The sequence below is a fragment of the Cervus canadensis genome, chromosome 11, assembly GCF_019320065.1.
Source record: "Cervus canadensis isolate Bull #8, Minnesota chromosome 11, ASM1932006v1, whole genome shotgun sequence".
NCBI lineage: Eukaryota > Metazoa > Chordata > Mammalia > Artiodactyla > Cervidae > Cervus > Cervus canadensis.
Window position 1 is genome coordinate 77099349 of NC_057396.1, and position 119384 is coordinate 77218732.

Below are 119384 nucleotides of genomic sequence, written 5' to 3' on the forward strand. Positions count from 1 at the left end.
GTATAGTGCTTGGAATAGTCCCTGACACCAAGTAAATGTTAGTTACTATTATTTTTAAAGCAGTGAGCACCCAGCAACACTTCATACACGTTAGCTAGTATTTTAGTTTTATTTTATTTTATTTTCCAGTTTTCCCTGCTGTGACTCAAGATACTTGGCTTTGTTGCTTTGGCTGAATTAGGTTTAAAACATTGAGTTGCAAAAAAAAAAACAAGAGTTGCATTTGCTATATGCAAATCATGTGTGAATGTGTGTGTAAAGGAGAACAAAATACAGAAGCTGCCTCAAAGACACTAGCCGTGTATTGTGCACCAGCGAGACAGACCTATCCACAAGTAAGTCAAGGGTAAACAGCGTAGAATGAAAGGAATGTGTTGACTATGTATCCAGTGTGAAAGAGCCAATTTCAAGCTTCCAAATCAGCATTTTCCTCTGAGGGGCCTGGTGCTTCTAGCCAGGGTGGCTTTGTTTTCAGATGAGTCCATAAAGGAGTTGATGCACAGAGATTGGTCTGCAGTGGGCATTTTGGGAAGGCAGGCTGGCTGGGAAAGCAAACTTCCTTCAGTTCCATTCCAGGGGTGATTGATGATGAGTTATCTGAAAGAAGGACTAACTGGCCATTCATGCAATGACACTTTTATTGTTGAAAATAAAGTCATCAGTTGTGACTAGACATATATTTTTCTTAATTTCTGTATAAACTGTTTGCTTTGAAATTTTCCGAAATACTGCACTCCACAGTTTGAGGGCAACACTGCTTGTTACTCCCTTTGTTATGCTAAAGTTTGCAATTAAGTAGCATGCTCAGAATGTTGATGTTTGTTAAAGAATATTAGAGGCTGATTCATGTCAATGTATGGCAAAAACCACTACAATATAAAAAAATTAAGTAAAATAAAATAAAATTCAAAATGCTTAACATTAAAAAAAAATGACAGTAATTAATTTTACCCCTAAATACTTCAGCATATGTAGTAGTTTTGCATATTTTCTTGTTACACATACATTTATTTATATGTAATAACTATTTCCTCTTTCTCCTTCTTCCCTTTATTAAATGTGTATGTTTGTTGGAAATAAATATTTCATAATTAAAAAAAAAAGAAAAAAAAAGAATATTAGAACATACAGAACAGGAAAAACACTTCTCAGGCTCATCACTCAAAGTGTGTATTTTTTCTACAGTGTGGTGATTGTAATTTTTTAAATCTCATTTTCTGTTTAGTATTATATCACAACTATTTTCATGTTATTACATTGTATTTATAAATATAATTTTAAACAATTGCATAGTATTTCACCAACTGAATCTAGCATTCCATATTAGGTTGGTTTCATTATTCCCTACTAAAATTATGCTGTGATTTTTACCTCGTATATAAAGGTTTCTGTTGCTGTTGTCATTATCATTCTCATTTAAGATTAATTTCTAATTTTAAACTCCAAAGCATGATAGCTAAAGTCAAATGCTAATTTTTATTTGGAAAATTCAAGACCTACACAAATTAAGAGGATAGTATATGAATGCTTATGCATACATTACTCAGTTTGAAAACTATGAAATATTATTTCCCTAAAGTGTTGAGCCTTTTACCTCTCCATCAGTGAGTGTGGTAATACTCATTTCTTCAAGACTTTGTCTGTGTTGGGGATCATTGTTAACAACTAAAGCAAAAGAAAACACAATGTTAAAACTTGGTTCACTTGTTACACCAAAATATAATGGTGGCTGAGTGTTTAATTTGTGTATACTTTGGTCCCACCCCCTCTATTTATCAGGAAAGTGTTTTGGGCATGGCCTGGCCTCTCTGAGAATCCCCCAAGAAGATCAATGCAAAGACTTCTCCATTTGGAACTACTACCCCTGGCCATTTGAATAACACTGAAAAGGTAATCCATAAACACAATATTTGTGTGCACAAGCAAGTCTATTTTGCAGCAAATTAAAACTCAACAAAATTTAAGGGTCATGTGCATAAGGACTGGATGGCTTAGAACAAAGGTGTGGTGGGTAGGATGTGACTGTGGATTTGGTCATTGAGGAGTTTCCTGACATTATACCCCAGGTAAGTTGTGCTCATTTCACTTATAAAAATATTTTGTGATAATTATATGTGATATCAAAATAATAAGAAATTCTTTCCTTTTTTTTTTTTAGCTGCAGCACTGAAGCACATGAGACCATAGCACCCCCATCAGGGATCAAACCCATGTCCCCTGCAGTGGAAGCCCAGAGTCTTAACCCCTGGACTGCCAGGGGATTCTCGAGGTTCCTTTGCTTTTTAAGCTTAGGATCAGAGTAGAGGAACATGTCTTAAAAAGTGTTTAGGAGAACTTAATCTAAAATTATGCTAAGTTGGGTTGGTGGGGTGTAAGCCATTCATATGGGGGTGAAAGTCCTATTTAGGTTGGACTTGATAATAATGTAAACAAAGGGGGATATGGAAAAGAAGATGAAACAAGAGTAGGGTTAGTATTTGATGAAATAAAACACAACAAAACTGGATTGTTGAAAGTTTAAAGGAAAAAAACCCCACAATACCAAAACTGTGAATTTGGGGAATGGGGAAGACAGCAGTGTGGGCTGTTTAATGTCTCTGGCTTCCAGCTTCCACCTCTGTCAAACAGGTAACGGAAACACCTGTGTCGCTGGCCTTCTAGGCTTGCTATGAGGAGGACATGCTCTTTGTACGAATATGTACTTTTAAGGTGTCCTGGGCGTGATTGGACCATCAGAGTAACGGAGAAGCATGAGTGTGGTCAGGAAGGTTTGCTTTAAGAAAGAAAAAGGAGGAACAGAGATCAAGGGAAAACCTGAATTGAAGGGAAACCTCGATGAGAGCCCCATGGCTGGCGTGGGGCGTGACACTTTCAGACACCACCGCTCCAAGGTGGTCCCTAGTGTAAAAGGAGAACGCTCGCACGTGTAACTTCTCCAGGGTCACACAGCTAGCAGATTGAATGGTAGGGGAGGCAAGATCCCACTAACCAAACTCCAAAGAAAGCAGTAAGGGCAAGGACTCGGTGACTGCAGACTGTTTCCAGCAGAGCTGGGCCTGTGCCAGGCCCAAGGACACAGGAAGGGCCCTTTGCCCATGACTTCCTTCCCCATCGCGGGGCTAACAGAGGCGCACCGGCAGGAGCGGTCCACTTCCCCTCCAGCCCCTTCTCAACAGACCCGGCGGGGGCTTCCATCTCACGGCCTTCTTGCTGTTGTACTTAGGAAGCCTCGTTGGACGCGTGGCCATCGGGCTCACAGTCTGGCGAGACCCCTCCCTGCATACCCCGATGTGCTTCTTCCTCCCCGGCCTGGCCTTGCTGGAGATCGCCCACTCCACCGGCGTTGCCCCCACCCCCGCCCCGACCCTGGCCAGCACCCTTCCCACGGGGAGGAGGCCCATCTCTCTCCCTGGCTGCGGATCCCAGGTGTGCTTCTTCATCCTTCTCGGGGGTCTGACTGTGTCTTGCTGGCTGCCGGGGCTTAGGACAGGCACGTGGCCACGTGTCACCCCTGCGTTACTGCCTCGGGCCCAGTCGGCAGCTCTGCAGGCAGATGACTTTGGGTTCCCTAGGGCTGGGGTTCCTGCTGGCGTTGCCTTTGACTGCCTTGATCTGCCTCCTTCCGTTCTGTGGCCACGATGAAATCTATCACTTCTGTGACGCGCCTGCTGTCACGCGCCCGGCCTGTGCGGACATCCGCGGGCACCAGGCCACGCGCTGTTCCTGATCCTCTCCCTAACCCTGACCCTAACCCTCCCCTTCCTCCTGATCCTCTCCCTAACCCTGACCCTAACCCTCCCCTTCCTCCTGATCCTCTCCCTAACCCTGACCCTAACCCTCCCCTTCCTCCTGATCCTCTCCCTAACCCTGACCCTAACCCTCCCCTTCCTCCTGATCCTCTCCCTAACCCTGACCCTAACCCTCCCCTTCCTCCTGATCCTCTCCTGATCCGCATCCTGGCCGCCGTCCTGGGGTGGAGTCGTCCAGGGAGAGCGCGGGGCCTTCTCCGCCTGCGCCTCCCGCCTCACGTGGCTCTCCTGCAGTAGGGCTCCTTACCTACCTTCGCCCCAGCGCCAGCTCCTCCCCAGGAGACGGCCGGGCGGGGTCTGTTGTCTATGCCTTTTCCCACCACGGCTGAAGCCCTGGATCTGAAGCATAAGGAACTGAGAGGTGACTCAGGCAGTGACAAGGCTTATGGCAAGAACGCGCTGGTTCGTGGAGCCAGAAATTGTCCTTCTTAGAAAAAATATTCCCCAAATCAGAGGTAGGGAGCGATCTGAAGGACAGGAGGCTCAAAGGGAAGGAAAGAGGGCGTGGAGAGAGGGCTGTGCCCCTGTGAAATGCTAATCGGCACTCAGTCATCCACTTCCTATCAGATTCCAGAGATGGAACGCTGGGCCGGTCTCCGCCCACATAATCAGCCTCCTCTCTCATCACAGTGCTTAGAATAAGGACCAGTACGGGAATGTCTGTGAAGAAAGGATGGATGGGGGGTGGATAAGACGGTGACCACAGCTGATACAGTAGATGCCATCCTGTCACCTGTTGCAAGGGCCTTTACCCCTGAAGGCATTCAGGCCCAATGGATTCACATCCAGACAGCCTTTGCTTTTTCCCTTGTTCAGCTTCCAAGGCCTTAATATATTATTTTATTTTTTACGTTTGAAATCCTTTTTATTTTGATCCCATCACCTGCTCATCATTTTCTCTTCTGTCATTTCTTTTATTTGAAATTTATTTTTAATTGGAGGATGATTGCTTTACATATTGAGTTGGCTTCTGCCACACACCAGCGTGAATCAGCCGAAGGTAGACACCGGTCCCCTCCCCGTCCCCGCCGCATCCCAGCTGTCTAGGTTGTCTCAGAGCCCCGCACTGAGCTTCCTGGGTTATGGAGCAACTTCCCACTGGCTATCTGCTTTACATATGGTAATGTGTATGTTTCAGTGCTACTCTCTGAAGAGACATATTACCCATGTCGACCGGAGATGTCATGATACACTTTCAGAAAGGTACAGTTAACATTATTGTGTGAAGCTGTTTAAAATTGATCAAGTGTTCATTATACTATTTAGGATTGTCATTATCATTCACATTTTGCTCTATTAAGTTTTTGTTCCAACCTTGTATATAGTATAAATTCAAGTTTATTATTGTAAAATTTTCAAAAATGATGCATCACGAAATTTTGAGTGAAGAATTTTTCAGTGAATTTTAGGTAAATGCTTTCTGTGATTGTTTGAGCAACATGTGTACTAGTGTCTCAGAAGTTGATAGTTCTTCAGAATATAGTTCTGAATCAGACGATGTGAATATTAGACCAACAAAAAGACAAAAAAAATCTTAGTGATTGACTCTGATATGGAAAGTAAAAATAAAACTCACGGTGCTGGAGAATGCTCCTTTGCTTCTAAAGAAGAGCAGATTGAAGACAAGATTTCAAAAAAATTAGAAGACTTTATAGGTGTGTCAGGTGTAACTATTGAACGTAATAACCCGCCAAAAAAGTTGTTGCTGTTTACTCAAACTCAGGTATTTCAATATTCACTTACACAATAAAATGCGAGCCACAAGCATTAGTTTCTGCAAAAATTCCCTGGTCGTTAAAAATCTGTTTGGCCAGACTATCTGACAGTGATCTTTTTTTTCCCACAAGATCACACTTCTTTTTTATGCAATTGAATTTCATATGTTTCTGTATTGCCTCTTTAAAAAGTCTGTAAGGCCCCTCGAAGCAGAAGAAGTTGCTTGTTCTTTCTCTGTGTTTCCTGGTGCTCCTGTATTTGCTGGGCACATATGCTGGATACCTAGTCCCAGGCTCAGGACACAAACGTGAGCCCCAGTCTTTCCTTCACATAAAAAAGGGATGAGGGTTGGGATGACAGTCAAATAAGATGATGATGTGTACAGTCATAGTAGGAAAAGACAAAGTGAGCCATGACCTCTTTCTTTTAAATCCTTAGTCATTTCCAGCTGAGCAGCTTTCATTGTTTTTTGCGTTTGTTCAAGTCTTGCCTTCTGGATGGCCATATTGGCTCTTCCTTGATAGTAGTATTGGGTCCAGACTCCAGGCTTGGTCTGCCTGCTGTCGGACAGGCCAATGACTCGAGACCCACAGTGCTGGGGCCAGGATTAAGAACCTTATTCAGACCAATGAGCTCAGAAGATAGTCGACTAGTGTCCCAAAGAACCATCTTGCCTGAGTTAGAAATCAGGCTTCTTTGATAAGAAAGGAGGAGGGGCCGTGGCTGGCCACTGCACTTAGTGCTGGCCAGACTTTAGAGGGGCGGCGCTGCTGTGGTCATCCTTGGTTCTTGCTGCTGGCCATGTGTGTCTCGTTACAACGTTCCTGCAACCCTCCAAGACAAATGCTCTTCTCTATTCTGCAACTTTTAATCTCTGTATGAATGGAAAGTGTTAAACCTTCCTTTCAAGGTCAAGTCTGGGAGGCAGAGCGCAGAATGGACCATTCTGTGTATTTCAGGCTGTGGGTGACATTCTTTCACAAAGGGGCAGAGCCAGTATGACTAAGCACCGGCAACAGAGCACAAAGGTCAGCGCTAAAGGAATAGGTCCCGTCTGGAGTCAGGCTTCTCTTCCTTGTCACAGGAGTGCTGCTGACCCAGACCCCTGGACTCTGTGCTGTGGCGTGCTAAGTCGCTTCAGTCCTGTCTGACTCTTTGCAGCCCTATGGACTGTAGCCTGCTGGGCTACTCTGTCCATGGGATTCTCCAGGCAAGACAGCTGGAGTGGGTTGCCACGTCCTTCTCCAGGGGATCTTCCTCACCCAGGGATTGAACCTGCATCTCTTTGACTGTGTGGATTACAACAAACTGTGGAAAATTCTGAAAGAGATAGGAATACCAGACCACCTGACCTGCCTCCTGAGAAGTCTGTATGCAGGTCAAGAAGCAATAGTTCAAACTGGACATAGAACAACAGACTGATTCCAAATTGGGAAAGGAGTACATCAAGACTGTCACCCTACTTATTTAACTTATATTCAGAATACATCATGTGAAATGCTGGGCTGGATGAATCACAAGCTGGAATCAAGATTGCCGGGAGAAATATCAATAACCTGAGATATGCAGATGACACCACCCTTATGGCAGAAAGCGAAGAGGAACTAAAGAGCTTCTCGATGAAAGTGAAAGAAGAGAGTGAAAAAGCTGGCTTAAAACTCAGCATTCAAAAAGCTAAGATAATGGCATCCAGTCCCATCACTTCATGACAAATAGATGGGGAAACAATGGAAACAGTGACAGAGTTTATTTTCTTGGACTCTGAAATCACTATAGATGGTGACTGCAGCCTTGAAATTAAAAGACACTTGCTCCTTGGACGGAAAGCTATGACAAATGTAGACAGCATTTTAAAAACCAGAGACTTTACTGACAAAGGTCCAAATAATCAAAGTTATGGTTTTTCAACTAGTCGTGTGTAGATGTGTGAGTTGGACCATAAAGAAGGCTGAGCACCGAAGAACTGTTGCTTTTGTGCTGTGGTGTTGGAGAAAATTCTTGAGAGTCCCTTGGACTGAAAAGAGATCAAACAGGTTAATCCTAAAGGAAATCAACCCTGAATACTCATTGGAAGGTTGATGCTGAAGCTGAAGTTCCAATACTTTGGCCAGCTGATGCTAAGAGCCAGTTCGTTGGAAAAGACCCTGATGCTGGGAAAGATTGAAGACAAAAGGAGAAGGGGATGACAGAGGATGAGATGGTTGGATGGCATCGCCGACTCAATGGACATGAATTTGAGCAAACTCTGGGAGATAGTGAAGGACAGGGAAGCCTGGCATGCTGCAGTCCATGGGGTCACAAAGAGTTGGACATGACTTAGCACGGAACAACAATAACAGGAATTTCTGTTAGTCACCAGTTTCTGTTAACCCTATGGGGCATGATTTCAGAGTCAGTATATTTTTCTCACTTCAACTTTTTAAAAATGAATAATTACTTAGTACCTGTAAGATATAGGCACATTAAACTCAGCATAGGTGACCAGGAAAAAAAAAAAAAGGAGAGAAAGGAAGACAAAAGAAATGAAGAGAGGGAGAGAAATGGAAGTGGGAGGAAAATGGAGAACTTAGAGAAGAAAGGTTAGAGATGTCTTATGAGGCTGGAATTTAAAAATAGTTAGCCGAATATGGCCCACAGTGTCCCTCAGAGATGACTGTGACTCTGGCTGCAGTGGAAAGGGTCTGGACTTTAAAGAAATTGCGTTCCAGCTCGAGTCTGGCAGCTAGCTGCTCTGCAGTCTCGCATTCTGAAGCGCTGAGCAGTGTACCAAAACTGCTGAACACAAACCCTCTGAAAAGCCAGCCACCGCCTCTTTGCAGCCTGTGGGTCAGCAGCTTGCAATCTCTGCTCTAGAGAAGCAGGATGGTTTTGTTTGTTCTTCCCCGAGTGGACTCCTGATACTTGCTAAAATATGTTCCTCCTCAGGATACACACAGTTACACCAATTAGACTGTCAAGTGGCTGGTGGATTGCTTCTTCTGGAAGTGTTTTGCATTTTTCTTTCAGGATCGTTTTGACAAACTCCTGCCAAGTGTTTTCTCTCTCTCTCTCTCTCACATAACACTTCATTTGAACAACACTTTCAGAGTTTTCAGAGCTAACTGTCCTTGAGATGAAAGCTTTAGGGGCTACGTAAATGATCATTTAAATATTTTTTGTATGTATTTAAAATTGGGGGATAAAAAATATAACCAGTACGATGCTGCTATGTAAAAAAAGTGAATGAACTGAATTTAAGTCAAGAAAAACCTTAAGTAAATAATCCTGATAACTCAAATAAAACATAAATCACGAACACTGTTAGTGTATGGCTGAAGTTTGAAAAAAATTTTTTTTCTACATTTTATAGTGGCCTTGGCCAAAGTCACTAGTGGCCACTGTTACAAAGCACATTGATTATAGGGAGTGTGACAGGATGTTAGATGATGTTTGGTGAGTAAATAAAGGCATGCCCAGCACTGTGACCTTCTGCAAACAACGAACACAAGACCTCGGTTAGGTGCTTAGTTTCACCCTCAGTGATAAAATGCAATCGACTTGGATTACTCGCTCCCACTGAAGATCTAGCCTAGTAGAGTCAAAAAGCGAGGATATAAACGCAATGTTGTTTTTGTTCAGTCGCTCAGTCGTGTCTGACTCTTTTGTGACCCCGTGGACTGTAGCCCGCCAGGCTCCTCTGTCCATGGGATTTCCCAGGTAAGAGCACTGGAGTGGCTTGCCATTTCCTTCTCCAGGGGATCTTCCCAACCCAGGGATTGAACCCAGGTCTCCTGCATGGGTAGGCAGATTCTTCATCACTGAACCACCAGGGAAGCCCTGTCTAAATACAACACAGAGAGATAAATGCTATAATTGAGGTGGGCACAGCCACCACAGAGCGTGAAGCACGCATGATTCTTTCTTTTTGGAGGAGGGTTCAGTTCAGTTCAGTTCAGTTCAGTTGCTCAGTCGTGTCCGACTCTTTGTGACCCCATGAACCCCAGCACACCAGGCCTCCCTGTCCATCACCAACTCCTGGAGCTTACTCAAACTCATGTCCATCGAGTTGGTGATGCCATCCAACCATCTCATCCTCTGTCGTCCCCTTCTCCTCCTGCCCCCAATCCCTCCCAACATCAGGGTCTTTTCCAATGAGTCAACTCTTCGCATGAGGTGGCCAAAGTATTGGAGTTTCAGCTTCAACATCAGTCCTTCCAATGAACACCCAGGACTGATCTCCTTCAGGATGGACTGGTTGGATCTCCTTGCAGTCCAAGGGACTCTCAAGAGTCTTCTCCAACACCACAGTCCTAAAGCATCAATTTTTCTGCGCTCAGCTTTCTTCACAGTCCAACTCTCACATCAATACATGACCACTGGAAAAACCATAGCCTTGACTAGACGGACCTTTGTTGGCAAAGTAATGTCTCTGCTTTTTAATATGCTATCTAGGTTGCTCATAACTTTCCTTCCAAGGAGTAAGCATCTTTTAATTTTGGAGGAGAGTAAGGGAAGGAATTAATATGTGTATCAGAAAAAGGCTTCATTGAGCATGTGACACTTGGTTGAGTTTTGAAGGATCCTTACAATTTGTCTAGGTACACAAAATTAACCCCTACTTGGATACATTAAAACTGTATGTCTGCCTAAACTACCTCAACATGGGAGAATAAAAATCTAGGCAATAATTAAAACAGAGCTAAGTCTGGAGGCAATTAAACCAATTTAGAATATCATGTCCCTAAACAATTCCTGTTTGTGTTCAAACATTGACCTACAGGGGATGGTCAGGTTAAAAGGTGAGTTAGCCTCTTGGGGCTTGGTTGAACCAAAATTGGCAGGGAGATCTCCAGAAATGAGATGAGAAGGAGTGAGAGTTGAGAAGGAACCCGGGGTTCTGTGCCCACAAGTCCTGAGGTCCCACATGGTCCCCTTGAGAAGCAGCAGCTGGAAAGACGGATGGTGTCTAGATGTGAGCGTTCCTCGTTCTGGCTGGTTTCTCAGAGAGTCGGTCTCAGTGCTTCTCGAGGGATTAGGAGCAGGATTCCAGCTCGTGCTTCACCCAGCCTCAGGGAAGGCCGTGGCTGCCAGCTCTGCAGGCAGAAGGTAAAGAGGGTGGGGAAACCAGGCTGACCGAGCTGCTGTGTGGTCTAGACCACGGGAATGGACCAACGCACCAACCTGGGGCTCTCCTGGTCTCGTGAGGGGCTGCCTGGTGTGGAGCCGCAGATGAGTTGGAACATTCGCTGGCCCTCCTGGAGCTAATGCAGTGACACTGTTGATGTCAAGGATGCTAACAACAGGGCTCCCCACTTCAGCATTCTTGCCTGGAGAATTCCATGGTGGGCTACATACAGTCCACGGGGTCACAAAGAGTCAGACATGACTGAGCAACTAACACTTTCATTTTATATACTGACCACAGGCAAGTCTTCAAAAGACACTCCACTGCTGAGCACGCGAGAAGGAAAGTCTGTTCCTCCCTAGAAATATGACCCGTTTCCTAGGCTGTCTCAGAGGGATGAGAGAGAGTTGTCCGCTCTCCCCCTAGGAGGTCTACATGGTTTGTCGGGACACCCAGAAAATGGAGTGTGATCTACTGAGGTTTTCAGTTACGCACCCAATACCGACTTGATGGTAGATGCTCCGTAAATTCTTGCCAGATGAGTGAATGCGTGAACAGTCCCCTGTGAGGCGAGGAGCTAGAGGAGAGGGCCAAGGTCTTTATGGAAAAGGAAGGTCTCTCCATGTGAAGAGCACCAAGTCTTTGGAGGCAGTGCTGGTAGCATGAAGAACTCATCAAAGAGGCTGCAACACTCCTGAGGGTTTATCGCTCCTGAGTGTGAGAAGACCTGGCGTTTCCTGATCCAGCCTTCAAGTAGCAAGGAATTGTGCAGAAGCAAAGGCAGAATAAAGCAGACAGTGGACGAGAACATTTAGCTACAACCAAAGCTTATCGTATTGCTATTTCTGTCTCATTGAGAAGACCCCAGAGGAGGAGTAAACTTGAAAGTGAAGAGAGATTTCTCATTCACTCCTCAATGCCTTGGGTGAAGACACAAAAGGCAAGGATAATTTTTATTTGTATAATATATTTATCTCCTAAAAATCCAGTGCCTTACAATAAAACCCTTGACTGTAGCCCGCCAGGCTCCTCTGTCCATGGATTCTCCAGGCAAGAATACAGGAGTGGGTAGCCATTCCCTTCTCCAGGGGATCATCCCGATCCAGGGATCAAACCCAGGTCTCCTGCATGGTAGGTAGATTCTTTACCGTCTGAGCCACCAGGGAAGCCCCGTAATAAAACCCTAGCTGCAATAAGATCAAAGTCAACTTGCACAGTATGAAAGGTAGAAGTTAAAGATAAACGAAGGTATTGGGTCTGAGAAATGCTGAGCAGTTGAGTATAAAACTTAGTTTTGGGCTTCCTATCAGCTAGGGCAAACAGAGAAACATGGATTATGTAGCCCTTGTGGACAAGTAGGATGACGCACATGTGTTCGGTAAGAGATAAGTGTATGTGTCTGGGTGAGCGTGTGGGGGGTGCATTGAGAACTCAGGTGAGTCTCTATCCCAGGCAAGTTGAACGTCCATTGTGTAGGCAATGTGATTGTTTATTGCAATGTTCACTGCAGTTTTTAAGAGTTCCAAAGATGTTCCACACAGTGAGTCTTGTATTTTTAAACTGATTTGAAAACTGACATTCTGAAGTAAATTTTGAGGGATATTAAGGGCCATATGATTGAGGGTTGTAGCTTCCTTGAACTATGGTCCAGTACACAGATATACTCTGGGGAGGACGTTCATTAAATTTCTAGATGACAATGGGGAGAAATTGATTATTTACTGGAATAAAGAATTGTAATTCTCCATAAGACCTTGATAGGCTAGAATGATGAGCTCAATCTAAAAGGTTAACTTTAGAAAGAGATGAGAGCAGGGGTGGGGTGGGGAGCGAGCTGGGAGGGCGGTTCAGGGATCTATATACACCCATGGTGGATTCTTGCTGAGGTTTGATGGAAAACAACGAAATTCTGTAAAGCAATTATCCCTTCAATTAAAAATTAAATAAATTACAAAAAGTCCTTCACATGGTCAGTCTGAGTAGCACTATTCTAAGGAAAGAGGTGAAAGGAAATTTTAAAAAGAGAGATGAGAGGAAAGAAAAAAAGAGAAGGGGGAAGGAAAGTAGGAAGAGAGTGAAGGGCAGGAAAAGAAAGGGAAGAAGGAAGGAAGGAATGAAGGGCACCTACCTAACAACAAACTCAGCCCAGGTCAAGAGCGTGGAAATGAAGAAGCACGTAAATAAACGCGTAGATTTAGCACAGTCTTGGACAACATCATTGAGAAGCGTGCAGACTTTGTGGCCATACTTAGGTGTTAATCTCTGCTCTGACAGAGATTATCGGTTGTATAACTAGGGGTGTGTTATGTAACTTCAGTTTCCTTGCCTCCCAAATGGGAATTTAAAAAAATCAATAGCATTTTTAAAATTTAAAAATCAATGCAAATTCTTCACAGAAAGTTTGAAAAATGAAGAAAAACGTGAAGAAAATAGTAATCTCCCGTTTTTCTCTTAAGACGCCTTTGAGAATTCGTGGTTTCCTGTTTAGACTGGTGGCATAACTGGTGTGATGCTCCACAGGCAATGCTGCCTCTTCATTTCCTTCATCTGCATGCGTGCGTGCTAAGTCGCTCAGTCGTGTCCAACTCTCTGTGACCCCGGGGACTGCAGCCCGCCAGGCTCCTCTGTCCTTGGGATTCTCCAGGCAAGGATACTGGAGTGGATCCTCCTCCAGGGGATCTTCCCGACCAGGGATTGAACCCTCCTCTCATGTCGCCTGCACTGGCAAGCAGGTTCTTTATCACTAGCACCACTGGGGAAGCCCTTTTCCTCAATTTAACATTATATTATATGCCCTTTCTCACTTTATTAAACCTTATAACAATTTTAAGGTCACTAACACCACAGTTCATGACATGAATATACCTCAAGTGACTAGAATGTCGCCTTTGATGAGTATTTGCTCTGTCTCCTTATAAAAATTATTGTCCAAGCACACTGCATGTCTCTTTCTGTATTTGGCTCCGTATTCCAGACTGTTCCTCAGGACAGATGCTTCAATGTGAGAGCAGTGATTCAATGCATAGGTTTTATTGAAAATTGCTGACTTTCTTTCTAGAAAGGATGTGCTCTTTTAGCATCAGAGTTCTAAATTGAAGAGTATTATCGCTACTTCCAGAGTCCTGGGTAGCAGTCGCTGGCACTGATAGAAGCTCGGTAGCTCTCCAGTATTCATGTCAATACAGGCGTACATGGTTGCCTGACACGGGGCCAGGTCCTGGGCGTTAGTGAAGGGTGGAGCCCAGCCAGTCCCTGGCCTCATGGAGCTTGAGGTCCACGGAGAGGACAGATGCACAAGCAAACACAGAGGCAAGTGCATCACGAAAGGAGTGATGAGATCCCTGGTTATAGATAATCTCTCTTTCTTGTGCTTGATTGGTCCCCTTGGTGTCTAATCCACAAAGATTAAACATTTGGGGTAGGGAGTGCTGTGGGCGTCTTTACTTGCTGTGCATGGGGACAGAGGCAGGCAGGTGTGTGCTCCAAGGGTGCTTCCAGGAAAGGAATTAAAATTCTCGAGGAGCAAGACCCTTAGGAACTTCCAGGTGAAAAATTCCTGACCACAGTTCCGCCCATCTTCCAACCCTCTTTGGTCGAAGGGCCTCAGCCTGAGCTGAGGATTGGAGACTGATCACCTCCTCCTGGCAGAGAACTCGAATTCTGGGCCTGGTAGCTCGGTTGGTAAAGAATCCGCCTGCAAAGCAGGAGACCCTGGTTTGACTCCTGGGTCGGGAAGATTCAATGGAGAAGGGACAGGCTACCCACTCCAATGTTCTTGGGCTTCCCTTGTGGCTCAACTGGTAAAGAATCCTTGGGAGACCCGGCTTCGATCCCTGGGTGGGGAAGATCCTCTGGAGGAGGGAACGGCTACCCACTCGTGTTCTGGCCTGGAGAATTCTATGGGCGGTGTAGTTATAGTCCATGGGGTCTCAAAGAGTCTGACACGACTGAGCGACTTTCACTTTTCAACCCTCTTACCACATAGGGCTGTGCCCAAGAGATGAAAGCACAGAGCAGAAGCCTTTAGAAAAGGGAAGAAAAACTTGCAAAACAGGCAGGGAGCCAGACTTTAAAAGGGCTGGCCTACCAGAATAAAGAACACAACATGCATTCAAAAGAAAAAAAGTCGCAAGTCAACAAGAATATTAAGGTTGCATTATTCTGTTTAGGGAAAACAGCAGTGCCCTTACATCATTTTCATATTCTTAAAGGTTGTGGTGTATCTTCAGGCATCAGCAGAGCAGAAAGAAGCAAAAATACATTCCTGGTGGGGAGAGCAAGGCCAATCAGGTGCCTCTGTTGGTTCTGGTTTGGCTCAGGGTGCGAGTCCCCTGCCCTGCCCCCCTTCTGCGGCATGTGAAGGGCTTAAGCAATGGGAGCAAGGCCAAGCTCTGTTTCTACAGCAGGTGTGATGTGTGGGGTGTGTGTATAGCTGGGGTATGTTGTTTTGGATACCATATAAACTTGCCCTGAAATTCTTTCCAGCTGATCAGCAGCAGCAGGAAGAAAACTGGGTGAAGAGATTCTAAAATAAAATGAAATAATAAGGTTCTTTCCCTTTGCACATTCAACAACCGTCTATTTAAATGTTCCTTGTGCTAGTCATACGGACAGAACTTGCTGTTTAATTTTGGGACCATTTATGGAAGTGAGGGCAGAATTAAGGGCACTTACTGTTACTCAGACTATTCACTGAAAAGTCAAGTGATGAGCTATTTGGGCATGGATGGAGACTTTATTCAGAAAACCAACTGAGCAAGAAGATGGTGGACTAGTGTCCCAAAGAGCAACCCAGTTGAATTGCTCTTGGATCGAGCAATTTGGAAGCCCATGGAGGCCTTTGTTGGAGGGGTCTCTGGGCGTAGAATGGAAACCAGACTGTGCTAGAGCACAAATAGGAAATGGTTGAAGCGGAAAGGAGACAGGGAGGCCTTAGAGGATGATACAAGATTAAGGGGATTTCTTTCTCTTTTTACCATGGGAGGTAACGTTGCTGCAGAGGGGATCAAAGGGAGACATCAGAGACAGAGGGAATGACTTGTGCAAGATCCCAGAGGGAGCATAGGGGCTAAGACGACTCATTTTGCAGAGAGAGGGGGCGCTTCGAGAAAGGCATGTGGAAACTTGCTGTGGGTTTAGGGCTAGGCAGAGAGTGTTTGGGTCTAGAGCTAGTGAGAATGATGAAGAGTTGCCTCCAGGTAGCTTCTTTTTTTTTTTTTTTTTTTCCAGTGAAGTTGGAGGCTGGGTCATTCCTGTTGGTGAGAGAGGAGAGAGCAGAAGAGAGGTCTTAAAGAGACCAGGGAAATTTGCTCTAGTCGTCATGGGGACCAGAGGGAACAGCTGACTCAGAGGCTTGGGGACAGTACTAGGGTTCATAACACCTTTTTATCTCTGTCGTGGCACCAGTCAGCACAATTTTGTGATTTTCTGTAGTCATGCTCAGCCTGGAATGAAGATGCTGGATATTACAGAAGGTAGCAGGGTGGGCAGGTCAAGAAGTGACAGTATCGGCAAAAGACTGATGGAAGAGTTGGACCATAGGTCTTGGTTAGTTGGAGCAGGGAGGGAAGCCGAAAGGAGTCTTATCTGGGAGAACTGGGGGCATCGAGGCAGGCTTAAAAGGTGGAAGGACAGTAGTGTTAGTGATGTTTGCTCACATTTACGGAGAATTTCCTAGGGACCAGACTCATTTACTTTTCAGAACAATCCTAAGTGCTGTGTCCTATTGCTATCTTCATAGACGAAGAAATTGAAGCAGAAACTTCAGCAGTTTGCTCAAGATGATTCCACTGGTCAGTGACAGATGAGCCTGTGCTCTTGATGACCAGGCAAGGGATCGAGGGAGATCTGTGCTCTGGGAGTGGTACTGTGCTTCCCTGGTGGCTGGGTGTTAAGGAATCCACCTGCCAATGCAGGAGGTGTGGGTGCCATCCCTGGGTGAGAAATATCCCCCGGAGAAGGAAATGGCAACCCACTCCAGCATCCTTGCCTGGGAAATCCCACGGACAGAGAAGCCTGGTGGCGTCCAGTCCATGGGGTCAGCAAACATGGCTTGGTGACTAAACAGTAACAACAGTGGCATGCTGTGGGTTAGTATTTCACTGCTGACCTGAGCAGCTATTCCTCCACCAACGTTCATCACAGAGTTATTCATAATAGCGAAAAGGTGAAACAATCCACGCGTCCGTGAACAGATGAATGGATAAACACAATGGGGCATATACACACACAATGGAATATTATTCAACCTTGAAAAGGAATGTAATTTTGGCATAAGCTACTACATGGATGGACCTTGAAAACATTATGCTTAGTGAAATAAGCCAGACACAGAAGGACAAGTAGTGTATGATTCCCCTTTACAGGAGACACCTAGAATAGGAAAAGTCATAGAGACAAAGTAGGATTGAGGTTGCTAGGGACTGGGAGGAGATTGTGGGGAGTTTTAGTTTATCGAGTAGAATTTTTTGGGGGATGATGAAAAAGTTTTGGGTAGAGATAGAGGCGATGGTTATACAACATCGTGAATGTATTTAATGTCACTGAACTGTGCACTGACACAGGGTTAAAATGATAAATATTACATAACATATATTTTACCACAACTTAAAAAAGATTTCAGTGGGGAGCTACTTCTGGGTGATTACAACAACAAAAGAGCTGTTGAAGAAGTGAGATGCTGAATTTGGAGGGAAAGATGGTTGGAGTTGAGGAGGGAAGGGAGAGACGCAGAGCCGAGTGGGTCAGCCAGCAGGAGTCCTGAGTCCTGACGTTCGGCTATCCTCAGGGGCAGCGCCTGGACCATTAGCAGGCCCGAGGCATGGACCACGTGGAGGATGCAAACCAGACTGGGATGATGATTCACTTCCACTTCCGCCCCTTCTCCAAACTACCTGAGGTTCAGATGCTGATTTTCGCGGCCTTCCTGATCATGTACCTCGTCAGCGTCAGTGGCAACATCTCCATTTCGCTCATCATCTGGACCCACCGCTCTCTGCACACCCCCATGTACTTCTTCCTGGCCAACCTGGCGGCTCTGGAAACCTGCTACTCCTCCACCATTGCCCCTCTGACGCTGGCCAGCACCCTGTCCATGGGGAGAACCCTCGTCTCCCTGGCTGGCTGCGGTGCCCAGATGTTCTTCTTCATCTTCCTGGGCAGCGCCGACTGCATCCTGCTGGCCGTCATGGCCTATGACAGGTTCGTGGCCATCTGCCACCCTCTGCGTTACAGCCTCATGATGAGCTGGCGGCTGTGTGCCCGATTGGCCCTGGGATCCCTGGTGCTGGGGTTCGTCTTGGCCATGCAGCTGACTGTGCTCATCTTCCGACTCCCCTTCTGCAGCAGCAAAGACATCGGCATGTTCTACTGTGACGTCCTGCCCGTGGTGAGACTGGCCTGTGCAGACACCCGGGTCCACGAGGCCATGCTGTTCGTGGTTAGTGTCGCTGTCCTCACCCTCCCCTTCCTGCTGATCACCCTGTCCTATGTCCTCATCGTGGTCGCCATCCTGAAGATCCGCTCTGCAGAGGGGAGGCACAAGGCCTTCTCCACCTGCTCCTCCCACATGACTGTGGTTCTGACCCAGTGTGGAGGTACCAGCCTCATCTACCTGTGCCCCAGCTCCAGCTACTCTCCGGAGAGGGGCCAAGTGGTGTCCGTGGTTTACACCTTCATCACCCCTATGCTGAACCCCTTGATCTACAGCATGAGGAACAGAGAGCTTAAGGATGCTTTCAAGAGAGCAGTGATGCGGTTCCTGTGGTCCTAAACACAACAAACACTCTGGATGCTCCTCTGTAACACGGTGGACTGGAGACAGACGGGTGTGCTCTCTGAGAGATGGGAGACGGGGGTAAGTGGTCACAGGTTTTGCAGTTACTTCTTCCTGCTTATATTATTTTCAAGAAGTCCTTTTTCCTTTGTAAGGAAGAGATGGAAACAGTGGAAACAGTGGCAGATTTTATTTTTGGGGGCTCCAGAATCACTGCAGGTGGTGATTGCAGCCATGAAATAAAAAGACGCTTATTCCTTGGAAGAAAAGTGATGACCAACCTAGACAGCATATTAAAAAGCAGAGACATTACTTTGCCAATAAAGCTCTGTCTAGTCAAGGCTATGGTTTTTCTAGTGGTCATGTATGGGTGTGATAGTGGGACTATAAAGAAAGCTGAGCACAGAAGAATTGATGCTTTTGAACTGTGGTGTTGGAGAAGACTCTTGAGAGTCCCTTGGACTGCAAGGAGATCCAACCAGTCCATCCTGAAGGAGATCAGTCCTGGGTGTTCATTGGAAGGACTGATGTTGAAGCTGAAACTCCAATACTTTGGCCACCTCATGCGAAGAGCTGACTCATTGGAAAAGACCCTGATTCAGGGAGGGATTGGGGGCAGGAGGAGAAGGGGACGACAGAGGATGAGATGGTTGGATGGCATCACCGACTCGATGGGCATGAGTTTGAGTAAACTCTGGGAGTTGGTGATGGACAGGGAGGCCTGCCTAGCATGTTGCAGTCGATAGGGTCACAAAGAGTTGGACACGACTGAGTGACTTAACTGAACTGAACTGAACTGAAGGAAGAGATGTTTTTAACAGAACATCTTATCTGCTTGTTCTCTTCCCCATTCTCTGTCCATTTCTCCTCTCATTCTCTCTCTCTTGCTTGTACACACACACACACACACACACACACACACATAGATGTTCACTTATCTCATATTATCTCTTTGTGCCTATCCGTGGTTGATATGGCCTGAATATTTGCATTCTTTCCAAATTCACAGGTTGAAATACTAATGTCCAGTGTGATGGCATTAAGAGATGGGCCTTGGACAAGAGGGGCTTAGTCAGGAGGCCAGAGACTTCATGAGTGGCATCACTGCTTGTATGAAAGAGACTCCTCAGAGCTCCCTAGTGCCTTCGCTGTGTGAGGGTACAATGAGAAGTCTGTGACCTGGAAGAAGGCCTTTACCCAGCCAGGCTGGTACCCTGACCTCAGACTCCCAGCGTCCCAGTGAGAAGTAACTTTCTACCGATGGTAAGCCACCCCGTCTGTGCTATCTTGTCACAGCAGCTCGAATGGACTAAGACTCTAGCTAAGTACGCCCACTGCGGGAAAACGGCTTTGTTCAGGAAGCCCCTTGGTGTAGAACTGAGGCAGTGTTGGTTCACATCTGGATTCAGGTAAAACAAAGCCAGTTCTGTGAAGACAAACACTGGCTGGAGACAGTGAGGAGGGAAAAGGACTCATTCACACGACCCTGGTCAGTCTGCGTAGGATGAAAACCATTGTGATGATGGTCGTTTGTCTCACGGAAACGGCAGCAGAACACAGATACCCTGCTATCTTTGTGTAGAGGAAGCTTATTCATTCTTCTACCCCCTGATTATTGAGGAACTGATTCATTCCACAACATTCAAGGAGACATTAAACAATGAGTTATTGAACTCTACTGTGTACTTTTGCTCACCTGGTAAAGAATCTGCTTGCAAAGCAGGAGACCTCGGTTCGACCCCTCAGTTGGGAAGACCTGCTGGAGAAGGGAGAGGCTACCCACTCCAGCATTGGGCTTCTCTGGGGGCTCAGACAGTAAAGAATCCGCCTGCAATGCAGGAGACCTGGGTTTGCTCCCTGGGTTGGGAAGATCCCCTGGAGAAGGAAGAGCTACCCACTCCAGTATTCGGGCCTGTAGAGTTCCACGGACTGTACAGTCCATGGGGTCTCAAAGAGTCGGACACGACTGAGCGATTTTCACTCACTCACTCACTCACTCACTCACTGTGTACTATGCTCCCACCTGTGGTAGGTAGAGCAGGAAATAGAAAGGCAAGTAAGAGGAAGCTCCAGCCCGGAAAGAAGTCAAGTCTGGCTGTAGCTGGGACTTCTCTGGTGGTCCAGTGGCTAAGACTGTGAGCTCCCAATACAGGGAGCATGGTTTCGATCCCTGGGGGAGAAGCTAGATTCCACCTGCTCCAACTGAAGACCTCCAAGCAGCAGTGAAGATCGAGGATGCCCCGCGCCACAACTAAGACCTGGCGTAATAAACGAGCAAACAATAACGGAAACCACGATGACAGCAAAGGCCAAGTGCTGTCCCCGCAATGCTCTGAGCCACCGAAGCAGGGTCAGTGACGGGCATCCAGGCTCGTTGGGAGGGGGCGGGGCACCTGGGCCACAGGCTCAGGCCCGCGCGTGCGCAGAGGGGCGGGGAGGGCGCTCCTGGGGGACCCGGCGGGCACGGCGCCCACCGGCCGTCGTCTCTGCGCCTCTGCTCCGGCCGCCGAAGCTCCAAGGGGCGCCGCAGCAGCGTCCTCTGATTTTCTTTCTTTTCTTTTATTTTATTTTATTTATTTATTTTTTCAGTGGGTTTTGTCATACATTGATATGAATCAGCCATAGAGTTACACGTATTCCCCATCCCGATCCCCCCTCCCACCTGCCTCTCCACCCGATTCCTCTGGGTCTTCCCAGTGCACCAGGCCCGAGCACTTGTCTCATGCATCCCACCTGGGCTGGTGATCTGTTTCACCATAGATAATATACATGCTGTTCTTTCGAAACATCCCACTCTCACCTTCTCCCACAGAGTTCAAAAGTCTGTTCTGTACTTCTGTGTCTCTTTTTCTGTTTTGCACATAGGGTTATCATTACCATCTTTCTAAATCCCATATATATGTGTTAGTATGCTGTAATGTTCTTTATCTTTCTGGCTTACTTCACTCTGTATAATGGGCTCCAGTTTCATCCATCTCATTAGAACTGGTTCAAATGAATTCTTTTTAACGGCTGAGTAATATTCCATGGTGTATATGTACCACAGCTTCCTTATCCATTCATCTGCTGATGGGCATCTAGGTTGCTTCCATGTCCTGGCTATTATAAACATCGGGGTGCACATCGATGAACATGTGATGAACATCGGGGTGCACGTGTCTCTTTCAGATCTGGTTTCCTCAGTGTGTATGCCCATAAGTGGGGTTGCTGGGTCATATGGCAGTTCTATTTCCAGTTTTTTAAGAAATCTCCACACTGTTTTCCATAGTGGCTGTACTAGTTTGCATTCCCACCAACAGTGTAAGAGGGTTCCCTTTTCTCCACACCCTCTCCAGCATTTATTGCTTGTAGACTTTTGGATAGCAGCCATCCTGACTGGCGTGTAATGGTACCTCATTGTGGTTTTGATTTGCATTTCTCTGATAATGAGTGATGTTGAGCATCTTTTCATGTGTTTGTTAGCCATCTGTATGTCTTCTTTGGAGAACTGTCTGTTTAGTTCTTTGGCCCATTTTTTGATTGGGTCATTTATTTTTCTGGAATTGAGCTGCAGGAGTTGCTTGTATATTTTTGAGATTAATCCTTTGTCTGTTTCTTCATTTGCTATTATTTTCTCCCAATCTGAGGGCTGTCTTTTCACCTTACTTATAGTTTCCTTTGTAGTGCAAAAGCTTTTAAGTTTCATTAGGTCCCATTTGTTTAGTTTTGCTTTTATTTCCAATATTCTGGGAGGTGGGTCATAGAGGATCTTGCTGTGATTTATGTCGGAGAGTGTTTTGCCTATGTTCTCCTCTAGGAGTTTTATAGTTTCTGGTCTTACATTTAGATCTTTAATCCATTTTGAGTTTATTTTTGTGTATGGTGTTAGAAAGTGTTCTAGTTTCATTCTTTTACAAGTGGTTGACCAGCTTTCCCAGCACCACTTGTTAAAGAGGTTGTCTTTTTTCCATTGTATATCCTTGCCTCCTTTGTCAAAGATAAGGTGTCCATAGGTTCGTGGATTTATCTCTGGGCTTTCTATTCTGTTCCATTGATCTATATTTCTGTCTTTGTGCCAGTACCATACTGTCTTGATGACTGTGGCTTTGTAGTAGAGTCTGAAGTCAGGAGGTTGATTCCTCCAGTTCCATTCTTCTTTCTCAAGATTACTTTGGCTATTCGAGGTTTTTTGTATTTCCATACAAATTGTGAAATTATTTGTTCTAGTTCTGTGAAAAATACCCTTGGTAGCTTGATAGGGATTGCATTGAATCTATAGATTGCTTTGGGTAGAATAGCCATTTTGACAATATTGATTCTTCCAATCCATGAGCATGGTATGTTTCTCCATCTGTTTGTGTCCTCTTTGATCTCTTTCATCAGTGTTTTATAGTTAACAAATTGAAAGATAAAAACCATATGATTATCTCAATAGATGCAGAGAAAGCCTTTGACAAAATTCAACACCCATTCATGATTAAAACTCTCCAGAAAGCAGGAATAGAAGGAACATACCTCAACATAATAAAAGCTATATATGACAAACCCACAGCAAGTATCACCCTCAATGGTGAAAAATTGAAAGCATTTCCCCTGAAATCAGGAACAAGACAAGGATGCCCACTCTCACCACTACTATTCAACATAGTGTTGGAAGTTTTGGCCACAGCAATCAGAGCAGAAAAAGAAGTAACAGGAATCCAGATAGGAAAGGAAGAAGTGAAACTCTCGCTGTTTGCAGATGACATGATCCTCTACATAGAAAACCCTAAAGACTCTTCCAGAAAATTACTAGAGCTAATCAATGAATATAGTAAAGTTGCAGGATATAAAATTAACACACAGAAATCCCTGGCATCCCTATATACTAACAATGAAAAAACAGAAAGAGAAATTAAGGAAACAATACCATTCACCATTGCAACAAAAAGAATAAAATACTTAGGACTATATCTACCTAAAGAAGCGTCCTCTGATTTTCTTCTGACGCGTATCACAGGCCTCAAGGGCAGAAACCGTGACCAGAAGTCACAGGAACCTGAAAGGTCATTTTAATCTGGAAGACAAGAACCCGAAAGGATCTTCTTTGGTTCACTTGCAGAGTCTTGCCGCCCCTCGTATGTTGTTCTGCAATGGTCTACGAGGTCAATATCTGCAGGACACCAGTCCTGGCCAGTACTAGGTGTTTGGGGGAGATAAACATGATACGGTCGAACAGATGTGAAGAACACGTACTGACCAAAATAAAACGAATCGTTCACTGCGGGTTTGTTCAGTGCCTGTAACGTGAACACTCGTCGTCATGACTGTCCAAGGTGGGGATGTTACGTCGCCCTGTTTCTGAATTCTGTCACCACCAAACTCTTTTATTCCTTGGAACCTCTCAGGAAATGTTTTATCCTGCCAAAACTACTTTGGAAAATGCTGCCGTAGCTGATCCTGACTGAACACCAAAAGGGTGATTTCACTAGTGACTGCAATACTCCAGGAGCTTTTCAATTCCCCAGCCTCTTTGAGCAAATAGTGTCGGTAGGAGTTAGCAGCCTTTTCTAGAGATTGAATAAGCAGTTAATGATTGCCATATATCAACGCACTCATCATCACGAGAACGCATGAGATGCGTGTTATCATGATCTCTGTTTACACACGAGGAGACTCAGACACAGGGAGGATAAATATCCTGTTCAAGGTCACATGGCCAGGAAACGTAGAACTGAGCTTTGCCCTAGGCAATGTGGTTTCAAACCCTGGGCACAAAACCACTGTCTCTCCCAGCATCGACGATGGTCCTGTGAGAACTTGGGAAAATCGCTTCATTTTTCTGTCATTCAATTCATTTCAGCCTCTCAGTCGTGCCCGACTCCCTGCGACCTCATGGACTGCAGCACGCCAGGCTTCCCTTTCCACCACCAACTCCCGGACCCTGCTCGAACTCATGTCCATCGAGTTGGTGACGCCATCCAATTACAATTGCCTAATAAAATGAGGACAATAATATTTACTCTGTCTCCCTAAGTTACTGTGAGGTCGCCAAGGAAAGAACTCCCAAACATAACAGGACAATAAAAGACGCAGCATGGTCATGCAGACGTCTGCATGGAGAAATACACTAGATGGTGTATTTTTTTGATTACAAAAAGTTTAAAGACCTAAGTGTTCAATTGCCTCTCACCTGAGGTTTCTCTATACTTATCCGGTTAACTCTTGACAGCTGCTTCACAGAAAAGCAAGCCTGTCTTCTCTAGCTCAGAAGTAACCGCAGACTTCTCTACAAGACACTTTGTTATTGTGTCTCCCACTTACCAGGCTCTTCAGAGGAGAGCTATGTGTCAGGGGCTCCGGGGATTGAGGCATTCATATAAACATAAAAACCAGTGAATATGGTGCAAATTATTTATACTGCCAAATCATAGGCATAATCTTGTGGTATAAGGAGACTTGTGGGTAGAAAAAAAAATCTGAACAACTTGATATAAAACACCCTATAAACAAGACACATTATATTTAAACAATTTATTTTATTGAAGTATAGTTGATTTACAATGTTGTGTTAATTTCTACGGTACAGCAAAGTGATTCAGTTATATACACATATATACATTTTTTTCCATATTCTTTTTCCATTAGGGCTTATTATAGCATATTGAATATGTTTCCTGTGCTATACAGTAGGACCTTGTTGCTTATCCTTTCTATATATATATTACATATATATAAATATATATAGAATTTCTATATATATAAATTTATCCATATAGATTTCTATATATATAGAAATTTCTATATATAATAGTTTGCCTCTGCTAATTCCAAACTCCTAGTCCATCCCCCCTCATTTGACAAGTCTGTTCTCTATGTTTTTAAAATACATTGTTTTAGACACAGTTCAGTGACACAGAGTTCATCCTTCAGTGGAGCATGGAGCAACAACTACATTTAGTTTTAAGGTCCAGGAAGGCCCTTTAATCCTTCTTAGGGAGAGGAGAGGAGAATCTGCAGGGAGTGTGTGTATGCATGTGTGTTTGTGTGTGTCAGTGGTCAACTATGCTTTAATTTAGCCTCCAAATAATTGTAGTGCGCCTGCCTTGTGGTAGCCCTGGAAGGTGAATAATATAAGACCTGGTCACGGATTTATTTTCTTGGGCTCTAAAATCACTGTGGACAGTGACTGCAGCCATGAAATTAAAAAAAAAAAATGATTGCTTCTTGGAAGGAAAGCTATGACAAACCAAGAGAGCATATTAAAAAGCAGAGACATCACTTTGCCAACAAAGCTTCGTCTAGTCAAGGCTATGGTTTTTCCAGTAGTCACTTATGTGAGTTGGACTATAAAGAAAGCCGAGTGCCAAAGAATTGATGCTTTTGAACCGTGGTGTTGGAGAAGACTCTTGAGAGTCCCTTGGACAGCAACGATATCAAACCAGTCCATCCTAAAGGAAATCAGTCCTGCATGTTCATTGGAACATTGCTGAAGCTGAAGATCCAATACTTTGGCCACCTGATGTGAAGAGTCAACTCATTGAGAAAGACCCTGATGTTGGGAAAGATTGAAGGCAGGAGGAGAAGGGGGTGACAGAGGATGAGATGGTTGGATGGCATCACTGACTCAATGGACATGAATCTGGGCAGATTCCGGGACATAGTAGAGAACAGAGGAGTCTAGTGTGCTGCATCCATGAGGTCACAAATGGCTGGACACGACTCAGTGACAGAAGGACAGCAACACTGCCGTCAACATAAGTGTAAGCAACTTGGTATAAGACAACCTAGGGTTTGTTTGTAAAAGAGATCTGAACAAGTTCTCTTGAGGGCAGGAGGGCAGAGGATCAAGGAGACCATCCGAGTGAGCTGGAGAGGGCCTCAGTCTTGAGGAGGAGCAGGGGCTTGCCGGACATGAAATGCAGAAAGGGCAACTCAGGCAGAGATAGGTGGGAATCACGGGCACAGTGGATGCAGAGAAGAGGAGAGAGATTGGTGAGGCTGCTGGTGGGTGTGTGTGTGTGTGTGTGTATGTGTGTGTGTGTGTGTGTGTGTGTGTGTGTGTGTGTGTGAGTGTGTGAGGCAGTAACAGAGCATGGGGCTTGGAGCCAGACTGAGTAAAGGCTTGAACACTATTCAGAGAAGACTCTGGACCCTCTGCTCTTGTAATGAGAAGCCAATGATGAATTTCAATCAGAAGAAAGACGTAATGGAGTCATGTTACCAGAAGACTCATTTAGTAAATTTGGTAAACAAGGGCTGAGTGCTGGGCTTCCCTGGTGGCTCAGATGGTGAAGAATCTGCCTGCAATGCAGGGGATCCGCATTCGATCCCTGGGTCAGGATCTCCGGGTCAGGAAGATCCCCTGGAGAAAGAAATGGCAATTCGCTCCAGTATTCCTGCCTGGAGAATCCCATGGATGGAGGAGCCTGGAGGGCTGCGGTCCACAGGGTCGCAAAGAGCCAGACACGACTGAGCGGCCAGGCAAGCGCGCAGTCTGAGGGCCTTGCGTGTTTCTGGCCTGACGATCGGGGCCGGGTTCACACCCGTGACGAGGAGGTGCAAGGCGGCTCATGGAAGGCGTGGGAGGCACAGGTCACCGCACAGTGGCGGGGCTGTGAGGAAGCCCAGCGTGTCCCGGAAGCACATTTGAGGGACACGATCCTAGAATGGCCAGCGTTGTCCAGTTCAGATACAGAGAAGCAAGCTCTGAGGCAGTGAAATAGCCTAGTCCTGGCGTTCCTTTGGGGTTTGAACTGTGTTGCTGGCAGCTACCGAGATGGTTCCCGGCCTTCATGCCCGTGTGTATCCCCTCGCCTTGAGTGGGGGGCGAACCTAGTGATTCACTTTTTTTTGTTTAGTTTTTTGAATGTTGAGGGTTTGTTTTAAATTAATTAATTTTTAAATTGAAGGATAATTGCTTTACAGAGTTTTGCTGTTTTCTGTCAAACCTCAGCATGAATCAACCATAGGTACACATATACCCCCTCCCTTCTGAACCTCCCTCCCATCTCCCTCCCCACCCCACCCCTCTAGGTTGACACAGAGCCCCTGTTTGAGTTTCCCTAGCCACACAGCAAATTCCTGTTGGCTGTCTATTTTACACATGATAATGTAAATTTCCATGTTACTCTATCCATACATCTCACCCTCTCCTCCCTCTCCCCATGTCCATAAGTCTATTCTCAATGTCTATTTCTCCATTGCTGCCCTGTAAATAAATTCTTCAGTACCATTTTTCTAGATTCCGTATATATGCGTTAGAATATGATATTTATTTTTCTCTTTCTGACTCACTTCACTCTGTACAATAGGCTCTAGGTTCATCCACCTCGTTAGAACTGACTCAAATGCATTCCTTTTTGTGGCTGAGTAATATTCCTTTGTGTATATGCACCACACTTCTTTATCCATTCATCTGTCGATGGACATCTAGGTTGCTTCCAAGTTCTAGCTGTTGTATATAGTGCTGCAATGAACAATGGGATACATGTGTCTTTTTCAATTTGGTTTCCCCATGGTATATGCCTAGGAATGGGATTGCTGGGTCATACGGTGGTGTTATTCCTAGTTTTTAAAGGAATCTCCATACCTCTTCCATAGTGGCTATATCAATTTACATTCCCACCAACAGTGCAAGAGCGTTCCCTTTTCCCCACACCCTCTCCAGGGTTTATTGTTTGTAGACTTTTTGATGATGGCCATTCTGACCGGTGTGAGGTGATATCTCACTGTAGCTTTGATTTCCATTTCTCTAATAATGAGCGATGTTGAGCATCTTTGCATGTGTTTGTTAGCCATCTGTATGTCTTCTTTGGAGAAATGTCTGTTTAGGTCTTTTCCCCACTTTTTGATTGGGTTGTTTGTTTTTCTGGTATTGAGTTATATGAGCTGCTTGTATATTTTGGAAATTAATCCTTTTTCAGTTGTTTCATTTGCTATTATTTTCTCCCATTCTGAGGGTTGTGTTTTTACCTCGATTATAGTTTCCTTTGCTGTGCAAAAGCTTCTGAGTTTAATCAGGTCCCACTTGTTTACTCTTGTCTTTATTTTCTCTACTCTAGGAGGTGGGATTCACTTTTAATCAATAGAATATGGCTAAAGTGGTGTCACAGTGAGGTTAGGTTCTAAACACGTTTTGGTCTCTCTCTGTCCCTCTCACCTGCTTGGTCTGATGGACTTGGGCTGCCCTAGGAAGGGGCCCATGGGGTGAGGAACAGCCCTGATGAGCTGAATCCTGCCAGCAACCATGTGAGTGACTTCAGAAGCAGGTTCTTTCCCGGTCAAGCCCTGAGATGAGGCATAGCCCCCAGCCAACACCTTAACTACAGTCTTGAGGCAGAGGCACCCAGCTAAACTGCACCGGGATTCCCGAATCATAGAAACCATAAGATGATGTTGTTTATTCTGTTTTAGGGCAATTTGTTACACGGCAATAGATAACTAATGCAAAGGGTACGGGGTGGAAAGTACAAGTCAGACATGTATTCCCCACCCCCCGCAGTGGGGAGGAATTGCCATGGGGAGCAGAGAGGGTCTTCCCCTTCAGCTCTCTGCTTCCCGTATCTCCTCTGACCGAACGACACACCCTGGCCGTACTGCCTCCAGGTACAAGGGTCAGAGCAGCCCCGAGGGCCAGGATGGGCCAAGGCTCAGGTCTTTCCTCCTGTGGGGAAGAAACAGGCTTAGAGGGAAGCAGAGACCCACACCCCAGGGTCCTTGTTTGGGTTTGTCTGCAAAAATGAAATTAACTATTGGTCATCTATAGCCAAAATCCAAACACTTCAATTAATCTTACTACGCTCGTTTGCGACCCGAGTCACAAACTGGACTGTAGCCCTCCAGGCTTCTCTGTTCATGGGATTTCCCAAGCACGAATACTGGAGTGGCTGCCACTTCCTCCTCCATCCCCGACCCAGGGATCGAACCCGCATCTCCTGCATACAACTGCACCACCTGGGAAGTCCTGATGGCTGAAGTAAGTAAGTGTCAGTCACTCAGTGGTGTCCGACTGTTTGCGACCCCATGGACAGTAGCCTGCCAGGCTCCTCTGTCCATGGGAATATTGGAGTGGATTGCCATTCCCTTCTCCAGGGGATCTTCTCGGCCCAGGGATTGAACCTGGGTCTCCCGCATTGCAGGCGGATTCTTTACCATCTAAGCCACCAGGGAAACCAGTGAATGAACCACACACAGTGTTTTGAGGCGAGCATGGCAAGCCACTCCAGTAGTCCTGATGGGAAGATCCCACGGACAGAGGAGCCTGGCGGGCTCTGGACCACGGGGTCTCAGAGAGTCGGACACACCAAAGTGAAGCTGAGCACTGCAGGGCTCCTTTAGTGGGAAACAGCTGAGCGCTCGACAAGGTGGGAGGCCAGGCGCCGGGGCGAGCAGAGGGATAAAAATGCATCGGCCAGAAGCAGCTCCTGCAAAGCCTGAAGCCGAGGCGCTCTCCACCTCCCTGGAGACGCCGCCGCCCACCTGGGCTCAGTGAGAGTCTCCCTCACCAGCCTCTGGCCTCCCCTTGCCCAGGTCCCTTGTCCCTCATCAACTTGCCTTTCTTCAGCTTGTTTTACACAACTGGCTTCTGGAATCCAGACTTCCGCCTGTCACGGAAGAGCAAATATTAATAGAAGATGAACAAAATTGGGTTCACACCTAACAGGAGCTTTTAAAAAGGCTTGAAGTCTGTGATAACCACCTTTACATAGAATGTCATAAGAAAAGAACTCTGTTGATGCTTCCCTTCATGGGTCCCTGGACTCCCAAGTGCAGTTAAGAAGGCTCTTTAAAAAAACATTGTAATAAAACATTTTAATAGTTTCTTGCTTGTTTTGGCCATGCTGTGCGGCAGATGGGGTCTTGGCCCCCAAACCAGGGGTCGAGTCCGTGCCCCTGAGTTGGGAGTGTGGGGTCTTACCACCAGGCCACCAGGGAAGTCTCAAGAGGGCTCTATATTCTGGTTTTCATGTGTTAAAAGTTTAAAGAAAATCAAATAGTCATTTCTGTTATGGCCACACAGGATAACCAAAATGTCGTTTTATTTTTCTTCACAGAAATATCCTTTCCTAGGAAACCAGATTTCTTTTCTGTTTCCTAGTTTTATTGAGATATAATTGGCACATAACATTGCATTAGTTTGAGGTGTGCCACATGAGCTTAAAAAGATTTCCTGGAGTATAGTTGATTTACAATGTTGCGTTAGTTTCAGGTGTAAAGTAATTCAGTTATACAAATACCCATTCTTTTTCAGATTCTTTTCTCATGTAGGTTATTACAGAAATTTGAGTAGAGTGCCCTATGCTATCCTTGTTGGTTATCTATGTTACATACGGTAGGGTACACATGTTAATCGCAAGCTCCTAATTTACCTCTCCCTGCTGAGTTTCCCCTTTGGTAACTATAAATTTGTTTTCAAAACCTGTTAGTGTTTCTTTTTTGTAAATAAATTCATTTATATCAAATGGCTGGATAAATGCATATTCTGCAAAATGATTGCCACAATATATCCATCACCTCACATAGTTACAATTTTACTTTTATTATGATGAGAACTTTAAAGATCTATTCTCTTAGCAACTCTAAATACATAATACAGTATTGTTAACTACATGTAATGCTGTACATTACGTCCCCAGTACTTACGTATCTTATAATTATACTTCTTGACCCATTTTGTTCCCCGGCCCCCACTTCTGGCAATCATCTGTTCTCTGTATATATGAGTTTTCAGAAATCAAATTTCTGAACATCGAGTAAATTTATTTTCTAAGGGCTATAGAATCAGTTAAGCACGATATCCACAAATAAAAATAAAAAATGTGGGATGCTCTGGATCTTAGACTTTGTAACAATAGATGTTCTGGATCTTTGACTTAGTAAGAATAGAATGCTAGATTTCTAATTAAAAAAAAAATAGATATGCAACAAACAGCAAAGGTTTACTGTATAGCACAGAGAACTATAGTCAATACCTTATAATAACCTGTAATGGAAAATAATCTAAAAAAAATAATATATGTTCAACCAAATCACGTTGAAGCATTGTAAGTCAACTATACTTAAATAAAATATATACATTAAGGGAAAAAGAACTGAAAAAAAAAAAGAAAGAAAAGGTTGAGAAGCACCCGTTTTGACCAACCTCCTTATCTCACAGATAAGAAAACAGGTTATGTGATGTCAGGTGACAGCTGTTTTGTGGGCGAAACTGTGTCTAGAATGCAGTCCTCCTGGCCACGTGTCAGCAATTGGTCCGTGGCCCCAGAGCTGCCATCCCTACCTGGAAACCCTCCCGGTGACAGATTAAATTTCTTAAGTATTCAGACAAAGGTAAGGAGCAAGAAAGAGTGATGGAAGCTAGAGGGAGGGAAAATTTTTGTTCTGCATAACAAAAAACTTTTAAACAACAGATGGAACTGTTCAACCAGAGAAAATGTTTGGGAGTGTTTGAAATAATCGTAAAAAAAAAATTACAGTATGTTCAGGCAGAGGCTGGATGGCTACCCCTGATAATCTCCTGCGGTCCTTTTCAGACTTCCACCGTGGAGACCGGCTCACGCGTCTGCGTCCTCAGAAGACTGTTCTAGAGCGCAGAGCTTCGCGCTCCTCATTGACAAGCCTGCGTTAAGGAGAGAAGGTGGAACGCGATTTCTGACCTGTTCGCCTTTCCCACTGCTGACCACTTGGGGGCGCACGAGCCTCCCTGTGACCCGAGACGGGACCGCGCCCCCGGATCGCGGGCTGCAGGGACGCGGACAGACGGCGAAGACCGGGGCGGGGCGAGGGTGCAAGCCGGCCTCCCGCTGCAGACCGCCTTCCCGGGAGGCCAGCACGCCAGCACGGAAGGCGCACCGAGATCTCACCGGAGGCCGAATTCTGCTAGGATTATGAAGAAAACCACTTTTTAAAATATGGAAACTTTTAAAAGCCTTTACAGAATTTGTTACAATACTGTTCCTGTTTCGTGATTTGGTTCCTGAGCGGGGATGGAACCCACACTGCACGCCCCCACCCCCATGGAAAGGGGAAGTCTTAGCCACAGGAGGGAAGCCCCAGAGCCAGGAAAATATTCACAGCATTTAATCTGGATGCAAAGCGCAGATTCTTTCCCTGAGTGGAGAGTTGACCCTTCGCCACCGCCGGTCCCATTTTTTGAGCTCCACCCGTAATCTGCGGGACATAGCGTTTGTTCCCGAGTAGGAAGGCGGACAGGGGAGAGGAAAGAAAGTGGAGGTGTGGAGGCGCGGGCGGGAAGACGGAGGGGCAGGGGGAAAACACGCCCAGCTTTCGGAAGGGAGTACCGGCCGGGCAAGACTGAGGGCGGGAGGAGACGGGGGCGACAGAGGACGAGAAGGGGGGATGGCATCACCGACGCGATGGACAGGAGTCTGAGTAAACTCTGGGAGTTGGTGATGCACAGGGAGGCCTGGCGTGCTGTGGTTCATGAGGTCGCCAAGAGTCGGACACGGCTGAGCGACTGAACTGAACTGAGCCACCTGGGGAAGTCAGATAGGAAACAACAGCCTAAGGTTTCCAGTACAAACATCGTCCTCTTACACCTCTGCTCCACAGGAGACGACGAATCAGCCGTTCCCCCTCTGGCAACAGGCCTCACAGTAACCTGGAAAGCTGTGATATCTCTGATTCATCCCCTAGAGAAGCAGTAACTTTGCAAAGGCATCCACACGGTGAGTGGCAGGTGTTCTGACTGCACCACTGAACTGCGTACATTTCTCTGACGGATCCCCATGGCCGACATCATAAAATCCAAAGTCTTCCTCCCAGCCCACCCCACCCTGCCTCACCTCCAGTAATTTCCATGAAGAACAGCCTTTCAGCTCCAACCCGCAGTTCCTGGACCATACACATTCCTTTACTTGGAATGCCCTTCCTCCAGCAGAATTAGTAGCTCCCTCTCCCACCTGTTGGGAGGCTTCCCAGTTGGCGCTAGTGGTAAAGAACCCGCTTGCCAATGCAGAAGACACAAGAGATGCACCGGCAATCCCTGCGTCGGGAAGATCCCTCAGAGGAGGGCACGGCAACCCACACCAGTGTTCTTGCCTGGAGAATGCCAAGGACGGAGGAGCCTGGTGGGCTACAGTCCACGGGGCCGCAAAGAGTAGAACATGACTGAAGTGACTGGTTGGAAGAGGGTGTTTGCTATGACCAGTGCGTTCTCTTGGCAAAACTCTATTAGCCTTTGCCCTGCTTCATTCTGTACTCCAAGGCCAAATTCGCTTCTTACTGCAGGTATTTCTTGACTTCCTATTTTTGCATTCCAGTCCCCTATAATGAAAAGGACATCTTTTTTGGGTGTTAGCTCTAGAAGGTCTTGTAGCTCTTCATAGAACCGTTCAGCTTCTTCAGCATTACTGCTTGGGGCATAGACTTGGATTACTGTGATATTGAATGGCTTGCTTTGGAAATGAACAGAGATCATTCTGTCATTTTTCAGATTGTACCCAAGTACTGCATTTTGGACTCTTTTGTGGACTATGATGGCTACTCCATTTCTTCTAAGGGATTCTTGCCCACAGTAGTAGATGTAATGGTCATCTGAGTTAAATTCACCCATTCCAGTTCATTTTAGTTCTCTGATTCCTATAATGGTCATCTGAGTTAAAATCACCCATTCTAGCCCATTTTAGTTCTCTGATTCCTGAAATGTCAATGTTCAATCCTGCCATCACCTGTTTGACCTCTTCCAATTTACCTTGATTCATGGACCTAACATTTCAGGTTCCTATGCAATATTGCTGTTTACAGCATCGGACTTTACTTCCATCACCCGTCACATCCACAACTGGGTGTTGTTTTTGCTTTGGCTCCATCTCTTCATTCTTTCTGGAGTTATTTCTCAGCTGATATGAGCAAAGCTAGTGGACATGATGGAATTCCAGTTAAGCTATTTCAAATCCTGAAAGATGATGCTGTGAAAGTGCTGCACTCAAAATGCCAGCAAACTTGGAAAACTCAGCAGTGGCCACAGGACTGGAAAAGGTCAGTTTTCATTCCAATCCCAAAGAAAGGTAATGCCAAAGAATGTTCAAACTACCCCACAATTGCACTCATCTCACACACTAGCAAAGTAATGCTCAAAATCCTCCGAGCCAGGCTTCAACAGTACCTGAACTGTGAACTTCCAGATATTCAAGCTGGATTTAGAAAAGGCAGAGGAACCAGAGATCAAATTGCCAATATCCACTGAATCTTTGAAACAGCAAGAGTTCCAGAAAAACATCTACTTCTGCTTTATTGACTACGCCAAAGCCTTTCACTGTGTGGATCACAACAAAATATGGAAAATTCTGAAAGAGATGGGAATACCAGACCACCTGACCTGCCTCCTGAGATATCTGTATGCAGGTCAGGAAGCAACAGTTAGAACTGGACATGGAAAAACAACTGGTTCCAAATTGGGAAAGGAGTATGTCAAGGCTGTATATTGTCACCCTGCTTATTTAACTTCTATGCAGAGTACATCATGAGAAATGCTGGGCTGGATGAAGCACAAACTGGAATCAAGGTTGCCGGGAGAAATGTCAATAATCTCAGATATGCAGGTGACACCACCCTTACGGCAGAAAGTGAAGAAGAACTAAAGAGCCTCTTGATGAAAGTGAAAGAGGAGAGTGAAAAAGTTGGCTTAAAACTCAACATTCAGAAAACTAAGATCATGGCATCCGGTCCCATCACTTCTTGGCAAATAGATGGGGAAACAGTGGCTGACTTTATTTTTTTGGGCTCCAAAATCACTGCAGATGGTGATCGCAGCCATGAAATTAAAAGACGCTTACTCCTTGGAAGGAAAGTTATGACCAGTTTAGACAGCATATTAAAAAGCAGAGACATTACTCTGCCAACAAAGGTCCATCTAGTCAAGGCTATGGTTTTTCCAGTGGTCATGTATGGATGTGAGAGTTGGTATATAAAGAAAGCTGAGCAGTGAAGAACTGATGCTTTTGAACTGTGGTGTTGGAGAAGACTCTTGAGAGTCCCTTGGACTGCAAGGAGATCCAACCAGTCCATCCTAAAGGAGATCAGTCCTGAATGTTCATTGGAAGGACTGGTGTTGAAAGCTGAAACTCCAATACTTTGGCCACTTTATGTGAAGAACTGACTCATTTGAAAAGACCCTGATGCTGGGAAAGATTGAAGGCAGGAGGAGAAGGAGACGACAGAGGATGAGATGGTTGGATTGTATCACCGACTCAACGTCCAGGAGTTGGTGACGGACAGGGAAGCCCTGCGTGCTGCAGTCGGAGCGGTCGCAGAACGACTGGGCGCCTGCACCGAGGCGGGCCCGCCCCTCGGCCCGGGCGCGGGCCCTTTAAGGGCGGGGCGCGGCCCAGGTGAGGGCGGGCCGCCGGTCGGAGCCGCGCCCCCGGAGCCGCGTCGGGAGCGCGGTCGGGCCTCGCGGGGCCGCGGACGCTCCTCTTCGCCCGGCCGCCGCCTCTTCCGGCCGCTCACCTGGGCCCCGGCCCGGCGCCAGGATGAAGGACCGGCTGGAGCAGCTGAAGGCCGTGAGTCCGGGGGCGGGCGGGGTCTTTCTCCCGGCCCGGGTCCAGGCCTGCACTCCCCGAGCCGGACGCACGGAGCCCCCGTCCCCGGGTCGCCTGCCGCCGATGCGTCGCCAGGCTGCGCTCTCCCTGGAACCACCCCCCCCCCCCGCCCACGCACGGCTGGACGGCGTCTGTCGAGAGCTGGGGTCCGCGGGGGCGTTCAGAGGGACTCCCGGTGAAGGTCGGGGGCGCGCACCGCCTGCCCGCCGCTGCCGGGCGCTGCGCCCGGACCCGCCTCCTCCGGGCGCCCCCTAGTCTCTCTCGCCTTGGGGGGCGCTGAGCCCGCTGCCCTCGCCCTCGAGAGAGCAGCTCCCGTGGGCGACCGCCTGACGGTGAGCTGATCTGGTCCAGCGGATGTTCAGCGCCTCGGCATCCAGCTGTCTGTAATTATTAATCCCCCCCTCCCGCGCCCCCCATCCTTGGGACGGCTGTGATCGGGCCCAAGGATCTGAAGGGAGTCCGCTTCCAGCCCTGCTGCGTAAAATCGGTGAAACCTTAGGCAGCCTACTGTTTTGAACTTGTTTCCTTATCTGTCGAAGGAAGGTTAATGGTACCCTAGAGATTTGTGTTGAGATCGGATGATGTAATCGGGCTTAGTATAGAGAAGGGGTAAAGCATGGGTATTTACGTGCAATATTCATTGACTCATTGAATAAATAATTACTGAGTGTTCTCTATGGGGCAAACCCAGTGCTCAGCCCTGGGGATTGGGTCACTCAGGCCCTGTCTTAGGGGAATTTAAGATCTAGCCCCTGATGCAACGTCGCCCCATCTACTTGGGAGCTTGTCAGAGGCGCGGCCGCTTAGGCCTCCCTCCAGAGCAAGGGAATCAGAATCTGATTATCCATAAATCTCTCCAGGTGATCACGCGCAACTGAAGTCCGAGCAACAGGGGTCTGGATAGAGCTGGGGTTGCCTCCCCGCTCCACTGCTTACCAGCTGTGCCCGTGACCTTGGAGCCTAAGTTTTGTCATCTGTAAAATGGGTAGTCCTCAGGACTAAACCCAAGAGAGCACGCACAGCCCTTTGTATGGTGCGTGGCGCACCCAGGACTAAGCCGTGGTGAATCTCACACTAGTCACTGTAAAATCTCTTCAGAAAAATGAAGCCTTGGGCAAGCGTGAAGGAGTGCTGGGCTGATGTCACAGTTGTTTTCTTTCCCTGCCCTTATCTGAGCTGGGACCTTCCTGACCCTTTCACCGGCTTGTAGTAGGACTGCGTTGGAGGCAGGGGAAGGGATGTGACCAAGGCCAGGGGACGGTCACTGGTGGTGGGAGCCAGCCTCCCTGCTGCCTCCAAACATCCCTGAAATGACAGAGCAGAAGCGGCTGCCTCTGTTTGTAAAGAGGAGGAGACTAGAGCTCAGCCTGGGAAGGACGGATGCCCCGGGTCACGGGGCGGACGGGAGCCCGATCCAGGGAGGAGCCAGGCTCCTGACCTCTCCCCGAGCCCTTGCCCCGGAGGCAGAGAGCAAAGCAGAGCCTGGTGTTGAAGACCCGCAGGTCCAGCACAGCGGGTGGTCATGGCGCGGTGCAGAGCTGGTCAGCAGGAGAGGCAGTGCCCTTCCTTAAGTGAGGAAGTCCATTTCCAGGGCGAGATGCCCTTTCAGCAGACAGCAGAGAGCCTCAGCTGAGCTCTGAGGCCCAAGTAGAAATTCAGATTGTTGGGGGGAACCCAAGCAAGTCCCATTGGTTCTCCGAGCCTCAGTGTTGCCGTCTGTAAAATGGCGCCAATGCTGCGTCTCTCCCTTTTCCTCCCGGGAGCGCGGTGGAAGGGAGGCTAGACGGAGCGGTGAGGCTGGGGGCGCGGCCCCCTGGAGCAGGGAGAGGGATGACGCGCTGTGCAGAGAGGACCGGCTCGGGTCAGGAGGTTCTGGCTGTGGCTTGCTGCCCGCGCGCTGCTCCTCCGTGTCACTGCGCCTCGCTGCTCCTCTCACCCCGCTTTGTCACAGGGAGTTCGGTGGGTCTCCAAGTCCCTTCCAGCAATACCAACGCTTTCCTTGAAGACTGCTGTTAAGGTTTAGGTGGGTTTTGGCTTCTTGCTCACCTCCCCGAGCCAGCCCCCACCCCCGCCCCCGGAAGAGAGAGAGCGCAACTTCACGGCAACACTGTTACCATCTTCGCTCTCTGATTCCTTTTGTCATGCTTTGCTAACCTGCTCAAAGCCAGTTTCACCCTGAGCCGCAGTGATCTCTGTGCGGGGTCTGCAGTGCGATCTCTGTCTGCGGGGATCTTTCTAAACCCTGGGGCCAGCGGAGCGTGAACTGCCCCCAGACAGCGGAAGCGCGTCCTGTGCGGGGCGTTAGTGCTGCTCCTGTGGGTGGAAGGAGAACAGTGAGGCCCGGAGGCTGACGGGCAGACGTGCTGACCCTAGAAAGCACTTTTTTTTTTTTCATGTAGTTGCTTATTGACTGACTGTGCTGGGCCTTTGCTGCTGCTGGAGCTCTCCCGTAGCTGCCTGAGCGGCGGCCCCTCTCCCTCCGTGGTTCCGGGCTTCTCTCCTTGTGATAGTCAGAGCTGCCCAAGGCGGGGCCAGGCTGGTGGGACCTGGGAGGGAGGCTTGGTGGGATGTTGACTGTTGTAGGAATTTGCGCCCTCTTGGAGAGGTGGGCAGCCCAGGAGGAGGTTCAAAGTCTCCATCAACCCTGAGGGTGTGTGTTTCTAAAAGTGCTTCACTGGGAGCCTGTTGCAAGCACTCTGGAACCAAGGTCTCAGAGTTGGTGTAAAGTGGATCACTGCACCCTCCCCTCAGGGTCACTGAGGGTGAAATGAGATAATCCCTGATAATCACCCACCTCAGTCAACTCTAGTTCCCCAAACGGACGGGCTGGGAGCAGCACCGTCCCTGAAGGGTGCCCCTTCCTGCTGCCGCAGTCACCGGCCGCAACTCATCCGCCTCTTGCCCTTCTCCTCCCGGCCGGCCCGGCCCAGAAGCCTGCCCTTTGGTGACGTCAGGATGGCCGGGAGCTCTGGTGCCCACGCCCAGCCTGTCTCTCCAGGCGGTTCCTGCCGAGGTCTCCGCCCCTGAACTTTGGATCTGCTGAGTCCAGACCCTTCCCGTCCCGCAGCCTCTTGCTGGGCCCTGGTTTCACTCAGCCAGTGTTCAGCCAGCACCTTCTCTGTCCCCACCCTCCCAGAGGCGCTGGGGCGGGGGTGGGAATTGATGCTGACAACACATACTGCTGGGCCTTGGGGATCACAGCGAGGGGGGCACCCGAGGAACAGACCGACGATCCCGTCTTTGGGACAGAAAGAGCCCCCGGAAGACCCCGTGGGCCAGTCCCCGGCCCTGGGGCGTTAGGGCCTCAGGGCTCTTCCCAGAAGAAGTGATGCTTCCGCTCGGGTCCTTGTTGAGACTGAAATCTACTCGTCAGAGGCTGGAGAGGCTCCTTAGTAGAGAGGCAAAGGTCCTGGAGTTTCTCACCCATCCTCCCTCTGGGCTTCATGGAGACACCACGGGTGGTGCCTTTTAACCTCTGCCTGCCTCGTGAACTGCTGGGCATCCTGAGATGTAGAGTTTTTTATTTTTATTTTTGGCCATGCTACAAGGCGTGTGGGATCTTATGAATAATAGATCCCCAACCGGGGATCGAACCCAGGTCACAGCAGTGAAAGCACCAGGTCTTAACCCCTGGACCGCCAGGGAATTCTAGGCAGAGTTCTTATACAAAGTCCTGGTCTGAAAGAACACGTGGTCATGTAGGGAAAACAAAGGAATATGGTCCATGAAAGGCGAGCCTCCAGCATCAAATGGAAACAGTGGCAGACTTTATTTTCCTGGGCTCCAAAATCACTGCAGTGACTGCAGCCATGAACTTTAAAGATGCTCTCTCCTTGGAAGATAAGCTATGACCAACCTACAGAGCATATTAAAAAGCAGACATCACTTTGCCGACAAAAGTTCTTATAGTTAAAGCTATGGTTTTTCCAGTAGTCATATGTAAGAGTTAGACCACATGGAAGGCTGAGTGCTGAAGAATTGATGCTTTTGAACTGTGGTGTTGGAGAAGACTCTTGAGAGTCCCTAGGACTGCAAGGAGATCAAACCTGTCAATCCTAAAGGAAATCAACCCTGAATGTTCATAGGAAGGACTGATGTTGAAGCTGAAACTCCAATACTTTGGCCAGCTGCTGTGAAGAACTGACTCATTTGAAAAGACCCTGATGCTGGGAAAGATTGAAGGTGGGAGGAGAAGGGGACGACAGAGGATGAGATGGTTGGATGGCATCACCGATCGATGGACATGAGTTTGAGTAAGCTCCTGGAGTTGGTGATGGACAGGGAGGCTTGGCGTGCTGCGGTCCATGGGGTCGGAAAGAGTCGGACACGACGGAGAGACTGAACAGCTGCGACGTGAGAGTTGGTCATGCTCACAGAGAGGCAGCCACGTGTGGAATGGAGGTCGTGGACTTTGGACACGTGCCCAGAGAGCTGGAAACTTCTTGGGGTTTACCGGATCCTCCACAGAGAGCCGATAAGGATGTGCTAATGAAATCGACTCCTGAGGTGCTAAAGACCATACCGACTTATTCACTCTCTCTGTTTGCTCTTGTGTCCTGCAGGGCTTGTCCCTGGCCTCCTTCCGCATTTAGAGGTTCCCCACACTTGTTCCCCAGGAGTGTGGTCACAGCCATCAGAACAGGGGCCGTGCTTCCCCTTTGAAGGTTCTAATGGCCGTGGTTCCTTCCTGCCTCCCTGTCTCCCTGGCCGGATTCGCTCCCCGAGAGAGCTGGCCCGGGGTTGGGAGCGCTGGCCCGGGGTTGGGAGCGCTGGCCCGGGGTTGGGAGAGCAGGTCCGGGGTTGGGAGAGCTGGTCCCAGGTTGGGAGCGCTGTTGGGGTGAGCAGACGGTGGTGGAGCTGAGGTGGGAGTGACAGGGATTGCGAGGGATTACAGACCAGCAGCCAGAGGTCAGAGAGAGAATGCGGGGCTGGAGGAAGGCGATTAGTTCTATTTTTAGTCCCGTGGGTGGGGCCGGGGGAGACATGCTGTCTACCTTCCTTTCAGGGCTGCCTTCCCCTTTTGGCAGAATTCCTGCCTGTCTTCCCAGGCTTGCTCCTTACTGGTAATACTCCCGAAACACAGGCTGGGGCCTGCCCCTCTGCCTGCCAGCAGCCCTCATGGGTTGCACGTTGCTTCAGAGCAAAATATTTCTCTTCTATTGTCAGCGGGTTTTTTCTTTCCTTTTTCCCCCTTACCGTGGCGTGGGCTTGAAAGCACCTTCCGGCTGTCTTTTATGAGCTGGACTCCCTGGTCTCCTAAGTCCTGCTGTCTCTCAGATCCACAGGCCTGTGACTTGTTGGTGTCCCCTCACCTATCAATGTGGTAGCAATGGTCATTGATCGAGCTGCCGCTTACTGTTGGAAAGGACGTGTGTGTGTCTAATCCTCTCCACCCTGCAAGGCAAGGTGGCGTTATATAGTATTCCCATCTTACAGGTGAGGGAATTGAGGCTCAGACTGGCTTGAGATCCGAGGGGTGAGATCAAGACTTGAGCACGCCCTCCTTGTTTATCTGTCACACTGTCATTGACCGCCTCCCCAGCTGTACTGTTTGCCCCTTGACACCGTGGCAGGTGGGACCCGTACCCTTCCGCATGGTACACCCTTGTCTGTCGACTGATCAGTAACATCTTGGCCCTTACACACTCCTTATTCTTCACGGGGACTTACTCTTCCAGCTCCATCCCCTCTGGGTTAGTGAAACTTGACCTACCTGAAGTGCTAATAAAGCCAGAGGTCGCTGGTTCCACCTTTAAGGATGAGGATGGGTGAGTTCCAAGGCTCCTACCTGGACCTGAACTTCCAGCCTGGCTCCTCATGGAGGGTTGTCCCCTTTCAGGAAGACCACGAAGGAGAGGATGTGGGTATCACGGTGAGAATCCAGCCACCTCCTTCCTCCCTGGAACTTGTTACACATCCCTGAAGGCTCAGTTCCAGTGTCATCGCCGCAGGGCACGTTCCAGATCTGAGCTGACAGCATTCAGTAGGCCTTCCTGGAGCCTCCACAAACTTTGTTTCTGTTGATATGTAAAAGCAGCCACTGTTTTAGAAGCTGCCTGCCAGCGAAGTCCTCTGTGAGTCCAGACCACACTCCCACAGCCCAGGAAGCTGTAAACCTGTGGTTTTTCCAGTAGTCATGTACGAATATGAGTTAGACCATAAGGAAGGCTGAGCATCGAAGAATTCATGCTTTCAAACTCTTCTGCTGGATGAGACTCTTGAGTGTCCCTTGGACTACAAGGAGATCCAACCAGTCCATCCTAAAGGAAATCAACCCTGAATATTCACTTTAAGGACTGATGCTGAAGCTGAAACTCCAATACTTTGGCCACTTGATGCAAAGAGCTGACTCATTGGAAAAGACCCTGATGCTGGGAAAGATTGAAGGCAGGAGGAGAAGGGGATGACAGAGGCTGAGATGGTTGGATGGCATCACCGACTCAATGGACATGAGTTTGGGTAAACTATGGGAGTTGCTGATGGCCAGGGAGGTCTGGTGGGCTGCAGTCCATGGGTCGCAAAGCGCTGGACATGACTGAGTGACTGAGCTGCCACAGCAGATGAAGTTGCTGCGAGGCTCGGCAGTCCTGAGGGAGCCTTATCTCCAGCGTTTTATATCAGGCCTCTTTGCAACTTCCTCCCCTCTCTGTTGTTGGGTCAGCCTGTTTCCTGGCTGGGGCATTTCCATGGCAACGTTCCTCTGTCTGTGTGTGGACACTTGGGTGAGGCTCACCTCGCACCTAAAGAGATCAGTGGAGCGTATGCTGTCTGGGTTTGTTTAGCTGCCTGGGTCAGGGAACCCGCAGGATGGCAGCGGGATTGCTTTTTGTGGAAATGCGTGTTTTATGCTGGACTAATTTTAGACTGACAGAAGGGTTGCACAGAGTGCAGAGAGTCCCCGCCGGCCAGGCTTCCTCCATTGTTAGCGTCTTAGGTTGTGATGGGACGTGTGTCTAAACGGAGAAACTGATCTTGGAACATCGTGAGTCACTCAACTCCAGACTTTGTGTGGATCCCACTCGTTTTCCCACGGGTGGTCCTGTCTCTGGCCTGGGGTCCCACCCAGGATGGCACAGTGCGTTGGGCTCCCCGTTTCCTCGGCGTCTCGGAGCTGTGACTGTTTCTCAGTCTTTTCATCCATCATGACCTCGTTGGTACAGCCTCTGTGTCAGCGCCTTGGACGTGTGTTTCTGGGGGACCAGGGCTGCATGCTGTGGTTGGGGGTGGCAGGTGCTGTTCGGACGCATCGCTCCAGGGTCACGGACCTCAGGGATCTGGGTCCAGCGACCCGCTCTCCTCCCGGCTCCGGCACTCAGCCTTCAGGGTCTGGGGAGGCTGCCTGGCATCTTTATGCTTTGGTTTTCTCACCTGTAAGGTGGAGAGGGCCCCAGAAGATTCTTGCAGAGATTAAACGCCTTGGTAAATTTAAGACCCATGTCTTAGGTTCTGGTCTTATTTTTATTTATTTTTTGACCACACACTGTGACCTGCGGGATCTTACTTCCCTGCCCAGGGATCAAACCCGCAGCCCCTGCGCTGGACGTGCAGAGTCTTATCTACGGAACCAGCAGGGAAGTCCAGGCCCGTGTTAGAGTCTTCCTCGCGGTGGGCGCTCAGTAACTGCGAGCATTCCTGGGCGTCCCTGGTGGCTCAGCCGGTGAAGAATCCGCCTGCGATGCGGGAGCCCTGGGTGGGGAAGATCCCCTGGAGAAGGGCAGGGCTGCCCACTCCAGTGTTCTGGCCTGGAGAATCCCCTGGGCTATCCATGGGCTGGCACAGGGTTGACACGACTGAGCGACTTCCACAGCCTTTGGTGTGCCGCGCCCGGAGCATCCTGAGGCGGAGGGCCTTGGGGGACAGAGGCTGAAAGCAGGTTGGGGGGAGGCTGAGGCTGAGGGAGGCAGGCAGTGTAGGCTCCCTCCTCTTTCCGGTATCCTTGGCAGCTGGATGCTGAGGGGTGTGGGGCGCTGATGGGGCTGGGAGCAGGGGAGGAAGCCAGGGAGGCGTGGAGAAGCCTGGGGTCGGGGAGAGGAAGCCGAGGTTCACCTTTGAATCTCCCTGAATGCTCCTGGGGTGAGAGGACCAGCAGGAAGAAGGTGTGGCCTTCCCTCCCCAGATGCCTTCCCGCAGGCATCCTTTGCAGTTTCCCCAGGAGTCATCTTGCCAGCCGTTCGATGCTTCACCTTCCCAGGCTCCGCCCCGTCCTCGCCTGGGCGTCTGGTTCCTTGGACTGTCGTCTCCCCCACAGGGTGACGGAGCGGCCCGGGTGCCTCCCGTCTGAGACCGTGAGGCTCGGGGAGGGCAGGGTGCCCAGCCTGGTGTGTACTGTTGGGAGATGAGATGTTCAGCAAATACCGCTGGCTGAGTGAGTGGACAGATGGATCTGTGACTCCGGATGGGACCTTGTGGTGAATGAGAAGAATGTGTGGGCAAGGCCCTTGGTTTTGAGACCCCAGATCTTTGTCTGAAATAATCCACTGTGACCCAGGGGTTGGACCACGCAGGGGTCCATCTGTTCCTTATTACCGTGTGGTTCTGGGTGAATTAACTTCCCTGATCACAGGTTACTGTATAGATGACGTCTGCCCGCACGGTGTTTTTGTTTTTCCTCCTTCCTCTCTTTAGATGAACTTCCATCTCTCTTCACTACTCCTGCTCTATATCTTGCTCAAGTCCTGCCCAACAAAAGCAGAGGAATGAACGCAGCAGGTGCGGGTGACGCCTTGATGATTTTTGTGTCCAACAAATGGAGTGCAGGAGCTTTTCAAGCTTCACAGACGATTAAAAAATACTGACCATGTGCTAACACACAAATAAAATGCTAAGTTCCACAAAATATTAAGTCATATTGGACTTGTTCCCTGACGACAATATAATAAAGTTAGAAATTAACTATGCAATAATAGCTCTCCTTGGGTTTACCCACTTTGAAGATTTAAATTCTTAATGTATTTAGAAGGAACTGACTCATTGGAAAAGACCCTGATGTTGGGAAAGATTGAAGGTGGGAGGAGAAGGGGACGACAGAGGATGAGATGGCTGGATGGCATCACTGACTCGATGGACATGAGTTTGAGTAAACTCTGGGAGTTGGTGATGGACAGGGAGGCCTGGCGTGCTTCAGTCCATGGAGTCGCAAAGAGTCAGCCACGACTGAGCGACTGAACTGAACTGATTTAGAAAGTTTACTTACTTTTCTAAATAACTCATGGGTTCAAAAGAAACCAAAGTGGAAATGACAACTGTTTAGAAATGAGTGATGAGTAGTAAAGGTCAACATTTTTGAGAATTAGCAGAAGCAAAATTTACAGAGAGCTCTGTTCTTTAAATGCACATGTAGAGAGATGACTTCATTCAAATGGATGTCAGTCCATTCTAAGGGACCTGCTGTCAGCTTCTGAGAATTGGCGTTAGGGTTGCATCTTTAGCAGAAACTCATGTTGGAGAAAACTGATAGTCTTGGGAGTTTAATCTGTACCCGCCTCGCTCTGAATGCTTCACATGCATTCACTGGTTTAATCCTCACAGCAGCTCCGGCAGATTACTCCTGCTGCACGCGGGGAGCTGAGTCTTGGGGAGGTTAGGCCACTCGATCAAGGTCACACAGCTGGGTCTTTGGCGAGGCAGTCATCTGCATCTCTGCAAACCCGCATGTCTGTGGGCTTATGTACACTGGTATGTTTCTTTAAAAAATTAAAAATACTATGTATTTGGCTGCCCCAGGCCTTAGTTGCGGCAGGTGGGATCTTTTAACGTGGCGTACGAATTCTCAGTTGCGGCTTGTGGGGTCTGGCTCCCTGACCGGGGATTGGACCCGAGCCCCCAGTGCTCGGAGCTGAGCGTCTTAGCCACTGGACCATCAGGGAAGTCCCGACACTGGAATCTTTTTCATTCCTGCATGTAGATGAGTCCAGTTCAGTTTCATCGATGTTGCAGCGTCCCTGAAGTAACTGCAGGTGTGTTTCTGAGCTGGCCTGGGGAGGGCGTCTTCAGACAGTGTGGAGGGTGAGAGCCGGGAGCCCTGGCTTCCGCAGCCCTGCATTTGAGCCCTAACTGCTCCTTATCAGCGGGGTCACCTGGGACGAGCCATTTAACCACATGAAGTAGCCATCTCAGCTGTAGAGGGGTGTCATCCGTGTCCCTCCTGGGGCTGCCGTGAGAAGCAAATATTATGTTTGAAACCATGAGAGTGCCTGCAACAAAATACCCTTCTTATCATCGTGACGGTGGAACGCCTGGAGCTCAGCCAGCTGGGGCTTTGGGGCTTGTCCAGTTGTCTAGGGACTTGGTGGCCTTGGGCTAATCTGGTGATGAGTTTATTCCTCAACGTCTTCATTTCCAAATGGGGCCAGTTCTTGCCTCAGACTGTTCAGCTAGAACCACGTCTTGAAAGTGAGCGCGTGAGGCTCACCCAGGATGCCGCTTCGTTTCCTCTTGATTCATCGGGCAGGGTGTCAGGAAGAGGCAGAAAGGGGAACGTCCCCTCCAGGAAGGTTTCGGTTTAGGAGGGCGAAGGGGCGTTGATGAAGGTCCCTCTGACTCTCAGATGGGGAACAGAGAGCCCTGAGTGCCTGCTGAGAGCTGACACTTACTCAGACTTTCTGGCTTCTCATTGGAGAAGAGAGACTGGAAAAACCAGACGCTGGGCCCAGGCAGGGGTGTGTGTGTGTGTTTGGAGGCCTTGGATGTGATGGTATTTGTCCTTGGCAATCCACAACCCCTCATTCTGGAAAGGAGGCTGGGCGGGAGGCAGGCATTAGGGACAAGGAGAATCCCACGTCCTTGTCTCTTTGAACCAGATTCAGTGGGTGAAGATCTGGGTCTATAAACAGGAGTCTCCCAAGCACAGAGCTCTTTCCACGTGGAGAGGAGGAAGCAGCCGGAGGGCCCGGCCCGCCGACCACGGTCTTTTCCCGGGGGGGACATCGGGCCCAGACGTGCCTCCCCAGGCCGGGCTGCTGGTCCCCCCTTTCTGTTGTCATCTCCTTCACCCTGAAACTTTCCCGAGGGCTGCTGAGTCTCCCTAGGCCTGACACCCACCGCGGGAGGGGCATCAGAGAGCCTGTAAGCAGAGAGCTCTGCACTTGGGGTGGCCTTTCCCCCTGTCTCTTTGTCCCTTCCCCCTTGACACCCTGACTTGTAAGGACCCTTCAGGAATTGCTGGTGATTTGGATGTGCACTCAGCCATGCTTTGCCTCGGAAAGGAGGGAGGGGACCCCGTGTTCTTTCCCTTTTCTCTAGAAGGCTCCGTTCACGTGCTCTGGTGGGGTTCCTGCTCCATCTCTTTCTCTCCTCTCTCTCTTTCTTCCTTTCTCTCTTGGCAAGAGGCCTCGTTCTGAAAGTGAAATCGTGTATTCAACCTCAGTGTAAAAAGCAGATGAAGGTGGAGCTCTGCAGGTGGAAGAGGGGATGCGGGCTTGACTCTCCCCACCCCGAATTCCCTGTGGGGTTTCTGAGGCGTCCCCGAGATCTCCTGGGGGTCCCCAGAGTCGCATTGGAAAGCTAAGCTCCTTACTTGGTGAGAAAACCGAGGCTTAGTGGGGACCAGCGCCGGCCTGAGGCCCCCACAGTGCCCTGTCCCAGCCCCGCTTTCAGCCAGAGGGTGGTGGCCACCTAGCACCTCCCAGGGGCTCCTCAGGCGGCAAACCTGCCAAGCAGGAGACGCGGGTTCGATCCCTGGGTCGGGAAGAGCCCCTGGAGAAGGCCGTGGCAACCCTCTCCAGTGTCCTTGCCTGAGAATCCCATGGACAGAGGAGCCCGGCGAGCTACGGTCCAGTCCACGGGGTGGCAGAGACGGACACGCCTGAGCGACTGAACTGACACGGGCTGCGGGTGGGAAACGATCCCCTGAGAGGAGCCGGTGATGGGGGCCCGCAGGCTGAGCCCACAGAGAAGGCGGCTGAGACGCGGTCAGGCGGGTAGTGGGATTGCATGTTGCGCTGAGTCCTGGGTCTGTGTCCCCCTCCCACTGTGTGCAGAGAGGGCGGCTCGGCCCTGCCGTCCTCAGGGGCTCGGGGGCCCGGGCGGGGGGCGAGGGGTGGGGGACGGAGGTGAGCCCCATGCGGCTGAGGCACGGCGTGTCTCCTGGCAGGCGAGGGGCAGGAGTCCGGGAAGAGGAAGCAGGTGGCGGGCGCGTGGTGCTGGCAGGCGTTCTCAGCTGTTGCAGCTGCTGTAACGTTCCTGTTGCCACACGCCTCGATAAAGATGCCCCGGTGCCCTTCAGGGCGGCGCACAGTCCCGCCGGCCGGAGATAAGGCGCATCACGTGCTTTGCTGGCCCTGGGGCTCCCGAGGCCCCAAGGCCCCTGTGAGAGCACCCCTGCGTCTGAAGGGAAGGACCCCCGCCCAGGATCGGGCGGATCTGTCCTCAGGGAAACCCCGATGCCACTGGCACGTGGCTCAGATGACCTGGGCCAATGGCCGCTTCCTGGAATTGTCTCATCTGGGCTGAACTTTGCTGCCATCGTTGTCATTTCTGGGGGCAGCTCGCTGCAGTGGGAAGAACTGTAGGAAAAACTTCCCCGTCCTGGGCAGATGGGAGTCCAGGAACCTGGATTCTATTCCCGGCTCTTCCCATAGCTCATGATTTGGTCTTGGGCTTTGGTTTACCCATCTCTTAAGTGAGAGAATTTGATGATAGAATCTGCAGGGTTACTTTCAGCTCTAACGTTCTGTATCTTTTTTTTTGTTCTTTCCTGTTTAAGAGTACTTAGATCCAGATGAAAGCTGTAGCGATGACTTTGCTAGATCTTGTGTATAGTTGCTTTACTGAGACGTTACCATGTACCAGTATCTTGGCCATCTGATGCAGACAGCTGACTCACTGGAAAAGTCCCTGATGTTGGGAAAGATTGAGGGCAGAAGGAGAAGAGGGCATCAGAGGATGCGATGGCTGGATGGCATCACTGATGCAGGGGACATGAACTGTGGGAGATGGTGAGGGACACAGAGGCCCGGCGTGCTGCCGTCCATGGGGTCACGAAGGGTCAGACACGACTGAGCGGCTGAACAACGGCCATGTGCTGTTCATCATGTGAGGACCTTAAAGCGATCGCCTTATTTAATCCTCACAAAAGCCCTGCTGGACACTGTTGCCCCTGTTTTGTAGGTAAGGAAATTGAGGCTCAGAGGTGTCGAGCCAAGTAAATCAATAGCCCCTGAGCCTCAGTGACTAGCATGGGGGGCTTTCCCAGGTGGCTCAGTGGTAAAGATGCCGAACCTGCAGGAGATGCGGGTTTGATCCCTGGGTGGGGAAGATCCCCTGGAGAAGGGCCTCGCAGCCCACTCCAGTGCTCTCGCCTGGAGAATCCCACGGACAGAGGAGCCTCGCGGGCTACAGTCCACGGGGTCACAGAGAATCAGACACGACTGCGCACGCACGCACGCCCAACGTGAGATGGAGTTGCTTGCAGACTGGCAGTCCTGCTGCTGCAGAGCTGACCTTGACTGAGACTTTATGTGAGCGCTTGCTGTCCGTTTAGACCGCACGTCCTTACGATTGGGTGGTGGGGAAGCAGACCCTCACTATGCGCTGCTGGGTGCCGTGTGAAGCTTCCCACGGGTGAGCTCTTCCAAACCTCTTAGTCACAGGCTGTGTGGTGTTATGACCACTTAGCAGTAGAAAAACTCAGAGCAGTCAGAGAACTTGTTGGAGGCCTCACCGCAGGTAAGTGAAATGACAGGCCTTGAATCGCAGCTGTGGGTGACCCAAGGCTTCCTTCTTCCCCCAGTTCGGGCATCGTCTCATTGGAGGTGCCTGCTCAAAGCCAGCAGGTGGGGAGTCCCTGTCCGAAGGCCAGGCCTCTCGTGCGTATCATGGCGGATGGCTCATGCCTGCCTCCACGCTCCAGGACATAGTTGTTCCCAGCTTCCAGAAACTTCTCTGAGTCCATCCATGATGCAGCCTCACCTCACTTCCTTAGTGCATTTGCCTGTTTGAATGAAACTGAGTGGGCACACTTGTGTGTCTATGTTTGAGTTACGTGTGTATTCACAAACCTGGGGTGTTTCCCCAGTGGGGGTCTCTGTAACACCTCCAAAAGAGGGACGTCTCAACAGGGGTGCACTGAATCGCCTTCCTGCAGGAAGGTCGGGTTCCTGTTTTCTAGCGAGGGTCTTGGAGGTCCTTCTTGGGAGATGGAGCCCCCTGGGGTCCGCTGAGAGGCCCAGGTATTGATGATAGTTGGTAAAAGCAGCATTTTATCTCAAGGTTTAGAAACTGCTGGGTGGATCCAGGCTGCCGGTCTCGGTGGGGGTTCTAAACTCAATCGATTCAGTTTTCCTTACCTCTCAGCATGTGGTGCGTGCCCGCTATACGTTTGGAATAGGTTAATTAACGACAAGTACTAGTCATTTCAGGGCTTCCCTGGTGGCTCAGCCGTAAAGAATCTGCCTGCAACGCAGGAGCCAACGGTTCGATCCCTGGGTTGGGCAGATCCCCCGGACAAGGAAATGGCAACCGGCTCCAGTATCCTTGCCTGGAGAATTCCATGGACAGAGGAGGCTGGTGGGCCAGTCTGTGGGGTTGCAAGAGTTGGACACAGCTTAGCGATTAAACCACTACCACCACAAGATGCTTTTGAACTGTGGTGTTGGAGAAGACTCTTGAGAGTCCCCTGGACTGCAAGGAGATCCAACCAGTCCATCCTGAAGGAGATCAGTCCTGGGTGTTCATTGGAAGGACTGATGCTGAAGCTGAAACTCCAATACTTTGGCCACCTCATGCGAAGAGTTGACTCATTGGAAAAGACCCTGATGTTGCGAGGGATTGGGGGCAGGAGGAGAAGGGGACGACAGAGGATGAGATGGTTGGATGGCATCACCGACTCGATGGGCATGAGTTTGAGTAAACTCCGGGAGTTGGTGATGGACAGGGAGACCTGGCATGCTGCGATTCATGGGGTCGCAAAGAGTCGGACATGACTGAGCGACTGAACTGAACTGAACCACAAGTCATTTCATTTCATTTTTTTTTCTCTTTGGCCTTGCCATGCGGCCTGCGAGGTCTTCTCTGACCAGGGACTGAACGCGTGCCCGCTGTGTTGGGAGCGCAGAGTCTTAACCCCTGGACCACCAGGGAAGTCCAAGTGTGAGTCATTTTAATTGCAAGTGACAGAAGCTTCTGGCTAAATGAGTGAAAAGCAGTATTGCAAGAGTGCTGTTGAAAGAAGACTGCGGAAGATCCGTAGAGCTTGCTCTGAGCCGAGGAGTGGCTTAGGGAAGGCGGAAATGAGGGTAGCATCTCTGTTGGGTGTTGCTAGAGGGCGATTTGGTTCTGTTCATTTCACAATTCAGAATCCTCAGGGAGCCCGCGTGGGGACTGATAACTTTTCCAGAATCATGTGGGGAAGGTGGAGGTTAGGTACCTTCCCAAAGGAAGGTGTTCTGGGCAGGCACACACTCCAAGTGTCCTCTCTAGGCAAATCCCAAGGCAGCCCTGACCCTCCGGGAGTTCAGGTCCGTGGGGAAGGATCGGTAGGGAAGGGGTGATTAATGGTGGGCGGGGTGGGACTGAAGGGGGTTTGCACAGGATGCACTGGGAGCTCAGGGAGGTTTTAAATTTTGCAGGAGGTGGGGATCAGGGAGACAGAGAAGTTTGTTTGGGATTGAATTTTAAAGGCTGAATGAAATTTTGCCAGCTGGACAAATGCGTTTCAGGAAGAAGTCCTCGGATGACAGTTTGGCGAGATGAAAGCATGGTGTGTCCAGAAACATTTTGGGGTTCCCAGCGCCTGGCCCAGAGGGGTTCCCAGCGCCTGGCCTAGAGACGCATCATGGAGTAGATAGACATGTATACCTACGGCAGATTGATGTAGAGGTTTGATGGAAAACAACAAAATTCCTTAAAACAATTATCCTTCAATTAAAAAAAGAAATGTGAGTGGGAGCCAGATCTTAGGGGGCCCGTGTGCTCTGTTAGGCTTTGGGACATTTTTTTTTCCCTTAGACCATTTTGGGGGCATTTCCCCCTTTTTTATTTTCCTTTTCTTGAGCACAAAATCTTAAAGAATACTGAAGGAGATGACAGTACCTGATCAAACAATATCTAAATACCTAATAGTATTTGACTGAACTCTTAAGGAATGAATTTGGTTTCAGGAAAGGGCCTGGGATTGGGAAGCATCCTACCTGGGCACAGGCCCACTAGGCTTTGGGAGTTTTAATCCTGGGAAGTGAACTCTCATGAGCTCAGTCCCAAGTGTCAGGAAGATGCTTGTGGGGCCAGAGCGGCGTCCTTGATGTTCACGTCCTTGCACGAAGCTGTGACCCTCGGGTTGCTGAAGGCTGCAGGCATGCCAGAGAACGAGGTGGGGGCGCTCGGCCTCTCTGCGGCCCCAGGGACTGCAGCCCACCAGGCTCCTCTGTTCACGGGCTTTTTCAGGCAGGAATGCTGGAATGGGTTTCTGTTTCCTCCTCCAGGGGATCTTCCCCACCCAGGAATTGGACCCGGGTCTCTTTCGTTGCAGGCAGACTCTTTACCCACCGAGCTCTTGGGGAAGCCCAAGATGAGGGGGTCGGCAGTCAAAGGCAGCGGCTCCCCAGAGGGCTGAGAGCCCCAGATTTCAGGGGAAGTTCTGGGAACTGCATCGGCCGTAGCCCATTCCCGGGATGGCAGCTGGGGAGGGAACGGGGGCCCTGGCAGCCTTGCCTCCCCATGGAGTCCTGTGTTGAGAGTGGCATGTCTTGTCTTAGGAGGCCCCAGGCCCCTGAAGTGGGTGGAGAAGCCGGTATCGAGGTTCACCCCCCTCGCCACCTCCACCCCGGGCAGCCCCTTCTCCCCCACGCCTGGAGATGGGGTGTTGTGTGCAGCGCAGCAGCCCGGCCCGGGGGGACGTCTGGGAAGAACGCAGAAGCCGCTCGGGCCCTTGGGCGGGTGGGAATGGGGGCGCTTCCTTTCGCTGCCACGTCATGGTCCTGCGGAGGTGGTTGAATGAGGTTCAGAAAGCTGGGGTCGCCGGGGTGCCGGAGGCGGCGGGGAGGGCTGCTTGTTTCCTGGGAACGCAGCTCTGACCGGGAGCGCTCCTGGTGCTGCTTTGTTTACAATAGGTAGTTGCTGAAAACAGGAAAAGGTTTGCTCCCACCGTGAGGCTTTGAAGCTGGTGCTTTGGAGGAATCGGGACTGTTCTAATGTGTGTCCCTGGTAGGGTAGGTCATGCACCTGAACATCGTGGAGAGCAGGTGAGAAACACGGGATCCAGACCCAAACGATGGGCTGGAATCTGCTCGTCTCCAACACTTTAGCTGTGTGATTTTGGCCAAGTTACTTAAATGTTTTAGGGTCTCCAACTGGAATAAGTTATAATAACAGCACCAATACCATCATTACCACCCCCCCCCCCAAAAAAACCATAATGTTTATTGAGTACTTACAGTATGCCAGGCACTGTCTGAAAGTGTTTTATATTCATCATCTCATTTATTTATGTATTTTTTATCTCATTTATTTTGTAAACAAACCTGTGATTTAACTGGTGTTATGATTAGCCCTTTATAGCTGAGGAAACCTGGACTCGATTGATTGACTGGTATTTTTCTTTTTTTTCTATTTAATTGAAAGGCAGTTATGTCTAACTCTTTGTGATCCCATGGACTGTACAGTCCATGGAATTCTCCAGACCAGAATATTTGAGCGGGTACCCTTTCCCTTCTCTAGGGGATCTTCCCAACCCAGGAATCGAACTGGGGTCTCTCGCACTGTGGGCAGATTCTTTCCCAGCTGAGCCACCAGGGAAGCCCAAGAAGACTGGAGTGGGCAACCGATCCCTTCTCCAGGGGATCTTCCCCACCCAGGAGTCGAACCGGGGTCTCCTGCATTGCAGGTGGATCCTTCACCAGCTGAGCTCCCTGTAGTTGAATTACAATGTTGCGTTAATTTCTGCTGCAGAGCGGCGATTCAGCTACACACATATACACATTTTTGGGGGTGAGCTAGGATTTAAGCTCAGAGTACATGAGAGGTTGTTACATCTCAGCGCTGTTCTGAGGTTTGAAGGTCACGTGTGTGAGACACGCACTGCAGATACAGTCCTGCCGCGTAGCGCGCGCTCGGCGCTCTTGGCTTTTCTGGGGGTCTTGGTCTCACCCTGTCCTTTTTGTCCCTCACAGAAGCAGCTGACGCAGGATGACGACGCCGACGAGGTCGAGATCGCTGTTGACAACACAGCTTTCATGGACGAGTTCTTCTCCGAGGTGGGTGCCCTTCCGCTGTGTTTCTTCTGAATGGACGTAAGGAGACACAGCTTCCTCAGGCAAGAATAAAGCCCGCAGGTCTTTCAGGGGCAGCAGAGGAAAGCGTTTTCCTGGGGTGGGGAGCCCGACTGAGAGGCTGCGAGGAGAGCCTCCTATTACTGGGTAGGACGTGGACTTCTAATCTTACTGAGAACCCAGCAGAAGGTACACTATATACATCAAAGAGATGCTGGTAAAGTCTTACGGTCATGATAACATTTTCATGATATCCTGTCTTGCCTACAGTACAGAAATTAGATAGAGAACTAACCCAGGGGACCCAGCCACGAATGTAAGAAAAAGAAAAAAAATGCATTTCATTGTCTTTTTAGGCCTGTAATTGGGATAGATCAGAATTGTTGTTACCAAAACTTCAGTCCCTTTGATTTAATTCTGGTAATAACTCACAAACCAAGAAACTGCCAGTTTAGGTTTTTTGAAATTCAGCAGAGGCAGAAATGGGTGGCCTGTGTGTACAGATTCACATGGTCTTCGAGATAGAGGGTCCTGCTGGAAGGTGCTGTGGAAGACGTGAGTGATGGAGAGCTTGGGTTTGCCTCAGCCCTGGGGACTCCCCCTGGCAGTCCGGTGGTTAAGACTTCACCTTCCAGCGCAGTGGAGGCGGGTTTGCTCTCCTGTCGGGGGGCACCTAAGATCCGACATGCCCCATGACTAAAAAACCAAAACATGAAACAGAAGCAGTATTGTAACAAATTCAATAAAGACTTTAAAAATGAATGACCCATGTAAAAAAAGAAACTCAGCTCTGTTCCTGACAGCTGCCGTTTTTATGAACATTCCTTCACAGGCTTGCTTGCTTTATCTGTACATTGAGACTGATAACATAATTCCCCAAAGGACTGTTAGGAGGATTAAACGGGTTCATGTTTCTGAAAGGTTCACAGAGCACCTGCCATACAGGTGTTTCAACAAGCCCGAATCAAACCGCGGCCGGTCCGGCCTGCGTCGCCACACTGCATTCTCCCCATTCAGGCTTCTCCTGCTGTGTCTGGAGAGGCGTCCCGCCGTCTCTGCAGGGCAGGTGTGGGTGTGGGGGAGCCTCCCCTCGCCCTTCTCCAAGTGGATCCGGGCCCCATGGCTCCTGCCACCCATCTGTGAGGGTCAGAGCGGGTTTCGGGGTGAGCCTGCGCGTGTGCGTGCCTGATTGGGAAGTTAGCCCGGACTGCACCCCACCCTTCCTGTGGGTGGGCCCGTCCCTTTGCTGGAGGAGTCATAACGAGATCAGACGGTGCTTGAGTTATTTATGAGTCCCGTGTTGCTCTAGGTGTGGACCCTGGAAGGAAAAGCTCTTTCAGTTCAGTGCTGGGGGTGGGCGTGAGGAGCTGGGTGACGTTGCTGCCGCTCATCGCCCTGCTCTTGCCTCGGAGAACCAGTTACATTGATTTCTTTCCTAAGATCAGGACTTTCTGCAGTAACGGGGTCCTCCCTTTTCTCTTAACCCAGTAGGAGGGGACCCGAGAGGTAGTGTTCCTTGGGTGGGCAGATGGGTGCGCCTTGGCTTCCACGACCTGGTCTGAGTCTTCCCTCAAGCCTTTAAATAGCAGCTGACCTTGGGCAAGTTCCTGAACCCAGCTGGGCTTTAATCCCTGCTCTGGAAATCAGGAACAGCAGAACTTACTTTCAAGCCTGGCCCGAGGATCCCTTGAGGTCACGTGAGGATCTTACATCTGGAAAGCATTATCTGGCGCCAGATGGAAGGTAGTTATTTTTGGAGACTTAACAAGGTCTCGGGGGGCTGCCGCTTTTCTTCTTGCTTTCTCTTTCTTAAATGCTTTTCTATCATTAAAAAAAAAAAAGGCCCCATCATATTTAAGGTGGAGAAGGGGACAGCATGCTTGGCTGGAAAGAGCATGATTCTTTTGGAGTTAATTCCTTATCTGCCGCTAATTGTGTGATCTTGGGCACGTGTCTTTTTTTTAAACATTTTATTTTGTATTGGGGTATAGCTAATTAATGGGCTTCCCTGGTGTCTCAGAGGGTCAAGAATCTGCCGGCAGTGCGGGAGACTTGTGTTCGATCCCTGGGTTGGGAAGATTTCCTGGAGAAGGGAATGGCAGCCCACTCCAGTATGCTTGCCTGCAGACTCTGTGAACAGAGGCTGCAGTCCACGGGGTCACAGAGTCGGGCACGGCTAAGTTTCACTTCACTTGCAGAGCTGATTGACAATGCCGTGATAGTTCTGGGTGAATAGCGAAGGGACTCAACCATACATAGACATGTAACCATTCTCCCCCAAACTCCACTCTGACCCAGGCCTCCACGTAACCCTGAGCGGACTTTTATGTGCCGCACGGTAGGTCCTTGTTGGTTATCATTTTAAATATGTACACCAGCGTATACACGACCATCCCAAACTCCCTACCTATCCCTCCCCCCATTCTTCCCCCGGCAACCATAAGCTCGTTCTCAAAGTCTGCGAATCTCTTTCTGTTTTGTGAGTAAATTCATTTGTATCATTTCCTCTTAGATTCCACATATAAGGGATGTCATACGATATTTCTCCTTCTTTGTCTAACTTACTTCACTCAGTATGACACTCTCTAGGTCTATCCATGTTGCTGCAAATGATTTCGTTCCTTTTCATGGCTGAGTAATATTCCATCGTATATATGTACCACACTTTTTTATCCATTCCTCTGTCGATGGATGTTTAGGTTGCTTCTATGTCTGGGCTATTGTAAACAATGCTGCTGTGAACACTGGGGTATATGTATCCTTTTGAATAGAGGAAATCCGTTACATTTCCTCATATAAATATGAATGTCCTATCATGTTTTTCTCTGGATGTATGTCCAGGAGTGGGATTGCAGGGTCATATGTAGCTCTGTTTTTAGTTTCTTAAGGAACTTCCATACTGTTTTCCATAATGGCTTTACCAATTTATATTCCCACCAACAGTGTAGGAGGGTTCCCTTCTCTCCACATCCTTTCCAGCATTTACTTGTGGATATTTTGGTGATAGCCATTCTGGCTGGTATGAGATGATATTTCATTGTAGTTTTGATTTCCATGTCTCTGGTCACTAGCGATGTTAAAGATCTCTGCATGTGCCTAGTTGGCCATCTGTCTGTCTTCTTTGGAGAAATGTCTGTTTAGATGCTCTATCGGGCACATGTCTTAACCTCTCTAAGTCTCTGTGGGTTTAGCTGTGAAATGGGGAGAAAAATATTCACCTGATAGATAAGTTGGGGGTGAAAGGAGCCAGCACTCAGAAAGTGCTCGCAAGGGACTGTGGTAAAGGTTAACGTCCTCCTTTCACATCTAATAGGGTGCAGAGAGGGTCCGTATTGGAGGCTCTGTCTCTGGGCAGAGACAGGAGGGAGCCGGTGCACGGGTCTTGGTCTGCGTCTCAGCTCTGCTCATGACCGTGGTGTAGCTTTGGAAAAGTGGTGTAACTGCTCTCAACCCCACTTTCCTCTAGAACAGGCCTAGCGGTATTGTTGTTGTTGAGTTACTAAGTCGTATCTGACTCTTTGTGACCCCAAGGACTGCAGCACGCCAACTCTTTTGTCCTCCACTATCTCTCCAAGCTTGCTCAGACTCATGTCTGATGAGTCGGTGATGCCATCCAACCATCGCATCCTCTGTCATCCCCTTCTCCTCCTGCCCTCAAGCTTTCCCAGCATCAGGGTCTTTTCCAATGAGTCAGCTCTTTGCATCAGGTGGCCAAAGTATTAGAGCTTCTGCATCAGTCCTTCCAATGAACACCCAGGACTGATTTCCTTTAGGATGGACTGGTTGGATCTCCTTGCAGTGCAAGGGACTCTGAAGAGTCTTCTCCAACACCACAGTTCAAAAGCATCAATTCTTCAGTGCTCAGCTTTCTTTGTAGTCCAACTCTCATATCTATACATGACTACTGAAAAAACCGTAGCTTTGACTAAACCAACCTATGTTGGCAAAGTAATGTTTCTGCTTTTTAATACGCTGTCTAGGTTGGTCATAGCTTTCCTTCCAAGGAGCAAGTATCTTCATGGCTGCAGTCACCATCCACAGTGATTTTGATTTTGTAATAACTTTGATTTGACTGTATAATAATCAAAGTTTTTTTTATTATACCTGCACAGCATGTGACCTACAGTAAGTTTGTCTTCAGTAAATTTAAGTTTTTTCACCATTCTGTTCCCCAGTATATTTGTTAATGTATATATGTATATATACTGGAGAAGGAAATGGCAACCCACTCCAGTATTCTTGCCTAGAGAATCCTGTGTATAGAGGAGCCTGGTGGGCTGCTGTCCATAGGGTCACACAGAGTCAGACACGACTGAAGTGACTTAGCATGCATGCATATGTATATATACATATATATATATCACAAAGTCTGCTTTGGAGAATGTGGTCTGGAAATATCCTGGAAGGTGGATTAAAGTGCATCCCAGATAATGGGGGTTTGGGGAAGTGAAAAGGTTTCCCTCTTTACGTGTCTGAGGAACACAGCCTGTACCTCCTGCAGGATGGAGCAGAGTGGATTGCCTGTGAATGTCCTCTCATGATAAAAGTACACAAGACTTTTATCTTTTGGACTTCTGGACTGCTTCCAGCAAGTAGGTCACCCCTGGTAATTTGCAAGGACTGACGGTGTGAATCACAGATGGTCAGAGAGGCATTTGCAAGGTGCAGGTGCAGTCACAAGACCAGGAGGTTTTCAAAATGTACTTTGCCCTGTGAAACTCCAGTGATTTCTCTCGCCTCCCAGTTATTACAGAAAGGAATTGACCCTTGGGTGTTGAGGCCTCACAGGCTGACTAAGCCAGGGTCTAGCAAGTGGTAAACCTTAGATTTTTGTCTGATTCGCAGTTGTCTGCATATTTCCCTTGGTCTTTTTCTTCACTGGCAGAGAGGATGAAGTTTTAGAGGAAACAGGACCTGCCTGAGAGATGGTGTCTGTTCTGATTGTATCTGCTTATGTAACAAATCAGTCTGCCAGTTAGGGGGGTGGAATAACCTTTCTGTAATACTGAGGGATTCTGTGGATTAGGAATTCAGGGTTCAGACAAGGGCCCAGTGGAGGTTTTTGTTTTTTTTCTTTGTGGCCCTGCTCTGTGATTTACGGGATCTCGGTTCCCTGAGCAGGGACTGAACCTGGGCCCCAGCAGTGAAAGCACTGAATCTTAACTGCCAGACCACCAGGGAACACCCAGAGGTGGGTTATTTTTGCTGCACAGTTTCTGGGGTCTTGACTAGCCAGAGTCTGGAATCTCAGAGATTTTTAACTCGGGCGTCTGGTGCCTAAAGGAGACACCAGGGTGTCTCAGAGGAGACCTGTATTTCACCTCTTTCTGTGGCTTGGGCTTCTCAGCACACTGGACTCAGGGTCTTTGGTTTGGTAGAGGCAGCTCGGGGCTCCAAGGCAGGCCCGGCGGCTGTGGAAGTCACACCGCCCATCATTTGTACTGTACGCTGTTGCCGAAGCAGTCATGAGCCTGCCTGATTCAAGAGAGGACTACACAGATGCCCCCTCTCAGTGAGGAGACGGAAGGGTTTGTGCCGTGACCACGGGGCCCATCACTGACTGTTTCCTTGGTCTGGCTGCGCTGGGTCTCAGCCGCAGCACGCAGAGCCCTTCACTGTGGTGCACGGGCCCTTCGTTACGGTGTGCGGGCTTCCCTCTCAGTACCTGTTGCACAACAGGCTGAGTTTCCTTGTGGCCTGTGGGATCTTAGTTCCCCAACCAGGGATCAAACCCATGTCCCCAGCACTGGAAGGCAGATCCTTAACCACTGGACCACCAGGGACCACCAATATATTTCAGAAAGTAACATACAATAAGTAGGCATTGAGGATGTATCGGCTGCAAATTTAGCATGGTGATTCAAGAAAGAAAAATGTTTGGATCGGTTCCCTCGGTCAACAGCATTTCTTGAGCACTCCTTGGAGAAAAGGTCTTTCCAGGGAGCCTTGGTTAGAGAAAAGAAGGCCTGTGATGTTTATCAGAGGTCGCTGAGCCGGTCTCATGGAATGGTGAGTGGATTCCACACCTCCACCTGACACGGGCTGGACACACATGGGCCTGGGAGAAGATGAGCGTGGTTCTTGCACCCTCACCTGGTCCGGGAGACGGGGTTGGATCTGAGAGATGCTGGGGTCAGACCTCGGTTTTGCCTCTTGCTGCCGTCACGGCCTTGACTGACATCCTCAGTCACGTCGCGCTGCAGTGCTCTCGTGCATAAGAAGGGGAGCGATGGGGCCGCCACAGCCGTCCGGGGAAGGGCCTTGTCTCTGGGACAGGTGTAGGTTAAGTCGGGTTTAGTTCTTAACGACATCGTTGTGCGGGGTGATGTCCGTCTCTTTAGAAGAACCTGAACACACAGACAAACAGCGCTTGGATATTTCGATTCGGCACTTAGGTTTCCTGCTCGCCCTGCCCTTCCCAGGCGTTGGCTACCTGGCAGATGCACAAAAGGGAGTGAACTGCGCGTGCCTGCGACCTGTGTGTCTGCTCCTGCCCTGCAAATAGGGGCATCTGTGCCCGTTTTTAGATTGCACTTATATGTGTAGACTTGGATTACCGTGATATGAATGGTTTGCCTTGGAAACGAACAGAGGTCATTCTGTCATTTCTGAGACTGCATCCAAGTACTGCATTTCGGACTCTTACTGACTGTGATGGCTACTCCATTTCTTCTGAGGGATTCCTGCCCACAGTAGTAGATATATAGTCATCTGAGTTAAATTCACCCATTCCAGTCCATCTTAGTTCACTGATTCCTAGAATGTCGACATTCACTCTTGCCATCTCCTGTTTGACCACTTCCAATTTGCCTAGATTCATGGACCTAACGTTCCAGGATCCTACGCAAAATTATTTTTTACAGCATCAGACTTTACTTCCATTACCAGTCACATCCACAACTGGGTGTTGTTTTTGCTTTGGCTCCATCTCTTCATTCTTCATGGAGCTATTTCTCCACTGATCTCCAGTAGCATATTGGCACCTCCCGACCTGGGGAGTTCATCTTTCAGTGTTCTGTCTTTTTGCCTTTTCATACTGTTCATGGGGTTCTCAAGGCAAGAATGCTGAGGTGGTTTGCTTTCCCTTCTCCACATTTTGTTAGAACTCTTCACCATGTCTCGTCCGTCTTCCGTGGCCTTACACGGCATGGCTCATAGTTTCATTGACTTAGACAAGGCTGTGGTCCATGTGATCAGATTGGTTAGTTTTCTGTGATTGTGGTTTTCATTCTGTCTGCCCTCTGATGGAGAAGGATAAGAGGCTTATGGAAGCTTTCTGATGGGACAGACTGGGGGGAAACTGGGTCTTGTTCTGATGGGCGGGGCCTTGCTCAGTAAATCTTTAATCCAATTTTCTGTTGATGGGTGGGGCTGTTTCCCTCCCTGTTATTTACCTGGGGTCAAACTATGGTGGAGGTAATGAGGATAATGAGGACCTCCTTCAAAAGGTCCCATGCACAGGCTGCTGCACTCAGTGCTCCTGACCCAGCAGCAGGCCACCGCCGACCCACGCCTCCACCGGAGACTCCTGGACACTCACGGGCATGTCTAGGTCAGCCTCTTGTGGGGTCACTGCTCCTTTCTCCTGGGTCCTGGTGCACAAGGTTCTGTCTGTGCTGGACTGGATGAAGCACAAGCTGGAATCAAGATTGCTGGGAGAAATATCAATAACCTCAGATATGCAGATGACGCCACCCATATGGCAGAAAGTGAAAATGAAAGTGAAAGAGGAGAGTGAAAAAGTTGTCTTAAAGCTCAACATTCAGAAAACTAAGATCATGGCATGCAGTTCCATCACTTCATGGCAAATAGATGGGGAGACAGTGGAAACAGTGGCTGACTTTATTTTTCTGGGCTCCAAAATCACTGCATGGTGATTGCAGCCATGAAATTAAAAGACGCTTACTCCTTGCAAGAAAAGGTATGACCAACCTAGACAGCATATTAAAAAGCAGAGACATTACTTTGCCAACAAGGTCCATCTAGTCAAGGCTATGGTTTTTCCAGTGGTCATGTATGGATGTGAGAGTTGGACTGTGAAGAAAGCTGAGTGCCGAAGAATTGATGCTTTTGAACTGTGGTGTTGGAGAAGACTCTCGAGAGTCCCTTGGACTGCAAGGAGATCCAACCAGTCCATCCTAAAGGAGATCAGTCCTGGGTGTTCATTGGAAGGACTGATGCTGAAGCTGAAACTCCAATACTCCGGCCACCTCATGCGAAGAGTTGACTCATTGTAAAAGACCCTGATGCTGGGAGGGACTGGGGGCAGGAGAAGGGGACGACAGAGGATGAGATGGCTGGACGCCGGTTCGACCCCTGGTCTGGGAGACCCCATGTGCCGCGGGGCAGCTGACCCGTGCGCCAGGACTCCTGAGCCCGCGCTCTCGAGCCGGGACTGCAGCTGCTGAGCCCCTGCGTCTAGAGCTGGTGCTCCACAGCCAGAGACGCCACCGCCGTGCGAATCCTGAACACCACACGGAGACCCAGAGCAGCCAGAAATATGAGTAAATATAAAAAGAGAGAACGCGTGTCTTTCCCCTGCTTTCTTTGCCAGTTGCAGAGCCGTGATCAGGTTTTCTTTTCCTTTTTTTGAAAGAAGTGGCTTATTCACTGGAGGAAGGGGCTGCTGGAAGCTGCATTGTGAATTGACTTTCCATTGCATCTCAGGGGCTAAGACCCTCCTGTGTGGCATCTTATGAGGTTTCTGTTTGTTGACTGTGGCCGTGTTGGCGTGCCCCTCGCTGTGGAGGGCAGGCAGGTGGACGTGGAGGCTTCAAGGTCTCTTCGATGCAAGCCACCCCCGCAGGGGCCGGGGGGCTGGGGGGCCGGGGCAGCTGGTGCCTGTGCAGATGGAGCGGAGGCTGAACTTAACACGCGGGCGGCAGAGCCCATGCGGGAATAAGGCATGGCTCCAAGTACTTGCTTTCTTTGTGTTCATCTGGCTACACCGGGTCTTAGCCGCAGCGTGTGGGAGCTTCTTCAGCTGTGTCATGGAGACGCTTGGTGTCAGCCCGTGGGCTCTAGTTCCCCGACCAGGGATTGAACCCAGGCCCCCCGCGCTGGGAGCAGGGAGTCCTGACCGCTGGACCTCCAGGGAGGCTCTGGGACTTTCCCCTGCACATCTGGCAGTCAGGAGCCAGAGAGGAGCGGGTCCGGCCGTCCGGGGCGGGCAGCTGGTGAGAGGCGTTTCCTGGAACACGGGTCCAGGGGCACTCTGCGGCTCCCGGCCGGGACAGTCATCGCCTCAGCTCTCGCTTCCCCTCCCCTCCCTTCCCCTCCCCTCCGTTTCCTTCTCTTCCCCTCACTCTTCACTGTTTCTCACCCTCTAGGTTTGTTCTCTCCCTTTCACTTTTCCTCTTTCCTTTCTCCCTGCCTCTCCTCCTCACCCATGTTGTTCCTACTTCCAGAGCAGCTGAGGACCTGCCTGGTGTCCTGACCCTTCCCTCTGATGCTGCCTTGCTTTTCCTGGCTCTTCTTGACTCGGCCGGGACCCTCCATCCGAGGTGGGCAGTGTCTTCTTCCCAGGGAGCAGTGAAGACGCAGCCTCGCAGACGGCTGTTGGCACGCCTTTCTCTGACAGTGGGCGGGGTGCTCTCTGGGGTCGGTGGGCCTCAGAAGGCTTGCCCGGCATCACCGTCTCCTTCCACGAGCCCCGACGCTGGGCGGGGAGCCTTGTTTGCGGCCAGGTTCTCTCTCCTGACGCCAAGGCTGTGGTCTCTCTACTTACAGATCGAGGAGACGCGAGTCAATATTGACAAGATCTCCGAGCACGTGGAGGAAGCGAAGAGGCTCTACAGTGTCATCCTCTCTGCGCCCATCCCCGAGCCAAGTGAGTGAAGTGAGTGCGGCGCGGGCTCACCCGCCGCCGCGCCGCCGGCCTTGGGCTGGGCCTCGGTGTCCCTCTGTGAGCAGAGGGGAGGGTGCGTGCCGCGTCACCGCCCACCCTCCTCCACGCTGTCCTGCTCACACTGCCCCGCTACTGTCACCTTTAAAAAAAAAAGTTTGTTTTTTTTTTAACATCTATTTATTTATTAGGCTGCGCCAGCTCTTGGTTGCAGCACGTGGGATCTTTGCTGTTTCTGCAGCATGCAGACTCTTAAGTTGGGGCCTGGAGGATCTGGTTCCCTGACCAGGGGTCGAACCCGGGCCCCCTGCATTGGGAACGTGGAACTTTAGCCACTGGATCCCCAGGGACGCTCCCATCACCTCTGCTTCCCACGGCCCCACTTGGCGGGGCCTTCTGCTCCTTCCCGAGTCCCTCTCGTGACTGGCGGGGACTCACTGCTGCTGGCATACCGCGTCCCTGCCCCCGGCACCTCTGCTGTTTCCTCTGCCTGAAACGCTTCCCCAGTCCCTCCTTTTTTTCCACGACGTGTTTTTATTCTGTAGGTCGAGGCCAGGGTGCCTGGGAAAATGCCTTTAAACAATAAGCTTCCTGCGTTCTAATGACCGCTGTCTGGGGAGCCCCGGGATATGTACTGCCCTGGGCGCCTGAGAAAGCGCCGCACCTCCTCCAGCGATTGTTGTCGCTGATGAAGCCTTCAGTCTCTTCTGACTGATTCTGCTGGCCTTTGTTTACCCAGAAACCAAGGACGACCTGGAGCAGCTCACTGCCGAGATCAAGAAGAGGGCGAACAATGTCCGGAACAAGCTGAAGAGTAAGCGGGCTAAGCGCGAGGCAGCCCCCCAGCATCTCACGCCTGGGGTCCGGCCCTCCTGGAGCAGAACTTCCTCAGGGGTGACATAGTGCATGGCATGTCTGCTTGTGACCTGGGCTCTGTCTCTGGAATGACGGATGACAGCCCCAGAACTTTGTCTGTGGCTGGGGGAGGCGAGGACTGAAGCTTGGGGACGGGAATGGAAGTGTGCTTTCAGCTGGCGAATGTCTGGTGGCTCGGGTCCCTTAACGCGGTCCCTCGCCTTTTCCTGCTCCCGTTTCCTCTCCCAGCACCTGCGTGCGTGGGAACAGGTGTTAGTGATATGAAGGCTGCAGGCATCTCCCGGGGACCAGGTGCACCTCCCGTCACGCCACCCCCACCCCCGAGTTAGGCCAGGGTCCCGCGAGGCCGCTGTCATAGATTCAGTCCGTCTGCGAGCTCGGAAACTTCCTTAGGCCTGTGGCTGTTGTCTGCGTTTCGCCCCACTCACTGTCTGGTGATGCGTGCGTGCTGCTGGTCCGGGCGGGAAAGCGGCGTTGCCGAGCCTGAGGTGTCACTTCTTCGCCCGCGTGGGTCCGTCCTGCCTGTCTTCCTGGCGGTGGGCGGAGGTTTGCGGCGGCCGCTTCCGGGCGCGCCGGCTGCGCGCTCGCGTTTGATGTCACCTTGGCGTTGCGAGGGGGCCCTGCTGCGCTCCCAGTTCACAGCCCGGAGAGCGGGAACTCTGGGGGCACGCGGCCTTTCCGGGGGACACGGACGCGGCAGGGCGGGGATTTGAGCCGGGTCTCTCGGGGACGGGGAGACTCGTGCTGGTAACTGCTGCGCTGGGACGTGGCCGAGGGGGACCTTGGGCTGAAGGTCGTGGAGCGCGTGTCCTGGGGCCCAGACGTGAGCCGGCTTTTGAGACAGGACCTGCCTGCTGCTGGTGTCCCGGGCCGGCGTGTGTGTGAGAGAGGGGCTGCATCGCACGGTGTTTCTTGGCGGAGAGCAGGGGCCGCGTTGCTGGAGCAACCTTCTCTCCCACCCAGGCATGGAGCAGCATATTGAGGGGGACGAGGTGCGGTCTTCGGCAGACCTTCGGATCCGCAAATCCCAGGTGAGATTCTCCTTGGCCTAACAACCGTCTATTCCACTCTTTTAATTTTTCTTTCCTTAGCTGTGGAGCCTTTTTTATTTTTATTTTTTAATATTTATTGAAGTAGAATTGATTTACAATATGGTGTTAGGTTCAGATATACAGCAAAGTGATTCAGTTATGACACATACACGCATATGTGTATTTCTTTTTCAGATCCTTTTCCATGGTAAGTTATCTCAAGATACTGAATATAGTTCCTTGTGCTATACAGTAAACCCTGTTTTATGTATAGTAGTGTGTGTCTGTTAACCCTCTACTCCTAATTTATCCCCCCACCTCCCCTCTGGTAACTGTAAGTTTGTTGTCTGTTTTGTAAATAAATTCATTTGTATTAGTTTTTAGATTCCACATACTTAATACCAGTGATGTTATGACATTTGTCTTTGACTTACCGCATTTAAGTGAGATACTCTTTAGGTACATACACCTTGCTGTGAATGGCAGTATTTCATTCTTATTCATGGCAGAGTATTATTCCATTGCATATACATGTCACATCTTCTTTATCCAGTCATCTGTTGATGGACACAGATTGCTTCCATCTCTTGGCTATTGTGAATAGTGCTGCGGTGAACACTGGGGTCTTGTATCTTTTCTAATTAGAGTTTTCATCTTTTCTGGATCTGTGCCCAGGAGGGGGATTGCCGGATCATATAATAGGCTCTATTTTTAGTTTTTTAACGAACCTCCATCCTCTTCTCCATAGTGACACCAATTTACATTCCCACCAACAGTGTAGGAGAGTTAGTTCCCTTTTCTGGCTGTGGATCTTTAAAAACAACCAACCAACCAAACCTTATTTGGAACTCAGTGTGAAGAACTGGTAGAGGGGAGCTGCCCAGGTCGAAGTGGGGGACAGAGCTGAGACCACACGTCCTCTCAGGAGGCGCCCGAGGTTCCCAGAGCACGGGTGAGGGTGTAGTGGGCCTCCTTGGTTTACAGGAGAGGAAACCGAAGTCGTCTTTCTGCAGACTGTTGGTCGTCAGTTGTCCAGCTTGGAGTCAGTCTGTTTGGTGGTCATCAAAGATATGATCCTTCTCCCTGAAGAACGGGCATGATGTTCCAGTGTCACAAGGCAGCCATGACATAGGACCCGCAGGAGAGAGGGTAGGAAGACGGGATCAGTCCTTGTGCGCCCAGCACCGGAAGCGCCTGGAAAGACTGAGGTGCCCAGAGGAGGCTGGGCCTTGGATGGGCAGGATGCCGACATGGGCAGGCTCAGGGAGAGGTTATTCTTGGGGGCACGGGGGCAGGAGTGGTGTGTGTAGTCGGGTGGGTAGGGGCAGACGTGAAGAGAACAGTCTGTCTAGAGACAAGAGTTTGCACAGGATAGGGGGTGTTCAGTTTTCGGTGGAGGACCCAGTGCCATATTCCAGGGGCCTTTGACTGTGGTCTCGGGAGTTTGGATCTGATCAACTAGCTGGTATGCATTTACTTTGGGTTGCAGTCTGTTAGGATAACCTGGTAGCCATTTGAAAACTGGATCAGCCTGGGGAAGAGACGAGGGGCGGGTGGGTCTCTCATTGGGTTTTTGTAATGATTTTGGCCTGAATTTGCCTGGTGATGGTGGGTTTAAACAAGTGTAGATATTGGTGATTTGGCAAAGGAAAAACGTTTGTTGGGGCTTGATGCTGAGAAGTGGGCAAGGAATAAAAGTGATGATTTGCGTTTAGGCACCAGGGCTGTTGATGGAGAGTCAGAAGCATTGAGTCAGAAGCAAGAAAATTTGAAGCAGGACACGCTGGGCGATCAGTTTGAGTAAGAACGCAAAGGTCTTTGGATGTGGAGGGGAGTCGGGCAGGGCCTCTGGGATTCCCAGAGTATCTCCGTTGGCCTCAGCTACTCTGTGAATTCAGCAAGACGGGTTAACAGATACTGAAAACATGCTTTGAAAAGGTGAGCTGGCATTCCCAGTGGTGTGAAGTCAGGAAGCAAAAAAAACTGAGTCTTGTACCTGGTCTTTGGTTTTTTCTTTTGTTTTTCTTTTTGATTTCTTTTACAGTTTTGAAAGGTTCCTTTCCAGTTACAGTTATTACACCATCTTGGCTGTATCCCCCTGTTGGAAAATGCATGCTTGAGCCTATCTGACACCAGGACTGTGTGCCTCCCTCTCCCCCACCCGTCTGTCCCCTCTGCACCTTCCCACTGGTCACCGCAGTCTCTTCCCTGTATCTGTGAGTCTGCCTCCTTTCTGTTAGATTCATAGTTTGTTGTAGTTTTTAGATTCCGCATGTAAGGTGGAAGATGTTATACAGTATTTATCTTTCTCTGACTTATTTCACTTGGCATAATACCCTCTAGATCAATCTAGGTTGTCACAAATGGCAAGATTTCCATTTTTAATTGCTGGGTAGTATTCACTGTCCATGTATGTATAGGTGTGTGTCACATCTTCTTTATCGAGTCCTTTGTTGGTTGATACTTGGGGGGATTACACCTCCTGGCAGTTGTAAATAATTTAGCTCTTGTGATCACTGGGGTGCGTGTATCATTTTGAATTAGTTTATATAGATATAGATGTATACACCCAGAAGTGGAATTGTTGGGTGAAATGGCAGCTCTGCTTTTAGGTTTTTTGAGAAACCTCCATACCGTTTCCCAGCGCTGCACCAGTCTGCCGTCCCACCAAGAGCTGCCCTTGGCCGTGCAGTCCCAGCTCTGGAGCTGCCGTGGGCGAGGCTGGGGCCGGGGCTCTGAGCCTGCGCCCCCTTTGCCTCCTGGGGGCTCATGGCCTTGACCTTGTCCCCGCAGCACTCTGTCCTGTCCCGGAAGTTTGTGGAGGTGATGACCAAGTACAACGAGGCCCAGGTGGACTTCCGTGAGCGCAGCAAAGGGCGGATCCAGCGGCAGCTCGAGATCAGTGCGTGTTTGAAGCGTGTTCTGCGCCCCTCTCCTGACCTGTCAGGCGCTGGTCTGTCCGGTCGTCAGGCCCAGGGAGACGGGGCCTCCGGGTGGTTTCTGCCTTCCCTTTTGCGCCCCAGCCGAGGACGGGGCTCATGGCACTGCTGCTGCCCGGATGTCGTATCTTAGGCTGAAAGCGGGTGGCTCAGTGGTACCAGGTCCAAGTCGTTGGTTGCCATGGGAACCAGCATTTCCACATCCATGGAGGGAAGTACCTGCTACACAGCCCTGCTGCCTGGGGCTCATGGCATCTTTGCTGCTTGCTTGACGCAGAGAACGGTGCCAGTTGCCCCATTTGTGTAAAGGAGTTAATACAACCTCACTCTTTAGGAATAAGTAACTTTAGGAATCGGTAGGAATCAGGGCCCTGCGGGGTGGACCATGCTCTGAGCGCAGGAACTGAATGAACAGGCTGCAGGCAGGGAAGGCAGGCCGGCCGGGCCTGGGACAGGGCGCGCTTGGGCGGAGCAGGGTGGGGATGAGCCGGTGGGAGGGAGGGCTCACCCAGCACCGGCTCCTTGTCCTGTGGGCCCCGTGGCGGAGTGAAGGGGCCCGGAGACGTTCCGGGCTGTGAGGAATATAATCAGACACGGACTTCAGGAGGGTAACTGCTGATAAGGTCGAGGCTGGATTGGGGTAGGGGGGACATCAAGAAAGGCGAGCAGGCTTGTAAAGGCCACAGTCTTTAGAGTGAAACTTACTGCGCTTCCCCTGGGATTTCCAGGTGGCTCAGTGGTAAAGACTCGTCTGCCAATGCAGGAAACACAGGAGGTGTGGGTTCGATCCTTGGGTTGGGGAGATCCACTGGAGGAGGAACTGGAAACCCACTCCAATGTTCTCGTCTGGAAAGTCCCATGGACAGAAGCCTGGCGGGCTACAGTCCTCGGGGTTGCAAAGTCGGACGCGACTGAGCGCCTGACTACGGCCGTTTTCAGGGAATTTTTGAAATGATGAGCTTTGATCTTCTATCTGAGGCTCTCCTTCTTTTGTTATAAAGCTGGCAAAAAGACCACCGACGAGGAGCTGGAGGAGATGCTGGAAAGTGGGAACCCTGCCATCTTCACCTCGGGGGTGAGTGATGGTGTGGGGTTGGGGGGTGGGAGCCCTGCAAGGGTGCCTGGGGGGCTGTGGCAGGCCTGGGGGCCGATGGTCCATCTCTCTGTGGCCCGCCGTAGATCATCGACTCTCAGATTTCCAAGCAAGCCCTCAGCGAGATTGAGGGCCGGCACAAGGACATCGTGAGGCTGGAGAGCAGCATCAAGGAGCTCCACGACATGTTCATGGACATCGCCATGCTGGTGGAGAACCAGGTGAGGCCGTGGGTACCGCGGGGGCAGGGCGGGGACGTGGCCTGAGGCTTCCTGAGGAGGGCAGGGCGGAGGGGGTTGGCTCCAAGAAAGCCAGGGTGTTGAGTGTGGAGGGAGCAGCATTGGGAATTGCCATAGTGGAGTCCCAGAATCCCAGTATCCCGGTGCAGGAGGGCACCTGGGATGCTGGGGCTAGGAGAGCTGTAGCCTCGTTACCCCGGCCTGGAAGTCACGTCTAATTAATGTGAGGTTTGATGTGTTCTGTAACGTACCTGTTCGCTCCGGCCTTGAGATCATCATCATCATTATTTTTTATTAGCACACGGGTTCTTAATGGTGATGCCTTAAAACAGTCTCCTGATAGGAGCTATCAGCGTTTCACTGGTGAGACTGCAAACATGGGGTCTTTCCCCCAGATTATGGTGAAAAGTTAGGTGTAATGGAGATTTTTATGTTTTTCCATTTTTGCTTTTTCTTCTAAATGAGTTTTTCCAAAAAGGTTGACTGTTGGGACGGTTTTTTTTTTGCTGAGGAACAACAAAAGCAATGAAGGGACAGCAAAAGTAACATTAGTGGGAAAACTGGAGTCCGTCATGGTGCTTAGCTTGACACCTGCTTTGTTCCGGGCCAGCTTGCCCAGGGACGGACGGCTCTGTTCCCTGCCTGTGGCGTCACCGTCACATATCACATGGCTCCTGCTTCTTAGGATGCGGTTAAATTCAGTGACATGTCACAGTTGGGGGCCACTCTCACCATGAGCTCCCCATGGCTCCGCCACCTGGAAAGGATCCGAACCTGCTTCCTGTGGAGCAGGAATCCTAATGGAGCCCGAGCGCTGCCTGGCTGGTTTTGACACCAGTTTCCTGCTCTGGGCTGGGGTACCTCTGCTCCATCCCCTTCCACCCTTGGAGACCATTCCTCCTGTCCCTCCATCTGCACTCTTGTCTTTTTTCCCCACACTGCCTTGCCGAGGAACTGGTTTGAGAGTCAAGTGATGGTAAGTGCCGTTCTCTCTGCCAGAAAGCCAGGGGTTGCATGGAATGAAGGTCTAGGTGGGTGGAAGGAATTCCCATCTTAAGATGCACAGAAGTCAATTGGAAAGACTGAACTTCCGGTCAGGAAGTAACAGCTGGGGAAAGGTCGGGAATCTTACCAAGAGACCATGACCTCTTAACCAGATAACTCAGGTAAAACCAATGTCTTGTTACTTACAGGGCCTGGGGATACCTTAGAGAAAGCATCTGTCCCCACCTCAGCTGTTAGTAAACACCTGTCGTGCGCCGGGTACTTTCTGTAGTAGCCGGCACTCGGCTCAGACTGAACGAACTTGGTTCAGATCTGAGTGACCAGGAAGAGGCCAGCCTCCTGGCAACATGAGATGTATTCTGGCTTCTCTTCTCACACGTTTCATTTTTTAAAAAAAGGGGAGGGGGGACCCTTCAGGATACTCCAGGCGTCTAGATCATGTGCTCCTGGCGTGCAGGGCGTGGTCTCTCACGAAGTAAGTGAGTGAGTGGATATCTCGGGGCCGGGTGACTGCCGCCTTGGCCTGGGGAAGCACAGGCAGTCACAGGGAGGTGTGCGGGGTTGCCCCGTGGAAGGCCGCACGGGCAGGGTTCTGGGCGCTCCCCGTGGCGCTGGGACCGTCCCGGGGTGCATGTCCAGGGCGTGACCGGAGCCTGTCCTCTGCAGGGGGAGATGTTAGATAACATAGAGCTGAATGTCATGCACACGGTGGACCATGTGGAGAAAGCTCGGGAGGAGACCAAAAGAGCCGTGAAGTACCAGGGTCAGGCCCGGAAGGTGAGCCCCCTCGCTGCCCCCGGAGGACAGGGTCCATCGTGTGAGCTCTCTCGCTGTCTCCTCCCTCTCCCCGTCTCTGTCTCTGCCGCCGCCACCTCTGGCATCCCGGGAAAGGGCGCCATGATTGACCGTATTGAGAACAACATGGACCAGTCCGTGGGCTTCGTGGAGCGGGCCGTGGCAGACACCAAAAAGGCGGTCAAGTATCAGAGTGAAGCTCGCAGGGTGAGCCCTGCGTCTCGGCGGGACCGGCCGGCTTCTCCTCTCCCTGGTCGCCCCCATCCATGTCCCTGAGATTCCCCCCCACCTTCCCTTTGTCCGGCCTCCTCCAAAAGCCTTCCTCAGCTCTCCCTAGGGAGTAGCTCCCCCCCCTCCCCAGCATGTCCTGCATGGATCTGGCTCCCACTGTCTCCACTCAGGAGCCCACACGGGCAGGCAGCTCTGCGGGGTGGACCTGTCGCTGCCCAGCGTGGCTGCTGGTCGGCGGACGGAGCTCATGCTCCTCACGGCCTTCCACTCTGATAGCCCACACCTGTCCTCGTTCGTCTCTTTTTCCCTGCTGTGAACCCAGGTGTGTGCTCATGGCTATGAATGCCGTCTCTCAGGGCACGCCTGTGTTTTCTACTTGATAGATCAAACAGTTAAGAATCACTGAAGTCCCTGGCCACCTAGAAAGTGTAGGAACCTGGGATTCAAATTCAGGGTCCAGCTCAGCTCTTTCCATCACATCATCCTGCCCCACCGCCCGCTCCCGCCTCTAGTTCTGGTGCCCCTGTTGCTTGGAGCATCTCTGCCCAGTCACTGCGGTTGCCAGCTCTGCTGGGGTTTGCTTTTTAGCCTGCTCTTTTCTGACTTTGCGCTCTGATATTTTCATTCTTCAGTTCTTTTTCTTCTAACTTTACCTGTTGCTTGGGCAGGGGTCTAGGGAGCTGGGGAGTTATTTCACATGATGAGTCCTGTCCTGTTCACAACAGGACCTGCACTTTCAGACCCTCAGTCACTGTCCTGGGTTTGACAGGTGGGAGTGTTCTTTGGGGGAGAGATGGATGGGGGTTTGCATTTAGGAGGACTGTGTCAGAAACGTCTTCATACTCCCCCTTGAGGAGGAGGAACTCAGTCACGTTGTACCTTGGCGTGTTGCTGCTTAGAGGCCCGTGACAGTTGGGTTGCGTCGTCCACACGTGAGGGCTGCAGTGTGGGCCCGGAGCTGATGGGGGCTCCGCATTTCCATCTGCTGGCACTGCCAGTGCAGAGGCGACTCAGGAAACAAGATATTCCGGCGCGACGTCCTTATGTAGTGATGTCAGCTTTTCATTTCACTCTGTTTGGGTCGATAAGATGCTTCCGGTGCACAGGTGGGTTTTGGATGGCTGACTGGCTTTTTGGTGGTTTGTAATAATGATTTGTTTTTATTTCTCTTATCCCTCTCTCCAGAAATTGCTAATTTTCATTGTGGTAGTAGTTGTGTTGCTGGGCATTTTAGCATTGGTTATCGGACTTGCCGTTGGGCTGAAGTGAGGGCGGCCCGGAGGCGGCCGTGCTGACATGTAAGTAAAGGGAAGGCTCTCGGGGCTCTCCGGTTCTGCTTCTCCACCCCCGGCTGTCAGCCCCGTGCCTCCTCTGACCTCCGTCTCGTCCTGCTCTCGGGTCCTGGCTGCAGCGGGGCCTGGGTGCTCGTCGGTCTGTACCCCGAGGGGTCTGGCCCTGCTCCCGCTCCTGTGTCCATGTGTTCTTCATTCATTTCCTGAGCACCTCATCTTCACGTCCCATCCCAAGCAAGCCTGCTCCTCCGCTGGGCGCGGTCTCCAGCCGGGATCTGGGGCGTGTCCTCTGAGTTCTTGCTGTCTTTCAGGGCTGTTGGGCTTTGCCTTCCCTTTCCTTTCCTTGTAAATGAAGCTTTGAATCCGGATTCATGACTGTAGGGTTTTGTTAGTGGCTGACTGGCTGGATCTCGAATGATACGGTAGCTACGGTTTTTTGAGTGTGCAGTTGTGCCAACACCTAATACAGGCATCATTGACTCCTCACACCACCTTCAGGAGACAGGCCATGTTATCATCTCTGTTTTATAAATGAAGATGCTCAGGCTTAGAGAAGTAAAGTAACAGGGCCAAGTTTGAGCACACAGCTAATAGTGGACCTAGGGGAATTCTTTCTTTGTCTGAGCTACTCTTCGTAAAACAAGGTGGCCATTTATCATTGTCTGCAAAGTCTAGAGAGTCTTAGAGGATGGTGACTTTAAAATTTAGGATATGAATTTGTAAAAAATCTGGTAAAAACAATAGAGCTGACCACTGAATCAGGGTTTCATGTATGTAGCAGCAGCATGACAAGAGTGATCTGGTTATTGGGGCTGTGAAGACTTCTGTGACCTCTGAAGTATTTTTCTGAATAAAACAGCATTTATGTATGGTTAAAAAAAGACCGATAAACACTGAAAAGTTGAACAGAATTAACTTTCAGTATTACTGCTGATAACCTTGTGGCACATTCACACACTCGGATGTGGTTTTACAGCATTCAGACTATGTTATCAACAGGTTGGTACCCAGTTACAAGGTCACAAGCATCATTTCACAACACTCAAATCTCTTTGGGAATCTCATGTTCAACACAAGATTGTGACTATACTCTCAATTATTTAACATGTTCCCAATGTTGGAGGTTTGCTATTATTGTTTTGCTGTGACTAACAGTATGATTAACTTTTATAATGTTTTTCTCCTTTTTACAAATTCATAGAAGGTGGGTTACTGAGGTAATAGAGTGATACCAGAGCTGACCCTTCACTTTTTGCCTCAGTTTGCCTTTTCTTCCTTCCTCCTTCTCCCATGTGACTAGAGGGTCTCAAAGTCAGATTATTATTTTTACCCTAAATATTCAACTTCTTGAGACATACATCCATTAGGTGGCTGATCCCTCATAAGTAATTAATTGATTTGCTTTTTTTCCCTTCCTGGTACTTGGACTCTAGTCCTTGACATTTTTTTGGTTGTAGCTGGAAAGGATATTAAGAAAAGGTATAGTATCTCTCCATATCCATGGATGAAAGATGTCTTCCAAATTCACAGGGCCCCTCACCATTCCTAAGTCCAGGCATTCAGAATGTAAATCATTTTGTAAAATGAGGCAGCTGATCAATCCATTGTTTTTAGCTGACTTACCGACTTCTAAGATGCTAAGTTGCTGAGCCCTTGATGGGTCGCTTTCTTATTCCCTGACCACATCCGGACAGACTGGCAGGCAGGCCTGGACTTGTCTCCTGTGCGTGACCCGAGGGGGTCAGACCTCTGAACAGAAGACACCCTACGTTTGTGCCCCCAGTAGCGCTCTAGGATAACGGCATCACCCCCGTTTTCAGGGAAGCTCGGTGGAGCTCAGGGAAATTAGGAACTTGCCCAAAGCCTGCTCAGCTCGCAAGGTAGAGCGGCTGTGACAGGACTCCTGGACTTTCCCGTGTCCTGTTCACTGTGCCTTTCTGCTTCTGAGACAGGCTGGGCGGGTGCAGAGCAGGTGAGAAGTCTCCAGTACCAGTAAGCCTCTGAGCTTGCATTCGGAACTGATGGGGGCCCGGCACACAGCACGGCTGTCTTTCTCCAGCGAAGGTGCCTCTCTACCCCATGTCCATCCACGGAACTGACAGCCCCTGGGAAGGGTTGTAAGAGGCCCAGGGGTTTCCCTTTTTTCCCCCCTCTCTCTTGTAACAGGGCTTTTGGATCTTGCCAGGTGGCTCAGTGGTGAGGAATCCGCCTGCCAAGCAGGAGATGTGGGTTCAATCCCTGGGTCAGGAAGATCCCCTGGAGAAGGAAATGGCAGCTCACTCCAGTATTCTAACCTGGGAAACCCTATGGACAGAGGAGCCTGGCGGGCAGTAGTTCGCGGGGTCACAGAGTGGGACACAACTGAGCGGCTCTATAGAACAGGACGTTGGGTCCCTTGCATGGGGGTGTTTACTTCAGGCCCCGTCGAGGGACGCCTGTCGGATGTGGTGGGTGCGCGTTGACTTCTCCACGAATCTGTGTGCAGCTCCTCTCTCCTCTCCGCCTTCCAGGTGTGGCCGAGTCTTACTGTCGCTCTTCACCGTCACCCTGGGTGCTGACCGACCAGCATCTCCCCCCTGCCTGTCGTAGAGCCCGGTTTCACCCCAGCCTGGTGTGGCCGCCACCCCTGTCTTCAGATGGGAGCGGAGTGTGAATGGCCTTCCTGAGAGAGTGAGCCCCATTCCTTTGTTTCCCTGTAACCACCCCTGGACCCGACCTGGCAAACGGTCCCGCCCGGAGGAGCCTCAGCTCCCGATGCAGCCCGCGCCACCCTTCCTGCCCCCCAGCTCTGAAGCGCCTTCTCCTGGACTGCAGGAACCAAGCTAGCTTCTCCGTCTCCCCTCGATGTGTCAAACTGCGTCCTGTGCCTCGGAGAGCCTCGCCGAGCCCTCCCCAAGGCACTGTGCTGTCTACCTCACGAGTTCTCCCCAGCATTGTGATGGTTGGGTGTTTTCAAAAGTGGGCTATCTTTAACAAAATAAGGGGATTCTTCCAAGTTTGGCAACAGTAAGACTTGGGCCTGAGTCTCCAGCCTGGCAGGATCCCAGTCATCCCAGCTTATTGTCCCTTGCCTGAGGGCAGGAGGCGCTGGCAGAGGTTGCCGTGGTCTCGGAAGCTGACTTCTCTGAAATGCAGCCTTGAAATGAAGCTCTCAGTGTGCTGAGCTCCGTGGCCGACTTCCACCTCTGTCTCTGTTGTACGTCCTCACGTGGACTCAGGGAGGCACCACCTGAGACTGTCATCTGAGGTTGCTGTCTGTCCAGGCTGGGCTGTGGGGTCACCGTTCCCATGTCTGGGCCTGGGGAGCTGGCTGTTTATTGCTAGAGCGATGGCAGAGAAGCCGCTGCGGGGAGGCCCAGAATAACCAGTCCTGTAAAATCAGCCAGGGCTGAGGTGCTTGATTGAGTCTCAGGCTCTGGGGAGCTTTCAGACAGGGGCAGCTGTGAGTATTCAGGCATTTCATGTGTTCCAGATGTATTTTTATAATCGTTATGTGTGACACGTATGTACATACATGCATGGGTCTCTCAGGAAGTAGGGAACTGGAAATGAGGATATTCGAACCTCAAAAGAGTAACTTGAGCTAGGCCAAAAATCAGGTAAGAGACTTTCGCTTACCTGCAGCTGCATCATAATAGAAAGGTGATCTTCTCATGTCATAGGGAAACTTGCTGTTTTCTGCACAAGCGCTCAGAGAACCCAGATGGCTGGGGTGGGCACCAGGCCGGTCCCCGTTAGCAGACAGAAGGCGGGACGAGCTCGACACCCCTCCCTGCTTGCTGCCTGGGCTGGGCTTGTCCTGAGAACACCCCATCGCAGTCTGGTATCGTTCGCGTGACCGCGGGGGTGTTAAGCCAGCTCGGGAAGCCAAGGTCCACTCAGCAGTCTTCCTGCTCCCAGGTTAGATGCCTTGTGGCCCCACTTGTCATGGAGGAAGCAACAGCCAGGAAATTTTTAAGTGTAGTTTCTGTGCTGAGCCAGTGTGAGCCCCCGAGACTCCCGGCTGGTCCCAGCCAGCCTCCCGATTCATACCTCAGCTTTGACTTTAGTGCTTTCTAGGAGAGGGGAGCAGCCTGACACAGGCACCCCGCCTTCCTGTGCCAAGGCTACCCACTCAGCCAGCGCCCAGCACTCGGACGGAGCCGAGGGGCCCCCATCGCCTGTGGCTGTGATGTCTGACTCTGGCCGGGCTTCAGCAATGCAGGCAGCCAAGCGCCAATCACAGACCTGTGCTCTCCTGAGACTGAGGCCGGAGGCTTATCATTTGGATACAAGTGAAGGGTTTTTTTGTTCTTTTTTTAAAATGTAAACTGGATGATTTTAATTGCTAATTTAAAAATAAATGACTCTATATACCGATTGTGAAGTGGTTCTGGCTCCAGGTCCCTGTGAAACACTTAGTGATGGGCTGCCCCAGGTGGTGACTTTTGTTTAGGTTTTGGAAAGGGGTGAAAAAATTTTTTAACCGTGTGCTAGAGCAGGTGGATTGAAAGTTCTAATTTTTGACAATGGTTTAACTCCCAAAGAATGCACTGTAAAGATCCATGTATTTGGATCTTAGATTTCAAGGGACTCCCCCCAGAAGGCTTTGGTTTACTCACTGAGAATATCTGTGGCTCTGGGGGAAAGTGGGGTGAACCTGATTTGATGGTAGCTGCAAGGCAGAACAGAATATGAAAATAGGAGCTTGCTGTTGATCAGATCTGTGAATCACTCACTGAGAGGTGATGTGTCTCTTAGCATCCTGGGTTCTAGAAGCCAGATCCATCTTGCTTTCCCTTCACGTCCGCTTCCGTGCCCAGACCCATCCCTGTCTGCCTTCCTCTGAAACCCTCTCTGCAGTGGCGTCATTTCTCACCTGCTTTTTCTTTCCTCACCTGGATGAACAGAAGAAGATCATGATCATGATCTGCTGTGTTATCCTTGCGATCATCTTAGCTTCTACTATTGGGGGCATATTTGCCTGAAAAAAAAAATACAGGTGAGCCATCTCTGGGGGCCGGGGGTGGGGTGGGGGTCAGACCTGTTTTCACTTGAGATGCTCGTGTCCTGAAGGCTGTTTGTCACCCGTTTGTCATGCCTTAATCTGCATGGGATTGGGTGCTGGAGTTACGGTTGGAGAAAACCGAGAAACAGGGAAATGAGTGAAGAGGGAGCTGGTAGAACACAGGTGGATGAGGAGACAGAAAGTGGCCATCTGTCTTGTAAGCAGGTCTGCCAGCATGGGGTTTTGTTGGGAATCCTTTGCCTAAGAGTGTTGGCTTCCTGTAGTGAAGGCTCTCCCTCAGTGAAGGCTCTCCTGTAGTGAAGGCTTTGGCACGTGGGAATGGTGGAGAACAAATTCGTTCTTGACTGGAAGCACCCTGAAACTCTGGAAGAGGGCCACAGGGTGAACCCCAAATAAGTAACGTTCTTCCCTTCCTAGGTTAGGCAGGTTTTTGCAGGCCTGTGAGTTGTTCTTCATGCCTGTAGACAGGAGTGGTGACCCTGGCTGCAGCCACCCCGGTGTATGATCTATGACCTCCCCATTTCTGTCGTCCCTTCAGCCCTCACAGATGGACCCTCACCTGCTTTCTCATCCTTCTTCCACCTCTTGGGGCCGCCACTTCGCTGCCGCAGACTCCTCCCAAGTTCTTCTTTCCATTGTGAAACCTCGTATGACACAGGACCTCAACCATCTCCCCATTCAAAGTGACGCAGAGGGAGACTTAGGAGAATACGGACTTGGGCGGCAGGCAGGGCTGACGGGGCGGGGAGTATGGCACTTTGTGGCGGGTTAGGAAGGCAGTTCGCGGAGAACACATAGGAGACTGTTCAGGAAATGGACTTGGAGCTGGAGCCCTCTGACGTCAGCTGCTGGGGGCGGGACTTCACCGTGGGCAGGCCAGTGGCGGGGGGTGGGGTGGCCATCTGACCCGGGTGCTGCTGCTTCTGCACTTCCAGCTCCAGGTCTCACCTTTGACCCACCCTCCGTCCCCTTCCTTCTTCAGAGCCTCAGTCTCTGAGGCGATTGTCCAGTGATAGACCCCGAGCATGGGGCCTCACTGCTGTGTCCACAGTGCTTAGCACAGGGCCTGCCACTTACAGCTGCTCACTCTGTCCACTTCACTATGCTGATTTCTGCTATGGACAAATCCTTGGATTTGATTCTTCAACATTTTAAGGCATCAATGGGAAATGATCTATATCAGTCTGTATAAAAATGTCTTGGAGTGGGTTGACCCACTTATGCAGCCTACCCCCATTTCCACAACATACACTTTAAAAGTCCTTTATTTATGGGAGGTGGTGATAGAGTTGTCAACAGCCTGTTACTTTGCAGAGATGGCTAGCCCCAGGATCGTGGTTCAGTAATTAAACGTGGACCCCGAAACAGGTTTATGCTGTGACTGAATGCCCCATAGTCATCACCACCACTGCTCCACGAGCCCTAACAAAGAGGTGATGATGTCAGGGCAGAAGGCGAAATGAACCCATCACTGTTCCTTCTGATTCCTGCTGCCAGCTCACACTGGCTGCTCTGGCCAGCAAGCAACGTGTGTACAACAAACTGTTCGAAACACTGTCCTCTTCAAGGTTCAGGTGTGTTCTAATGCAACTTAGTGATTAGCTATTGTACAAGAGACTCACTAAAAATACATTAAAAAGCACAGTATACCATTCTTGACCACTCAACGCTTAGATGAATTTGTACTTTGCAAAGTAAATTATTTTGCCATTAAGTCTAACTTTTTAAGAAAGTGGGGTTAAAAAAAAAAAAAGGACACTTTAGTCAATGCTGTTTTCTGCCCACTTTCAAAGCAAATGGTTTAATATTTCTGTCAATCTGTATCTCCTTTGGTTTGCATACAGGATAGAAACCACTACTAGCTAGCTCTGAAAAACAGATGAACTTTGTTCAAGGCAAACACGGAGCTGGAACCATGGGCCTTTGAATGACCCGGGGCCCTTGCTCATTCAGCAATAGGGATCTGAGCACCGGGCAGCAGACGCAGAGCCAGACACCCTCCAGCCTCAGAGGGTTTCAGGCCTGGGAAAGACCACACCATTCAGCTTTTCTATCAGTTCCTTTTGCTAAAAGGCAAGGGTATGTCTCTTGCCACACTGTCCAACATCCCCCCTTCCATGACTGAGAGAAGATGGGTAGCTGGGCATAAATAAATATGTTGAGTCAAGTATTCTGTGTACTGCTGTTTTTCTTCTGTTTTTCCAGAAACAGTAAAAGTTTGTAACTAGTAAAGTGCCATAAAAACTAGCTTCTGAAGTGTGTACGTAAAAGGTTGACTTGTATCAGAGGTGGAAAAGGAAGCATGTGATTTAGCCTTGAAGACATTCCTCTTCCAGTTGAGAACCAATCAGGTCTGGTTCTTCATCCTTTAAGGGACTGAGTGACCAACGAGAAGTTACATCATCTTGAGCTGATGCTCACACTTTAATATAATGCACTTAAGAATCTGACGGGTGATTTACAGTTTTTCAGAGCATCCGTTCACATGCCGCTCCTCGGTTATGACATCGGAGGTACCTACAGACCCGAAGGGCTGGCTTACGGCCACAAAGGCACGGGTTCCCGCTCCTGAGCCTCACTACACGCGCTCAGGCATGTAGAACTTGCCCCAGTACCGCCCCTGGTGGGTCAGGTCGTAGGGGCTCAGCACTTTCCGTATCCCCAGCATGTTGGCGGTGGCGATGCGCTCAAAGGTCCAGGGGTTCTGGTTGTTCCGTTCTCGCTCCTCTTGGTCTTTCTGCATCTTCTCTAGAGTCTCACGGCTCACGGCCTTAGCAGGGAAAGGCAACTTGTGGGCAACTTGGTCAAGGATGCCTTGTACCTCCTGGAATTCGCAGCGCCCGCCCACCTCGACTATGAGGCGGCCCGCCTTCACAGGAGTCACGTAGTGGTCGATGGCACCCTTGCCGCCCCCCATGCGCTGCCCCATACCCTTGCGGGTGATGGCCTTGAATGGGGCTGGTACTCGCCATAAGGCAAACATGTTCTTGGGGTCCATGAAGCGGTTGATTGTCAGGCGCATCATTTCAAAATGCCCCCAATGGAGGTAACCGCCACCCAGTGCCTAGAAGTGGACGGAAGAATTAGAAACACATGAAAATTTAGATATTCTTCATTTGTGCTTTAAGAGGTGATGCTAGTGGTAAACAACCCTCCTGCCAATGCAGGGGACATAAGAGAGACAGGTTCAATCCCTGGGTTGGGAAGATCCCCTGGGGGAGGCCGTGGCAACCCACTCCAGTATTCTTGCTGAGAATTACATGGAGAGGAGCCTGGCAGGTTAGAGACCACAGCATCGCAGAGCTGGACACGACTGAAGCGACTTAGCACGCCTGAGTGCTATTCTGATGTCTCATGGTAACTGTGGTTTCAACGATACACATGAAAAGTAAAAATATAAATCCTAATAAGTACGATGGAGGAAAAGCCCAGGGTATGATGACAACTTGAGAACAAGTGTGGACCCACTTCAATGGACAGCCAGGGAAGACCTCTTTGAGGAGGTGACATTTATAGCTGTTGCCAGAAGGGAACAAACCAGCCAAGGGAAAACAGATGAGCGTTCCGGGCAAAGGAATGGCACATGCAAAGCCTGTGGTGAGTCTGAGCAGAAGCCAGTGTGGCTGGGGCGGAGAGAGAGGAACGTGGAGCAGACCGAGGTGCTGAAAGGCTGGCAGGGGCTGGTTGGGCAGGCTTTGGGAAGCGGACTCGAAAACCTCTGGCTGCCTGGTGGGAACTAAACCAGTGTCCACAGCCATTTGTGTGGGTAATGACGTCAAGTCTTCACAGAAGCTACCTGATGAGCAGGAAATGTCTAGACATCCCACATACTACATCATGAATAATCTCGATCAGAGGTTTGAGTAGATCTCACGGTCTGACTATGGGATAAATGAGGTAACCTCTTCCGTCTCCTGCTTTTACATTATTTTCACTCTACGTTAAAAAGCATTTATGACTCAATGCTTACTGGGTGCTGCGCATCAGTTTAAAGAGCTGCTGGTGGCATTCCAGTGAAAGCTGTGGAGGAAGCGACCAGAAGGAACCCAAGGAGTCTGCTTTGGTCCCCGGATTCCGTCCTGGAGCCGCTGGACACGGGACTCACCAAGATCGCAAAACTGCCTTCTGTGAACTCAGTGGCTTCCGTGGACGGACCTCGTATGTCACGCAGGTTTTTAGGCTCTCTTCGCACTTTTGGCACAAGTGGTGCCCTTTCAACAAATCTAAGCTTGGGCTTTTCAGGAATGGAGACATCTAAAAGGAGCATAGACAACTAAGAATGAGTCAAACCGAAGGATTTGACTTCGGTCAAAGTCGAAGGATTCATTTTCTTCCTAGAAAGATTCATAACAACCAGGTCAAAGCCTTAAAGTTACCACTCAACAACAATTCCAAAAGTGTGTTCGATTTACCCTGTGGATGCTTTCATTGACACTGGAATCTTTTGACTACGACAGTTGCTGATAGAAATGTTTTTGAACCTTTTAAGATAGCAAAGGTTTAAGTTGCCAAGCAAAATGCCTTTTTAAAATGCCTACTCTTTTAAAACGCCTACCCTAAAGGAACTGTTAGGGAAGGTATAGAGATATGAGACAGTGACAAAATAACATGAGGTAACTTCTTTTGTGTATGTGAATGTTTTGTGTGCTGCAATTAAGCTGAATTCTTTACATGCATTATCTCATTTAATCTTTAAAACAACTTTATAGCCCTGGTTTTTTTTAGGGCTTCCTTTTTAAATTTTTTAAACTTTTAAAAGTTTAACACACATATATTAAAGGGCCCCAAAAATGTGAATTATCACAAAGTGAACAAACATGCACATAACTATCATCCAGATAGAGAAATGGAAGGTAGTAATTTTAATCTCCATTTTATAGAAGAGGAACCTCAGGCCTGGAGACATTTTATAATTTGATCTGGGTCATCCAGTTAAAACAGCAAAGCCAGACAGTATGATACTATATTGTACCTAAAAGTAGCTAAGTTTTCCTGCTTGCCACATTCTTGCTGGGAAACTTTCAACCTAGTACTCCTCTGATCAATGCTCTTTCCTTTATATATTCAAGGGCATTTCACGCTGAGAGCTGTATATACATCCTACCATGTCCTTGCCAGGTGAAGGCAGGTGGGCTGAAACCCAGGCCACACATGCTATGTCTTTTATCAGGTCTGATACTGACAATATGGAAAAAAATTAACTTGCATTTACAGTTATTTACAGTTATTTCCACAGTAAAATAAGCATGGGTCTGTGATGAAGTCAAATATAAAACAGGAGCCTTTAAGGCTACAAAAACTGCCTCCTGCTATTTCTATGTGTCTTGGGCTTCCCTGGCGGCTCAGCGGTAAAGAATCTGCCTGCCAATGCAGATGTGTGTTTGATCCGTGGGTCAAGAAGACCCCCTGGACAAGAAAACGGCAACCCACTCCAGTACTCCTGCCTGGAAAATCCCGTTGACAGAGGAGCCTGGCGGGCTACAGTCCACGGGTTACAGAAGAGTCAAACACGACCGAGCACGCCACAGGGAACTCAGTAATGTTTCCTCGTCTCCAGGCGGTATGCGCTCCAATGGGCGTGGTGGTTTCACAGTTACACGTACAAGATGAGGCCTTCAGAAGTCCAGGCCTCCTCCATATTTTTGAGATTTCCAATATATTTTTAAAAGCGTAAGATTTATCAAAGTGTGGCTTACCTTAACTGTTTCTATTAACAAATTAATGCTTTTCACACAATACGTACAAACACACATGTGACCTCGTTTGGAGCGAACGTCAGAAGTCTAAACTGGAGGCCGATTAGGTGCAGCTGAGAAGGGGGCTGCGGGTCTCGCACCAGTGGTAGGTCACAGGGGAGATAATCCATTACGGAGTTTTCTCCAGCATTTAGAACACTGCCTGGCATAGAGTATACCTTCAATACATGACTACTGAAGGGATAAATGGGAACAGGGGCACAAGGAAACGCCTGCTCTTCATCTACCCCCGCTAGGTTCCATCACAGAAATGGTTTACAGACCAGAAGACAGACAAGCTCTCACCTTCAAACGTTGGCACCGGGAGCAGCGTCTTCAGGCCGGCACGGGCGGGCAGCGCTGCCCACGAATCTACAAAGAAAGGTCAGATTAAACCCCGAAAGCTACAGGGCCTGACGCGCTCTGGGGCTGACGCTCCCGAAAGAGCTGTCCTGTGGGCCGCGGGCTCCACTCAGGGAGACCCCAGGCTTTCGGCTCCCGAGAAAGACCAGCCGGGGACTTGGGGGCGACCACACGTCACGCGGATGCTTCTGCACGAGTCTCGGAGTGAGGGGCGGAGGGCGCTGCTGGCCCGCTCGCGCTTCAGCACCCACGAGGGGGCCTCAGGCGATGCGAGACAACCGACGGGGGGTGGGGGGTGAAGCCTGGGGGACAGGGGACAGCTGACCTGACAGGGTCGCTCGCAGGAGGGGCGCGCGGGCGCCACTCAGCAGCCGCCACATGGCCCCGCTCGCGCGGCCGCCAAAAGCGACGCCCGGGAACCTGGTCTCAAGCCGCTCCAGCCGCCGCTCCGTCGGACCGGAAGTTGCGTTCGCGCCGGTCCAGCCCGCAGAGAGTCCCTGGAGGAAGCGGAGTAAACCGGAGGCTCGGTATCTGGGTTCCGGCCTGGCGCCCTCAGGGGCTGGCGGTCCGTCCCGAGATGGGTCCGGCGGGGGCGGGCGCTGTCTCCGCGGAGGACCGCGCGGAAAGGGTCTGGCGCGCGTGGCGAGGTGCTGCCGTGCGGTTCGCTGCATCGCGCCGCCTCTCGCCCCTCCTCCCTCCCGGGACAGGGGGAAAAAGCGACGGACGCATGCTTGCCTTCACGTTTCCCGGGCGCTGCACTGAATGCGCCTCGTCCTGGCGTTGAGTCCTCAACAAATCTCTGCGACAAGCGCATCCTTACATCCACTTCGCAGATTCCATCTCCAAGGCCAAAGGTTTAACTTGCCCCAAGTCCCACACCCGGAAAGCGGTGCAACCCGAATTTGAGCTTAGTCTGTGATTCCGAAACCAGTGAACGCACAATGTTAAAACCTGACACCAAGTTAAAATGAAAAACGGTGTGATTATTCTGGGAGAAGGTTGGGCAAGTCATCTTTATGGGCCCGAAGCTTTTTCATATTTAGAAAGAGGCTCTTTCCCCAAGCTTCTAGACGGAAAATGGGATTACAAGTTGAGGCTGATGTCTACTGTACTTAATTCCTGCTAAATCCGCGCGTGGTCTTTCTCCAAGGATTAATTTTGTAAACGGCAACAATAAAACCTGTAGTCTTGGGAGAACCCTCCCTGCCCACAGTTTTATGTACTTCTTGACTATTTGCACGCTGAATCTGTATCAGAGAAGTTAGTGGGTTTTACTGCAGCCACTCATTTCTGTCCCAAGAACGGCTCTGAAAGGGTTAAACTTGTCCCCCACCCCCACCCGCCCGGCCTGGGTCAGATTTTGGGCAGCTCTTCTGTGCTATCCTTGCCTCTTCACAAAAAGTGGGCGATTCCCATGTGCTCAGGCATGTAAAAGTCTCAAGCCCAACGCTGTATAGTATTTTTTTGGGTGGAGAGTAAACCTGCAGTACAGGCACTCGTTGATTGGACTCTTAAGTCTTTTGGTACCCTGAAACGTCTACCTCATTATTTATTTTAAAAGAACTAAACGTTAACTCAAATTTCTGCATTTAGTAGTAACTGTAATGTCTATTTTTTTCTTTGTAAGAGTTAAGTACAATGGAGGCTACAAATGTGAAAATCCAGTGATCCTATCTTTATGAATTTATGTGGAAACGATATGATGGGAATACAAACAGCTAACGCTGAGATATGAGAAGAATAAATAAAGGGTGTGAAAAATGGAAGGATGGACCTGAGGTCTTCCCCAATCACAGAAAAGTATTTTTCCCCTCAAATTTTTCACAGCTGTTTATTTACACTTCTCTTCTGATAGTTCAGGGCTAGTTCTTTGCAGAAAAATGAGGTTCAGAGACTAAATTTTTGCTATACATGTAGTATGGTGCAACGGAGATGGCAATGGCACCCCACTACAGTGCTCTTGCCTGGAAAATCCCATGGATGGAGGAGCCTGGTGGGCTGCAGTCCATGGGGTCGCTAAGAGTTGGACAGGACTGTATGACTTCACTTTCACGCATTGGAGAAGGAAATGGCAACCCACTTCAGTGTTCTGGCCTGGAGAATCCCAGGGACGGGGGAGCCTGGTGGGCTGCCGTCTATGGGGTCGCACAGAGTCAGACATGACTCAAGTGACTTAGCAGCAGCAGCAGTATGGTGCAAAATAGGGAATCTTGACAGACTTAGTTTTATTGGAATGTTTGCTAGCACCTCCCAAAAGTTGGTTTTCAGAGTTTCCTCAGGCCTTCGTTAAACATGTAAATATCTGGCTCCTACTTATTAAGAAATTCTAAAGATGGGGTTCAGGAATTCCTGTCTTGAGCTAGCCCTACCAGTGATTCTAATACCTGATCAAGTTTGGGAATCTGTGCTCTGTGAGCACTTTGAAAGTTTAAAAAGTAGAGTATAGGCACAAGGCATTGTTTCTGGATTATTCAGGCCAGTATCTACTGAGATTTGTAATTTTCCCATCTGTATAAAAATTATCTAACACCTCCATTTTTAATTTCTTATTTTAAACTCCAGAGATGGAGGTAACAAATCTGTAACCCAGGCCCAGGTCCAGCTGTTGACTGATCATAACATGCCTGGCATACATAACACGCACATGTGTGCATGTGCATGTGTGTGTGTGTACGCTCTCATTTTAATAAAAATATTGGATTTTTGCTTCTCAGATTCTAATCAGAATATTATAATGTAATAAATAACCATGCAGTCTCTTCACTTCAGGAAGCCCACAGAACCTTCTCAAGGGGCTCATTAATATTAGCTTTTTTTTTTTTTTGTAATAAATCCATTTAGCTTCCATATGGTGTAGAGCATTTCTAAAAGGACAATGGTACCATAGTTTTTTCCACAACAAAAACAATGTACTGGCGACTTCCCTGGTGATCCAGGAGGTAAGAATCTGCCTGCCGGTGCAGGTGACACAGGTTTGATCCCTGGCCTGGGAGAATCCCACACGCCGTGGAGCAGCTGAGCCCGTTCACGACAAGTATTGAGTCTGTGCACTAGCCCACGAGCTGCAACTGCTGCGTGGTCACGCCCCAGCTGCTACAGCCTGGACTTCTAGAGCCTGTGCTTTGCAACGAGAGGACCACCGCAGTGAGGAGCCTGTGCACGCGACCAGGAGCAGCCCCTGTTCCCTGCAAGCAGAGGAAGCCTGTGTGCAGCAAGGAAGACCCAGCGCAGCCAAAAACAAGCAGGTGAGTTAAAGACACAATGTGCTCTAACACACTATTAATAATGAACATACTGGAGTGACCTGCTGTTTACCAAGGGCTCTCATGTACACACAGGTTATCATATTAGAGTCCTTTTTTGTCTGTAGATGACAGTGGAAACAAGGCTCAGAGAAGTCTTCCTTCTTTGCATGTGTATCTACTGAGCATCTACCTTCTTGTCATGAGACACATGAGCGTGTGTACACATGTTCCAGAGCTTTCCAGCTAAATCAGTCAGCCAGACTCTGGGGGAGTTACTAGAGTTTTACAAGGGAGTTATTTCCAGCATTTCTCATGGAGTGAGTCAACAGGCACAAAGAATGGATCAACTTCTAATTGTTTGACCAAGAAGAGGGAATCATGACAACTACTGTTCTTGCTTTTGTCTTAGAATTTACAGACGAGATCCATGGCATTTCTATGAATGATTTCACCATAATAAATGAATCCCTACTGTGGCTTAGTCAAGTTATTTACAAGTCTGTTATTATAGACCACGCTGCAATAAACATCCTTAGTCATACCATTTTGGTACTGTTTTGGTATTTCTATTGAGCAAATTCCAAAGAAAAGTCACTGGATCAAAGGGACGTTCATTTAAAATCATTTTGCCTCATAAAATTGCATAAAACTAGCCTTCACCAACAATGGATGAGCACGACTGTTTGTATACACCCTTTCTGAGAAAGGATATGAAAGTTCTTTTAAAGCTTTGCCAATATGACAGGCAAATTGATGGGGAAATAGTGGAAACAGTGGCTGACTTTATTTTTCTGGGCTCCAAAATCACTGCAGATGGTGATTGCAGCCATGAAATTAAAAGACGCTTACTCCTTGGAAGGAAAGTTACGGATGTGAGAGTTGGACTATAAAGAAAGCTGAGCGCTGAAGAATTGATGCTTTTGAACTGTGGTGTTGGAGAAGACTCTTGAGAGTCCCTTGGACTGCAAGGAGATCCAAACTGTCCATCCTAAAGGAGATCAGTCCTGGGTGTTCATTGGAAGGACTGATGTTGAAGCTGAAACTCCAATCCTTTGGCCACCTGATGCGAAGAGCTGACTCATTTGAAAAGATCCTGCTGCTGGGAAAGATTGAGGGCAGGAGGAGAAGGGGATGACAGAGGATGAGATGGTTGGATGGCATCACCAACTCAATGGACATGGGTTTGGGTGGACTCAGGGAGTTGGTGATGGACAGGGTCACAAAGAGTCGGACACGACTGAGTGACTGAACTGAACTGAATATGGCAGGTGAAAAACCACATCCAATGTTATGTTTATAACAGGACTTTAACACAGAATTGCCTGTGACTCAGTTTGGCCTGAGGCCCCAAGGTATGTGATAATTCCTGTAATTCAGATTGAGGAGTTGAGCTTCCTAGGCTGGATTTATTAATATAATGGAGCTGATAGGGGTTGGCTTTGCTGTTCTTAGCTACTCACTCTCCTCTAGTGTGTAGTTTGTTACTCAGTCGTGTCCAACTCTTTGGGACCCCCTGGACTGTAGCCCACCAGGCTCCTCTGTCCATGGGATTCTTCAGGCAAGAATACTGGAGTGGGTTGCCCTTTTCTTCTCCAGGGGATCTCCCTGACCCAGGGATTGAACCCGGGTCTCTTGCATTGCAGGCAGTCTTTACCATCTAAGCCACCAGGGAAGCCCCGGTCTGTAAGAAGCACTGGAAAAATCAAAAAAGGAAGGGGAAACTGGTGATGACAATAAGGGTTTCTTGGGACAGAGTTGATATTCTGTGAGTTTCACTTCCCTCCCCGCTGCCCAGGGATGAAGTGCTCCATGAGGCTCAGTGAGAGACATTTCAAGATCATCCCACAGACACAGCTGGGAAAGTCTGTGTTTGGAGGCTGATCAAATCACCCTGTGGCATCAGAGTAGAAGGAAGTAGCCGGGTTTGCACTGATGTCAAGTCAAAGGTGTGACTATGCTGTTGGCCAGAAGTGGAGCCGTGTGCAGGCTTACAGTGGAAGCCAGAGGAGCTGTACCGACGGACGGCCAGGGCCAGCGGGAAGAGTTCCCGCAGCAGCCAGCTGTCCGGCAGCGATGGACGTGCCCGCATCAAGGCCCCTGAGATGTCCTCCGCAGTCAGTGTGTGTACCCTCTGAAACCCCAGGAAGCGCCCCGAGGAGAAAGAGGACACTTTAAAGTGTCCCCGCGAGACTTCCCTGGTGGCACAGTGGTTGAGGCTTTGCCTTCCAATGCCGGGAGTGTGGGTTTGATCCCTGGTCGGGGAGCAAAGGATCCCACATGCGTCACAGGCCAAAAAACCAAAACACAAAATGGAGGTAATATTGTAACAAATTCAATAAAGACTTTGAAAATGATCCACATTAAAAACCCTGAAACAACTACCTCATGACCCAGTGGAATGCTCTAACAAAGTATCCCAGACTGGGTGGCAGAAACAATGAGGGTTACTGCCCGCCTGTTCTGGGGGCCCAAGTGTGAAGTCAAGGTGTCAGCAGCATTGGTTTCTCCTGAGAGTTGTGGAAAAGGGTCTGCTCTAAGCATCTCTGCTGGGCTGGTAGATGGCCGTCTTCTCCCTTCTCTTCATATCGTTTTCCCTCTATGCTGGTCTGTCCTGTGTCCAAATCCCCACTTTTTATAAGGACACCAATCTTATTAGATTAGGGCACACCTTGGTTACCTCACTTTAACTTGATTTCCTCTGTGAAGATCCTCGCTCCAAATAAGGCATTTTAAGGTGTTGCTGGTTAGGACTCCAGCTTACCTCTTCTTGGGGGAGAGGAGGGTACAGGTCAACTTCTAGCAGGTGGCATGACTGTAAGCCATCCCAAAGGGGTCAGAGGTGAGGGGTCAGGGGCAGGAAAGGTCCTAAGTGTTGGTAAATGTGCAGAAATGAGAACTAAAGACCCCTCCCCTTGCCTCCATTTTTGTTTTCACCCCTCTCTCTCTGACTGAAACTGGAAGAGGTGAGCAGCTTTACTTTTAAATGCAATTCCAAGTTTCCATTATTACACAGTTTTGGACATTTTAGTTACTGAAATCAATATGTTTTACGTGGCTGGAAGTGACAACACAACTTTTTTTCCTTTAATCAAGGAGTGAGTAGAAAATGCAACAAAACGGCCTTCCAGAGTTAGTCTGGATAAGCATCTCAGGCAAAGCTGTAGCTGATTTCCGATAGCATATTCTGAGCTCTGTGTAGTGACATTGCTTGCATCCTGGTTACACACTTTGCATATTATTTTTGGCTGCACCCTGCTGCGTTCGGGGGTTCCCTGACCAGGGACTGAAGCTGGGCCCCCTGCCTTGGGAGTGCAGTCTTAAACACTCAATCACCAGGCAAGTCCCTAGTTTGCAATTTAAAAAAATTACTATTTGATGATGAACTTTTCTCATATTTTTGGTTTTATATCTTTTTGTCTGTTTTTCTGTATGTGTGATTCACTTTCTTGTGTATTTTGTTTTTTAATCACACTGTTCATTTTTTTTCTTCTGGATTCAAAGCTTCTTGTTATGTATATTAACTCCTGTTCAGTTGTATGTGTTTTGATTTTTTTTCATCTTTCAGTACATCCTTTAATTTTTTTGAGGCATGATGATAATAATTTTTTAAGCAGTAAAATCTACCAGTAATTTTCAGAGTCTTTGAGACTGATCATATGATTATAAGGAACAGAGGTAAGGCTCTAACATAATTCTTTTCCAAGTTGAAAATCCTCATTTGATATAATGTACTAAATTCCCACATTTTAATTTTTTGAGTTCCTTCTGACATTTCACTCCACTCCCATAGTCTCTCTTTCTGAAACCAGTGCCATACTGTTTTAATTATTGTTACTTTATTACACATTTTTACATACATCTGATCAAGTTCTTCACTTGTGCACTTTACTCTGCAAAAAAATATTATGGCACCTTTTGCATGCTTGATCTTCATGATAAAATTTAAAACTGTTCTTTTCTTTTTTGTTTCATTTCATATGTTTCTTTAAAATTCCTCCAGGTATATGGTTAGTTCCTTTGAAAACATGAGAGGGTAGGCTTTTTATTTCATTTATTTTTCTTTTAAGAAGTTTATTTATTTTTAATTGGAGGGTAATTGCTTTACAATGTTGCTCTGGCTAGAGATTTCAACACTATGTTGAATGAAAGGGACAAGAATGGGCATCCTTGTCTTGTTCCTGAGCTTGGAGGAAATGCTTTCAGCTTTTCATGGTTGAGTAAGATGTTGGCTGTAGGACTGTCATATATAGCCTTCATCATATTGAGGAATATTCCCTCTATATGCACTTTGTGTTCTGTGTTATTTTTAAATGGGGGATAGTATTTGGTGGTAATCTTCCTTCCTCTTTCCGTTGCATCTTCACAAAAGTAGTTGGGCCCAACTGCCCACTTCTTGACTACTTTTGAACTGTGGTGTTGGAGAAGACCCTTGAGAGTCCCTTGGACTGCAAGGAGATCCAACCAGTCCATCCTAAAGGAGATCAGTCCTGGGTGTTCATTGGAAGGACTGATGTTGAAGATGAAACCCCAATCCTTTGGCCACCTGATGCGAAGAGCTGACTCATTGGAAAAGACCCTGATGCTGGGAAAGATTAGGCAGGAGGAGAAGGGGATGACAGAGGATGAGATGGTTGGGTGGCATCACCGACTCGATGGACATGAGTTTGTGTAAACTCCGGGAGTTGGTGATGGACAGGGAGGCCTGGCGTGCTGTGGTCAGTGAGGTCGCAAAGAGCTGGGCACGACTGAGTGACTGAACTGAACTTAACTGACTACTTCCTGCGGGAAGCAAACTTAGCCTTTACCAGCCATGACCACTAGAGGTCACAAAAGCGCTTATTATAGTCACTGAAACACCAGACTGCTGTCTGGTGCATTAGCAGTTATGCAAAAATAAACACATACAGATTGCATTTAATTAAGGCACTTCCTCAAAGTGGAATTGCAATTCCTCATAGCAGACCCGTCGTCAGCCTCACTCCCCTGTCCCCACCCCTGCCAACACAGATGAACACAGCTAATTACTAGTGTGCTGAGTAACATCAGTCGTGTCGACTCTGTGACTGTAGTCAGCCAAGCTCCTCTGTCCATGGTGTTTCCCAGGCGAGAACACTGGAGTGGGTTGCCATTTCCGTCTCCAGGGGAATCTTCCCGACCCAGGGATCAAACCCACGTCTTTTATGTCTCCTGCATTGGCAAGCAGGTTCTTGACCACTAGGGCCACCTGGGAAACCCAGTCAATTACTAGGCAGGTAGTTAAAAGGAGGTTTTCACACATGAAATCAGCCCAGGATCCCCTCTCTTTGTCTTCCATGCCCCTTTTCTTCCTTTAATGTCTATCATTAGAGCAAATGTTGGGTGCGGGACTCACACACACACACATTCCTTTGTGTGTGCCTGCAATTGTTACCAACTTTATTGTTAAACGCGAAAAAGTCGTCTTGGTTTAATTTTTATTTTTTGGCTGTGCCATGCAGCACGTGGTATCTTACATAGTTCTTTGACCAGGGATTGAACTTGTGTTCCCTGCTTTGGCAGTATGCAGTCTTAACCGCTGAACCACCAGGGAAGTCCCAAAGTCATCTTTGTTTAAAATTTTCCCCCATTTTCCACTGCTCAACTATTATGTGTTGAATGGAGACAACTTAGAAAACAGAAACAAATTGATCACTAGTCATTCTATCATGCAGAGGTAACCACTATCACACCCTGGGATGGATGATATTGGGATGTTGTATAGTCTAATTTCTTCACTTGGCTATGCATGGATGTCTTTTCATGTCATCAAGTATTTATCTCCAACATGAATTTTAGTGACTTTTAAGAATCCCATCATGTAGATCCAAGGGGTCTGCCTATTTTGCTCTTTTGTTGGACGTACAGATGGCTTCCATTTTCCCCATGCTACAAATGTTATGATACATCATGTGTGTGTGTGCACTCAGTCGTATCCAACTCTTTGTGACCCCAGAGTCTGCCAGGTTTCTCTGTCCATGGAGTTTTCTAAGCAAAACACTGGAGTGGGTTGCCGTTTCCTACTCCAGGGGATCTTCCTGACCTAGGAACAAACTCGTAAAAAAAACACAATAAATTAAGTGTAGAAGAAATGTGCATGCACGCTAGGTTGTGTCAGGCGTGTCTGACTCTTTGCGACCCCATGGACTGTGGCCCACCAGGCTCTTCTGTCATGGGGCTCTCCAGGCAAGAATACTGGAGTGGGTGGACATTCCCTTCTCCAGGGGATCTTCCCGACCCAGAGATTGAACCCACGTCTCTTATGTCTCCGGCGTTGGCAGGCGGCTTTACCACCAGCGCCACCTGGGAAGCGCGTTTTCGCCACTTCCTGAGGGCTCCTTCCGTGACGGTGACGGTCCTGGCCTTTGTCCGGGATCCTGTGACTTCCCTTACAGCCGTGACAGGGTGGGGACCTGGGCCTGTGGGCCATGCTTCTCTCCTGGGGGCCAGACTGTTACCGGAGGGCAGGTTCTTGCTCTCAGATGCCAGCAGGGGTGGCCTGTGATGCGGCAGTTGAGCCTGTCCACGTCTGGGTTCAGTTCTAGGAAGTCTATTGAGGCTGCACATCTAAGGCTTATTCTCTAATTGTGCCAGCTGACTTTTTTAAAATTTATTTTTAAATTGAAGGATAATTGCTTTCCAGAATTGTGTTGGTTTCTGCCGAACATCAACGTGAATCAGCCATAGGTATACACCTGTCCCCTTCCTCTTGAACTGTCCCTCCCAACTCTCTCCGCATTCCACCCCCTAGGTTGTTACAGAACCAGGTTTGAGTTCCGGAGTCACACCCAGCTGAAGTTTTGATTCTTATGTATCTGTGTCCTCTTATGCTTTCCCCTTCCTATAAATTTCAAAATTGGGACTTTTGGGGGTCAAAGTTGAGTATACCTTAGGTCTTCTGATACACATTTTCATATTCTTCTTTAGAAAGTTTGTACCAATATTGACTCCAACAAGCAGAGTTTAGAGTTTATTGTCTTAAATTTTTCTCTGAAAGATCTGTAACTACTCCAGTGTCCTGGCTTGGAGATTTCCATGGACTGTATAGCCCATGGGTGGGGTCGCAAAGAGTCAGACACGACTGAGCGACTTTCACTTTCACTTTTCGTGTGTGTGTGTGTGTGTGTGTGTGTGTGTGTGTGTATACATATATATACATACGTAGGATAGGGTGAGGTTATCAATACACACCTATATTTTACATCCAAAATATTATATGTATTATTTATGGAGCACAGCTACAGATATATGTCTACCTTTAATATATAAAATATTTCATATGCTAAATTTATATTAATATTAAATATAATTATGCATAAATATAAATTATATCAAATATATTTGAAATGTGATTTACCCAGAACAAATATTGGAAATGGAAGGGGAGAATTGTGATATAACATCGTTGATCTAGTTCTGAACCTTCTGGGAGTTTCGTATGGAATAATTTTTGTCACATGTATGGATGAATGTGTATGTGTCTATGTTTATAATAGGTGATTTGAAAAGGAGTACTTGGTATAAGATATAAAAAGGTTTTTTTTAAAGATTTCCTTTATAGAATAAAAGACTGTGTTGGTTAATCAATCAAAAAGAGATCAGAATGACCTTCCAATATATCAGCCAGGGGCCCCTTTTCCCTCACCCTCACCCTACATTTAAATGATGTCTGGCCATCATGGCCGTGAAAAATCAGACTTCTTTCATGGATCACAGACATTGAGACTCCGGCGATTTGCATCATTTATTTTACATTGTGGTTTCCATATTTTAACCAGTAATATGGTGGCATCGTAAATACCCACTTTTTTTTTTTTTTTTTGCATAGATTTCAAATGATGTGAAAAACAATTCCAGCCATCCTTTGGGGACATTTGATAGAAGCTCAGTCCCGCTTCTCTTAGTACTGAGTGAAGTTGGCTGTGATGTGCTCGCGGTTGAAGGGTCTGTAGTCAGCGACTCCTGGAAACAGGCAGAGAACCACCGGAAGTGACCGCGGTGCCCGCGGCCACGCCCGCCGCCCGCAGGATCCCCGGTTACATTGGCTGCCAGTGGGCCGCTGAGTCGCTTCAGCCCTGTCCAGCTCTTGGTGACCCCGTGGACTGTAGCCTGCCAGGCTCCTCTGTCATGGGGTTCTCCAGGCAAGAAGACTGGAGTGGGGTGCCATTTCCTTCTCCAGGGGACCTTCCCCACCCAGGGATGGAAACTGCGTCTCTTACGTCTCCTGCATTGGCAGGCGGGTTCTTTACCACTAGCGCCACCTGGGAAGCCCGTTAAATTTGTTAGGGGAACAAGATCTCCAGAGTTAACCAGTATGAAGGAAGCATGGAGTTGAGACTTCAAGGTCTTTTTTTTTCAGGCTCTCAGCTGCCATGTGGAGCAAATGTTTGGCCAAACCCCTTAGATTGTCCCAGACTCCTTCCCTCCTATATACAACTGGACTACTAGTATTTATGCTGAAGAATTATTTCCAGGATTAGAAATAATGACTGCCAGTGCCTAATACAGTACCTAACACATAATAAATGTGCAAGAAAGTTGTTACTATTAAAATGGCACATGTAAGCCAAATTTAGAGCATTCAAGTTGGGAATGCCTACATTTTGGAGGGTTTAAGAAGGGCAGTTGGTTGAGAATTTTTGTCTTTCTGGGCAGGGAACACAGACTATGACATAACTGATGATTAAGTTTGAAGTAGCCAGGCGTCAGAAAGCATGACAATTCCAGGCCCAAATCATTTTGGATCTCAGAGGACATTTTTTCCCCCCAGAGAAGAAAAGTAACTAGCAGACAGGAGAATAAACCTGATTTAAGTTTCCAGGGCAATTAATGAGATGAAAACTGTAAGAGAATTGATAACAAGAGTGATACGCATTTTTGAACAAATACCATGCAAAAGGCAGTGAACTTACTCGTTTCAAATGTGTTATTTCTAATCCTCACAATAACCTAAAGGGCATTTTTATTTCCAGTTGGTAGCTGTGGGCACCGTGGCTCAGAGAAGAGCCATTATCTGCTTAGCGTAGCTAGAAAATAAGAAAGGGCTTTAGGAACTGCCTGTTGGTCCCGTGGCGAGGACTCAGTGCTCTTACTGCCAGGGCCCAGGTTTGATCCCTGGTCGGGGAACTAAAATCCCACAAGCTGGGCCATGTGGCTAAACAAGAGGGGGGGTGTTTCAAACCAAGGCTTATGAGACTCTAAAATCTTTCTTTTATGCTTGGCTGCAATTCCACCAATTCTGACGGGCCAGATTTTGTTCAATTCATGACAGGTGCTAGGAAAGACATCTCTCTCGTTGTTATCTTGGATAACGAAGCATCTTGACAAAGCTCCAGTCCGACTCTGCTATGACTCTACTGACTTCACAACTGTGTGAAGGGATGGTCACATCTCTCTGTGAACATCTGGTTAACTTAACATCATCCTTAGACAAAGTAGACCAGTGCTCTTTAAGTCAGAGAATATTTTAGCGTTTGTGCAAACACTTTGGAGATAGTTAAGGTTTTTGCTGAGTCTGAGTTTCATTCTTCGAAATTTCTCCAAGCAAACATTCTTCTTTTTGGCAATTTTTAAAAACACTACTATGAAAGAAGGTGAAAAATGGACTTTGAGGGAAGCTGTGGACTTGATTCCTGCTCCATCACATACTATGTATATGCCTCGGGCAAGTCTCTTTTCTTTCTGAGACAGGTTTTTTTGTTGTTGTTGTTGTTTTTTCTGCTTAAAAGGACAGTCACTAATACCTACAGAGTTGATGTGAACAGGAAATAAAGTAACATCACGACATTGATAGCTGTTATTTTATCCCTCATTGATTTCCTCTGGCTGTGAGTTTGCTGTTCTCTTGTTTCACGCATATGTGTCTTTTAACCCTAAAGTGGCCATCTTCTTAGATCACACACTTTTTTGTTGTTGTTTTTTTTTGTTGGTTTTAAGTCTTTCTCACATCTGCTTTTTCTTTCTTTAGCTCTTATTACTTTAGGTCAATCCACTTTTCTTCACTGAATTTTTTTTTTCCACTAGCTCAGAGTGATGTTAGAATTCTTGATTTTTTTTTTTCTGAGCCACACAGCATATGGGATCTTAGTTCACCGATCAGAGATCAAACTCTTGTCCCCTGTAGTGGAAGCGTGGAGTCTTAACTGTTGGACCACCAGAGATGTCCCAGGATTCTTGATTTTTTTAAAAAACATTTTAAAATAATTACTCATTTGTTCTATTTATTTATCTATCTAACACCACTGTATATTTATGATATAAGTGCATATGTACATACAAAGCTGCTATATATACAACTATTGTATATACACATACTCTCACAATTATTTATTGATTAAATAAATGAATGAATTAAATTTGGAAATGAAAGAATTTAGACTTCAAACAGTGGAAAAAGTGCCTACATTCCTTTTCTTCACTCACCTTCTATTAAAGGTGTTTTGCCACTCAGGAATTGCCAGTATGTCTTGTCATTAACATTTCCAGCGATATTGTTAATTGAAGAGACCTGAAGTCCCCAGGATGTCATGGTTGTTTCAAATCTGTGAGAATAATATCATACATGATTAATGCCTCACTCCAAGTCAGGCAATAAAAAAAGATGAAGGGCCAGAGACCTTCTAAATGCTTCAAAGATCAGAAAAAGATGTCTAAAAGAGAAAGTGAAAATGACTAATGAACAAATCATTTACTTCACTTGGAATTAAATAAAAATACAAATGGGTTTTAAAAAAACTTATCAATAAGCAAATTAAAAAATGTTAATGTTCAACAATGGGCAAAAAAATTAGGTGAGTGATGGAATATAAAATGCATATTTTTCAGTAGTTTTCAGTGACATGGAAAAATGCTTATGCAATAATATTAAGTGAAAATGTGGGGTACACATTGGATGAGAAATATTTATCTATTTCATGTATATATGAATCACAACTATTTGTAATACGCATGGACAAAATACCTGTAAAATTATAAAAACTATCAACAGTGATTATGTTCTGGATAGACTATGGATGCTTTGTTTTCTTCTTTACGCTTTTCCTCCTCAAAATTTATCCTATGTATATTTACTACAGTTTAATTAGAAAAATAAAATTCAGGCAAAATTAAAGCTAAGATTGGAGAGGAAGTAAAGTATATTCAGAAGATTGTTGGCAAATTAAGTATTCTAGAAATGTGATCTTTATCCCAACCTGTTCTACAGAAGTTGGAGAAGCTCTGAGCTGGTCTGCAGACCCGTGTACTTATTCTAACCCTGAGCCCCTGCTCCCGCGTCACCCATTCGTCAATTCCTTGGCCTTTGTCAGTCTTTCTCCCGGACATCTCTCTGCAGAATTTGGATTATGTCATCTTTCCTTTGAAAGTAACTCATCTTTTTCTTTCCATGGCTTAGCATCTTCCCCTTCCCCCCTCTTACAGCTTAGCTTCTCCATATTTCCCTACTGTTCCCTCTTTTTGCAAACTACAAATATTCCCCAAAGCTTAATGTTCTCCTTTTTATTTCATTTTTTTCCCCAATTGGGCAGTGGGAAGAACATGGGCTTCGGAATCAGTTAAATGTGGCTTCAGATCTCAACTCTACTAGTGACATGTTATGTGATCTTTAGAACATTACTTAACTGTGTTGGATATAAGTGGTTCTGTCTGTAAAATGGGAATAATTATATCTGTCTCAGGTTTTAGTGGAAGCATTGTATCTGCCACCTACTACACAGTCCTTAACTTCCATCATCGTCTCTGTTGGATGAGGACCCAGTCTCTTTTGCTTACCCTGCCCTCTTTTTCTAGGACTTCTTTCAGACCTCCAAAAGCTTCCTGATGATTCCACTTCAAACTCAGACAATCAAACATGTCTAAAGGGATTGTTTTTCTCTGAAGGACACTCTTTCTTACTGACACTCCCATCAACAGTTTTGAAGCTTCTTTCTCTTGCCCCTCCACGTCCAGTCCCTCACAAGCCCTGAGGCATCTTCCTTGGCATGAGTGCGTTTCTCCTAGATAAAGTCCTCCTCACTTTGTGTAACAGCTCCGTTTCTGTAGTCACGCCCCTGCTTTCCTTCTTGTCATTCATTCTCCAACCCAGTTAACATTTTGCAACACTTATCTTACTCAAAAACTTGCAATGCTTCACCACAGCGTGAAGTCCCATTTCCTTAGCCTGGGATTTCAGGCTGTCTACAGTATCACCCAGTCTATCCCTTCAGGCACCGTTCATTTAGTTCAGGCCTGTATTCTGTTCTCTAGTCAAGCTGGTTTATTCATTGACCCTAAATTCCTTGCTCAGTTCTGTCTCAAATGTTTTGTCCTTCTTTAAGAGTTCAAGGAATTTATACCCAAACTTGTTATCTCTGGGGTGATAAAATCCCCTCCTCTGGGAATACCATCCTTTCATATCTTCCTGTATGAGGCCTATTCTTTGAGGCGATCAAAAGCATTCCTCGACCCTTCTAATCCACTCTGTGCTCTCTCTCTGAATTCCTGTTTTGAAAACTCCATTATCTATTAAATCACTTGAGTGATTTAATTTTCATGAGGGCCTTGCTTCATTACTAGATCGCAGGCACCTCAAGGGGCTATTCGATAAAGATCTGTTACTTTATCAGAAGGGAAAAAAGCAGGAACATGAAGGAAGGAGAGAGAATGGGGATTCAGACTGAACTTGGAAGGAGCGGCAAGAGTCACTGGAGCGCTCACTTGAACTTGGGGTTCCGGCGCTGTGCTTCCTCCAGGACGACGAGCAGCACGGATCCTTTCTTCACGCTCACACTGATGGTCACGTTGAAGAGCAGCTCCACGCCCCTCAGCTGGTTACTTATGGTGTAGACGACAGTGATGTTGGAGGCTGAGGTGGGAACAGGGCTGGGAAAGTCGGATTGAGTTGGTTTCACCTCTTGATCTGTGAAGAGCACAGAGGCCAAACTCGTTAAAGACTATGGAGTTAGCAGTCTAGGTGCAGCATCTCTGTCTTTGGCAGAGCATCCCAGAAACATTTCAAGAAATGACAATGATTCTGTGTGCTTTGTGGAATGTTCTGAGAAACTGGTGTGATCTATGAAGCTGTTTACCTTTCTAGAGAAATGGTCACAGCCAAAGAACCGACAGCTCCCTTAACAATGAACATTTCTTTTGTTAAAAGAATTTTTAAACTGAAGGGGAGATTGTGACCCCTAAGTCACGTATTGTACATGACACTCCCTGTTCACTTGGGGCTTTTTGTTAACCCGAAGAATCTAGAAGCAAAGGTAATACGTTTCAGACCATTTAACAAAATACCTGGGTAACTAGTGTGGAATCCTAGGAAGGACTCTACGGCTACCTTGCTCAAGTTGGGAAATCTTTGGTAAGCAGCCTAAGGAGTTAGGTGAGTGTAGCTGAGTTTGGTACAATTGGGACTGGATTGCTTAATTGTGGTGTCTGTAGATTCTGTACTGAGCCTGACAAGGAGCTTGCTAATCACTGCTTGTACCAGGAAGTCCATGCAATGTAAGAAGAATCACATTTTATGTTAGTATGTCATTAGAAGGAAATGTATAACATCTCTGTGCCAGGTTCTCAGCCCATCCCTGTGGTGCGCTGTAAGCATATTCTTGCATCTCTAAGTCTTGACTGTAGAGTCAACTTCGCTCTTCCCCTAAGCCTCCCAGGCAAACTCATGATTGGTCAGACTTTCTTTGCTTTTGCAGTGTGAGACGCTTCTATTTCTACTCAATACTTCTTTCTTTTTAAAGATTTTTTTTGATGTGGACCATTGTTTAAAGTCTTTGCTGAATTTGTGACAATTTTGCTTTCATTTTGTTTTCTGGGTTTTTGGCTGTGAGGTGTGAAGGACAGGGAAGTCCGGCATGCTGCAGTCCATAGCATCACACAGAGTCGGACATGACTGAGCGAGTGAACACATATGGGGTCTTAGTCCCTTAATCAGGGATCAACCCTTCCCCTCCTTCATTGCAAGATGGAATCATAACCACTGGAGTGCCAGGAGGTCCCTACTTAATATTTATTTCACTCTTCCAAATACTGTAGTTTTTGTCTACACTTTATCTCCTGGCTTTGTAACGAGCAGATATGACAAGATCCTGCGTCATGCTTGTTGCACTTGTCAAATGAATGAATGAAGTCATTAATTTGTTAGGACCATGGACCTCTCTCCACCGGCATCCCACAAAACACCTTACCTATAGTAGGTGCTCAAAAAACGTGTGCCGAATGAGGTGGACATGGGGCTGAATTCCAAGGGCAGGACAGCATGGCTGCGTGCTGGCACACAGCTCTGGGGGACCGGACGTCAGACGTGGCTCTGTCTGCCTGGAAGTCACGGGTATAAGAAGCCCTTATGCCACTTACGATTGGTCCACTTAGGTCCATCTGTCATTACATATACCACTGAGGTCCACCTGTCATTCCTGGCATAAGACGCCACCTTATAGGGAGAGAGAGATGTTCAGAGTCCTTACCAGGGCTGCAGGACACTTGGGGCACATCTAGGTAGGTCTTGCCTTTCAGTGAAGGGAGGATTTGGGCGATGGACATGGGGTTTTGGAATTTCCCCTCCTTGATCTCGTCCAGTATAGTATCCACCGTCTGCTGGCAATCCCACTCCTTGTTAGGTCTCTCAGGTGTCACGGAGAGAGCCTGGGGCCAGGGGGAAGAGACACACACACACAGATTAGGTATAGCCGAGAGTTGGCCTTTGTAAGTCCTGTGAGGGTTAGACTCCATCACTAACCTTTGTGATCAGCCAGAGGTTCCAGACAATGTCTGTCTCATTCACAGCTGTGTCCCCCCTGCTTAGTGCAGTGTCTGTCACATAGCAGCGCCTCAGTAAATATCTGAGCTACCCTTAGATGGAGCCTTCCCAGGTGACTCAGCGGTAAAAAAAAAAATCTGCTTGCCTATGCAGGAGGGGTAGGAGACGCAGGTTCAATTCCTGGGTAGCGAAGATCCCTGGGAGGAGGAAATGGCAACCCACTCCAGCATCCTTGCCTGGAGAATCCCATGGACAGAGGAGCCTGGCGGGCTGTAGTCCACGCGGTCGCATTGAGCCGGACACGACTTCGGGACTGAACAACACTTAGATCCAGGGAGCGCTATCCGGGCGGTTGCATTTGCTCACAGTTCTTAGATGGAGAAGGGCAAGGAGAGCTGGCAAAGCAAGCCTCTGGGGAGCTCTCGTCTAGGACAACCTGGCCGTCTCACAGAGGTAGACCTCTTCACTCTCTGCTCCGCATACCCTTCGGGGGACTGGCCACTCATTTGATCACACAGGAGCGCCAGCCAGAGGTTCCGTAGCCCGGGCCTAGGCTGCGACGCAGGGGCGGGGCTAATCGCCGCGTGCGTCCTCTTGGTGACGGTGATTGGCGGACGCACATGCCAATCAGAGTCCTTCCCTGACATACAGACCCCTGAGGGAGAAGCCTCTTCTCTTTCCCTTACGGGTTAGTAATCACTAAGGCGCTAGTGAAAGAGGAGAGTGAGAAAGCTGGCCTAAAACTCAGCGGTCAGAAAACTAAGATCATGGCATCCGGTCCCATCACTTCTTGGCAAATAGATGGGAAACAGTGGAAGCAGTGACAGACTTCACTTTTTTGGGCTCCAAAATCACTGCAGATGGTGACTGCAGCTATGAAATTAAAAGAGGCTTGCTCCCTGGAAGAAAAGTTATGACCAACCTAGACAGGCTATTGAAAAGCAGAGACATTACTTTGCCAACAAAAGTCCATCTAGTCAAAGCTATGGTTTTTCCAGTAGTCATATGTGGATGTGAAACTTGGACCATAAAGAAAGCTGAGCACTGAAGAATTGATGCTTTTGAGCTGTGGTGTTGGAGAAGACTCTTGAGAGTCCCTTGGACTGCAAGGAGATCCAACCAGTTCATCCTAAAGGAAATCAGTACTGGGTGTTCATTAGAAGGACTGATGCTGAAGCTGAAACTCCAATACTTTGGCCACTTTATGTGAAGAACTGACTCATTTGAAAAGACCCTGATGCTGGGAAAGATTGAAGGCGGGAAGAGAACTGGTTGACAGAGGATGAGATGGTTGGATGGCATCACTGACTCAATGGACACGAATTTCAGTAAGCTCTGAGAGTTGGTGATGGACAGGGAGGCCTGGCATGCTGCAGTCCATAGGGTCGCAAAGAGTTGGACATGACTGAGCGACTGAACTGAACTGAACTGAAGGCGCTAGTGACCATTTTTCTCAGACACTTTGAAGAAGCAGGAGAGAAGCAGAAAAATCATGACTGAGAGACGATGATAGACTGATCCCTGGTATTTTATTTGAGACCTTTATTCTGATTAATTCTGAAATCACCTGGAGTCTCTAGTTTATGTGAAATAGTAAATCTCAGTTTTTTTTTCTTAAGCAAAAACTGTTCGAGTTTCTGTTATCTGCATAATGAGTCTTTGATGAATATACCATGCAAGTCACTCTACTGAGTTTTCTATCTCATGGGTAAATTAGAAATCGTAGCTCCTGCCTTACCTTAGGGGTAGTCATTGGAGTTTCAGATGGGATACTGTGCAAAAGCATCTTTTTTAATTAAAAAAAATTTTTTTTGGCCAAGTCTCTTGGGATCTTAGTTCCCCAACCAGGGATGGGATCCGTGCCCCCTGCAGTGGAAACACAGAGTTTTAATGACACGCCTGTCGAGGAAGTCCCTGCGGCAGCATTTTTTAATGTATGATGTGGAAGCTGTCCTCCCATCTCCCTCTCTTTAGGGTTGTACTGATCACAGCCACCAGAGCATGTTAATGGATTGGAGTTGCTGACGACTGATTCATGTGATGCTTCGAATGATAAATGGGAGATGCGAGAGGGGAGCCAGATGCGGTTGTGAGCTGGAGGCAACAGTGTCAGCAAACAGGCAGTTCTGACAGGCACTGTTGACCTCCACAACCATGACAGTGGCTCTTCCCAGAGTCCGCTTTACTGGGCTCTTTGGTTAAAGGGTATCCATTAGGATTTCTCAGCAACCACGTTTTGTCCGCTAGCCACGTTCCTCTCCCAGATCCTGCTAAGTGATCTGTATCCCTTTGGGATAAAACATTACTAACAGCAACTCTCTAGAAAGGAGTGATGCATTAAGCAAAAAGGAAGGGGGCGGCAGAGGATGAGATGGTGAGACAGCATCACTGACTCAGTGGACATGAATTTGAACAAACCTGGGAAGATGGTGGAGGACAGAGGAGCCTGCTGGAGTGCACGGTGCTTCAGTCCATGGGCTTGCAGCGTCGGACACGACTCAGTGACAGAACAGCAACAACGATGCGTTCATTGTTAGAAGTCAATAGTAGCTTGGCAGGAGAAGTTTACCTCTCCAAGTTAAGTTCTTGCCAGAGGAAACTTGAAAGCATTGGCATGTTGATGGAAGAAAGAGCAGGGATTCAGGAACAGAGGGAAAGCCCCATGAGTGCCCCTGGGAAGCAATGTGAGTGGCCTAGGTCACTTGAAGGGCAATGATAGCAGGCAGAGGTAAGTGAAGGCTGCGGAGAAAGCTTAATTCACCTTATTCCCTTGGGAAAGACCTCAGTTATTAAAAGCCATGTTATGTCTGTGATTTTTTTTTTATACCTTTGCTATTATGGGGAAAATGAAATCCCAAGAAAGTCAATATTTGCCCAAGATGGTGGTCAATCTGGGATTCAAGCTCAAGTTGTTAGAGTCTTAGAAACTTTGATGCTGACGCTCCAATACTTTGGCCACCTGATGTGAAGAACTGACTCATTGGAAAAGACCCTGATGCTGGGAAAGACTGAAGGCAGGAGGAGAAGGGGATGACAGAGGATGAGATGGTTGGATGGCATCACTAATTCAAGTGGACATGAGTTTGAGCAAGCTCTGGGAGATGGTGATGGACAGGGAAGATTGGCATGCTGCAGTCCATGGTGTTGGACACGACTGAGAGATTGAACAGCAACAGAAACACTTGGCTTTTGACACCAGAATATTTTAGATTAGAAAAAGTGTATAGTAGATACCTGGTGATTTCAAACTTCAGATTGCCTGGGTAAGAAACCCTGGCATGCTGGAGTTAGGGAGAGGCTATGTAACTGACGAGAAATCCACCTGGCCTTTGATATTTGGATATGAATGAGGCCCTGCCTTTTTCCAAGCGAAACTTTTAATTCTCAGGTACAGCATATCACAGTGTACCTTGCAGAATTGACAAACTAAATTAACAAAAGCAAACACTTCTCTCTCTGGCGCTAAAGAGAGCAAGGTTATTTTAAGTGAGTCATGAAAAAAACACCATGAATTTCTTCCAGACTTCCTTTGTCCCACTACAAAGCTTTCTAGACCAGAGCCCTGGGAATGCTCCTGTGTGATTCAGCCAGTAAAATGGTGTTTTGTTCTCTGGCAAAATTCCACTGACTGAAACATAATATAGAAACTGATTTTATTTTCACTAGTTGGTTCCATGGCACATTGGGGATTTTGTATCCACTCTTATGTGTAACATGAACAGATTTCTAGTCTACTTATGGCCTTTGCTGATTTTTTAATCTTAATTTTAAAAATATTTTAAAAATTGAGATATAATTGACATGTAACATTATATTTGTTTCAGGTGTACTGTATGTTTTATGTTTGTATATACTGTCAAATGGTTGCAATATAGTCTAGCCATCCATTGCCACACATAGTTCCGCTGTGTTTATACTGTGATGAAAACTTAAGATTTGCTCTCTTAGTAACTTTTAAATATATCATATAGTATTATTAACTATAGTCACCATGCTATACATTGCATTGCTAATTTAATATACAGAATACCAAACCATTCTATACATCCTCCTGCACTAATCCAGAACTAAATTAGATTTAGGGTTGGCATCATAACACCATGATTCTGTTTCTTTATTTTTTATTGATGTATAGTTGATTTATGGGCTTTCCAGATGGCTCAGCTGGTAAAGAATCTGCCTGCAATGTGGGAGACCTGGGTTCGATCCCTGGGTTGGGAAGATCCCCTGGAGAAGGGAATGGTTACCCACTCTAGTATTCTGGCCTGGAGAATTTCATGGATTGTATAATATTATTTTAGTTTCAGGCATATAGGATAGTGCTTCAGTATTGTTGCAGGTTATACTCCATGATAGGTTATTACAAGATAATGGCTATAAAGCCCTGTGCTACATAGCATACCCTCGTTGTTGATCCGTTTTATACCTAGTAGTTTGTATCTGTTCACCCCATGCCCCTAGTTCGTCCTTCCACTTCTCACTCCCTTTTGGTAACCACAAGTTTGTTTTCTATATCTACGAGAATGTTTCTGTTTTGCATATACATTCATTGTATTATTTTTTAGATTCTACATGTAAGTGATATCATATAGCATTTGTCTTTTTCTGCCTGTTTTATTTCACTAAGCATAATATTATGATTCTCTAGTTCTTGGGCATTCCATGTTGGCAAGGTCATAATGTAGTTTTTCTATTACTCCTGTAGGGCTCAGAAGGTAGAGAGTCTGCCTGCAATTCGGGAGAACCGGATTCGATCCCTGGGTTGGGAAGATCCCCTGGAGAAGGAAATGGCTTCCTACTCCAGTATTCTGTCCTGGAAAATCCCATGGACCGAGGAGCCTGGCAGGCTACAGTCCACGGGGTCACAAAGAGTCGGACACGACTGAGCGACTTCACTTCACAGGGCATTTTGAGATGATTTGGCTGCAGATAACCCTTTAATTTCTGATTCTAGTTGGTTCTCTCTCTCCCTATTTTATTGGTGTGTTTTCCATAGGAGGCTGCTGCCCTAATCAACGGAGGGAGAGGTGTGTGTGTGTGTGGTTGTATTTGGAGCTATATCAAGCAGCATCTCACAGCATCTGAGCCTGAGACTCTACCCCAGGGGAACGCTGCACAGAGTCTAAACTGGATGGCCATACACATCTGGTGTTGCCGTGTAGTAGGGATCTTTGTGAGGTTGAAATGACATCGACAGAGTAAAACAGCTTGACAAAAATTAGTTGTCTAGGCAGCTTTGGCTTACTTTCATTAATCATTTTGAATATGATCCCACTTTTTTTTGGATCAAGATATAAGGCTGATAAAAGAACATTTGATTGGCAAGATGAAGTCAGAAAAGTCAATGTTATTTGAGGACTTACTCTAATAGCCTTATTTTTTTTTTAATAGACCAAACTGTCGTGCTAAGTCACTTCAATTGTGTCCAAGACTCTTTGCCACCCCATGGACTGTAGCCTGCCAGGCTCCTCTGTCCATGAGATTCTCCAGGCAAGAATACTGGAGTGGGTTGCCATGCCCTCCTCCAGGGGATCTTCCCAACCCAGGGATCGAACCTGGGTCTCCTATGTCTCCTGCATTAGCAGGTGGGTTCTTTACCACTAGGGCCACGTGGGAATTTTTATGAACAAACTGATCATTATTAATAGCAAACAAATACATTTCTTGGATTTATTATTTTTCCCCAAGGAAACAAAAAGTTCATGTTTATTTGTTTTTATACTTTACCGGTGAAGTTAGGGGAATTAAGGCTTACCTGCATTTTTTTTTTTTTTTTTTGCCAGGCTGTGCAGCATGTGGGGTCTATTTTCCCGACCAGGGATTGAACCTGCGTCTCCTGCAGCATGCGTTTACCTGCATGGCAAGGCCAGTGCTGTAGATGTCTCCGATGATGCCGTTGTCTCGGATCCTCGTGCTGATATCCTCCACGATCTTCTTTAGTGACTGAGCGAACAGGGCGCGGTACCCTTCCTCCGAACCTATGGGGATCCTGTTGTACATACAGGTCAGAGCCAAGGTCGCCACTGCTCCCGCGTCTGTGAATCAGAGCAGAGGGTAAGACCACCACCCCCTCCACAATAGGAACAACCCACGTTTTACTGTTGGATTGCTGCGTTCAATGGGGGCTTTCCTAGTGGCTCAGTTGGTAAAGAATCTGCAGTGCAGGAGACCCGGGCTTGGTCCCCAAGTCAGGAAGATCCCCTGGAGAAGGAAATGGCAACCCAGTCTGGCACTCTTGCTGGAGAATTCCACGGACAGAGGAGGGGGACAGGCTGTAGTCCATGGAATCGCAAAGTCGGACACGACTGTGGGGCTGACTTCACTTTTTCACTTTACTGTGTTCAGTAACCTCCCTGACCCTTCAGGACAGCCTGTGAGATAGGACCTCTGATGGTCTCCATTCCAAGGATGAGCATGAAGACTCAGAGAGGTTGGGGAACCCCCCAGGGGCCTCACAGCTAGTAAGGAGCAAAGGACCTGAGAGCCGCTCCGCACGACGCCAAGGCTCACGCCTGGAATGAAAGTTGACTGGTAGCATTTTCAACCCTGCTTCCCATGTCCCAGCATTTATCTTCCAAAAAGTCAGTGCTTGGTGGAGTCCCAGCCGTCGTCACTTCTCAGTGAAGCCTCCTCTGTCATCCCACCCAACAGGCGCGGTCTCTTTTCTGAACTCCTTCAGCATTCGTTGCTTGTACCTGTTTTTCCCTCTCGGCCCTCTCTCCTGTTGCTCTCGGATGAGGGGGGCTGGTGGGGCCTGCCTCCTCCAGGGTACCTGATACAGGGGTCCTTGGCAGTGAACTCTTGGATGAAGGGGAAGGGGGGGCCTGCCTCCTCCGGGGTACCCGGTTACAGGGGTCCTCATCCCTTTCCTTCTTACTACGTGTGAACTAAATGGGCAAACTCTGGTACAGTGAGACGGGAACAAACCAGAGACTCGCCAGATGGCATTTTCTTCCCTCACTAACCTTTTCCTCCCCACCCTAATCTCCACCCCAAAGTTGCATCATCTCACTAAGGATGACAGTGTTGGCCGAGAAGTCCCAATTTCCTGAACTGGCAGAGATGCCCCAGTCATGGGAAAGTCCCTGATGAGAAACAGAGGCCAGTCTGTGTCTGACCCACAGGGAAGATACTTGAGCAAACCTCGACCTGAGTGTTGGTCTAACAGAGGCTGGAATGAGAGAGGCCGCTGAAGCTGCCTATCATGCGTGAGGGGTGAAAACATGAGCTGATCCTATTGCTTAGACAGTGGTGGAGGAGAAAAGATGACCACAGATGAGGGACCTCACAGAGGGCATCGTGCCGAGAAGGGGTCATTATGTGTGACGGGGTGGCGGAGAGAGTCTCCGTTCATAGGCAGCCTTGCAGGATGCAGGAATAAGAAGGTTCCAGGGCACCCTTGAAGGAGAGCGCCATGGCTTTAAGGTTCAGAGAGGAGCTGTTTAATATAAAGAGAATGTTTGGACGTTGTAAGGAGAAGCCCTGAGAAGAACAGAGTGTGGACGCATCAGTTCAGTTCAGTTCAGTCTCTCAGTCGTGTCCGACTCTTTGCAACCCCATGAACCACAGCACGCCAGGCCTCCCTGTCCATCACCAACTCCTGGAGTTCAGTAGGGTTTAAAGGGGAGGCTCAGGGTGGGGCTGAGTCTAGACGTTGGTTTAATAATTTAACTGCTGTTTGGGAACGACTCCTGACTTGGATGACACACTTATTGGTTCCCATGGAGATTCTGTAACTGCCAGACACGTCGAGTTTTGCCCTGGTTTTCTGTTTTCCTTTCTCTGTTCGTGTGTGCCTTATGTTTCGTTTATCCCTCACACGCCCACCAAGTGTTTGCCCAGCATCTCTCACCTGCGGACATCTTCCTGGTCCTCCCCTCCTCCTCCGTGGAAAGCCCCCGCCCCACAGCACCCCCAGCTCTACCCTTGGAACACCTTGGTGTTCCAAGCTCAGGGCAGCGTTAAAAACTGGCCACTTACCCACGTCAAAGGGAGACGAGCTGGCCAGCAGGACCTTGGCGAAGCGGGCTGCTATGGGTAAGGCTGTCTCTGGGTTGTTCTGGCACAGAGCCAGGATGGCCAAACTGGGCCCATAGAAGGTGGAAGCATAGGAATCGAGGCCTTGAGAGGAGACAGGAGCCTGAGTAAGACTAACGTTCACCACAAGGAAGGTGTTTGTGAAAAAGGAAAAGCCAGACCTTTGAAATGGACATGGCTAGAAATCCTGTCCAAAAAGGAAGATACTGTATCGGCAAGAGATAACTTCCTGTGTCTCAGACCAAGAATGGCAGCTGGCAGGGGCGCGGAATAAAAGGGAGGCTGCTGTCTTCAGGTGAAGGCATGCAGTCACGTCCTCCCGGGAGGGCGGTCTTTCTAGTTCGTTGGACCGGAAGTGGAGACCTCACGTGGGGATTATCAGTGTCCCTGAGTGGAGGAACACCAGTCTCTTCCCTCCACGTCCGCCCTTCCGTCTTCTCTTTACAGAAATTCTCAGGAAGGGCCTCACTCCCCGCCCCCCTTCTGATGAGGTCTTACTGGAAGGTGTCCAGTCCTCCATTTGTGTCCGCAGAGTCGATATTTTGTCCCCAGGGTCTCGGCAGGAGGAGATGAGGGCCATGATGGTGAGGGCGAGCTGACCAGTGGTCAGACCTGTGGAGGAGAGAAAACCATTAAACAAAGGCATTCCCAGAGGAGAGAGCTCCAGCGGCCAGGCCTGTGGAGGAAACACTGGTAAACAAAGGCATTCCCAGAGGAGAGTGCTCCAGTGGTCAGGCTGAGCTCTCTGCTTCTTTCCAGATAATTTTCATTTTTTCAAAAATAATGTGATCAGATAGTTTTTTTGACCTTTCTTAAGGAAAGAGGTGGGGGAAAACACTGCAGGAATGTTCAACCTGGTGGCCTCTATGTGGTTTGACCACCTCATTCAGATTTCCTAGAAAGGCAGCAAGAATACCCCTGCAAATTCACATGGAAACATGTCTAGTTACAAGACACTTTTAACTCTACTTGTTTCTCTAACTTGGACCTCAAGGCAACTCCTGTGAGGTAGGCAGAACAGAGATTTTATTGCTTTTGTTATTACTGCTGTTCGTGTTTATTTTTTCAGTCATGCCATATGGAATATGGGGTCTTAGTTTCTCCCCCAACCAGGGATTGAACTTGCATCACCTTACATTGGAAGTGTGGAGTCTTAACCACTGGACCATCAAAGAAATCCTGCTACTAGTGTTATTGCTATTCGAATGACCAGCATTTTGTAAATGACAGAGGTGAGGTTGACAGGAATCTGTGACCACTTCAAGGGCACAGAGTTAATAAGTGGCAGAGTCAGACGTGGAAGCCTGCTCATTTATGTTTAATCTAGAGCTCTTTCTGCTTTACTGCCCTCCTATGTGAGTGCCCGGACTCGAGGTTCCGCCCTTCCAGGGATGCAGGGAAAGGTGTTTGGGTGATTCAAGCCCCATCACAGGTAGCGTTGGGGTGGAGGGACTTGGGGAGGGGGGTCTGGGAGTGGAGATTCAGGGAGCCCGCTAAGGGGCTCTGGTTTCTCACCGGCTGTGTCACTGGCCATGAGATCGAAAGTCAGGAGCTTCTGGGCTTCCAAGTTGTAGGCTCCAGCCAGGTTCATGGCAATCAGGATGCTGGGGTTTGGGAAGGTGGAGTTGATCACCGAGTCCTCCATGATCACTTGGATGCCATTGACCCAGGGCTGCTTTGCTGAGGGAACAGCTGCAAAGGGCAAAGCCATTTACTAAACCCCTCATCCTCACTGTCTCTTCTCAGAAATGTTTTCTGCATCACTTAGGAGAAAGCATCTCTTAGTATCCTTGGGGATGCCCCCATTAGGGGTGATTATTAAAGAGAAATGGAGAAAACGCTGAGGTTTCCTTTTGAGGCCAGTCAGTCCCCACATGCATGGTCAGTCGCTTCAGTCATGTCTGACTCTTATGACCCCATGGCCTGTAGCCCGCCAGGCTCCTCTGTCCATGGGATTGTCCAGGCAAGAATACTGGAGTGGGCTGCCATGTCCTCCTCCAGGAGATCTTCCCAACCCAGGAATCGAACCTGTGTTTCCTGCATTGCAGGCAGATTCTGAGCCCCTGGGAAACCCCAGTTAGTCCCTACATCTTTCCAAAGAACTGTGATCTTTAAGAAAGTGATTTTTTACTTAGCAGCATCAAATGCTATGGCTCACAGACATTTCATCTATTTCTAGCATGTTCCCAGAAATCACTGATTTCCTTGCATCCCTCTTTTTCTCACTTTTACATGAGATATAAGAAGGATCTGGGCTCTGACCTATCCTCAGCAGGTACCCAACATTCTCACTGCTAGTGGCACATGGTCAGAATAGTCACTGAGGGTCTCCCCCCGAATCATCAACCATCATTCCTGCAACAGTATTTCAATTTCTCTTAATGTAAAATGCAGAGACTTGCCTCTCAAAGAACTCATGCCATTAAGTCAGGAGAGATGAACCATACACACACACCCTGTAGTGGAACTCCTGTCACGATTGCTACTTTCAGGCACTCTCTCATTAGATGTCAGTGTCTGAGGTTTCTGCCTGTCCCCAGGGTAACCGCTTCCTTGACCTCCTTGGAAAAAATGCCCTACTCACAGCATGAGCTTTGGGTCTGGGTGCTGGTCCTTGTCACAGCCCAGAGAAGGGTCAGGAGCTGGAGGGCAGCCCGGGCCATCCCACTGTCTCCTGGTGTGTCCACGTCTCCTGTTCCCAAGCCCAGTGTAGGCAGGTTTCGCGTTTCTCTACTTCCCCTTATGTATGCTGCTCTTTGTAAAGCAGTCTGCCTGCCTCCCCATCCCAGCCACTCCCAACCGCTGATGCTGATTTCCATTTGCTTACGTAAGCTTAGCTACTCCAGACCTTCCAGGGTGTCTGAAGGTCATGTCTAGGCAGCACGGTCATAGGAGTCACTCGGGACTTAGTATGCGATGAAGGCCAAGTGTCCTTTACTAAAGTCCCGGGAGGCTGGCTAATGGGTGACTCTTTAGGGGACTTTCTCCTAAGCCTTTTCATGCCCAGAAACCTCTTGGCTATTTATGGGCAACCACTTCATTGAAGTTGGGGTGATTCCTAAGGCCCCACCTCACTTACAGTTCATGGGGTTCTCGTGGCAAGAACACTGGAGTGGTTTGCCATTCCCTCCTCCAGTGGACCGCATTCTGTCAGAACTCTCCTCTGTGACCCGTCCGTCTTGGGTGGCCCTGCACGGCATGGCTTCATTGAGTTATGCAAGCCCCTTCGTCACAAGGAGGCAGTAATCCATGAAGGGGAAACATGGGCAAGCCCCGGGAGATGGTGATGGAATCTGTGAAGGGGAAACATGGGCAAGCCCTGGGAGATGGTGATGGACAGGGAGGCCTGGTGTGCTGCAGTCCATGGGGTTGCAAAGAGTCAGACATGACTTGGTGATGAACAGCAACCCCTCACTTACGGTCTGAGGCACTTGTTTCACGAGAAGTCCTCTGAGGCTCTCAGGTGAGCGTCGGGGGTGAGGGCTGGCTTTATGCAACGAACTAAGTCATCATGACTTGGGTTCCCCAGTTCCCCAGAATTTTTTATTTTTAAATTTCTCTTTCTTATCTGAGGAAGAAAGCAGTTTCAAACACCCAGGGCTTTCAGGTATTGTCTTTTAAAGTAAGTAATTGGAAAACATGGGATCAATGAACTATATTAAGTAATATGTGTATATTAATTTTTTTAGGATTGTGGCTGTATAATAAAGCAAACCAAGCCTCCTTATCATGGAGAACTGAAAATAATGAGATTATGAAGGAGGGAACTACTTTTTTTCTTTTCTAACAACCTAGACAGCATATTAAAAAGCAGACACGTTACTTTGTCAACAAAGGTCCGTCTAGTCAAGGCTATGATTTTTCCAGTAGTCATGTATGGATGTGAGAGCTGGACTATCAAGAAAGCTGAGCGCCGAAGAATTGATGCTTTTGAACTGTGGTGTTGGAGAAGACTCTTGAGAGTCCCTTGGACTGCAAGGAGATCCAACCAGTCCATCCTAAAGGAGATCAGTCCTGAATATTAATTGGAAGGACTGATGCTGAAGCTGAAACTCTAATACTTTGGGCCACCTGATGCGAAGAACTGACTCATTGGAAAAGACCCTGATGCTGGGAGGGATTAAGGGCAGGAGGAGAAGGGGACGACAAAGGATGAGATGGCTGGATGGCATCACCGACTCGATGGACATGAGTTTGAGTAAACTCTGGGAGTTGGTGATGGACAGGGAGGCCTGATGTGCTGCGATTCATGGGGTCACAAAGAGTCAGACACGACTGAGCGACTGAACTGAACTGAACGACCTATCTTAAGTAGCTTCTTTTAGGAGGCCATTCTCCAGTGACTCCCAACTTAAACTAAGATTCAAAGTCCTTCAAACAACCTCCGGCCCTGTGAGATCTGCCCTCTGGCTTCCTTCTGGACCTCACCTCCATCCACTCTCTCCCTCGCCCTTGCAGCTTCTGCAGCACCTCTTGTTCCTCGAACCCGTCGGTCACCTTAGGTCTTGCTGCACCCCGTGCCCGGCACATCGTTACTCCAAGTACTGGCACGATGGCTCCCTCACTTCTTTCACTACTCTGCTCAGGGGTCAGGTTTTTAATTTTATTTATGTTTTTACTTTTGATGATGCTGGATCTTCGTTGCCGTGTGCGTCAGGTGGGGGCTGCTCGCTGATGGTGGGGTGTGGACCGCTCGCTGTGGAGGCCTCTCCTGCCGTGGAGGACGGGCTCTGGGGCACGTGGCCCAGTCGCTGGGGCTCGCGGGCTCCAGGGCGCAGGCTCAGTGGTTGTGGCACGCGGGCTTAGTTGCTCTGCAGCGCGTGGGACCTTCCCGGATCAGGAACTGAACCCGTGTCCCCTGCGTTGGCAGGCGAATTCTACACCACAGAGCCACCAGGGAAGCCCAAAGGCCAGCTTCTATTTATTTTCCTGTTCCCGTTTCATTTTTATTCTTTTAATTTTAAACTTTTAATTGGAGTGTAGTTGCTTCACAAGGCGTCCATTCCTGCTGCCGGGCACAGCGAATCAGCCACGTGTGTGCGCACACCCCGTCCTGGGTCTCCTCCCGGAGGTCACCACGGAGCTCGGAGTGGAGTTCCCTGTCAGAGGTCGGCTCTCAGAGACGCCTTCCCCGACGCCTGTGTGCGGGACGGCCTCCGCCCGACACCCGCCGCCCGCGTCTGCTGCGGTCCTCACCCTCCGTCGCACTGCGCGCATCGTGTCCCGTCCGCCTCCTTCCCACGAGGGTGTCGGCTCCACAGTGCCGGGACGTCCTCTGTTTTGTCCACGGCTTTGTCCCAGGTACGTGAGACCCTGCCTCGCTCCTAGTCTGCATCAAAGGAATACTTAAACGTTTTTTATTTTACCTTTTCATTGAAATATAGTTGATTTGCAATGTTGTGTAAGTTTCTGGTGTACGGCAGAGCGAGTCAGTTATACATAGGTATATTCTTTTCCGTTATGATTTGTTACAGGATCTTGAATATAGTTCCCTGGGCTATACAGTAGGACCTTTATCTATTTTGTCTATAGCAGTGTGTATCTGCTAATCCCAAACTCCTAAGTTATCCCTCCCCTACCCCTCTTCCCCTGTGGTAACAGTACATTTGTTTCCTAAATTGGTGTATCTGTTAATGTTTTGTAAATAAGTTTGTTTGTATCACAGTTTAGATTCCACATATAAATGATGTCATAAGAAATGATGTCTTTGTCTGACTTGGTGTGATCATCTCTACATCTCTCCATGTTGCTACAAACAGCATTATCAAATGAATACTTTTTGAATGAGTGAATTAATGAACAAATATATAGCATAGGCGAGAAAGCATTTTTTTTCTTTCTTGGAGAATGTCGGTGGTGGTGTGGGTGAGAACACAGGATACATATTAGGGTGTGATACACGTCTACCATCATCTGTTTCCGCCTCCTGGCGTTCATGCCCTTATACAATCAGTCCTCTTGAGATGGTTGGATGGCATCACCAACTCAATGGACATGAGTTTGGGTGGACTCCGGAGGCTGGTGATGGACAGGGAGGCCTGGCGTGCTGCAGTCTATGGGTCACAGAGAGCCGGACACAACTGAGCGACTGAACTGAACTTCTTTAGCTTATGAGTTGACCTTGCTTCTAATAATCATGATCCAGGAAAAGCAATGGAATGAGGTGGCAGAAGAGCAGCTCCGTCTGGCTGGCAGTCCCTGGCTCTTCTTGCTTCTTGCTCTGATGAAGCAGCTGCTGTGTTGTGAGTTTCCTTATGGAAGAGCCTGTGTGGGGAAGAGCTGAGAGCGTCTTCCAGCCCACAGCCAGGCAGGGAGGAATCCCGCCACAGTCACGTGAAGGAGCTTGAAAGCAGCTCCTTCCCCAGTTGAGTTTTGAGATGAAGGCAGCCCTAGCCAACATCTTTTTTTTTTTTAATTTATTTTTTAAAGTTGATTTGTTGTATTTTCATTTTTATTCAGTTTGAGTTTTTTTTTTTTTTTCTTCTGCTGCACAGCTTGCTAAATGCCAATTCCCTAATCAGGGACCAAAACCATGGCCCCTGCAGTGGAAGCTCGGAGATCCAGCCACTGGGCCTCAAGGGAAGTCTCTCCAGCTGACATCTTGATTGCAGGTTCATGAAAGACTGGAGCCAGAGGACCCAGGCAACCTGTCCCTCCATTCCTCACCCAGAGAAACTGTGAGATGACGTGTTGTTGTTTTAAGCCACTAAGTTTTAGGGCGACTTGTTACACAGCAATATGTGACTAATACACAGTATTTGGTGGGCGGTGATGAAAGTGAAAGGGGAGAGTGAAAAAGTTGGCTTAAAGCTCAACATTCGGAAAACTAAGATCATGGCATCCAGTCCCATCACTTCTTGGCAAATAGATGAGGAAACAGTGGCTGACTGTATTTTTCTGGACTCCAAAATCACTGCAGATGGTGATTGCAGCCATGAAATTAAAAGACACTCCTTGGAAGGAAAGTTATGACCAACCTAGACAGCATATTAAAAAAGCAGAGACACTACTTTGCCAACAAGGTCCATCTAGTCAAGGCTATGGTTTTTCCAGTGGTCATGTATGGATGTGAGAGTTGGACTATAAAGAAAGCTGAGCACTGAAGAATTGATGTTTTTGAACTATGGTGTTGGATAAGACTCTTGAGAGTCCCTTGGACTGCAAGGAGATCCAACCAGTCCATCCTAAAGGAGATCAGTCCTGGGTGTTCATTGGAAGGACTGAAGTTGAAGTTGAAACTCCAATATTTTGGCCACCTGATGCGAAGAGCTGACTCATTTGAAAAGACCCTGAGGTTGGGAAAGGTTGAAGGTAGGAGGAGAAGGGGACGACAGAGGATGAGATGGTTGGATGGCATCACCGACTCAATGGACATGAGTTTGTGTAAACTCTGGGAGTTGGTGATGGACAGGGAGGCCTGGCATGCTTCAGATCATGGGGTCGCAAGGAGTGAGACACAACTGAGCGAATGAACTGAACTGAAGCAGTTTTGGTCTGCATTTCTGGAGAGCCTTGTCCACCGTGTGAAGGAGTAGAATGATCCTCACACCTTTAAGATGTGCCCGTCCTAATCCCTGGAATCTGTGAATGGATTAGGTTATCTGAGACAGGCTGGGACCTGGGACCCTTTGCTGCAGTGTTTCAACCTGGACAAAGTCTCCTCAAGCCACAAAATAGAAAGAAATGATAAAGGACTGAAAATAACTGTATGCATGCGCAATGGGGACAAATTCTGGACAAGAGATACATAAAGATCAAAAAAGCTCAGCTCGCACTTCTGAAGAGCTGGGAGCAAAAGCAGGGTACTATGTAGGCCCCTCTGTGCACAAAGCCACAAAGAGGTGGGCAAATCACCTACGCTACCCCTCCTGCCTGACCCGTGGACACACACCACTACCTTCACCCTCATGTAAGGAATCAGCTCGCCTCTGCTGGGGGAACGAGCTAGCAGGGAACTCTGTTATTTGTTCTTGCTGCCCTCTGCTGTTGCAGGGGTCCCAATAAAGCCTTGTCTGAAAATCTTTTCTGGCCTCTGATCAACTTCTTTTGATTAAAGAGACCAAGAATCCTGGTTAGTAATTATTTATATTTTCTTTGTATTTTTTGCTTGAGCTTCCTTATTTTTATTGTGGACTATCTTGATGAGCCCAGTGTCATCACAGGGGTCCTTGTAAGCGGAAGAGGGAGGCGGGAGAGTTAGAGTCGGAGGAGATGTGGTGAAGGATGCGGAGGTCAGCATGATTTGACTGCTGACTTTGAAGATGGTGGGGCTGAGAGCCTAGGAATGCAGGATTCCTGCAGGAGCTGGAACACGAGAGAAAGTGATTCTTCCCTAGAAGCTCTAGAAGAAGACAGCCCTTTTTGGACACTTCTGATTTCAGCTCAGAGAGTCCCAGTTCAGACTTCTGACCTCCGGAAGTGTGAGAATAATACTGTTTTAAGCCAGTACAGTTGTGGGAATTTGTCACGGCAGCAGTAAGAATTTCATACAGGGTTGGGAACCAGCATGATGCTGACCTTGAGCTCCAGAGCCTGCGGTAACCAGCCTGAGATAAGCCATGCACCCTTGATGTATCTTCTGTTTGAACATCCACTTTCTTGTACATTACCTCTTACAGCCATGGTTGCTTCATGTTGACACAGTTGTTTCCATTAGCAAACAACTTCCAGAACAGGAACCACAGAGCCGATAGTTTCTTAAGGAGTATGTTTTCACAGTCTTTGGCTAACTCTTGACTGGACTTCTTTCTTTGTTTTTTCCT

General features: G+C 48.6%; 4 protein-coding genes across 7 annotated transcripts; 2 read left to right on the forward strand and 2 right to left on the reverse strand.

The window, feature by feature from the left end:
* Window positions 1-17449: 17449 nt before the first annotated feature.
* LOC122449396 (olfactory receptor 10V1-like) lies at window positions 17450-18400 on the forward strand. Its single transcript, XM_043480899.1, has one exon. The coding sequence runs from the start codon at window positions 17450-17452 to the stop codon at window positions 18398-18400; it is 951 nt and encodes a 316-aa protein (XP_043336834.1).
* Window positions 18401-35740: 17340 nt separating this feature from the next.
* Window positions 35741-77819, forward strand: STX3 (syntaxin 3). Of its 4 annotated transcripts, XM_043481389.1 has the most exons (11): window positions 35741-35886; window positions 54030-54113; window positions 63858-63957; window positions 64712-64786; window positions 65812-65879; window positions 68673-68781; window positions 69820-69893; window positions 69998-70132; window positions 71822-71932; window positions 73367-73479; window positions 75984-77819. In XM_043481389.1, exons 1-10 carry the CDS (start codon window positions 35857-35859, stop codon window positions 73448-73450), a joined length of 870 nt encoding a protein of 289 aa, XP_043337324.1. In that variant the 5' UTR covers window positions 35741-35856; the 3' UTR covers window positions 73451-73479; window positions 75984-77819. The 4 variants fall into 4 exon arrangements, with proteins under 4 accessions (XP_043337324.1, XP_043337326.1, XP_043337325.1 ...); XM_043481391.1 differs by lacking the exon at window positions 73367-73479; XM_043481390.1 differs by lacking the exons at window positions 71822-71932; window positions 73367-73479 and adding an exon at window positions 72047-72157.
* Window positions 77820-80252: 2433 nt separating this feature from the next.
* Window positions 80253-85081, reverse strand: MRPL16 (mitochondrial ribosomal protein L16). The gene is made up of 4 exons (XM_043481388.1): window positions 84905-85081; window positions 84523-84588; window positions 82587-82735; window positions 80253-81545 (listed from the first exon to the last, which is right to left on the reverse strand). Exons 1-4 carry the CDS (start codon window positions 84957-84959, stop codon window positions 81060-81062), a joined length of 756 nt encoding a protein of 251 aa, XP_043337323.1. The 5' UTR covers window positions 84960-85081; the 3' UTR covers window positions 80253-81059.
* A 10488-nt stretch (window positions 85082-95569) lies between these two features.
* CBLIF (cobalamin binding intrinsic factor) lies at window positions 95570-113375 on the reverse strand. The gene is made up of 9 exons (XM_043482619.1): window positions 113207-113375; window positions 112138-112314; window positions 111121-111234; window positions 110566-110706; window positions 108439-108620; window positions 102293-102470; window positions 100533-100734; window positions 98262-98380; window positions 95570-95801 (listed from the first exon to the last, which is right to left on the reverse strand). The coding sequence occupies exons 1-9, from the start codon at window positions 113283-113285 to the stop codon at window positions 95740-95742; spliced, it is 1254 nt and encodes a 417-aa protein (XP_043338554.1). The 5' UTR covers window positions 113286-113375; the 3' UTR covers window positions 95570-95739.
* Between the last annotated feature and the right edge of the window lie 6009 nt (window positions 113376-119384).

Excerpts from the sequence above, each read along its gene's own strand:
- LOC122449396 (XM_043480899.1), top strand. The coding sequence starts at position 17,450 with ATGGACCACGTGGAGGATGCAAACCAGACTGGGATGATGATTCACTTC.
- STX3 (XM_043481389.1), top strand. The coding sequence starts at position 35,857 with ATGAAGGACCGGCTGGAGCAGCTGAAGGCC. Across the intron at positions 35,887-54,029 it reads GGCTGGAGCAGCTGAAGGCC|AAGCAGCTGACGCAGGATGA; the intron begins GTGAGTCCGGGG and ends TGTCCCTCACAG. Across the intron at positions 65,880-68,672 it reads TTCGGATCCGCAAATCCCAG|CACTCTGTCCTGTCCCGGAA; the intron begins GTGAGATTCTCC and ends TTGTCCCCGCAG.
- MRPL16 (XM_043481388.1), bottom strand. The coding sequence starts at position 84,959 with ATGTGGCGGCTGCTGAGTGGCGCCCGCGCGCCCCTCCTGCGAGCGACC. Across the intron at positions 82,736-84,522 it reads CCCGGTGCCAACGTTTGAAG|ATGTCTCCATTCCTGAAAAG; the intron begins GTGAGAGCTTGT and ends TGCTCCTTTTAG. Across the intron at positions 81,546-82,586 it reads AAGGCAGTTTTGCGATCTTG|GCACTGGGTGGCGGTTACCT; the intron begins GTGAGTCCCGTG and ends GTCCACTTCTAG.
- CBLIF (XM_043482619.1), bottom strand. The coding sequence starts at position 113,285 with ATGGCCCGGGCTGCCCTCCAGCTCCTGACCCTTCTCTGGGCTGTGACA. Across the intron at positions 110,707-111,120 it reads GGAGGACTGGACACCTTCCA|GCCTCGATTCCTATGCTTCC; the intron begins GTAAGACCTCAT and ends TCTCCTCTCAAG. Across the intron at positions 102,471-108,438 it reads GCACTGGCCTTGCCATGCAG|GCTCTCTCCGTGACACCTGA; the intron begins GTAAACGCATGC and ends CCCTGGCCCCAG.